This window comes from Orbicella franksi, chromosome 7 (genome assembly GCF_964199315.1).
Source record: "Orbicella franksi chromosome 7, jaOrbFran1.1, whole genome shotgun sequence".
NCBI classification, from domain to species: domain Eukaryota; kingdom Metazoa; phylum Cnidaria; class Anthozoa; order Scleractinia; family Merulinidae; genus Orbicella; species Orbicella franksi.
In genome coordinates this window covers 21,962,406-22,096,324 of record NC_138151.1, presented here as the reverse complement: position 1 = coordinate 22,096,324, position 133,919 = coordinate 21,962,406, and the positions used below count along the sequence as shown (strand labels likewise).

The 133,919-nt window shown below is 40.5% G+C and overlaps 9 protein-coding genes, 1 long non-coding RNA gene and 7 pseudogenes across 11 annotated transcripts; 9 read left to right on the top strand and 8 right to left on the bottom strand.

Moving 5' to 3' along the window:
• Positions 1-1,698: 1,698 nt before the first annotated feature.
• Positions 1,699-3,386, top strand: LOC145492417 (uncharacterized). Its single transcript, XM_081471865.1, has one exon. The coding sequence runs from the start codon at positions 2,470-2,472 to the stop codon at positions 3,361-3,363; it is 894 nt and encodes a 297-aa protein (XP_081327991.1). The 5' UTR covers positions 1,699-2,469; the 3' UTR covers positions 3,364-3,386.
• A 12,680-nt stretch (positions 3,387-16,066) lies between these two features.
• On the bottom strand, positions 16,067-17,195 carry LOC145493660 (uncharacterized; annotated as a pseudogene).
• Positions 17,196-31,109: 13,914 nt separating this feature from the next.
• Positions 31,110-38,790, top strand: LOC145493659 (uncharacterized; annotated as a pseudogene).
• A 5,166-nt stretch (positions 38,791-43,956) lies between these two features.
• On the bottom strand, positions 43,957-44,541 carry LOC145493658 (uncharacterized). The gene has a single exon (XM_081473135.1). It carries the CDS (start codon positions 44,539-44,541, stop codon positions 43,957-43,959), a length of 585 nt encoding a protein of 194 aa, XP_081329261.1.
• A 10,500-nt stretch (positions 44,542-55,041) lies between these two features.
• On the bottom strand, positions 55,042-57,665 carry LOC145493657 (uncharacterized). Its single transcript, XM_081473134.1, has 2 exons — positions 56,074-57,665; positions 55,042-55,231 (listed from the first exon to the last, which is right to left on the bottom strand). The coding sequence occupies exons 1-2, from the start codon at positions 57,663-57,665 to the stop codon at positions 55,042-55,044; spliced, it is 1,782 nt and encodes a 593-aa protein (XP_081329260.1).
• A 2,957-nt stretch (positions 57,666-60,622) lies between these two features.
• LOC145492489 (uncharacterized) lies at positions 60,623-63,297 on the bottom strand. The gene is made up of 2 exons (XM_081471945.1): positions 60,892-63,297; positions 60,623-60,792 (listed from the first exon to the last, which is right to left on the bottom strand). The coding sequence occupies exon 1, from the start codon at positions 61,874-61,876 to the stop codon at positions 61,361-61,363; it is 516 nt and encodes a 171-aa protein (XP_081328071.1). The 5' UTR covers positions 61,877-63,297; the 3' UTR covers positions 60,623-60,792; positions 60,892-61,360.
• A 7,600-nt stretch (positions 63,298-70,897) lies between these two features.
• On the top strand, positions 70,898-89,210 carry LOC145492397 (uncharacterized). The gene is made up of 4 exons (XM_081471842.1): positions 70,898-70,903; positions 71,188-71,286; positions 72,441-72,561; positions 88,421-89,210. Exons 2-4 carry the CDS (start codon positions 71,211-71,213, stop codon positions 89,205-89,207), a joined length of 984 nt encoding a protein of 327 aa, XP_081327968.1. The 5' UTR covers positions 70,898-70,903; positions 71,188-71,210; the 3' UTR covers positions 89,208-89,210.
• Positions 75,612-76,521, top strand: LOC145492411 (uncharacterized; annotated as a pseudogene).
• On the bottom strand, positions 80,447-81,252 carry LOC145492565 (uncharacterized). The gene is made up of 2 exons (XM_081472008.1): positions 81,061-81,252; positions 80,447-80,884 (listed from the first exon to the last, which is right to left on the bottom strand). Exons 1-2 carry the CDS (start codon positions 81,247-81,249, stop codon positions 80,552-80,554), a joined length of 522 nt encoding a protein of 173 aa, XP_081328134.1. The 5' UTR covers positions 81,250-81,252; the 3' UTR covers positions 80,447-80,551.
• Positions 81,500-86,559, top strand: LOC145492671 (uncharacterized). The gene is made up of 7 exons (XM_081472081.1): positions 81,500-82,783; positions 83,156-83,341; positions 83,488-83,646; positions 83,864-84,586; positions 84,909-84,991; positions 85,159-85,300; positions 85,607-86,559. Exons 1-7 carry the CDS (start codon positions 81,526-81,528, stop codon positions 86,557-86,559), a joined length of 3,504 nt encoding a protein of 1,167 aa, XP_081328207.1. The 5' UTR covers positions 81,500-81,525.
• A 1,459-nt stretch (positions 89,211-90,669) lies between the features above and the next one.
• LOC145493656 (uncharacterized) lies at positions 90,670-93,051 on the top strand. The gene is made up of 3 exons (XR_014050148.1): positions 90,670-90,682; positions 91,710-91,842; positions 92,620-93,051. It is a non-coding gene; the product is annotated as an uncharacterized LOC145493656 (long non-coding RNA).
• Positions 93,052-93,432: 381 nt separating this feature from the next.
• LOC145492514 (uncharacterized) lies at positions 93,433-97,090 on the top strand. The gene is made up of 2 exons (XM_081471981.1): positions 93,433-94,357; positions 94,983-97,090. The coding sequence occupies exons 1-2, from the start codon at positions 94,101-94,103 to the stop codon at positions 95,113-95,115; spliced, it is 390 nt and encodes a 129-aa protein (XP_081328107.1). The 5' UTR covers positions 93,433-94,100; the 3' UTR covers positions 95,116-97,090.
• A 2,011-nt stretch (positions 97,091-99,101) lies between these two features.
• Positions 99,102-108,698, top strand: LOC145492551 (uncharacterized; annotated as a pseudogene). The gene is made up of 3 exons (XR_014050019.1): positions 99,102-103,291; positions 103,488-103,570; positions 103,785-108,698. The product of XR_014050019.1 is annotated as an uncharacterized LOC145492551 (transcript).
• A 4,010-nt stretch (positions 108,699-112,708) lies between these two features.
• Positions 112,709-117,883, top strand: LOC145492557 (uncharacterized; annotated as a pseudogene).
• A 2,573-nt stretch (positions 117,884-120,456) lies between these two features.
• Positions 120,457-122,210, bottom strand: LOC145493655 (uncharacterized; annotated as a pseudogene).
• A 108-nt stretch (positions 122,211-122,318) lies between these two features.
• On the bottom strand, positions 122,319-124,888 carry LOC145492350 (uncharacterized; annotated as a pseudogene).
• A 277-nt stretch (positions 124,889-125,165) lies between these two features.
• On the bottom strand, positions 125,166-132,372 carry LOC145493654 (uncharacterized). The gene is made up of 3 exons (XM_081473132.1): positions 132,293-132,372; positions 127,460-131,211; positions 125,166-127,354 (listed from the first exon to the last, which is right to left on the bottom strand). The coding sequence occupies exons 1-3, from the start codon at positions 132,370-132,372 to the stop codon at positions 125,166-125,168; spliced, it is 6,021 nt and encodes a 2,006-aa protein (XP_081329258.1).
• Positions 132,373-133,919: the final 1,547 nt, after the last annotated feature.

Here is a 133,919-nt window from a genome sequence, read left to right as displayed (position 1 = left end):
TAGCCTCCTTCATTGATACTTCAGTTGTTTTACTGGCCTGTGATGGGTATCTATAAATGTATCTATCATTTTTGAATGGTTTTTGACTTTTATAAGGCTTATGTTAATGTTTACCTCTGAGGTTTCGCCCTCGAGGCCTGTTATCATTATATACCTTTGAGGTTTCGCCCTTAAGGTTGTTATCGTTATTTACCTTTGAGGTTTTCCCCTCAAGGTTTTATATTTGCCTTCGAGGTTTCGCCCTCAAGGTTGTTGTTGTTATTTACCTTCGAGGTTTTACCCTCAAGGTTTTTATTTACCTTTGAGGTTTTGCTCAAGGTTGTTATCATTATTTACCTTCGAGGTTTTGCCCTCAAGGTTTTTATTTACCTTTGAGGTTTTGCTCAAGGTTGTTATCATTATTTACCTTCGAGGTTTTGCCCTCAAGGTTGTTAGATCTTTGCCTTTGGGGTTTCGCCCTCAGGGTTGTTATAATTATTTACCTTCGAGGTTTCGCCCTCAAGGTTGTTTTATTTTTGCCTTTGAGGTTTCGCCCTGAAAATTATTTTTATTTTTGAGGCTTCGCCCTCTGTGTCTTTTGGGCATTTATAGGGCTTGCTGGTGCGTCGACTCTTTGTCTGACATGGCTTGTCCCTGCCCTTTACTTATTTACATTTTATTTATCCTTTAAGTTTCTAAGCTTAATTTTCTTGTTTAGAAGAGCTTCAGTTTCTGCCATTATGTGAGTTCTCTTTGCAGTTATGCCGCCTAAACGTTCAGTCAGGCTTTCAGCCTCTACTGCTAAACCGCCAGCTGCGAAGAAGCAGAAGAGTGGCAGACGAACATCTGTGAAGTCCTCAGGAACCAGGGCAGCCCATTCAGAACCAGAAGCTCCCGTGGTGTCTCTGGAGTCAACTTCCATACTTCCCCCTGAGTTGATTGACCAACTTGTCAATAGGGTGGCTGACGAAGTGTCGCGTTGGATGGATGCCAACAACAGTGTTGTGCCCCCTCCAGATGCCCTAGCTGAGGTTCCCTTCACAGACCCCTTAACTGGAGGCAGTTCCCTTGTCCAGGGCTCCATCACAGCTGTCCAGAAGAGCCTAACAGGTGAGACCATCAGACCTGACCAGTTGTTTGTATCATCCAGTCTACCACTTGATGCTCGTGTCTCCGATAAGATCAGGGCCAAGATATGGAATGAGGAATATATTGATTTTGGAACCGTTATTGCAAATCCTCAGTTAGAAAATAAATATAGTGTAACAGTAGATACATGTAATGCTGAGAAGGGTTCCATCCCCTCTCTCTGCCTGGAGCCAGTCTCCAAACCAAAGAAGATTACGACCATTGAAGCATGGAATAGCTGCTTTTTAATTTTTCTAGGGGTTTACACCTCTAAGTACCCAGCCGAGGCCCCTGCCTTGATGAAATATGGCGAGATCATCCAGGACTTGGCGGCCAGGGGTCACAATTGGAGTTATTATGACCAAAACTTTCGTTTTCTACGGCAACGACAGGCCTCTTCCTTTCCTTGGGGGGTTTTGCATGGGGAATTGTGGCTTCGTGCTCAATCTCTTATAACCAGGAGGCCACAACCTGAACATGCTGCTAAGCCCCGGGTGTGGGCAAATTTGCCTAGAGTTCCTCCCGGTTTTTGTTTTAAATATCACCGGGGCCTGGTTTGTCCAGGCTGTTCTTTTAAGCATTCCTGTTACAAGTGTTAGGGGACCATAGGGCAACTCAGTGTAATTTTCGTCCCCCAAGTAAGCCAGCCAATAATAACACCCAGTCTCCCAAGTCCAAATCTCCCAACGCCAGTAAAAGTTGATAGGTTGATTTCTCTGCTGTCGGGCTACAACCATTCCACTGCGGAATTTCTTTACTCTGGTTTCAGTTTCGGCTTTCCAATTCAATTTCAAGGCGAAAGAGTGTCTTCAACAGCCAAAAACCTTGTTTCTGCTTTTCTACACCCCACGGTTGTAGACGATAAAATTAAGAGCTTGATTCCCATAGGTTAGCCGGTCCTTTTCATTTTCCTCCACTTCAGCCATTCCGTATATCCCCATTGGGAGTTGTGCCTAAAAAGACCCCAGGTGAGTTTCGTTTGATACACCACCTGTCTTATCCAAAGGGCTCCTCAGTCAATGATGGTATTGACTCTGAGCATACCAGGGTTTGCTATGCTACTGTTGATGATGCAATTCAATTTATCAAAATGGCAGGTCCGGGATGCTTTTTGGCAAAAACTGACATTAAAAATGCCTTTAGGATTATACCAATTTGTCCAGATGATTACAATTTGCTTGGTATGCAGTGGAGGGGCTTGTATTATTACGACCGGTGCATGCCTATGGGATGTTCTAGTTCTTGTCTCACCTTTGAGACTTTCAGTTCTGCAGTGGAATGGATTGCAAGACAGAAATTGAACATTGATCACATTTTGCATCTTTTAGATGATTTTCTGATTGTAGCCTCGTCAGCTAAATTATGCCAAGACCAATTAAATCAGTTTTTGAGTCTCTGTTCTTACTTAGGCATTCCCATGGCACCCGAAAAACTTGTGGCCCTGCCACTACCTTGTTATTTGCAGGTATTGAATTGGATTCCATCTGTTCAGAGGCTCGCCTACCTCTTGACAAAATTCACAAAAGCACACTGTTGATTTCAGAATTTTTGAAGCGTAAAAAGGCATCTCTGAAGGAGGTCCAGTCATTGATTGGCCTATTAAATTTTGCCTGCTCGGTCATCAAGCCAGGTAGAGCCTTTTTAAGGAGATTGATTGACCTTACGGTAGGGGTCAAGTCGCCTCATCATCTTATTCGGCTTAATAAGGAGGTCAAAGAGGATCTAAAAGTTTGGCTCTCATTCCTGGCTGAATTCAATGGCCGGTCCTTTTTCATTGATGATGCCTGGCACAGTTCTTGCAAATTGAGCCTTTACACAGATGCCTCAGGTGCAATTGGTTTTGGTGCAGTTTTTGGTAGCAGATGGTGCTATGGGAGATGGCCACAAACTTGGGCTTATTGTAATATTGCTATCTTAGAGTTTTATCTGATCGTCTTAAGTTTGTACCTGTGGGGACATGAAATGAGTAATCAATGTGTCTTGTTCTTTACCGACAACAAGGCACTTGTTCATGTTATCAACAAGCAATCATGCAAAGACAAACCGTTGATGAGTTTTGTTAGGAAGCTGGTTTCTATTTGTTTACGACATAACATTGTCTTCAAGGCAAAACACATCCCCGGAATCTACAACAATTTAGCGGACTCTCTGTCTCGATTACAGGTACCGACTTTCAGACGTTTGGCTCCAGCTCATATGGATCAATGCCCCACAGAGATTCCCCAGTTTCTGCAGCCTCAGAACTGGCCACCATAGTCTCAACCCTTGTGAAATCAAGCCTTCAGCCATTGTCCCTTCCTACTTACAAAAGGGCTTGGAAGCTATATAATCAGTTTTTACTTTCAACTTTTCATGGGGTTCCTATGGGACTTCCTATTTCACCCCCTAATTTGGCACTGTTTATTGCTTATTTGTTTGATAATCATTATGCTCCATCAACAGTTAAAAGTTATGTTTCTGCATTGGGATATTCCCATAAGCTGTCTGGATTTCCAGACCCTTCTCAAGTATTTTTTATTATGCAAATGCTCAAGGGTTACAGTAAACTGGGCGCCCGTCTGGATAGCCGGCTTCCAATTACTCTTCCAATTTTGCACAAAATCATTGAAGCTGCTTCTAGATTTTCATGTTCCCGGTATCAAATTTGTCAATTTCAAGCCATGTGCTCGATTGCCTTCTATGCCTTTCTGAGAGTCGGTGAAATGACTTCCACTAAAAGGCATGGTCCTCAACCTTTACAAATCCATCAGGTAGTGAAGCTGGTGAATGACTCCAATGGCATAGTTTCATTAAAGCTTACATTTCATGATTTTAAACACAATTACAACCAACCCCCTTTTTCTATTGTTATCACTCGTACTCCTACTTTTTGCCCAGTCCAGTTGATGTTAGATTATTTAGCTCTGCGAGGTAATAAACCCGGCCCCCTTTTCATGACATCACTTGGTCATCCAGTTTCTTGTACCACCTTTACCGACCAACTGTCTTTAGCGCTTAAATTCTGTGGGCTCAACCTGGCACGTTATAAGGGCCACAGTTTTAGGATTGGGGCTGCTTCTTATGTTGCGGACCGGGGTTTATCTGATACCCAGATACGAGTTTTGGGCAGGTGGAAGTCCAATGCCTTTCATAAATATATTCGCATTCCTTTGGTATCAACCTAGTTCCTTTTGTTGTAAGACCTGCAGCTTACACTGTCTTTTTATTCAGGAAATATGACACTGATTAGTATGAGTACATGTAGCTGTTTCGGTCATTTATAATTATGGTTCTGTAATAATTTCCTGGATATACGGGACTGATTAGCAAGGGCAGCAGTTCCTGTATCTTATGTGGTTTAAAACCTATTCTCTAATGGTTTATATCCAATTGATTAGCAATGTTCTTTAATACTGCTTGTTCAGGATTTATGGCACTGATTAGCAAGGGCAGCAGTTCCTATATCTCCTGTTGTTTAAAACCTATTCTCTAATGGTTGCTATCAAATTGATAAGCAGTGTTCATTAATAATGCTTGTTAAGGATTTATGGGACTGATTAGCAAGGGCAGCAGTCTCCATATTTTCCTTCTTTTTGATTCAGTAGTTTTGACTAGTTTCATCGTTTAAAACCTGTTCTTTAAAGGTCATACTCCATTTCTTATTATGTTCTTGTCATAATGCTTGCTTGGGATTTATGGGACTGATTAGCAAGGGCAGCAGTATCCATATCTCCAGTAATTCAAGGACTATATTGGACTGATTAGCAAGGGCAGCAGTCTCAATATTTCCCTATATAGTGAATAAGTATATTTGACCAGTTGTGATGTTTTTATTTTTGCCACTTTTTGTGAGTGCTGTATTTCCTGGGGTGGGGCAGCATCATAATTTTCATTATAATGCTTTTGGCGTTTTGGTTGCCCTCACCTTTACTGGGCCAAAATATTTCTAACAGATTGTAAATTTTTGTATGAATTACAAATTGATTATTTTAATAAATCCGGCTTTGGGCTTTCCCTCAGCCATTTAACTCCAAACATTTGTGTGAGAGTTAAATTATCATTGGCCAGTAAACGAGCTCAGTTAATACGGCACTCAGTTGATATGTTAATACCAGAAGCCCAGAGGGGAAAACATAAATGTAGTAAACATCAAAGCTTAAAGCTTACATGACAAAACTAAAAGGTAGTATGGAAAGAATGAGATATAACGACACAACAAACATGTTTTGTATGTTTTTTTCTTTTAAGACGTGGAAACGAGGCGCTGCAGCAACGTAGCACATGAAATAAGCCTCTTAAAAGACTAATCAGGAAGAAAGGTGAAAAATCAGGGAGGAGGGAGAAACGGCCGAAAAAATTAGGGAGGAGGGAGAAAAATAGGGAAAAAAATAGGGAGGAAAGAAATTTAACTGCCCGTTCCTCTCCCCTCCTTTGGTATTATATGCTCTCGACGGCTGATTATATTCCCACAAAACCTGACAGAAACAATCACACAGTAAACCTGAAATAATCACCTTTCGCCTGCATCTGTTAGGTTACTTGACCTTAACTGAGTCTCCAGTGACCAAAGTATATATCTACCTCCCCCCTCCCTCCCTCTCTACCTACCTACTTACCTACTTACCTACCAACCAACCAACCAACCACAAACTAGGACACAGTAAATTATTTTAGAATGTTTTTTGGGTCTACAGATATCAAATCTTTGTAATCTATCATAAAACACAAGTTTTTAACAGAGGACTTCAAAAATTCAGTAGCGTTTTAAGGAGCACTGAGACGAAGACTTGATTAATGTCTGAACACAACTTTCATGAAAATTCTCACCAGACTTTATTAAATTTCACGCATAAATGGTCACGCAACAACTTTTCATCACGATAAACAGGCTGTAATTTCCCATGTGAACAACTGATAAAATTCATCCCACTAACCGAGCCAGCCCGGTCAACTGGGCTCATATGACGTGGGATTTTTCACATTTAATATACAAACGTAGAATACCTTGATGATCCAGAATGAAGTGTGTAGTGCTTTTGGCTCTTTTAGTTTGTACATTCCTGGTACACAACTGCGTCAGTATTGATGAATGGCAAGGGAGGAGAAATCCTTCGGCAATTGCGGATGACATTTATGAAGCCCTTATCAAAATTGTCATGGGAGAGCCTCAACCACTGGTAAAAGAACGAACAAAAGCCCAGAGAACTGCCAGTGTACGGTATTGGAGAGCTGATGGGAAAATAACGATAAAGGAAGGAAATGGAAAGATTCTTTATTTTCAAGGGCGTCGGATGCTAAGAACTTCAGAAATAAACAAACTTGTCGGGGACGAATTTGATCGGACAAAAGGATCAGGTGCAGCAAAGTTGGTGTGCTCATTGAGGGAAAATTATGTCGGGCTGAGTCGTGTAAGAGTACAAAACATACTGAATTCTGACAAAAACCACGTTCGCAGAAATGCGAAGTTTCTTAATAAAGCAACAAAAAAACCAATTCATGCCCGAGACGTTCAAGTAAGGTATCAAATAGATTTAATGGACATGGGGAAGATGGGAGTTGTGAAGATGAATGGTAAGTCTTATTGATATGTGCTGTCTGTGATTGATGTATTTAGCTGCTTTGTTTGGCTTCGTGCTCCCACTACAAAATGCAGCAAGGACATCTCATAGGAACTGCAGACTATTTATACGGAGCACGGCCCTCCGACTATAATTCAGAGTGACCAGGGTAGTGAAGTAGTTTGAAGTCTACTTTGCCAGGAAGTGCAAATCTTTCAAAACAAGCGTGGCAGATAACAAGTTAGTGGCTAATACTGGCAGAATTAATCCCACTGCAACTGACCGGAAGAGGCGCTGCAGACATGTCTCTCAACTCAGACAGGAGGCCCACAAGGCCACAAATCGTTGTGACAGACGAATGCAGAGAGCTAAATTACGATCAAATCCTCTTGCAAGGTATAGTGTTGGAGAGAAGGTTTTTGTGCGTCTGCCAGGAAAGGCGCAGAAGAGGCGTCATGTCATCGAGGCCCGACTAGAAAAGAGAAACGTTAAAACCCCGACATACAGAGTTGTGTACACTTCCCTGCTCATAGGGAAAAGTGAAAAGAAGTGGCTGTCCGTGGATGACATCACAAGTTTCACCCTCCGGGAGGAAAAATGTAAACAAAAGGCTGCTAAGTTATCCAAACGGAAAAAAACCATGCACCGCACAAAGCTTAATTTCATAATGAGTCATGAAGATTACACCAAGATAATAGAACATCAGGGTTTTCAAGTTATATATAATCCACCTGGAGATGGCAACTGCCAATTTGCTGCTCTAGCCCACCAGTTAAATCCACTAGGTATTTTCAGATCTCCCGAAACTATGCGTAAAGAAATAGTGGACTATTTGCAAAATAACCCAATTGATAACGATGGCTTCCCACTTTTACAACACTTAGTAGACTCTGAGTTTCCATCCTGGCAGGAATATCTTCAATATATGGCGAGAAAGAACACATTTGGCGATCAATTAACATTGTTTGCAGCAGCAAATCTATACAACATTGATCTCCAGATTGCATCTACACTTGGGGCTGGGGCACAACATGTATTCCATCCATCATCGAGCATCCCTCTTGCTACCGTTTATCTCAGCCATTTTGCCGAAAATCATGGGGAACGTTATGTGAGTCTGATACGAGAGTTCAATAGCGATACTAGTACCTCGGATGACCATACCGGCCCTTCTGATGTTGACGCTGGTGGCGTTAATGATGACATTGGTAATGTTAACAATGATGCAAGTGATGTTAACAATAATGCAGGTGACGGTAATAATGACGCAGGTGACGTTCACAGTGATGCAGGTGACTATCACAATGACGCAGGTGATGTTCATGATGACGCAGATGTCGTTGACGATGACGTAGGTGACGTTGACACAGTACTCAGCCCTTCTTAAACAACGATGTACTTAAATTGATAATCAAAATTACTTTATCAACCTTTCAATTTATGAGAAGTAGCTTAAAACGTGTCAACAGATTTTTCAAAGTGACCGTGGACAATGTTCCTTGCCCCAGGGTGTATATACCTGAGCTGCCAGAAGAACAAGTGGTTTTCAGCATCCGCAAAATCATCATGTTAAAAGGGAAATGCAGCAGCGCTGTTTCAGAACTTCGAGAGGCAATCAAGTCTCTTAGATGGCACCAAGCTTGGATAAAACTAATTCCGTTAGAGTATGGTTGGTTTACCATAGCTGGCATTTATTGCAAGAATAGGCTAGTATAGACTGGCCTTTAATTAATAAGCTCATATGTTTCTGTAGAAACATGTGTTTCTGGTTTTTGTTTACTGTAAAGGCATCAACAAATAACCTAAGAAGGACAAGACTTACTAGCAAAAGAACAGACTTAGTAGTCATATTGCAACTTGTGTTGTTTAAGTTGAATTTCAAGTTCAAATTATCACACTGGATCAATCGATTTTTTCACTTCCTCAGTTGAGGACATTGACCATTTGAATAGTGTTCATGTTATTGCGTTGACACTTTTTCTTTTATGAATCACTCAGATTGTACTGATGGTTTTTTTGTTGGCACTTAATGAAATTGAAGCGAATTAAAATTTAATTTGCATATACCTAATGACGCTATAAGTTGAGAGCAGCACCTAATTTGTACAAAAGCTGGATAGTTAATTAATAAGTGCATTTCAGGCGTTAGATGATGCGTAAAATAACAAAACTAGAGCAATTTTGACTGATGACGACGTCAACTTTGAATGGCAGGTGCCCTTCATGTTTGCACCTATGTCTGAACACTTATTACATTTGTGACCAAACCTTATTACACTTGTGACTTTATTACATTTGTGACCAAACCTTATTGTACTTGTGCCTTCTACAGCTTTTGCCTGCAGAGGATGGTAATATTCGAGCTGCTACTATCAAGGTCTCGAATGCAGATTGTAATCCTCAACTGTTAAAACGAAGTGCCAAACATTTGTTTCCACTTGAAGTCAACATCAACAATGACATTGACTGAACTGAAGTCAAATCGACAAGCGCTGCCCCCGCTTGCGATACACTGAACACTTCTGCGAACACCAGACCACACTGCACTGCTGTGATGATGGGCGAATTTATTCGAAGATTTCGTGCTTAAAAGAAATTTTGTATTCAAATTTTAGTAGCTTGTTTACTAATGTGACCCAAACCAGGGGACTGTGTTGTGAAACTTATTAGCCCACATGGGGTTTTTGTTTATGTTTTGTTTGCACAGAGTTCAAATGACATTTAGGACTGACAGTTGATCATGAGTATTTTTATATAATATCACATGTGCTTTTATAATTAAGTTAGTTGTGAATACGAGTCATCGAATAAACAAGTTTTAATAATCAAATGGACTGCGAGAATTCTTATTCGATAATCTTTTTGGAAATTTAACCTGTTGCTGGAATTCTGAACGTTATGTTTATTTCTAAAGCTTCATAATGTGCCGAGTGACCTGGTAAGAAACGCAGGAAAATGTGCCTTCGCCTCGCAGGACATTAAAAAGTGTGAGGTCATATGTGAATATGAAGAAGTGCTGACTTTGGAAGAAGTTAAGAGGCATGAGGAGATCTACCAAGAGGAAATGAAAGTTTGTGCCCTCATGGTTTTCGAGAGTGCAGGTCACCAGATTGCATGAGTGCTATTATAAGGGTGTACATAAGCGTGTTTTGAGATTTGTTTTATAATTTACTATGTATACTATACTGAAAATTCAGGGGCAAATTGGAAAATTAACGCAGTTTGGTTTAGAAATGAAGTGAAATGAAATTTGAACATATCAATTTATTCAGTGGCGACTCTGTGGGATAAACAAAGACGCTTTTTTTACAATCAAGATAATAAGATATATAGTACGTTAGATCTTAAATAGACCACTTTGAACAGAAAACTACAAGATTGGTGAAAGAGCTTACGACACAAAAAGAATTTCTAAGTCTACGTACAGCATTTACATGACACACTGTAAATGAGGACTCAAGATGCAAGCTAATAAGGAGTTATTTTTCCGTTTTTACTCACCGATCACGCTCTTATTTTCAAGTGTTCTTATTGTTGTCCAGCTGTACTCATTAGAAGCAGTTGTATGAGTAACACGTAAAAGAAGTACAGACATCTCACATTGTTCAATTTGTATTGTGGAGAACAATTAAACAGATTTTTGTAGCCCTTAACCGTGCGCGTAAAACAGTGCAAAGTCATCGTTTAAGGAAAGAAAACGTTGCATAAATCTTTTATGAAGCATTATAGTATTTAGTGCGATACCGTAAACTTCCGAAAGTAATGATCGACACTACTTTCGGAATTAGCAGTCTTTGGAGCTTGTTACTTTCGAGGGATCGTTACTTTCGGGGAGAAAAAATGTTATAAGAAGTTGGCAGGACTGAGATCTTTTTACGAAATAAAAGACGGAAATTCGTTAAAAAAGTACTCAAAATATGAGACAATTCTTCGTTCTAGCTTAAATCCATGTTGCTGCCACATGGCTGGGTTCTTCATGCGTAGACTGTTACAGTGATTCGTCAGGAAAGCTACTGTTTCTACTTCATCACGCACTGCTATGTCAGTTTGTAGTATCATATCTCAATGCGATGGTCGAATTTTCAATATAAAATTGAAGAAACTTTCCTTCTTATACGCTCCTGCTTAAAATGAAATTAATTTGAATCAAAGTTTGTGATAGTACGTTCCTGTTGCTTGATGAAATTCTACGGATTTTGTTTTAACATGATTTTTTTGATTTTGACCATAACCCTAAGTGGGTATAGGGCCAGTTGTTTTAACATGATGCAACATTAACTGATGAAGCACAAGTGACATTTTACAGCGCTTCCCAGCATAAGCGATATATTTCCTTGTTCTAGAGTGTCATAAAACAAGAGGCACTTGAAAACGCTGGCACTTGGTACGTTTAAGTCCTAATTTGCATCTTTGCTTGCCCTTCATGCTAAGTGTTCGTCAAAAGAGCTACAAGTCTTGTAAACATAAATTTATAAAGCGATACTACACTCTAAAAAGGGCTCACTGAATAAGATACATATCTGTTGGGAGGCTTGTTAGGTACGGATATATGTATGTACATGTGCGTCAGTGCTATGTTGTTGAAACCTGTATCAAACAATGAAATGTTTTCTGTTCCTCATTTTATAAAGAGTAGTGCGAAACACTGTGTAATGTTCTCTTTTTTGTATTTATATTTAGGATTGATCCATATAGAGGCAATGCAAGGGGGGAATTACCGTGGGGTGCAACATTGAATCACTTGAGAAAAAACACTAAGGTAAGGCCCTTCATCGCCAACAAAAACTCAAGAAATCCAAGGGTTTTTCTTGTCGCCCTCCACGACATCCCAGAAACAGTGGAGTTCCTGTGGGACTACAATGACAAAGAGTGGGCGTTGTATTCCAATAGCCAGACCCTTCCCGATGGCCAGTAACTTCAGTTCTAGTGGCACAAATACATGTATAAAAAAGTATTGTGTATTTATTCAAGTTTGTGGATAAAGTGAACATCCTCGGTAGAAAAAGTACAATAAAAGTTATTAACTTTCATCATCTGAAGAGTCTTCTTCACAAGCTAGTGAGGCATAAAAAGCTTGTGCACGTTCAGATAAATATTTTCGCACTAACCTTAAAGTCTTTTTTCACTTGATTATTGACAGGCCTCTGTTCATGTCTTGCAGGTACGAGTACCTTGGAATTCAATTTCGTCATTTGATTTTTTTTTGGAGAATGAAACCATTCTTGGCTTCTCTTTAGTGTCAATACTAAACCGTATAAGCACAGTCTCAGGATGGTGAACAAGTTCCAATTTCCCCTCAAAATCTGCGACTTCTCCATAACTAAAATTTAGCCAAGCTAACCTTCTAACTTCAAATTTCCCCTTATCTAGATCCTCACTCCTGGATATATACTACATCCTAAGCCAGGATTTATAGTCCTTGATCATGTTTAAAGTTACCCAGTGTACTTTGATATTTTTTAAAGGACTGTTCTTCAGCAAAGTTGCTCATTCTTGTGGTAACTCAACCCTCTCTACTGTGTCAAAAAACTTCTGAATACAGCCAAATCGCCTGTCGCATATCAAGTACGAATGTCTCTCTAAAAGAAACTTGAGATCTATTCTCAGAAACTGTCTCTTTTTCACCAGGTAATCGAGGTAAAAAAACAAGAAGCATTCTTTAAATTGGCCCGGAGAGTTATCACACCAGATTGTTAGCTGATAAAATCTGCCATATTTTGTTTCCATTTTTTTCAAGTAAAGTGTTCAACAAAGATATTTGTTGAGGTCAGACTATGCACCTTTACCCGAGAGAAAATTGATTTACCTAGGGAAAATTTACCTGAGGTTACCCGAGGTAAATTTATCTCGGGTTTCATTTTCCCCAGGTGAAAAGGTCACACTGAGGAAAATCACATCTGGGTATTTACTAGGGATTGACAAGATCAAATTTCATGTCGCATAAACAAATTTTTGGCACGCAAATCGAAAACAACATGTCAGATAATCACACAGATCAAAGAGAAATGGTTCTCCTCTTTTCATTACTTTCTTTACGGTGTTGCAACAAGCAAGGCGATCATGAGTGATTTTTCTTCAGCGACTGATTGCTTGATGGGCCCAAAGACAACAAGCTGCGTTACTCTGTGCATTTACTGCTTTTGCTTTGCAGGAATGTCAGCCTCGGTGTATCATGTGGGTTCTTCCAAAGCCTCAGTACTGGTTCGAAAACTTGCTCAATTCAAATGCTTTGAACATGTGGTGGAAAGAAAACTTTCCGGTTAAGGGAAAAATTCCATTTTATTTGCACAGCTGTTGCTCCTGTTATCCAGCGACAAGATACTATACTTCGAGCAGCCACATCGGTTGAAACTAGAATAGCGATAGGCTTATGGAGGTTAGCTACCAGGGACAGTTATCGTTCTTGTGGTCTTATGCTTGGAATTGCGAAGTCTACTGCTGTTGGAGTATGCAAGGACTTTATTCAAGCACTCTGCCAGCTTAAAGACCACTTTATTAAATTTCCAACCTGCCCTGCTCAAGTGAGGGAAAAAATACAAGGTTCTTAGAGAAAAGTCAACTTTTCGCAATGTTGTCGGCACGATCGATGGAACACACATACCAATAAGAGCTCCAAAAGAAAATCATGAAGATTACTTTAAATCATAAACACTATTACAGTTTCATTGTTCAGGGGATTGTTGATGCCTCTGGTGCCTATTTATCCATCTCGACAGGCTTTCCTGGTAGCATGCATGATATGCGTGTATTGCGACTAAGTAATTTTTGCTCATTAGCAGAAGAGAAGGGAATCTTAACCATGCCATGCATGGATATAAATGGAACACAGTGTCGGGGACTGGGGCACATATTACAAAATCGTGAAACTTGATCACTTTAATTAGAGGAGTTTGCACAACAATTTAGGTGTCAGTCCAGATCGATATAGCTTCGAGTTAAGACACTGTGAAACCTTTGCGAACTTGTGACCATTAGAGCTTTCAGAAAATCAACCTTGTGACTTGGCTTGGATACTACTCCAGCGGCTGGAGAATTCCAGCAAATGTGGCGACCATGACAGGAAGATTGAGTATAATTTACATCCTCAATTTGCCTTGTGCTTTTCGTTTGCGTCTAAACAAACACGAAGCCAACACCTGAACCTTGAAACATGGCAAACGCTGAATCTACACTTGAAATGAAATTAAAGCAACTCAAAAGGACCGAAGATAAAGCCAGCAATGTTCTTAAACTGAGGCGGGAAGCAATCTGCGATATCAAGACACCTGACAAACATAAAGTTATTACTAACAGAAGTGGATAATGCGCGAAGAGCGTTTGAAGCGGAGAAGATAACAGCAAAGGTTAGCATGAAGAAATCAGCGCGTGGAATGATGGAATTATGGTAAAAATAGAAGTAGCTGATGGTCATATTGAAAACCTCAAAGAATGGTTGGCGAGACGGAAAATGGAAGTAGAAAATCAAGAGCGAGAAGAGAAGATGCAGTTTGAAATAAAACTTCACGAGACAAAGCTTAAATTACAAGATCTTCAGCTCAAAATCGGAAACCTAAACCAGTCTGCAGAAACGCCGGTCAGCCAAGCAAAACTACCTAAGCTTGTAATAACCAAGTTAAACGGAACATATGCCGACTGGCCAAGATTCTGGGGTCAATATTCCGAATCCATCAACAAGTCAAATGTGCCGTCTGCGACTAAATTCACGTACCTGCATGAATTACTGGATGCCAGAGTAAGGAAGACAGTCAAAGCATTGCCACAAACAGCAGGTTACAACAGAGCCCTATCAACTCTTAAAGATCGATTTGGAAAGGAGAACGAAATTGTGAAGGCCTGCGTAAAGGAGATTCTTGACCTGCCTTACATGCCTACTGGAAACCCGAAGAGAATTCACAAATTCTACGAAAAGCTTTCCTACAGCATGCAATCCCTGGAAACACTCAAATCGCTTCATGAAGTAAATGGTATGGTTTCCTTGACGCTCAAGAAACTTCCAACAATCAGAGGAGACCTCGTACGAAACGATCCTAACTGTGAAAACTGGGATTTCGTCAAATTTACCGAAGCACTTCACCAATGGACGCACCAAAACCCGATGGTTTATTTCAAAACGGAAGATCCACTGCCACACAGGAATTTGAAACAAAACAGCATATTTCAAACTCAGCAGAAAAGGGTACGCAAGTGTGTTTACTGTCAAGCAGATAACCACAAATCATCAGAATGTGGCAAAATCACCTCACCAGCAGATTACAAAGAATTTCTGGCCACAAAGAAGCTTTGTTTTAATTGTACTGGCCCTCACAAATCATCGGAATGCAAAAGTACCACAACATGTCAAATCTGTGGTAAACGGCATCATACTTCAATCTGCCGTTTGTCAAAGGAAGTGAAAACTGAAGGAGTGGTGACAGCTCATCAACCTGAAAACAAAGAAGTTGTCTATCCTATTGTTCTCATAGAAATTGACGGGATAAAAACACATGCTTTACTTGACACCAGACTGAAAGCTCTTATGCCTCGACTAAACTTATCAATCTTCTCAACAAAAATACAGCCACTTCAAAGGAGTCAAGATTGAAGACAATGATACAAGACCTCAAATTCCCATTCACGTAGTGTTAGGCCCAAGTGAGTATGCCACAATCAAGACAAGTACCGTGCAAAGAGTGGGAAAACCTGGACAACCTGTTGCTGAGAAAACACTCCTCGGATGGACTTTAATGTCACCTGGAAGAGAAGATGTCAGTCCTATGCTTCTAACGCAATCAGCTTTAACAGATTATGAGCAACTCTGTGCCTTGGATGTGCTTGGCCTGGCCGACACTCATGAGAACGACCAACAAGCTGTCTACGAAGAGTTCAAAGAACAGCTGGAGAGAAACCCAGCCGGCTGGTACGAAACAAAGCTGCCATGGAAGGGAAACCACCTTACACTACCGACAAACGAAGCTGGAAGTAAGAGAAGGCTGGATCAACTAATCCGCAAACTGGAGCGAAACGGTCAATATGAAGAGTATGACAGCATAATCCAAAATCAACTACAAGAGGGAATTGTCGAACCAGCACCTGAGACTCCAACTGGAAAAGAGTTCTATATCCCGCAGAAAGGGGTAACTCGTAAATGAAGCAAAACCCAGCGACAAAAATACAGGGCTGCGTTTTTCTATTACATTGAAGACCACATGCAAAAATTCAAGCCCTTTTGCGAAAATTTTTTTTTCACCCAAATCGTCACTTAGCATGGTTTAGCACTCACCCCTTCAATTGTTTATTAAACTAACAACTTGCAGCTATAAGCTGAATTACTGGTGTTATATACTGCATGTTTAAAAAATTCAAACTATAAAAATTCCTAACTATACATAAAAAAATTATATGATAATAAAATACATCAAACTAGTATAAAATTCTATTTACAATTATTGTTTATTTGCATAGTGCATTATGAAAGTATTTCTAAACCTCTTTGTTTTTACATTCAGGATTAAGAAGATATGCTTAGTCCTGAAATTATATCTCTCACTGTCATTGTGTGCAGGCAGCAGGCCAGCTAGTTTGTGCTGGTCATTACTCTCTACAATTTGTTTAAACAGAATGCGACATAATTCCTCACGTCTATGAAAGAGTGTTTTTAAGCCCGCATCTTCCAGGGCCTTGCAATACAAAACCTCTAGGAATAGGATCCTTAAGACTCTTTTCTGAACCCTCTCTATTTGATAGGACCAATAGGCTGGCAAGCTAGAGTGGAAAGCCTGGCATGCATATTCTAGAACGGAACATATGCATGCACAATAAAATTGAATTAGAGACATGTGGTCTATGCCAGCGCGCTTGAGTTGTTTGAGCAAGTAAATTCATCGCGACGCTTTCGTAGTAATATTATCGACATGATCGTTCCTTTTAAGGTCATTCCTTACGGTGACGCCTAATATCTTAGCTGATTTCACAATTTCAAAAGCATTACCATTAGCCTCAAGAGAAACAGTGTCAAAGCTACTTTCCCTTCCAAAGTCTATTCTGAGTTCCTTGCACTTAAGTGAGTTCAGTTTGAATCTGTTGTCGTTAGACCATCGAAGGACATCATGTACTATCTTGGAGCATTGAAGCACCAAACTTGGGGACAGTTTCCGAGACTGTGGTGTCGTCTGCAAATTTCCACATGGAGGAGAGGGTGTTGCTTGTTGTGAGGTCGTTGATCATAACCAAAAAGAGCCATGGGCCAATCCGGGTTCCCTGTGGAATTCCAGCTGGGACTGGTTTGAAATCCGAGAAGCAATCAAAATTTAGCTTGACACGATATCTGTTTTGTAAAAAGTACGCCACCCAGTTGACAACGGTGGGTTTTACTCCTAGGCTATAGAGCTTGGCGATCAGTAAATTGTGGTCTACAAGATCAAAGGCTTTCTTGTAGTCCAGGAGTGCTGCTCTAACATGGGCGCCAGTCCTGTCTGTGGCTTTGAACCAGTGATGCAGCATGGAGATGAGTGCGAATGTCGTGCTTGAATCTGGAATAAAACCAAACTGGTTAGGGTCCATACACTCGAGCATCAAGGGTTTGAGTTCTCAGTCGATGACAACCACCTCCGCGACTTTGGACAATGTAGATGTTAAAGATATGGGTCTCAGGTGTTCTTCAATAGATGCACCCTTGGGGACAGGTGGAACATCCGCTAGCTTCCATATGCGTGAGACTTTAAATTCTTGGAATGATTGTTTTATCACCTCTTTTAAAGCTGGAGCTAGTATATCAGAAAACTCTTTCAGCACCCAGTTTGGCAGGTTGTCAGACCCCCCTGCTCTAGACGCACTAATATTGCTTAGGCGTGCTGCAACAGAGTCAACTGCCACTGAAATAAGCTTGTCATCTTCGCATAAAACCATGATGTCATTGGATAGCGGATTTTACTCTTGCATAACACTGACAAAAGCCTCGTTGATTTTATCAGCGAGGTCTCGGTCAGTGCAGTCTGTTTGGATTCTTAAAATGGACCTTATGTTTTTCTGCGCACTACCACTATTTCCACAGAGCTGTTTAACTTCATGCCACCAATCGCAAGGGCACGTGTCCTTTTAAGTCAGACACATTGTTGTCATAATAAATCGCCTGACACCTTTTCCTTTTAGGCTCTAATTTCACAACTGCTTAAGTTGTCTGTATAACTGGGATGATCAATCATGTCTTCAAATCTTTCTCTGCAGTTCAAATATATAACCTCTCATATATTCACTTGCAGTTATGAAGCAATGTCAAAATTTAAAATCAAAGGACAAGGCTATCGCTGTTGAAGGTGTCAAGGAGTTAGTTGGCAAACAATGAAGTGACACACAAAAGGATGACAGGATCTCAAAATGGAGGTGGTTACTCACATGACAAGGAGCACTTTGCAACACAAGATGCAATCAAGACAATTTCACACCATTGACAACATTTTCTGTTAACAGAGTAGCAGGAAAGAAGAATCCTAATCAGCAGACCAGACAACGCAAGAAGTCGCCTGATGTAGGAAAATCAATGGCATCATGCAAGAACACACTCAGTGATGCTCTGGCCAACACTAGAACTACACAACAATACTCAGCTGTTGCCACATTAGATTTGTGCTTGGCCCTAGGGAAAAGCAGACCTCTAAAGCACTATTTATGTCTGACAACATCTACACCCTTCCAGTTAGTCAAAATCAGCGGGAATGTTTTCAAATGTGCAAGCTGTGGAGGAGATTTGAAGGATGACCCTGATTAGTACACCTCCCCAGTAAAAATATTTTGTGATCACAGCATGATCACAAATCACGCCATGATCACTTACTGTGATCACAAAAGAGGAAGGTGTGATGAATGCGTGATTGAAGCAATCATGCCCGTGATCACTCCATTGATCATGATTTTTCCACAGTGAAAGCATGATCACATATCACGGTGTGATAGATGGGGCTTCTAATCAACCCAAGAGGGAGCAAAACGGAAAGCTGTGACAGCATTTTTCACTCAGGCATTATTGAAATTTGGTGAACAGAACTGTACCTAGTGAACGATATAGACAACAATCTTAAGACCAATTTACAGGTTCTGATTTACATGTATTGGTCTAAGTGGCTGAAAAATGGCTTACTTTGTTGCCAATTTACAAGTTACCATTTAAGTCGCCCAGTTTCATTTTGGTACGGTAAGGGGACAAAAAATTGGCCTGATTTTAAGAATCTGTAACATTCCCATAAAGGTAGTAAAAGAAAATAGCAAAGTTAACTTCCCTCTTTTACCTCATCCCCTCTTCCCTCTTTTAGCTCCTATTGAAAAACACACGTGCACACAGGGAAGTGAGAATTTCTCTCAAACCTCTTCAATCTCAACGGCTTCGTCTTCCTCCATGACCTTGTTATCTGCTACTATTAAGCCATATGGGTTGACTCTTCTTTCGCCTAGCTTTCTCTCCTCCAGAGAATTTGCTAATAGAGTGACAAACTCATACCATGCTCTGATGACCAAGAAGTGCATGAAATATTCAAGCTTTGGACACCATCAAACAATGATGCCTCATCCTAGTGTTTATCAAAACAAAAACAGACGTGCGCAAAGCATATTGGTCTGTCATGGATCTTTAACTGTCAGGGAAAGAATGTGATAAAAATATGTTCTGATTAGATGACATGCGAGGCAAAGGAAATTGCATCCATTATTTGTGCCTACTCAGTAGTTCTTCCATTCTAAGGATGCTATATCAAGGGGGCCTCACATTGCGCTAGAAAGAAAGGTTACAGAAGAAAACAGCACTACTCGTGTTCGGTGGAATGTTGTGAATCAATACGGCGAACTAGCCAGAGGCCTAGTTTAACGAAACAACCTCAAGCAAGGAACAAAAAAGGAATGTGGTGAATTCATTGACCACCTTAAGAAGTCACGCAAAAAGGTTGTCATCAGCAATAAATCAGAAGGGAGCCAAAAGAAACTTGAGAAACTTGCTGACTATGACTTTGAAGATCTTACGGAGAAGCCAACAACAAAAAAAACATGACCTGTGGTGCTGGCCGAAAGTTCATTCAAAAATGTTACTCCAGAAGATCTTCAAATGGTGAACTCAAATTCAGGGTCATTTGACCCTGAGGTTGACAAAAAAGTCGTTCTTGCCAAATGGAAACAGAAGGCACTTTCCTCAAGGGCGGTGAAGAAGAAGAAAACTGCCAACGGTTTTTCACGCCAAAACCGAGAGTCAGACAAACCACTCCAACAAATTATAATGTTAAGTACTGAAATTACGTTGTTTCCTAGAGGAATTTATGTTAAGTGTCAGGCGTTCGCGCGGCAAAGGACTGGTAGATGTTATATGACATAAGCAAAAAAACATGTGCTAGAGAATCGAGTGAGAAAAAGTTGTGAAGAGATAATCTTATGTTCAGTTGCCAAAGAATACACATGGAAAACCTAAAACTGTGTGGATATTCTATGTAACATTTCTGGGGGCCTGTCCGAGAGGATTTTTCAACGGAACTGTATTAGTCCTGCTGTTAAGGGACAAAATTGTTCGCTTTTTGATAAAAGCATCAAACTTGGCAGGGTTACTAACCTCTATAAGACAAATATTTCCTGATATGGAGCCATGCCAAATTTTCTTCCAGAACCATGGAATGTGCATGTCAAAAATATGGCATACAAGGCCCTTACATGGAAACAAGGCTGATGCAAAATACCAATTTTTTTGCCTTCTGGGACTACTATGCCTAGTGTCTTACTTTTTTAATGCAACAACAAATTAACCATTGCCTTGAGTCTTAAATTATGTCACGTGACCATTATGTTCAATTACCAGCAAAGCAATACGCACTGATGAAACCATTACCATTTTTAGAACTACCAAAGAAATCATTCAAAATCAGAATTAAAAACGGTTTGCAGGATCATTTCTAAATTAAAATGCCAGTAGCAGTAGTAAAAAAAACAACAACAAACAACCAACAATAAAACAAACAAACAAAAAAAATTAATTCACATACTTTTCCCACTTTTCTTTTTATTCTATTCACTTTTTTTATTCACTTTTTATTCACTTTTATTTTATTCACTATTTTTCTCTATTTATCATAGTAATAATAATAGTAATAAAAGTAATAATAATAATAAATCATTTGTAACTATTGATAGACTGGTCCTCCTAGACTAGCATAGCTATCCGCGGGCCAATCCAACTGTAAAATGTAGGTTTTATCAAGAAATAAAATGATGATGATGAATGATGATTTTTTTACATACCAATTTTATTATTTGCAATGTAGATTCTATTATCTAGACTAGGAAATTCAAACCTTGAATGTATGTTTTTGATGTGCCAAAAACGTAATATTAGAACTATGCATCAAATCGAGGCTGAGATACAGAGTCAATTTAAATAGGTTTGATTGACATGATTTTCTTGAGTTACTTGCTTACTGTGATTGAGACACCTTTTCTATTTCGCGTTTGAAACTTTCAAATATGCCGGAATAGATCAGGTATGTCACAACACTAGCTGAACTTTTTGGTCTGAAGGAAACGTTTTGAAAAAACAGCTTTCATTGGCCATAACATTCCTAAGCCTGCTTTTAAAAACGCTGGCTGAATAAAGGTTCTTTTAGTCGTAATTTCCACCACAACTGCACAAACCGGTACAGTCAAGATTAGCCTTCAAGCATATGTTAATTTTGTAAGAGAACAAGAGTTTCCAATCACTTTGCTGTACTATTTTTCAAAGGAAATGCAGAAAAAATGTAAATAGCATTAAAATGTAAAATACATCAATCATGTCAATTTAGACAATGCAGCCTATGAATTTGTTTAGGTTGCTTTTAAAGTATGTTGTAAACCTAAATGAGAAAACAAGGAAACTTGTAATACGACCTACTGGATGGTATATTTTATGTCTGTAAGAAATGTTATCTTTAATCTTTAATCTTTAATCATTATTTATATACGGTAAAAATTCATTAGGTACAATAAATTCCAATAACATGTCTAAGATCCTAGACCTAAAATTCTAATCCTAATATCATATTAACTTACAACAACATTCTACTTATAAACCTGATTCCATAATTACAGGGTAAACTGTTCCAAAGGCTTGCGCCGCTGTAACTAAAACTATTTTTCATGTAGTTAGTTCTCGGAAAGGGAACAACAAGTTTGTTATTCGAGTCCCTCAGAGCATAATTTGATTCATTTTGTGTTAAAAATTTAGAAGTGAGATATTCGGGAACCAGGCCGTTTAAAGACTTGAAAACCATTAGGGCTTTCGGAATTTGACATTGAAATTGCAAGTCTTTCCAGCTGAGTTTGTGAAACAAGGAATCGACATCAGTTTCAAAGCCCGATGAAGTTATTACTTGTGCAGCACGGTTTTGTAGTTTTTGTAGCCTGTTAGATAATGTTCGTTTTGCCACAATTACCCCAGACCAGGCTGCAGTAATCAAAGTAAGGTTGAGGTAGTGAGTTGCATATGCAGAGTATGGTAGATTGAGGCACAAATGACTTAGGGTGATTCCTTAGTATTGCATTGCGTATCCCTAAGTCATGAGCCCGTGTCCGTGCAAAACATAAGAGATTTCCCTCAAACTAAGCTCGATAGCGAAATAAATGCTCCTTTTCTCTTAAACGAGCACAGTGACCCCCAATTTTTTTTCGAATATTTGCTAAGAACAGTCTAATAAAGAACATATTTGAAGAAGAAAAAAAGTTTGATAGTAGAACATGACTTTCTTTTTGGAAAATAGTTCTGTACTGGGTGTATTCTGGCCAAGGCGAGGACTTCAAGCTAACCACGGAACCGTCCGAAAAAGTGCAATATTCCCACACCAGGCAACTAAAAACGGCTTAAATGAAGAACATATACAGGCAAAAACTAACGATAGATAAATCCGACGTTTCGGCGACATCTTGGCGCCATTGTCAAGGGAAACTAATTAAATATGCGATTTCAAGAGTAACTAAGAGTTCAGAGTTTCTAATTTGCATAAGTTAGACAAAGACTTTAGCGCGAACTGAGTCTGATTGTACATTTAAACACGGTCGTAATTGTTTGATGAGTAACATCAGACTCAGTTCGCGCTAAAGTCTTTGTCTAACTTATGCAAATTAGAAACTCTGAACTCTTAGTTACTCTTGAAATCGCACATTTAATTAGTTTCCCTTGACAATGGCGCCAAGATGTCGCCGAAACGTCGGATTTATCTATTGTTAGTTTTTGCCTGTATATGTTTATCTAAATCATTGTTGATTAAATGAAGAAATACTGCTTATGTGAATAAAAGAAAGCTTTACTTTCAACGTAAAATTTTGTGTCTTTTAAGCAACCAAGACTTAATTCTGGAATGATACCGGTTTCGTCCCATGGCGAGTTTGCCCCCACTGTAAAATCTCTATTTCGAGTTTGCCCCCAAATTTTGTGTTCGTGTTGATGTAGTTGTCATCGAGCTCGTTATTAAACGTTTTCGAAGAACCATTCTAGTCTATGTATGTTTGTCATCTCGCCACCAATGAACTCCTGGTCACCACCAAGCGAAGTTTCCTTGCCACCAGTAATCTAATAAGGCAGTGGATAAAGAACGAGGAATTATCTCTATATGCGACTCGATCTGGTTGGGGGTGAACTCGATCAAGTTGAGTCGATGTAGGGGCAAACTCGGTGGGGGCAAACTCCCCATGGGGTGAAACCGGCAGCTACCTAATTCAATTCTGTATGAAGGTGATTTGAATTTTTAACACGCAACCAGTAAAAACACCCCATTTTAAGAGCCTGCTGACACGTTGACAACCACGGTGACCCCATTTTTTAATTGCAGTTTTTTAATGTTCATATCATGAATGTTAATTATGCCAAGTTGCAAAAAATGTTTGATAGTAGAACAATTTTAAGGGAATTACCTTAACTCAATTTATGGCTCCAATTGCAGACGCGATCTTTTTACACAGTTGGTGTGGGAATGTCACGTTAGATTTTCATTGGCATTTACTCTAACTGATTTCGCAGGGGAAACTTGTTCAACCGGAACGTTATTAGAGGAGAGTTTGAGTGTATCAGATAGAGTACTAAATCTTTGCCTGGAGCCAATCAAGATAAATTCCGTTTTTGTAGCGTTCAAGGTAAGTCTGTTAGACACAAGCCATTTGCTTAGTTTTTCAAGGTCGTGAGATAGACTAGACTGAATCGGATGCAAATCAGAACCAGCATAAGTAATTTGGGTGTCATCAGCATACATTATAGGTGTGCTAAATGATAGACAGTTAGGCAAATCGTTAATATAAATAAGAAATAAAAGAGGACCAAGGATCGTTCCCTGTGGCACACCACATTTAAGAGTGGTGAAGTCAGAGAGACAGCCATTAACGGAGCACCATTGTGTGCGATTAGTCAAACCAATCAAGAGTTTTCCCTTGAATTCCGCACCGAAATTAGTTATATCCTGTTAAGCCAGACTTAAGCAAATCACCTCAATAGCCAACATAGATCCATCCTTTGTCTTGGCCTCGATTTGATGCAAAGCCCCAATATGACATTGTGCATGCCGAAACACAAGTTTCTAAGTTTGAATATCTTATTACTCTATATCGTAATGTTCAAAATAATTACTTCTTTTTATTTGCGAGCGAAAAAAAAAGAAAAAGAAGAGGAGAAAAAAATTATTAATCGTATTACTGCAATATTCGGTATTATTTTATTGTTTATTGAAAGTGATGGTCACGTGACTAATTAGGTGACAAATTTTTCGACTCCCAGATACTTTATAAGTTGCTGTTATATTAAAAAGCAAGAAATCTAGCAAAGTACTCCGGAGAAGGCTTAGAAATAAGCATTTTAACTCAGCCTCGTTCCCATGCAGGGGCCTAATATGTCATTTTTTGACATGCGCGTAGCGTGGTTCTGGGTGTAAATTTGGGATGGCTCCATATCAGAAAATGTTTACCTTACAGAGGTTAGTCATCCTGGGAAGTTTCATGCTTTTGTCACAAAATGAACAATTCTGGTTATTTTTGGCTCTTAACAGCAGGATTATATGGATTTGCCTGTATTGATGCTTGTTTGATCACTTCGTGCGAGGACTCTATGTGGACTGCCGCCATCACATGTTCAAGCACATGGTGAATTGTACTAGAAGATTTTTGGCGAGAAGAATGCGACGGATTGTGGTGTGAGAGGGCGTTTGTTACGGGCAGCTGGTGAAAAAGGTAGTAGAACGCAGTTGCGAGGCTGGTGAAAGGTAGGAACGCAGTTTTATTTGGTAGATTTTGTGGGTTTCTGATCGTGTTGTTTACAAGAGGGCTTAAGCTATGAACAAAATGGCGGAGGAAAAACTGATTCTTCTGGATCGTAAGAATTTGTTGCTGGACTTGAGTGCATTATGTGAATTTGCTCCTAATGCGAAAGTTGAAAAGTCGGCAATAGAGGGCAAGGGAAAATTGAGTGTTATTCGGGCCATCAGACACAAAATTGAGGATTCGTTTGAGAATTTAACTGGCGATGACCAAATGGAGTATGTTGATGAATTAATTGCTCACTTGGGCCCTCTGCCACTCGAGGGAATGGAACATGAGTATGGCCAGGAGGAATTAGAAACCAAAGGTGACCTAAAGCAGCTCCAAAATGAACTGGGTGACTTAGAATCCAAACGGAAGTAAGTTGAAGAGAAACTGGCCGAGATAAAGAAAGAGAAACCAACTGATCCAGTAAAGGGCGAGGGCACAATTAACTTTCCTGTGAAGGGGGTTGAGCAAAGCATATTCCGCTGGGATTTTAAAACCCTAAGAGTGGTGGGTGAACCTGGGCAGAAAGACAAGCTGGGTTATCAGGCGCTGATCTCCCAAATAGAAGCCAGGCTTGTGAAGGGATATTCAGATAAAGAAGTTGTTAGTGCTGTAGTCCGTGCAGTACAGCCAGGTTTACAACTGAGAAGTTATTTAGAGAACATGACTGAGCTCACCCTGCCAAGGCTGCGTAAAATTCTTCGCTCCATTTCCGCGAAAAGAATGCAACAGAACTTTACCAGCAAACATTGCCCAGCAACCCAATAAAGATCCTCAGTCATTTTTGATGAGAGCACTCACCATAAGGCAAAAAGTAGTTAGTGCCTCAAAACAATCTGGCAGTGGGATCAAATATGATGCCTCTTCAGTGCAGAGTCTGTTTCCTCATGCCTTGGGAACAGGTTTGGCTGATGAAACCATTCGTGCAAAAGTAAGACCGCTCACCCAAGACCCTCAAGTTGCAGATGAAGATCTCATAGAAGCCATGAGCCTAGCCATATCTGCAGAGACAGAAAGAAGTAATAAGTTTAGTCTTGCAAGCAAGGAAAAATCTGCTAAGGTGTACACAGTAGAGAGTTCAGCTTATACAAGTACAAAGAAAGAGCAGCCAAAGGAGCAGCAGAAGGATCAGCACATTCTAGCAATCCTGAAAGCTGTGCAAGCAGATCTGGCTTCAGTGCGGTTGAAAGTTGAGACACTCTGTGAAACAGCAATTAACCAGAAAGCAGACTCCATAAGGCCTGCTTGTCCTGGAAATGGAATGACAATGAGAACAAGGTCACCTGGTTGCCAAGAGTGTAGGAGAAGAGAGAAGGCGACTGCTACCCACATTGCTATCTCTGTGGTGGCCCAAACCACATTGCACGCTATTGTCAAACCAAGTATAGAAGTCATCCGGGAAAGGCACCCAGGCTACCCTCGCAGGACAGGGAGTAGCCTTGCCAGAGGGAGAGAAGTCCCACCAGTGTAGTGGTTGCCTGAAATTTGATTGCCATACACAGGTATTAGTGTTCAGCGTGCCAGTCTGTGCGGTACTGTTCTGTGGGTTGCCAGAAGGCTCATCGACCAAAACACATGGTGTTGTGCAAGGCAATCAAGGAACTCTCTGAGAGAGGAGCTCATAAAGGAAAGGGGTTAGGAGATACCCAAGATGAGAATGTGTATGCAAGCCATATCACCCCAAGGCAACAAGAGCATATAGCCAAGCTGGTGGGAAGGAAATGCTCAGTGCAGTGCTACCTAGATGACAAGCCTCTAGAAGTTTTATGGGACACCGGAGCCCGGGTCTCTACTGTGTGTGAAGGTTTTCTGAGGAGCCAGCTATCATCTGTCCAAATACAAGATGTTGAACAGTTACTTGGTTCCAATGGTTCTATTAGTTTGCAAGCAGCCAATGGAGCTGGTATCCCATATTGTGGGTGGGCAGAGATTGGTGTGAGGTTATCTAATGAGAATGAGGCAGAGATAAGAGTTCCATTCTTAGTAACGAAGGAGGACATTGAACAGCCCATCATTGGTTTTAATGTCATAGAGCTAATGGTCAAGAACACTGAAGGTGAGGTGCATAAGGACAAATTACTAGGAAGGATGATGAAAAGCTTCCACCAAAGTAGAGATAGTGACATACAAGCCTTGATAAGCATCATACATGCTACTAATTCTGATGAGCTTTGCCTGGTTAAGTCCACTAAGAAGGCACATATTGTCCCTGCTGGACAGACTGTTCGTTTACCTTGTGCCAACACTGGACGAATTCGCTGCAAGACACCAGAAATTTTTGAACCAGATGAGTTGGCTACCTGGCCTTCAGGATTAGAAGTACATGAATCCCTTACAACTGTGAAGGAAGGTGATGCTACCATATTATCCATCAACGTGACCAACAACACCAATCGCGACATCTCTCTACCTGGAAGAGTGGTCCTGTGACATCTTCAGTTAGTTCACTCGGCGACTCCTGTTGAAGTGAGATTCAAGGATCCAGAGACGCTGACTCCAGACAAGGAACTGTCCTGCAAAGAACATAAACTAACTGAGCAAATTGAGAGTAACTTGTCTTGGTTACCAGAAGTTGATGTGAGTGGACTGACAGCAGAACAAAAGGAGCAAGCAGAGCAGTTGTTGTTGGAGGAAGCAGATGCATTTGCGATGAGTGACGATGATGTTGGCTGCATCTCAGAGTTAGAAATGGATATTAAAATGACTAGTGACCAGGCAGTTCAGAAGAATTACCTTTCCATACCCCGTCTCCTTTATCCAGAAGTTAAAGGCTATATTGAGGACCTGCTTAACCGAGGTTTCATCAGGAAGTCTACATCTCCATTCTCAAGTAGTGTTGTCTGTGTCCATAAGAAAGATGGTGGAACAAGACTATGCATAGATTATCGAGAATTAAATAAGAAAACTGTGCCAGATTGTCACCCGATTCCTCGTATCCAGGAAGCTTTGGACAGTTTGGGGGGCAAGTTGTGGTTTAGAGTTCTGGACCAAGGCAAAGCCTACCACCAGGGGTTCATGGGAAAGTACAGTCAACCATTGACAGCCTTTGTTACACCATGGGGGGTATACAAATGGGTTCAGATACCCTTCGGACTGATGAATGCGCCAGCAAATTTTCAGAGATTTATGGAGAATTGCCTCGGGGAGCTCCGCGAGGATATGTGTATTCTTTACTTGGATGATGTAATAGTATTCTCAGTGACATTCTCTGAACACATTGAACACCTTTGTTAAGTTCTCCGTTGCTTGAAGAGTTATGGTGTAAAGTTAAAACCTAGAAAGTGTGCGCTCTTCAAACCAGTGTCTTTCCTTGGAAGAGTTATAACTCAGGATAGGTACCAAATAGATCCCAAAGCCACAAGTGCAGTGATTGCAATGAAGAACTTAAGACCATGAACAGTTGGAGAAGTGAGAAGACTCATGGGTCTACTTGGTGTGTACCGTCACCATATCAAAAACTTCTCACAAACAGCAAAACCCATTTATGATCTTGTCAAGTGGGGACTCAATTTGGTTGATGACAGGGAGCTCCATCAGATAGACATTCCTTCACAAGCAGGCTGCAATCAAGTAAAAGTGGTGGATATAGTGAGAGCACAGAAAGAAGACCCTCACATTGTGCACATCCTGAAAGTCATCAAAGCAAACCAGAAGCCGATAGTTGGGCAGAAACAAAAAGAACTGCCGTTGGTTTGTAAGCTCCTGAATGAGTGGCACAAACTTCATGTAGACAAGAAGAGTGATATCCTGTATCGTAATCAGAAGATAGTTCTCCCACAGAAACTGCGATGCACTGTATATCGTGAACTTCATGAAGAAATGGCTTATCTTGGTGTCGAGAGGGTGCTAGCATTGGCTTGTGAGAGATTTTATTGGCCTCACATGAGGAGGGATATAGACGACTTTATCCATCATACATGCCACTGTCTGAAACAGAGACGCCCAAATCTACCAACAAGAGAGCCATTACAGCCAATTGTCACAACAGGTCCTCTTCAAATGCTCTCCATTGACTTTGTACACCTAGAGCGGAGTTGAGGGGGCTTCGAGTACATTCTGGTTGTGGTAGATCACTTTACTAGGTATGCTCAAGCTTACCCAACGAAGAACAAAACCGCTGTTACTGCTACAGACAGGATCTTCAATGACTTTATCCTGCATTTTGGATTTCTGAAGAAGCTCCATCATGACATGGGAGGGGAGTTTGAAAATCGTTTGTTCAAGCGGTTAGAGGAACTTTCTGGAGTTATGCATTCTAGAACTACCCCGTATCACCCACAAGGAAACGATTCGATCGAACGGATGAACCACATGCTACTAAATATGCTGCGAACTCTACCTGAAACTTGCAAATCAAATTGGAAGGACCATGTGAACAAGCTCATTCATGCATATAATTGCACTGTTCATTAGTGAACAGGTTATTCTCCATTTTTCCTGTTGTTTGGTCAAAGCCCATGACTACCAATTGATGCAATCTTTGACCTCCAACCAGAAATGGGAGCCAGATCACATGCTGAGTATGTGACCAAATGGAAGACTGCCATGCAAGAAGTTTACTCACTCGCATCAAAATCTGCCACAAACAATGCCATTAGAGGAAAAAGGAATTATGACTAACAAGTGAGATCTTCAGCACTGCAAGTGGGAGATCGTGTCCTAGTCCGCAACCTCACCCCTCTCGGTGGACCTGGAAAGCTCAGTGCCTTCTGGGAAGATAAGATTCATGTGGCGATTGCAAGAAAGGGGGAGGGAAGCCCTGTGTATGACGTGAGACCAGAATCAGGCCAGGGACAGAGTCGTACGTTATATCAAAATCTGTTACTTCCTTGTGATCATCTTCCGTCTAAATAGTGGCAGGAGCTTCCTGCCAACACCAACACTTAATCATTGCGATGACAGTCAGCAGCTGATACAGGATGAGCATAGCTATGGAAGTGACAGCGATGATGACCTTCCCAACATTTCACACCATTACGTATCACTGGGACATGATGGCAATGATCAATCCCACATACAGGTACAGTCTGCAAGCAAAGAAGCAGCGGGAGCAGAACCAGACTCCCCAAATGTTAATTCTGGTGAGGTGTCAGGCCAAATGGAGGCAAGTGTTACCATCACTGACTCTCCTGATGAAGTACCAAGGACGGAAAACCCTCAAGCCATTTGTGGAGAAACAAGCATGGAAGAGGATGCTAGTAACCAAGGTCGCCCAGCAGACATGACAAGGACCCAAACGGCTAATGCATGACAGTCCAGGAAACCCAACTTATGTACGAGAGATTAATACAGGACCACCTACCGTATTAAACCAGGTTGGAATACCACCGCCAGTACCCTATATACCTGCGCCACCACTAAACCACTATGGTATGCTGCCACCACCAGTGACCGGTTTAACTCCATCTGCGGTACCCATGATGTTCTGGAGGGCAAATACGATGATGCCTTATGGGATGCCCTATCCAGCAGTGCCTCAGTTGCCACAATGGGAAGTGCCATATCAGCCATTCCAGTACAGATAGACAATAACCCGTGAACTACATTCTTGTTACTCAGAGAACTTACAAACGAAAATTTAGTTTTCTTTTGTGTATTTAAACATTTGTTTTATGAATGCTGAGAGAACTATCCAGAGATGGTCTTTGTGATACGGAATAATGAACATTCGTATGGACAGATGAATTGTGATAGTTAGTGGTCTGTAAGGAGCTGGGCCTGATCACCCCACTCTAGGATTTATGTGTTGAACAATCCTAATACACAAGCCACTGTTGTAGAAGAATATTTTGTATTGCATACTAAATGTCACGGATGACATTTCTTTTTCAAGTTAGGGGGAAGTGTTAAGTAGTGAAATTACATTGTTTCCTAGAGGAATTTATGTTAAGTGTCAGGTGTTCGCACAGCAAAGGACTGGACATCCTGGTAGATGTTATATGATGTAAGCAAAAAACCATGTGCTAGAGAATCGAGCGATAAAACGTTGTGAAGAGATAATCTTATGTTCAGTTGACAAAGAACCTGGAAAACCTGAAACCATGTGGATATTCTATGTAACAATAACGTCAAGTTCAGAGAAAACAAGAAAGCCTCAAGTGAAAAAAACAAGGAAGACAAAGAGAAAAGGAAAAGTAAAGCAGCACAAAAAAAGTGAGATCTGAAACTGCAGAGACCCAGTCCATTAGCATTGGTCAGACAATGTCCCTTGACATGAAATTGCTCCTTCATGGGAATGACATGAGCAGACCTGTGGAATTCAGCATTGCTGTTGAACCAGAAACTACGTTCAAGAGCTTGAAAAGCCTGATTGCACCACCAGACAATCAGTTCTTGGTTGTTAAAGGACAAGAGTGGAAAATGGATGAATATGGAAGAATATGTGACGACTGGTCAACCAATGAGCTAGTGGCCATATTTGAAAAGATAAACCCTAATCGAAGGCTAAGTAATTCAAACAATTACAGTTGCTGTTACATTGTATATTCTGCCATTGGTTGCTGTTAGATGCTGCCAATCCACTGTACAACCTACTTACCAAATACAGTTTACTTACTTACTTACTTAGTACTTACATTAGACGTTTGCTTCCTCATTTTATGCCTTTCTGTGATGCAAACATTTTCAGCACGAAAATAATAAGTGGATACCACCTGTGGATGCTAAACATGGCCGAGTGTAAGTGTTTCATGCCTAATAAAATGATGTGCATTCATTTCTAAATCAATTAAATATGTGGAGGGAAAAGGGATTTCAGTTGTGACGAATGATCTTTCATTCTACATGACACAGGAACTAATTAAACTGTTTTGACTCGATTTTTCAGTGTTCAGTAGATACAGTAGCCCTGTAAATGTTGCCCTAAATGAAGAAGAGTCTCCAGCTGTGGATGAAGATAATCTCAACAGCAACTATGTCCCAAGCAATCAGTCGGAGAAGGATAAAAAAGGTAACTTAAATTAATGTTTTTTCCACTAAGACTTTTGAACCGCTGTATAGTGCTCTTGCATGGCAAATTAACTACTTAACTTTGGTTAATGGTGTGCCAAACCTAACACTGCACAGGATTCAAAAAGTTGTTGATGCCCACCTTAAAGCCCAGTAATTCCATTGTTAAGTATTATTAACATTTGCATCAGAAACTTTCAACTGATGTCATGGCAACATGATTATCGTCAACTTTATATCCTTAACAGAAGATTCTGAGCTGCAAAAGTACTTTCTTAAGATAGCGGGACAAAACAAGACACACAGGATATTTACTGGGCCACATTCTGACATTGTGACATTTGTGTTGACAGATTACACCTTAGATACAAGACGTGACTTTAATATGGGGTGAAAAGATTGGAAGGAATTCAAAAGTTAGTCGAATCTACATTAAAATTTACTCTTGCCAGTAACAGGAACAAACTTCTCTAAAGAATTAAAATCATTGTTGCAGGGTTTTTAAATTCGAATATTACATGAGCAATACAACATTCCAGGAGGTTTTAGGTGACGGCTGAATGACGTCCAATTTGATATTTTTCATAACAACTAGATGCTCTAAGAGCGTTTACTCGGGCTTCGTACCCCCAGTATCAAATCATACTTTACGAAAATGTGAAAAAGTAAAGAATCAAGAAATTTTAGCACAAGAGTTCCGCTTAGATATTTACTATTCAAGTTGTTTCCTTGAGTATCCTCCTAATCTAAGAGCAAGTCGTGAGTTTAAAATATTTTGGTTCAAGAATGAAGCACAGCTGTCTACGCATTTATGAAGAACTTGTTTGCAAAGAATGTTCCTGGTCTTTTTACAACTTATGGCGATTACATTGTACATCCTAGCAGAAATTGTACAAAGTTCGTTTCCTGGTCATGGCGATCCAAGTAAATTGTGTAGCTGAACATCTTTGCTGTGTTGCGATCTTAAACCCTTTTAAAGAGTTGTATCTCCTTTCAACAGTGAATAAATAAACTCCTTTGCGAAAACAACAGCCCTATGACAAGGCGCAAATTGCATTGCACACAATTTGCATAAACTTTCAAGTTGTGTTTTTTTGTGGATAACTTTTGAGAATTTGTGACCTTTAACGCACTGTATGAAAACATTTTTAAGCTACACAATTTTATTGAATCAAGGCAGGAGAATTTTTAAAATGGAACTCATTTGTAAGGGAAGATGCAACATTCTGTTTTACCATTTATTTTAGTTTTATACTCGTCTAGCTTATGCCACGCAACATGATTTTCTTTAGCAGTCAGACACAGTTTTCTGAAAGAATTGGCAATTGCTAAGACTGCTAAAGATATTTGAACTACTAGTGAAATAAACTTGGCTAAACTATCGTCAATGCAGATTTACCTTAGGACTTGGCAAGAACATTAATGGTTCGTCGATAATCTCGCACAATTCCCTGCACAATTGAAGTTTTAATTTTCCCGCACAATTTGCTTTGAAAATCACATTATTTTTTTTCCTGCACCCTACTAGAAAGCCAACTAACTTGGAGGTGAGATATTAAATTCAAGTTACCAAAAGTCTTATCTTTACAAATTTGGAGATCGATGTGTTTTGCGTTGTGCAAGAAGCAAGTCGTATGTCTTTAATAAGCTACCAGTCCAAAAACGTTTTCGTGTCTAGCTCATTTTATTGTAATATGATTTGTTTTACTGCAATGTTCTAAATAATGACAGCAGTAGCCACATGCAGCCATTGACTGCCTATTTTTTTGTCAGTGTTTTCATAGTTTGAACTCATACTGCAATCAGTTCAGTCGTTATCTCACGAGAATGTTTCAAGGGAACTTTGCTTACCTGGCTGGCTTTCAAGCAGCATGATTAGAGGACCGACCATTCCCGAAAACGGTCGACATCTTCATATGCGAGATGTACACAGAAGGCGTGATTCTCACCAAAACTTTCTTCGCAAAACACCCCGTTCTGTCACAAAGAGCGAGCAATGTCGCGTTCTCGTCCCCAGTTTCTATGGTCTACGCATGGAACGCCTAGGACCATGACCCCCCTTTTGGCGACCAAAATGCTTGCATTTTATGACTCGCACTTTCTTACAGAAGCCCGAGTAACAACAAACAGTAGCTTTTGCAAAGGATTGGAATTAAGTACATATATATTCTTTCCCAAATTAATTTCCAAAATATTAAGTAAACTAATGGGCAGATAAAAAAATGTAAACGGTGGCTGTAAAATCTGTGATTTTTAAAATAACTTCAACAGATTGCAAAATAACACATGATGATGGAACTCTGCTTCACACTATAAAACAGATGCCTTGTTAAAAATCAAAATTTTGCTTGCTGTTGTCACAATTGACACAGTTAAACATCACCAATAGCACAATACAATGCTGAAACTTTTTCAGAAGTGATTACAACTGGTGTACTTTGACACATCTGGTTTGAGAGCTTTAATACTAATCAAATTTTAAGCTAACGATAAAATTTTGAAAACTGACTTGGTTCTATATCACGGTGGGCACCATTGATCTACTAACTTCTTTGTTTCTGTAATTTTCCAAATAACTTCTGTTAGTATTAACTTTGAGACTCCACAATCAGTGCTTTGTTGGATATTTAGGACTATGCTCCTGCTGTCTCTGATTACGCCTTGAGACATCCTTGCTTTCATCTGTCGAAGAGAGCACATGGAAAACAGTGCCTTTAACTTTGTTTCCGTAATTTTCCACATGACTTCTGTTCGTATTAGTTGAGACTGCACAGGTGTGTTTTGTTGGATATCATGGACTGATGCTCCTGTTATTCCCTGGGTAGCTTTCATGCTTGCTTTTCTAGCCTTTAATCAATCAAAATCTTCCATTCGCACATAATCACAATTCCTTGGGTCTCTGATCTTACCTCCGACTACAATTCCTTGCGCGTGTGTGCTTTATATGCACGCTATTACGGACAAAATCTAGATCCCGGTGAAAGCTAGAGGTTTGACTGGAAATGACTCCAGCTATTACAGACTCTCGCTGATACAGAATTACGGACACTTTCATGTGACAATTTTATTGTTTTGACTCTCCATAAAGCGCACACGACGTACTTCTCCTATAACATGATTATGTAAAATTACAGTCTGCTGTTCTCACTTTATCATTCGTTAAAATACACTTCAAAAGACTTCTGGAATGTTTATTTTCACATCAATTCGTTTTTTGTCTGCGCAATAGTCCTTGCTAATCACAGACATTGTCTATGTTATTTATTGCAAGTTAAGGATACTATTTATCTCACATCCTGCTGTTATGGACTCTCACTATTTAATTACGGACACTAAACGACATCCACGAGTGTGTCTGTTCAGTATTGACTGTATTTATAGCCTGGGTAGGTAGCATTTTTGTTGGAGTTTTGAGCGATGGACCTGTGAAAAATGAGCAGGTCTCATTTTTGCCACATCTATGTTCATCAAGCGTCGAAAAACCGCCAGCTACACTGATCTAGAAGCTATTAAAATATTATCAGTACAAGATGGCTGACATAAAGCTATCGCACAATCACAATTTAAAGTAAAGGTGCTGGGCTGATAAAGAAAAGTGAGCAAATCAAAACCGTTATTACACAGCTCATGTTAGACTTTCTCAGCAAAAAGAAATTGAATTATTGCAAATTAAAAGTACGTTTTCCATATTTTTAACGCTGTCACTTTGTGAACAATGAACTCAACGTATTAATGATAATCTCTGTTCGCTGTTTATTTATCTCTATTAGGAATTGGAAGGTATGAAAATAACCTGGAAAAAGATGGACAAAATCCTCCAGCAAGTGTCCGAGATGACAACTCAGCTTCATCAGCTCTCTGATGCTGTAAGAAAATTTGAGAAATGCAAAGCCTGTAAAAGGAAATACAACAGATCAGTAGATGATGGAGAAGTTCGTTTTGAGGACAAGCCATCAAGTCTTGAATTAACACCTCCTCTCTCAGTCTCGCCACCACCAAAAGGTCTGCCCTCAAACAGTCCACTTTCATGTTCAACACCTTTGCCACTGGAAAAGACCCCCACTAGAAAGCAGACTAATGACACCACAGTGTTAATTGGCTCATCAATGTGGGGAGTATATGCATGTGCCACAGCAGAAAGTTGAAAAGCTCTCAAAGAGCACACCCAAACTATTTGCCCTCAAACTGTTCGAACTTGTGTTCAGCAGGGAAGAGGTGAAGATGGGGAGTGTGGAAGGAAAAGCCAATAAAATGTGCAAGCTGGACCCAAACTGATTGGCAGCAGTGAAAGAACATACAGAGAGGATGTTCTCTGCAGACGATAATTCTGTCACAGGGGAACAAGTTTGAACCCACTGGACAGACATTTTTAAAACTTTGCAAGAAGTTGCATCTTGTCATGCTTATCATAATTTGACAATAAAAAAATGTGGGTCACCGAGCTTACTTTAGAGTTATAATCACTAAAACCTAAAATCAATGGTGTTCACAATTCATTCACAGAGTTGTTGTCACAAAGAAGGAACTGTTACGATTTTATTATCAAACTAGCTAGCAATTGCGTTTATTCCAGGGAATCAGACTCCATAGATCATACCTTTACTATGTGCCAGTTCAAAAAATCCTTTACTCAAGATGTATTACAATGGTTTAATGTAAATAATAAATCTAATTTCATTCTAAATGCTGAAGATGTTCTCTTTGGCCTTTTTTCTACATGAAACACACTAACAAAGAAATTGAATCATACTCTTCTCTTCTTGCGCTATCATATTTATAAATGTAAGCTCCAGAATAGCTCACCAAACCTACAGATCATTGATCTTATCAATAACATAAAATACAAGTATAAAATCGAAAAGATTGAATAATGTTTTACAATGCAAAGTTCCTCTTCTTCTCCTTATTTCTTTTTCTCTAGGTAGATTTTAAATAACAATAAGGGAAATACTGTAAATTAAAACACTTAGAATATATGTTTAGATTTGTCAAAAAATGTAAGTAATGTTAGTGTTATTGTTATGGGTTTGTAAAGTTTTTTGTGTGCAAAAGCAATAAAAATGTGAAAAAAATATTGGTGTTTTTGACCAGTTAAACTGCTGCCACGGCAACCTTTTATGCCATTAATATTACCACTATTGGTTCACCAATGGCTGGGCATTTACATGATACTAGTATTGTACATGTAGTATCACTTGACAAACAGAGGAAGCATCCATCTGTCAAAGTGTAGCTGTTGGAAAAGTGCTGGAAACTGTTGCCAGCCTCCTTTATTAAGAAGGGTCTGAAACAAGTCTAACAGAACATATAAACATTAAGGAATATATTGAAAATGAATATTCAATCAATTGAAAATGAATATTCAATATGCAATCCTAAAGTTGTCCTATACTAACTTTTATAGTCCATCAAATATTTTCGCTCGCACAACTGTTCTAAATGCAATGCTTAACTGAATATGCCCCAGATAACACTAGGGAACATCTGAGTGATATTTCTTAATTTCCAAAACTACGGGTGTCATTAAAATAGTTAAAGGATAATAAGCACAACAGCCTCCGTTTGGTGCAAAAATATGGTCCGATTTTTGTCCTTAGACATCTGTTCCTAAAAGTTCACAGTTTTACTCTAACCACGGTCTCGTGAAACTGTTCGCTTCTCAGATCAGACAGAGTCCAAGCATATCTTGGCTCCAAATGGAGGCTATTTTTTTAAATGTTTTAACACGAAGAGGGGGCTATAGCTTATTTATTCTTCTGTTGCATGCATGCTTGATGTACGACATGCGGTGACATTGCGATATGAACATGGACAGTAAGAATGCACAGAAACAATGAGTGCAGATGTCCTTTAGTGAAAACCCTGAAAATAGGGTGGACTCGAAGCTTCCGATAAGTTTTCTGGGGAGGTGAAACTGGGTATATCGAAAACCATTGATACCAATGTAAATTACATTGTGAGATACTTAGCCAATCATTATGAATACCCTCAGACATCCACTCAATTTCTAACAAGCCAACTTGTGTGTTATTCCTGAGTACATACCATTAACAAAATATATGTACATATAACATACACGACTTTTTGTCCGTGAATCTGCTTTCGTCTGTAACCTTCCTTATGTACATGGGAGGTACAATTGACAATTATTGCACTATTTAGATACTGACAGAACGCTCTCCGTTATTTTTCTTTAGTGCAGGGAAAGAGCATTTTCCCTACAGCACAAGTGGACGAGTTATCAAGCATCTCTCTATTCCCATATTGAAACCAGTAACAACAATGAAAGTGAAGTTAACGAAGTTGACAATGATGATGAATGGATGAGAAAACTTCCGAAACATCCCAAGGTGAAGACAACAGCTGTGGCAAAAGTGAGGATGTCAAGAATGATGAAGAATACCAAGAAAGCAAAGATGACAAAAACAATGGAGGACGAGAAAAAAGGGAATGCCCTGTTCCATCCTGTGACAGCAGGGTTGTTCATCTTTCTAGACACCTTAGAAATGTCCACAAATGGAGTAAAGTGCATGCAAGGATGGCAGTATCAAGATTGGGTTTGCGCAAGAAGTATCCGTTTTCGAATGAAGAAAAGGCTAAGGCTGGAAGTCGAAAAGTCAAAAAGGAAACCACCAAAAGAAGATGTCAAAGGAAACATTGCCACAAGAACAAAATTTGACCCCTCAAAGGCTGCATGACCACCACTAACAGACTTCCCCAACATCTTCAAAGATTTCATAAAATGCACCGCACTGATGCCAAGTATACAAAAGCTCTTTCAATGGCAAAGAAAATTTCATATGAGAAACGTCATGTATTCCTGAGAATGAAACAGGCAAGACAAAGAGATCAACAGTGGGATGGTGACGAGTCAGCTGTAATGTTGGTAGATGGTGAAACTGCAATAAGCGTAAAAAACTCTCTTGGCCTTTAATAAACAACTCCACAAAACAAAACGGCGTGGTACAAAGAGTGTGCATATGAGCGGCGTAGATGCAAATAGTGTGGATACAAACAGCGTGGATACAAACAGCGTGGGTTGAAACTAAAACAGTAAAAGAGCAAAAGTTACAAGTTGCGACTAAGCTAAATTCGAATAAAGAAATAACAAAACTGCAAAACGAGGACTGTGAATTACACTTACATTGTTTCGGCCAGAGAAAACTGTTTTGAAACGGACTGCGAATAACACGAAGAGACTAGCACGGAAACTAAATAGAACTGCGCTAAGCGCGGACCAAAAGGAACTGCCCCAAAACTGTACTGCAAAGTTATGATATGGAAAATACGCTAGGACATGCAGAAAATAAAACTATAGAAACTTAGAAAGGCGCTAATGAAGATGAAACAGCAAAGAAACGCTAACAAGGGCGTGAAAACTGACAGAAAGGAATAAACACCTAAATTGACGGAAAAAAAACTAAACAAAAGGACGAAAAGAAGTATAAACTATTTTGCGTACGCAAAGGAAAAACAAATTATGCAAGAACAAATAATAGAAAAAATGTTACACTTGGATCTTACAGATGGGAGTGATGGAGAGGTTGAGATTACAGAAGAGGAAAATTCAGTTGAGTCAGATAATCCCAATGTTCAGATGAATGAAGGAAGCTATGATTCCAGAAGCAAAGCTTTTGAGAATGCTGTAACATAAGGTGAAGACGCTTCTAAAACTCTATGTTCATTTCGCGACTGGCTTCTCTCTCCTAATGGGGGCAAAAAAGACGGAAAAACAGCAAAGCAGCACGTTTCCCAGGTAAACAAGGTTTTTTCAATAGTTGGTGAAGGAACACTTCTTTCCTTGCTAGAATACAGCAAGAAAATATGGATACCTTTCTTCAGCAATATGCAGCAAATACCACGCTGCCAAAATCAAATCTTACCTGATGAGCCTACAACATTATTGCTCTTTCTTGCTTGCAGATCAACCAAGTGGAGTCACATCTGACAAAGAGAACCGCCTCAGCCTGTGCAACAAGCTAAAAAAGATGGTCATCATCGTGCAAGCGATAAAATACCAGTTTTAGATGGAAAAAAAGGGAGGAAGACAGAAGTGCCCTCATAACTCCTGAGAAAATTCGTGAGTTTGAGAGAAGCCAGGCAGCAAGAGAAGCCATAGTTCGTCTGGGTAAACTATGTGGAGCCCACGCTATTCAGATAACCCAAGAGATGTACACCCTAGTACGGGATAATCTGATCATGCAGATAATGATAGACAATGCTGACCGGGCTGGTGTTTTAGCATGTATGACTGTGAAAGAGTTTAAGAGGGCCACAGTCAAAGGCAACTATCACATTGTGCGTGTCCTGCATCATAAGACCATGGACACCCATGGACCCGTGCAAATAGTGGTAACAAGTCATCTGTATAACTACATAACTGTTTTTATGTATGAAATGTGCTCCCAGCATCCAGACCTGAATTGTCTTGATAAACAGTGTTCCTGTCATCGTGTGGAAAGCACATGGAATCATCCCAGATGACAAAGGCTTTAGGATGTATCTTTAAGAAAGCAGGGGTGGACCATCCAGTGCATCACATACTTTATCGCAAAAGTGAAGTTTCACATTGTCACGAAAGACACAAAGAGATCAGCTGTAACCTAGCCAACCTCATGGCCCACCAGGAGGACACTGCACAGAAGTACTACCCAGTCCTTGAGAAGGGCAAAAGTGCAGTGAAAGCATCTCAAACTACATGGAACCATGAGAAACACTGATGAAAGAAGTGAAATCAATCAACAAGCACAAGAAGTCACTGAGGATGACAGAAATTCAAGAATGCCATAAAGCCAGAACGGGTGCCTTGGAAAGAAGATTCCATAAATGCTATCCAAACACTGTTTGCCAAAGAGATTACTGCACAAAACACCACGTTTACTTGCGTGAAGGAAAATATTAGGGGCTGTCCAATACTGTCTATGGAAGATCCAAAAAGAGTGTGGGGCAAGGTCCGGACAGAATGGGGATTCAAAGTGAAATTGGAAGGCTGCAGCCAAGAAACAGTAAATTTGCCAAAGGAACAGGAAATGATCGGCAACCCTGTTAGCAGAATGTTTCAAGCAAAGGAACTTGATCAACAAAGTAATCACTTATCAGATATCATGACTCCTACTGACACCAGGAAATCTCAAAGTTTGTTTACTGACTAGCAGGTTCAAACTCTGTTGCGTCTCTTTCAAAGCATGATTAAGGGCTCTCCCATTTCAAAGCCAAAAATAACTCCTACTTTGGAAGAAGACAGCATCAGAAGACCCCTGTTACAGAAATTCACCTTGACACATGTTCTGACACGCATGTCATGCATCTAGCATTACTAACACAGTTGAACATTGTATTTCATCGCAAGGTATTATGGTTTTGGATTTTTCCATGTGATTGTCGGGGTTTATAATTGTCGTGCTTGCCATTGAAAATGCTTTCTTGTTTCACCGCAAAATTTTACTGCAAATAAATTTGGTTACACTGCTGATGAAGGACCTACATCTCGTTTGTTGTGGGAAGCAAGCTAACGGATAAGGGTTCGAAGTTTCAGAACAGTGAAATGAGACTTCTTGCTGGCCGACAAAGGTGGTAATGTCAACTTCATGGATTTAGGACTCGAGCCACAAAAAGAAGACAAAATCCACAGTTCAGCTGACTTTCTGAAAGGGGCTTTTAATCTTCCATTCACTACTAGAGCAGATCTTGGAACCTCAAGAAAAAGTGCTGGGACATCTGAAATTGGCACACTTCCATTTGTAAACAAAGTGCTTCATGATGGCGACCAGCAAAAGGAGGATTCTGCGTGGCCGAAACCAGTTTCGAAACCCAGCGTGAAACTTATTGCAGACAGACTTCAGACAGATACTTTGAACACCAAAAGGTTATGGGAAGAAACTAGTGAAGCAATCTCTAAACTTCAGGGATCTCCAGACTCTCTTGAAGCTCTTTGCAAAGCAGCAGGAGATTTACGCTCAGCATTTAATGAATACAAGCTCATTTGGGTCTCTTTGATGGACTTCACGGTGAGTGCCAGCTTGCCCAAACAATGCCAGGAACAACAAACACTGAAAGAAATTATGAGAGCTCGGAAAGAAATCGTTCAAGAAGTGATAAGTGAAGGAATAGTTGTAAAAATGATCTTTTCCTAGAATTGGGGTCAGCTTGTTTTGGGTCATGTGCTTCAAGGAAGTCATTCTTATCCAGTGTGCTACGAGCTCATGCGAGAGGCGAGGTGGCCGCAGTATTGAAAAAAGCCAAAATGTAGAGGAAAATCAATTAGCTTCAATCCAAATCTGCTTCTACTATTAACGACTTAATGTCAACTGAAACAGCCAAAGAGGCAATAACAATCTTTAACAAGAGCAGCACTGGACACCTTGTTAGTTCGCGAGAATTTATCATTGTGCAAGATTTTCTCTTTGTTCGACTTGAACTAGAAAATGCGCAACGGCCAGGACCCGTGGAAACTGCCACAGTACCCAACTTTAGAGAGGTTGAACGAAGTGATGATGCCAGCTACACTATGTACTGTCTGAAACACAAGCGATCCATTGAAAGCCCAGCACGAGTTTGCATGGATGCAGAAACTTATGCCAATATTTGTACCTATGTTCAACACGTGCAAGGTGTGTGCACCGATGATAGTGAGGACGCCCTGTTTCTGACAGTGGAAGGGAAACCCTTTGATCAGAGCAACATTGGAAAGAGGGTAAGCGCCTTTTGGTTCAAAGTTAAGAAAATTAAATTATCGAGCACTGATGTCAGGATGATAGCCTCATCAGCAACTTATGATATGGACGTCGTCCAAAAGAGATCCATTCACAAACACATAAAGAGGAAACGGCAGATCACCATTACAATATAGGCCATATCACAAAGTAGTGTTCCCGAGGTCACCAACTACTGAAAAAGTCCCTTGGCTTGAATAAGTCAGTAGCTACAAAATCAAACACCAGGTTGACAAATTCAGCAAAGCTTGATGATGAGGACCATGAGGAAGAATCAGAGCCAATTATTCACAATGAAGGACTCTCCAGTAGTCAAGTAGAAGTCATCGAAATGCCGTTTTCCAGCCAAATAATTTCTCAGGCCCAAATCACATTTGACATTGTGAGAAACACCATTGCAGGTGATCCTAAGATGGTCAAGAAAGTCTATGACAAAGTGTGCTATCTGAGACGAAAAGAAAAGCAGATGGTATTACTGTGAAAGGAACACAAACCATTGTTGAGCAGAACAGAAGCATGGGTTAACAGCATAACTGAAGTGGAATCTGAGTCTGCTGTCACTAACCGCCAACCAAGAGCGAAATGGAATAAGCCAGATGAGAAGTACATTGAAATCTTCTTTGGAATATATTCTGTGCACCCACACAAAGAAGAACTGAAGTCATTATTCCACTCAAACAACGGCCTCAAGGAAATCCTTAACAGAAACGACGGTGACTTTAAGCACTGCTACAAGAAAGTGAAATACTTTCTCAAGAAAGGGGGGCCGACAAATAGAGACAAGGAAAGGACATTAAAAATTGGTAAAAAGGAATTAAATGGTTGTCACTGGCTAAAAATATGGTTATCGGACGTTTCGGCCACTACTGTTGCCTTCTTCAGCAAAAGATGGAAAATGCAAATGTTAAACAGCGTCCTGCTAGAATATGTAAAAGATGTGTGATAAAACTAAATGAGCAATAGTCTCTAGAGTATTCTTAATGAGTGTAAAAATTCTTAATGCCATTGTACACGTTCGGTAGCGCTATGTGTTCGTTTGTAGCGTTCCTGTCTCGCACGGAATGCCAAGCTTCAAGAATTAGTCTTTGTTTCCATACTGATGATCTGTCGACAATTTCAACGTTCTCCAAATCTATTTGGTGACCGTTGAGCATATGGTGTTTGGCCAATAAAGAGTTTTTGTCCAATGTTGCTATAGCCTTTGCGTGTTCTTTCATACGTGTTTTTAATGCGTGTGATGACTGACCAACATAAACACAGTCACAATCTTTACATTTGATCTTGTAAACAATGCCTCTGTAAGCCTCTTTCTCGATCTTGTCTTTAGGTTTTTTGAGTATGTTTGAGATGGTACGAATAGGTTTATGGGCGACCTTGATATTGAAACCTCAAAGAACGTTTGCGACTCTTTCGGAGAAACCTTTGGCGTAGGGGAGGATGACAAAACCACGATGGTCGGTATCATTCGTTTCTTGTTGCCTACTCCGTTGGCGGCCATTGTGAATGAAATTTGCAGGGTAGTTATTAGTGGCAAGGGCTTTTGTTACTCGTTTAGTTTCCCGTGAAACTTCCTCCTCCATGGAAGGAATGTTCCTTGCGCGATCCATGAGAGTGCGCACAACCAAGTGTTTATGCTGAGGATGGTGGTGTGATTTGAAATCAAGGTAACGGTCGGTGTTAGTAGCTTTCCTGTAAACAGACACAGCGATCAAGCCATCTTCTTGTCTGGTTGTCTTTGTGTCGAGAAAGGCAATGGAACCTTCTGATTCTATCTCGATTGTAAATTTGATGTGATGGTTGATGGAATTGAGATGTGAGTGGAATTCATCTACGTGCTCTCTTTTAACACATACGTGGCCGTCATCTACGTATCTAAACCACCATTTAGGAGGGTTAGGGGTCGATGAGAGAGCCTTTTCTTCGACATGTTCCATGACGAGATTAGCCAAGATGGCGCTGACTGGGGATCGCATCGGACAACTGAAAATTGGTTGGTAATGGTTGCCTTGGAATATGAAGAAATTGTTGTCGAGGACAAACTGTAGAAGTGTCATGATATTTTGGATAGACAGGTTGGTTCTTTCCGGTAGTGATTGGTCAAAGTACAGTCTCTCTTTAACCACTTCAATTGCTAGGTGGGTTGGAATGCAAGTAAACAGTGACACGACGTCAAAAGATACTAGAATCTCGTCGGGATCTACTGACAAGGTGCAGATCTTTTCGACGAAAGATGCACTGTTTTTGACTGTGTATTCATTATTCTGAAGTGGCGACAAGAATACTCTAGAGACTATTGCTCATTTAGTTTTATCACACATCTTTTACATATTCTAGCAAGATGCCGTTTAACATTTGCATTTTCCATCTTTTGCTGAAGAAGGCAACAGTAGTGGCCGAAACGTCCGATAACCATATTTTTAGCCAGTGACAACCATTTAATTCCTTTTTACCAATTTTTAACATGCCTGGCTACACACTGAACATTTTTAAGGAAAGGACATGTTTGCTTTCAAGTAGCCTCACACTCACACTCATTTAAGTGTATGGTCATTAAACTCAAATACCTACCCAAAACCAGGAAAGACTATGAAGTTTAATACAGTGTTGAGTTTTTTTGGTAAAGAGCACAATCATTAAAGTAAATAAAAATTATATTGTTTGGTTGTAAAACTAAAACACACATGTAAATTAGTGTTATGTGAGTAGAATTTCTGAAATGTCCTAAACAACTTTAGTATGACACTTGTTATTTGTTTGGGATAAAACACCAGCTGGGGTGCAAATCCCTGGGGCGTGCCTCACAAATACATCAAGTGTCTCAGTTACCTCTTTAAATTTCTTCAGGTATACTCACTACATTATGCCGATAATTTTATCCTCTTTCATTTCGTGTGACTTTATTGTAATGGCATGTTAAAATATGGGGATTCCAAATAAATATGTTATTGCTGTTGTTGGTTTTGCTGTTGCTGTTGCTGTTACTGTTGCACTGGGAATAGCATAATGTGTGCGATACGCAGTTTAGCATGTATTTGTATTCTGTGTGTTTGGAATCCGTACATGTGCAGGTAGTCATGTAGTCCCTTGGGTTTTCTGTGGTAGATGTATTTAAGCAAGTGTTTAGTATGGCTTCATTCTCTCTGTGTGTTACCAGCGCTGTTTCATTTTGTTTCTCTCTTCAAGTTCCTTTCTTTTTCTTTATTTCACTGTTGGATATTTGGTCATTTAATTCATAATTGTCACAAGAGCTCTGTTAACGACTCCTCGTCCAACCATCTGTTCAACCGGGTATGACTAGCCGAATCTGAATGGTCAGCTTTTGACTTTGATGTGGATGTTGTTGAAACCGGTGAGTACCCTTTGATTGATGATTATTTAGGAAGCAGGCTAGAGTTTGTTGAAGGCTCCTTCAGTGTAAAAGGTCGCCTGAAGCAATGTTTCAGTTATTGGGAATCCACCATCTGTGCCCCAACGTTTGTTTTAGGCCTGATTTCTGAAGGCTATAGATTACCATCTGTCAGATTTCTGGATAAGTGCCATTTAAGGAACAATCGCTCTGCAGTGTGTCATCCTCAGTTTGTTCGAGAAGCTATGTCTAAATTGTTATTAAACGATTGCACCCAAGAGCATAGTGATCCACTCTATTGCGTTAATCCTTTGTCTGGCACGGAGGGAAAGATGTTGAGGTTGGTTATCGATCTCAGGAACGTCAACCCTTGCCTTTCCAAGCATTCATTTAAGTATGAGGATCTGCATTCCCTTTCTAAAGTTTTTGAGCAGAACTTTTCGTTTTTGTATGTGGGATCTGGAGTCAGGGTACCATCATGTAGATATTTACAGTGGGCATCGGAAATTTTGGGGGTTTGCCTGGCCATTTTGTGGCAAGCTTCGCTTTTTCTCCTTCAAAGTCCTTCCTTTCGGCTTAAGTTCTGCCTGTTTCTGCTTTACAAAATTACTGTGTCCATTGGTGAAGCACCGGCGTTCCATGAGCCACTGTTGCTTTGTTTTCTTAGACGATGGAATCTCAGGGCACCCCAAGAGGGTTTCTGCGTCTGCTGCTAGTTTATTGCATCAGAAGGATTTGAAACTGAGCGGGTTAAAGCTGAACAGGGAGAAATCTACGTTAGAGCCAATGCAAGTCGGTAAATGCCTGGGTTTTGTAATTGACACTATTAAAATGCAGTTCCAAATCCCGCCTAAGAAACCTGCCAAGCTGAAGAGCAACCTCGATTCCATGATTTCTTCTGGGTGCGCTACTTTTAGGGAACTTCCTCGAGTGGCCAGCTTCATCAATTCACTGTGTTTGGCAGTTAGCCTTATTGCTAGGTTATTCACAAGGCAGATGCATGCAACTATTCAAGCCCGTTCATTCTGGGATTGTTCCTTTTCTCTTTCTTCACCCTTATCGGAAGAATTGCGTTTCTGGTCTACTAATATCGAGGCCTCTAACGGATATGGAATTCAGCCTAAGCTTACTCCAGATGCAGTAATTTTTTGCGATGCTAGCGATTACGCCTTTGGAGGATATCGGATCAAATTGAATGATCAGCCTGTCAGTGCTATGTTTAGCCGTTTTGAGTGTCAGCAGAGTTCTACTTTCAGAGAGCTTAAAGCCATTTTCTATATTATCAAGGCACATGTTGCATCTCTCAGGCAGTAGTATAGAGGGGATTAATCAAATACCGTTTCGCAGAGGGAGAAGTATTTCCCATTTTTGCAACCCCAAGCTTTAATTCTGAAGCTTGCAAGCTCGCTTCGGTTGAACCAGGGGGTTGCAAAACGGGAAATGCTGGGTCCCTCTGCGAAACAGTATTTGATTAATCCCCTCTCTACTACTTGGGAATTGTGAAATTGGGAGGGATTCCAATCAGAAACAAACAACCCCGCTGTTATACTGTTCGAACATAAGCGATGATTCGAGCAACAAACAAGTGTGCGTGGTTGATGCGTAGCTGGAAAGAAAGCTGCAGAAAGAGCTGTGTTGGCGCTTATTGCAGGCAGCACAAATATCAACTAAAGAAAGGAATGAAAATGCCAGCTCTGTGTAGAGGCTGCGGAGTCGGGTTTTGTGTGATTACCATCTATGCATTCCATGCGGCGGGAGAGTGCTAAAACAGCGGCTTATCTGCAAGCGCAAAAAAGGAAAGAAAACTTTTGAAATTGTTTTGCTTGAGCTGAGGTCAGCCCAATTAGAGAAACAAAATCTTCCATTATACAACAAGTCACTATGGCTTCTGTTGACCAAAGGTTTGAAGAAATTCTGAAAGAAGAGTTTGCAAAATTTGATCCAGCGACATTGCGGTATTTAGAGCAATTACTTGCAGAAAACGAGCCAGCCATTAGAAAGATTGTTCAGAACGTGCTGCATGAACCTATTTCCCAAGAAACGGAGAAGCGTTTGCAAAAACCATTACTTCCAAAACCTTTCCAACCAAGACCCCCTCCCCAGCAAAGAAAGGTAAGAAAAAATCAAGAGCTTCTGAGGGAGTACGACCTTTTTCCTGCACAGAACATCTGAACAGTGACAGACTACCAGAACGAGATTCTGGACCTGTTCGATGATGCAACGCATGAGGGGGAAGAGAGTAAAGGACGGCGTTACATTTGATGGCGCTTCATCAGAGGTCTGGAAAAAGACCAAACAACAAACTTTATGGAAAAAATTTGAGGAAATGTTGACACATCATTTTACCTGAGGCATGTTTTTTCGTATCAGTTGCGTAACATTGAACATGGAACGGTCATTCTGTACTACAAAAACCATGGCTTGCCTTGGATAAAGACTGGTAGAAGCAGAATGGTTGAGTGAAGAAGAGACGAAACGTCTGGACCATGACAAAATCGAAAGTCCACCAACAAAGTGGGAGTTTGTAAGCTTTTTTAATGTTGACCTGAAGGTTGTGATTGACCGCCAGCGATTGTTGAGTGCAGGCTCTTTGCTGGACTGGCTGTGCAACCTTGCCCATGGAGGGGCAATGGCGGCTTTGGATACATATAAAGACAACTCGTGTCGTTGGCATTGTATCGCTGTGTACCGAGGAGTGCGTGTCGATCGAAGCACAAAAGCAGCCTGCGGTCTAGCCAAGAGTTTCTTCAAACTCAAAACCATGCCAACCGACTGCCCAAAAACGTCTCTGGATGAATTAGAAAAGGTTGAAAGGCATCTGAATCAAGGTAAAGCTTTTTTGGACTGGCTCGGCATCCGGGTATATGAGCCTGAGAGGGGGGCGGGAGAAGTAGTATGGCACCTTAGATGAAACCCTGCAGCAAGTTTGAAGAACATTCTGACAATCGGGATCTACGAAGGGCACACGTTCGTCATCAAAGATATTGCCAGGTTAGCCAAAAATTATGCATGCACTCATTGCAGAGCGAGATTCACACAAGTTTGTCATCTCCAACGGCATTTCCAAACCTGCAGTGAAGGAAAAACGGTAATTGACTGCCCGGGCAAAAGGGTCAAAGCCCCGCAGACAGCTTTCGAGAAAGCTTTCTATCCAAAACCCAACACTTCCAAAGAATCGCTTCAGTGGCTTGATTGGGAAGCCAAGGGGCGGAAAATCCACATTCACAACGCAATGTGCGGGCATGATGGCGAGCATTGGGTTGAGCGTGCACCTGTCGACGGGTACAACCACGCAACAAAGACTGTATTTCAATACCACGGCTGCCACTGGCATGGGTGTCAAAAATGTTACCCACAAGTTCGCAACAAACAAATCCCCAACAACCAAACACGCGAAGATATGTACCAAGCCACAATGAAACGCACAAGATTCCTGCGGGAGGCTGGCTACCAAGTTATCGAGGCATGGGCGTGCAAAAGTTGGGAAAATCGACGCTGTTCCGCTGCGGGCTGAAACAAAAAGCTACCCGCACGCGATCTTGTACGATTTCGAGGCGTATGGCGATAATAATCATCGGAAGGAGCCGACGCCCATGCTCACGATAGAAAACATGCACGTGCCAATTTCAGTGAGCGTTGGCGACACCCTTGAAAGAGAGCCCACCCACATCTGTGAAGGAGACCCCACAGAGTTGGTCTGCAAGTTTATGGAAGAGCTGGAGAGAGGTGGAAAAAACATCCGGGCCAAGGTATGAGTGGAGTTTGTGCCAGAAGACGTGCACCTGCTTCGAAAAGCGCAGCGACAAAAATCGAGGAATGGTGCAACCAGGTTCCTGTCATCGGGTTCAACTCAGGCAGTTATGATCTGAATCTGATCAAAAACCACTTCGCTGGCTGCCTTGCTGAAACATCACCCAAAGTCAGAGTGGTAAAAAACGGGAACAAAACCATGTTCTTTCTCACCTGGGGATTCCATTTCCTCAATATCATCAACCACCTTGGGCCGGGGACGAGCTACGAGAAATGGGTGAAAGCCTACGAATGTAAGACAGTGAAATTGTGGTTTCCCTATGAATGGTTTGACACCCCTGAAAAGCTTGATTTCCCTGGGCTCCCAAAATACAAAGAGTGGTATTTGAGGCTAAAGGGCGGATACGTTCTCACGCAGGATGAATGGGAGGGGTGCCAGCGATTGTTCAAAGAAAAGGGCATGCGCACCTTCTCAGACTGGCTGCATTACTACAACTATCTCGATGTGGCTCCCGGCCTTGAGACTCTGGAAAAGATGAGAAACTTCTACACCGAGAAGGGAATCAACATTCTGAAAGACGCTGTCAGCATCCCAGGTGTCAGTTTACATTACTTGCTCCAGGGGGTGGTTGAGCGTGGCGCAGAGCTTTACAGCCCGGGTGAAGAAGCGTATGAGATGCTGAAAGAAGCTGTTGTCGGGGGCCCGAGCCTCGTTTTCACAAGGCACCACGAAGTTGATGTTACAGAGATAAGGTCTCATCAAATATCAGAACCGTGTCTTTGGAAAAATATCCTTGGTTATAACGCCAACGCCCAAGGCTGCTGCCTAACGGGTGCCCGGTCGCCTGAGGCGCCTAAGTTACGAGTGCGGGCGACTAAAGTTTTGTTCGAGGAGCCCGAGTGGGCACCTAAACATGAAGTTTTCATTCCCATGTAATCTGTCCGCTGACTTCAATCTTCTCGTGAAACCGGTCAAAGAATCATTCACACAATAAATTAAATGGAAAACAACAGCTAGTCTGGTCCTGTTTTGCTTTTATCGCGAGAAATCTGGTCAAAAACACGGCAACAAAGTCTCTCTCTGCTCACAAAACAGCCGAAAACAGCCATCTTTGAAAATCGCCCTATGATGCATTGCAAGCTCAGTATTGAATAAATGTACATCATGTACGCCAATGAATTGTGTCTCTGTTGATGCCTTGCTGATTCCGAGTTGCAAAATAACTACTTTGATAACAAATATTTTTTGAATTGGAGTGATGATCCTGCTGACATTATATTTACAGTTGAAAAAAGATAAGTGTCTAAATATTTGTCCGATACTTAAGAAAACTTCACTTAGATGTACTGAATGAATTTCTTTAGGTTCTGAAAGGATAATTCGAGTAACTAGCCAGCAAAAAGAACACATCATTGCAATTCTCTTTGCATACTAGGGTTCTATATTTTAAATTATCAAATGAATTGTCGCAACTCCACCCAATATACAAGAATTTATTTTCTCCAAAGAAGTGGCCAATATTGCTGTAATGCTGCCTCAAAGTCACCTTTAGTTTATACTAATGTCCCAAGCCCGGGGAAGGAATGCACATTTGAGTGAGGCCAAATTCAACCCCCCTCCAATGCCTCTTTCATTTTTATTTGTTTTCATTTGCAGCTTGCATTTCATGATTTGTACAACATATTTCGTCTTTTTAAAATAGAATTGCAAAACTCAAAAACAAAAGGAGCAATATAAATTTTTATAAAAAAAGCTGCAGCACTTGCATGGATACACCAATTATTGAGTTTGACCATAAATAGTGTTCTTTCTCAGCCATGACCTGATCACTTTGCTGAAAGCTTTATTTATAAAATTTGATTGATATTAGACCATATTAGTGTCTCATGAAAAATCTCTGCCCCAGGACCCCTCCCCAAAATATCCACAATTAACCCCCCATCTTCCTCAAACTCACCAATCCCCCCCCCGGATTGACCACGGAGAATTTTATCTGGGCTCCTAAAAAGGTGGCTTGGGCTCCCAACTTTTGGTGGAAGGAGCCCAAAGGGCTCCTTAAAAATTTTCTTAGGCAACAGCCTTGACGCCCTCTATCTTTCGACCATGCTCAGAGAAATGCCTTGCGGGAAGGAAAGGGTCGTGCACTACAGCGGCGCGTTCCAAGCGGAGGCGGCTCCTGTACTAACACGCAGGCTCAAAGAAGGAAATTGGTTCGGATTTGCCGAAGTCGACATCGAGATTCTGGAGAGCTTGCGGCCAAAGTTTGAGATGTGTCCTTTCTCTTACAACAAAAAGGTGCCTGTTGAGGCTGTGCTGAAACATATGGCTGATTACTTAACTTGAACCAGCAGAAAGCACGGAGACGGAAAAAAACTTGTGGGGGCGCTGTCTGCAGAACGGTTGTTGGTGTACGCCCCTCTGCTGCTGTGGTATGTGAACCATGGGGCAGTAGTCACAAAGATTTACAGAACAATCGACTACCAACCGGCCAAGATCTTTCCCTGGTTCATAGAGCAGGTGACGGGGGTGCGCCGGACAGGAGACGTTGATAAAAAAAGGGCGCTGCTTGTTGAAGTGTTCAAACTTCTGGGAAACAGCGGGTACGGGAAGCTTATCAAAGCTTTGGAGCGGCAAACAAACGTCCTTTACACCAAAGATGAGAAGGTAGTCGACAGAGCCTTACGAAGTGAGTATTACTTTGATCTTAACGAGATTGGGCAGGCGTATGAGTTGGAGAGCCGGAAGCCTTGGATCACAATCAGATGGCCGTTTGAAGTTTGAATCGCTGTTTATCAGCTGCCAAAGCTGCGGATGCGGGAGTTCTATTACGACTTTCTTGACAAATATTCGACAGAAGACATTTTGAGCTGATCCAGATGGACACAGACAGTAACTACATGGCTATCTCTGGTGAGTGTCTCGAGGACATTCTTCGGCCAGATCTGAAGCCAGAATTCGAGGCGCAAAAAAATCAGTGGCTCGCTTGGGAGAAGTGGAGCGGTTGGACCCCAGGTCTCTTCAAGCTCTAGTGCGAGGGCAGCCGGATGATTGCGCTCTGCTCGAAGTGTTATTTCGTTGACGAAGCACAGGGCGAGAAAAAGAAGTTTAGCACGAAGGGGATGTCAAAGCAGAACAAGATCACGTTGCAGCGTTTTAAGGCAGCGATGGAAGGCAGCAAAGATATGGCAACCAACAGAGGTTTCAGGATGCGGGACGGGCAGATGGTCACTTACGAGCAGCAGAAGCTGGGGCTGAGCGCTTATTACGACAAGCGGTGGGTGCTGCCCAATGGGATACACACCGAACCAATCGAATTTCACATTTAGTTCACATCAGCCGGAGGAAGAGTAGTGTTTGGAGGGGCAACCAGCAGCTCTTCACGCATGAAGCCGTGCTTGGAACCGTCGTGCAAATAGTAGAGAATCGGTTGATCCAGTTTCGTGAAAGATCTTTCAATACTGTAAACTTTCAAAGACCAGATTGGGTCTGTGGCTCTTTTTACACCGCCTTCAAGCTCTCCAGGCTGGTTGAGATGACAAACTTGGACTAGGGAGGGGAGTATTTTTTCGCTTTTTCCAACAGGCCTTGAATAAGATGTTGATGGCCTCGCATAAACAGCTTTTTCTTTGATGGCAACGGCGGGTTTCTTGCCGATAAGGCTTGTTACCTCGTTGTTCAAAGCCGAAACAACTTCTGGAAGTCTTTTCAACCAGGCAGTGGACCGCTGGCCCTCAGGGAGTCGCATTTCCATGGCGTACTGGTGCCCGAACAAGCCCTCAACCAGGGTGCGGTTGAGACGTTCAACAATGGCCTGGTCACGGTGAATGTCAATGCATCCGCGCCGGATGTATGTTTTGTGCTTTTCCATGTCTTTTGTGACAGCGCCCATGAATTCTTGCCTGGGGTCAACCTGCAGCATTTCAGGCCATTTAAGAGGCGTGCACTTATAAATCTTCTGAAAAGCCTGGGCGACCTCATCAGAATTTTTCGAAGTCAAGGGTTTGGCCTCTTTGTAGTGGCTGGCCACGTCGACAATGCTCAGCGCATATTTGAAAACAGGGTAGTTTGTCGTGCGGCAGAAAAAGCAGCTCCGCCTGGTGGACCAAGTTGGGTGTGGGAACGTCGAATTTCGGCCGAGGAATTTGCCTCGGCGCGGGGAGGAATATCTGCTACAGCGCTTGGCTGATCAGCCACTTTTTTGCGGTTTCTTCAGGTACCTTGGCGGCCTCGGCTAATTTTTTGATCGCGGCAATACCTTTCCAGTAGCCCCCTGGGCCGTAGTATATCTTTGCGAGTTTGGCGTCCATCGCTTTACTATAAGAAGGAGTAAAAAAGTTTAAAGGATCCGGAAGGCTGCATAGCCCAGAGTGAGCATCCCGGCACCCACGAACATGAGTTCATCATTTTTCTGCTGCTCGCTTGGCTGATAGAAATCCGAGAACTTGGGCTCTTTGGGGGTATCATTTGTTCGTCAGGATGCACCTGGTTGTAGAGTTTGAAGGCATAGTCGGTTTTGGTGAAGTTCTGCTTGGCCTCCGCCTTTATTTGCACGTTGGTCGCAATCCAGTCAAGATGGGTGCGGTCGCCGTTGGTACGCCTGGAGAGCTTTGTCATGGCGCTTTTTTTCTTCAAGGGCAGCTTTGTCACCCCCGCCAAGTGCCCTTGCCAGATAATTGCCACCTATAAAAGCCATGGCGTTCAACACAGCCCCGCCAACCATAATCGCGATGCTTGCCATGGTTATATATATATCGGAAACTTTTTCACATCATTGATTTGAAACTGTCTTCCGCGTGTATTAGCGATTTGGTCACAATCCAGTCGAGAAGGAGTTTGGGTTTGGTCTTGTATTTTTCTTTAGCGTTTAGATACGCCTTGACAGCTCGATCATAGCCCTTTTTAGAAGACTCCACATTTATATCCATGTTTGGCGTGGCCAAGTCTAAAACTTCTTTTTTTGCGGTTGAGAATTAAATCCTTGAAAACCTCAAGAAACTCCTTGACTGCTTCATCGTAGCTCTTTTCTTTTTCTCTCGTGGATCTCAAAACAGCCTCATAAAAATCCCCGATGTTTACAATACTTGACATGGTGCAATATAATAGATTTTTTTTTCTTCAAATCATTAATTTCAAATGCTGTCGGGGAGGATTTTTTGGTCCTCGAGGTACTTTTTGAGCGCAATGCTAGCTGCCACGACAGCAGTGAACTTCACATAATTCATCACACTCCTGCTGGGATCAGAAGTGAAATTCTCTTTTACAACCTTTTTCGCGGCCAAGCCAGTGAGACTAGCGGCGTCGATGATGGTCTTAACAAGCTTGTTGTCTGACATGATAGCGGTTGATATAAGGAAAATAACAAAAGTTTAAAAAAAATTAATCTGTCTTTTCTGTGGCTTCTTTTTCTTCTTCTTTTCTTCTTATTTCTTCCCCTATTTCTTCCTTTTCTTCAGCCATTTCACACAGTGTTACCTCGAGAAGATCGAAGACTGTATCAAAAATCTTCATGTTGATGTCGTACCAAAACATCCCTGAAACTGCAATAAGCGTAAAAAACTCTCTTGGCCTTTAATAAACAACTCCACAAATCAAAACGGCGTGGTACAAAGAGTGTGCATACGAGCAGCGTAGATGCAAATAGCGTGGATACAAACAGCGTGGGTTGAAACTAAAACAGTAAAAGAACAAAAGTTACAAGTTGCGACTAAGCTAAATTCGAATAAAGAAATAACAAAACTGCAAAACGAGGACTGTGAATTACACTTACATTGTTTCGGCCAGAGAAAACTGTTGTGAAACGGACTGCGAATAACGTGAAGAGACTAGCACGAAAACTAAACAGAACTGCGCTAAGCGCGGACCAAAATGAACTGCCCCAAAACTGTACTGCAAAGCTATGATATGGAAAATACGCTAGAACATGCGGAAAATAAAACTATAGAAACTTAGAAGGGCGCTAATGAAGATGAAACAGCAAAGAAACGCTAACAAGGGCGTGAAAACTGACAGAAAGGAATAAACACCTAAATTGACGCAAAAAAAAGACCAAACAAAAGGACGAAAAGAAGTATAAACTAATTTGCGTACGCAAAGGAAAAACAAATTATGCAAGAATGAATAATAGAAAAAATGTTACACTTGGATCTTACATACCGGCCCCATAAGTGAGGAGCACACGCGAGGCACTTAAATTAAACAATTAAAGATCTAAGTGTCTTTCTAAGAGTTCTCAATGTTCTCTTCTCCTGAATTTAGAAAATTGCACAGAAAATAACTCCAAAGGGAAAGTTCAAGCTTCTGTCAGCAAGCAAAGCTTGTCAATTGGCCTCTCCAAAACTGCTCCTTTTACTTTCACTCTGGTACGGCGCACCAAACCTTTCTTGTCGGCGAAGACTTCTACCACTCTACCAAGGGGCTATGAATTGCGAGGGGAATTTTCCGCGCTCCACTTCCGGGTCTCCGTCTTGAAGACATCCAAGCGATGAGGTGTTCCTAGGCCAATCTGCTTCTGACTTCCAGAGAAACTCCAGCCCCAGTAACCATCTTTGGCAGCTCAACAATGCATAGGCAGTCAACGCTCTTGAAGCGCAATCTCCAGGATTCGCTACACCTTCCACATAGCGCCACTGATCTGGATTTGAGCCCTCTCGTAGTACGGCAACCCGATTGGCAACAAACGTGTGGAAACGCGTACTTTTGTTCTTCACATACCGAAGCACTGACATGCTGTCTGACCAAAACACGGATTCGCAATTAGGAGGCATCTCCAGCTCTTCCTTGAGCATCTTGTCTTGTCGCACAGAAACGGTTGCAGCCGAGAGCTCTAAACGAGGAACAGAAACAGCTTTCAAAGGAGCAACGCGTGATTTTCCAAACAGGAAGGAACAATGAACTCGGTCCTCATGGCTGACCAGTCGAAGGTAAGACACTGAACCATAAGCAGCTTCTGAGGCATCAGAGAAGTGATGCAGCTGACTGGATTTAACGGGACCAAAATCCTCTGGCTTCAAACAGCGACTCACAGCAAACTCTGAGAGCTTTGGAACATCTGCTAGCCAATTTTCCCAACGTGCAGCGTACTCAGTCGGGATCTCGTCATCCCATCCTAGCTTAATGCCACAAAGATCTTGAAGGATTTCTTTTGCGGTCAGAACGAACGGTGCCAGGAATCCCAGCGGATCAAAAATAGCACTCACTAGAGACAAGATACCCCTATGCGTTGGTGGACGGGAGCTAATGTTGACTCTGAAGCGGAACGAGTCGGATTCTACACACCATTGAACTCCTAGGGCTTGCTGAACAGGCAACTCGTCCTTCCTTATGTCCATGTCCTTGATGTCCTTTGCGCGCTCCTTCTCAGGGATGGCTTGCAGAACATCACGGCTATTGCTGACCCATTTGGTTAGCTTGAAACCACCACGTGATAGTAAAGTGCATAAACTGCCAACATGCTCAACAGCTTTCTGCTCGCCAGGGAGGGACTTCAAACAATCATCAACATAAAAGTTTCTTTTAACTGTGTTGATGACGTCAGGAGGGAAGCTGTGACGATTATCTTCTGCTGTCTTGCGGAGTGCGAGATTTGCGCAAGCTGGTGATGAAATGGCTCCAAACAAGTGAACTACCATCTGATATTCTTGTAATTCGCACGCCATGTTGCCATCCTCCCACCAAAGAAAACGCAGAAAGGAACTGTCAGGATCGAGAACTCTCACTTGGTGGAACATGGACTCTATGTCCGCCATAACGGCCACTCTCTCTTCACGAAACCTCAACAGGACTCCTACAAGCAAACTGGTTAGGTCCGGGCCCTTGTACAGCATGTCATTGAGAGACTTTCCCATAAATTTGGCTGAACAGTCAAACACGACGCGGATCTTTCCTGGCTTGCGAGGGTGGTAAACACCATGGTGCGGTATGTACCAGGTGGTGCCCTTCGCAGGGCTCTTCTGATCAAGGGACACTTTGCGTGCATATCCTTTGGAGAGAATGTCTTCCATAAAGGCCTTATAATCTTGGTACAACTTCGGGTCTCATTCCAGCCTTTTCTTCAACCAAATGGTGCGCTGCCAGGCCTGAGCCTTGTTGCTGGGTACAGGCGTTTGGCGATCCTTAAACGGTAAAGAGATTTGATAGTGCCCATTTCTCAATTCCACCGTCTGTTCGGTGATTTGCATAAATCTACGTTCGTCTTGAGACATCTCTGTCTTGCTATCAACGGTGGGATCAGTAAAATCGCGATTGTAGAAGTCTTCTATCATCTGTTGGAGCCGGTGATTGACTTTAGCAACAAAAGTGGATGACCGTGAACTATGGTGACGACGGCGTAAGGGACCATTTACCGCCCAGCCAATTCGCGTTCTTGAAGCATAAGGACCACCGTCTTGACTGTGTTTGATATCAAGTGGATTGAGAGCCTTGGGAACGTCACTAGCAATCAAAAGGCCAACCTCAGCGTCGAGACGAGGTAGAAAAACTCCTTGCAAGTGGGGCCACTGATCAATGTCGTCCTGAGTTGGAATGTCACTGCTGGACACAGGAATCTCCGGCCTGGTGTAAAGGGTCGGGAGGCTAATCCACTCGTTCTCATCCAAATCGGATACAAGAAGGTCGCGAACCAGGAAGCTGTTGGTGATGCTATTTTCCTTCTCAAGAGTAGACAGGGATATCTTAACTTGCTGACCATTAATCCCGAGCTGCTTCATGAGCGATTCAGTACAGAAACTGGAGTTGCTACCGTTATCCAAGAAGGCGTAGGTGATGACGCTCTTATCCCTATCTTTCCCTCTCACTCTAACTGGTATTACGGCCATGCCTGTCCTACGACCCTCTCCCGAAGTCTCACTGTTAGCACTGGTGCCCGTTTTTACCATGTGACTACAAACGAGTGCTGATTACGTCCTCCGTACCCACTCCAACGTCGACAGCTGGTCTCTTACGAGAGCTTGTATGTAAAACAGTAGGATGCCATCCTTTACAGTTCGAAATCTTGCAATTTTTCTTCCCCGGGCAAAACTTTGCAACATGTTCGGTGGATAAACATCCAAAGCACAGCCTTTTGGACAATAGGAATTGAATTCTCTCTCGGTAGGGTTTGCACCGCAATGACTGACAATCCTCAAGGGCGTGGTTTCTGCTACAATAGAGACACCGATTTTTCCCTTGTGAGGGACCCTGATCGATTCCAGATAGCTGAACCTTGCGAGTCTGAGGTCCCTGCTCTCCATCGGCACGTTAACTTGGCTCCTTTACACCCTGCGGAACCATCTCACTGGTAGGACCTTCACTATCGCCTACATGTGCTAAGAGACTGAGGTTCTTGGGATTGGATGTCTTGCCACCAGAGCACCGCTGACCAGGTGCCGATCTTACGGTATCGGATATTTTGCCAAAAACTGGGTTGGTTAGTATTCTTGCTTTGTGATCAACAAAGGCAACGAAGTCATTGAACTGCACTGGCCTTAACTGTCTGTCCATGATGTCATCAGCTAGCGATGCAATCTTTCTCTCATGCTGTAAGGAATCTTGAGCACCAACTTTTGAATGTTTCCTGGCTGATCAAACTTAGAAACGTACTGGCTACCTGCCAATGCGTTCTTGCAACTTGCGAGAAAGACTGAAAAACGATTCAAAGCCACACCGTCTTCTGCCTTTATGCTCGGCCAGTCGAGGGCCTTCATCTCGTAAGCGAATGCTATGCGATAATCGTCACCATACTTCCTTCTCAAAAGCCTACGAGCCTCATCGTAACCTTCTTCCGCTGGTAAATGATGACAGGATCTCACAAGTTCCTTAACGTCCCCTGCGGTGAACTGCTCGAGGTAATAGAGTCTATCAGTACTGCTAAATGTTCTGGATTCAACCAAATTTTCAAAAGCGCGAACGAAGGTGCGGTATTCAATAGGGTTTCCGTCAAACACAGGAACACGGGGCTGCGGAAGTTTGTTCCTATTCTGATTATGCGCTAGCAATTCCATTATTCTATTCTGCTGAAACTGAAGAGCAGTCTGTTGCCGCTGCAAACCAATCGTTTCCTTTCTCAGATCCTCGCCAACTGTACACGCGTGATAATCAAACTGGCTGTAAGGAACAGAATCCATGGCCACGCCCTGGCCAGGGTGGTGCACCTCGCCTGGAAAGGACCCTTTCGCGCGGGGGCTGGTACGAGGGGGATCTTGATCCTGGAGCTCTGTCTCCAATTTTAAAGGCTTCACCTCCGGTATAGAAGGGGAGGTCATTGGTGTGTAGACCCTCTCCTTAGCTGTTGTCTTGACCATTTCGGCTTCGAGGTTGAGGCGTAATTCTTCCTGCTGCAAACTAAACTTTTTCTCTTCGAGTGTTTGGCGCTTTTCGAGCATAGAAATTTTGGCTTTTAACTCGGCAATTCTTGCGGCTTCTTTGGCTCTCGCGGCTGCAACTGATCAAGCACGGCCACCACGTGAACTTGCTCGACTTGAATGTTTTGAAACCTTGGAAGCACCTGAAGGAATTGGTGTGCCAGCACAACTAATTGAATCCTTGAGATTCACCGCCGAATCTACTTGAAGTGATTCAGCTAATAGCTTGTGTTCAATATTAATTATCCAGTCGACGATCTCCTGACGGAACACACGAACCTTTCTCTCTGTCTTCAAGATAGCGTTGACCCTCAATAATGGCGTTCTCATCCAGAATTTCTCCGACGTAGTCGCGATGGGCCTCTGAATCTTTCAAAAGCGTTGTCCAAGTAAGGAAGCTTCTCCTTAACCTCCTGAAGATTATGATCATCAGTAAGCAAGCCAGAAATTTCATTGGAAATGGCCGTTACGGTAGATAGATGACGAGACCTTGAATTTTTCTTTAAACGAAGTGTTTCCAGGTTAGACGCCTCAAAATCCAGCGAACGGTTTGGTTGTCGCACGCGTGTTCCAACTCCCGTGCGGTGGGATCTGTAAGCTGCCTGCGGCTAAAGCTCATGACGAAACGACATGTCACCAACAATTTTCAACGATGAAACTGCAATAAGCATAAAAAAACTCTCTTGGCCTTTAATAAACAACTCCACAAATCAAAACGGCGTGGTACAAAGAGTGTGCATACGAGTGGCGTAGATGCAAATAGCGTGGATACAAACAGCGTGGGTTGAAACTAAAACAGTAAAAGAACAAAAGTTACAAGTTGCGACTAAGCTAAATTCGAATAAAGAAATAACAAAACTGCAAAACGAGGACTGTGAATTACACTTACATTGTTTCGGCCAGAGAAAACTGTTGTGAAACGGACTGCGAATAACGTGAAGAGACTAGCACGAAAACTAAATAGAACTGCGCTAAGCGCGGACCAAAATGAACTGCCCCAAAACTGTACTGCAAAGCTACGATATGGAAAATATGCTAGAACATGCGGAAAATAAAACTATAGAAACTTAGAAGGGCGCTAATGAAGATGAAACAGCAAAGAAACGCTAATGAGGGCGCGAAAACTGACAGAAAGGAATAAACACCTAAATTGACGCAAAAAAAGACCAAACAAAAGGACGAAAAGAAGTATAAACTAATTTGCGTACGCAAAGGAAAAACAAATTATGCAAGAACGAATAATAGAAAAAATGTTACACTTGGATCTTACAATCCCAATACCAAAAATGGCGGCTGAAGAGATGATAATCTGCGGAACATCAACTTTAAGCATGTGTATATATCCAACTCGGAAAAGTTTAAATCATTTTTTTAAAATCTTTTGGCTGTGTCGCGCGAGCAGGTTCTGGCTCAACACGCGCGGTCTCAGGGGCGGGCTCGGTGGGCTCAGACATTTTTTTGCCGAATACGGCCTTAAGCTTTTCACATTTTAAATAAATCCCGACCAGTGAAACGACTATGCTGCCAACAGCAAGCCATTGGGTGGTGCTGAGGCTGCTATTTTTCTCTCTGCTGCACTTTGGGCTTTTGCCTTCTGTAGTCGGGGCTGGCTTGGGGGCTGCTGGGGTGGCTTTCGCCTTGTTGCTTGCCATATAAGCCTCAGCTGCTTTTTTCTGTTGCTCCCGGGCCAGCTGCGTTCTTTCAGCAACCATTTTTCCAGCAGCCACACGTTTGGGATTTTTTACACGCTGCGCTGACGTTGTTACAGTCGGAGTTGTCGCTTGCTGTCTGACATTGACGGCAGGTGCTGCCTGGGTCTCGCCCTGCGTATGCGCCGTGACGGCAGTTGCGCTCTCAGATTGTTCGGTAGACATGCTGTGCAAATACAATAATGCTTACAAATTCACTCAGGATTTTTCTGCAATCACTCAGCGGTTGTTGAGGATTGCTCTTCCGATTTTACTTCGGCCTTTCTCTCCAAATGTGGGTTAAAATCAACATGCTTTGTGGTGATCAGCGCCGCGTTGGCCACAGCAAGAAACCGGCCGCACTTCAAAGCAAGGTTGCCGGCCAGATTGGAGAGCTCTTTGTTTATAATGTAGTCGTTTCTGAGTTCTTTTTGGTAAGCGTTGATGTCTTTGATGTTGACGGTCATTCCGACCACTTTGGATACAAGAAAAATAAAGCTCTCGATCAAACTTTCTGTTGTCTTTGAGCCCACGTATGTCTCGTAGCGTTTGGTGTATTTCTCAACCTCTATGTCGCTCAGGCACTTCACCTGCTCAGGAAGTTTTTGGCGTGCCCTCCAGAAAGGTTGATGTTAAAGACAAGCACTAGCGAGCCCGGCACCAGAACCTTGTTCACGTTCAGCTTGGGCACTTAAACATACAGCGTATTGCCGGGTTTGGCTTCAGTGCGGGAAAAGGTGATTCGCTTGACCGTGCGCTCGGCCTGCATGGTGTGTAATTTCTTTTTTGTGTACGTTGGGCGAAGGTTCTCTGGCACTGACATTATATAATACACCGGCGATTATTTTCTAATTTAAAAAATACCATGATTGGAATATTGCTATGGCGGAAGGCGGGAGCGAATTTGGTTACAAAGACCCGGACCTTGAGAAGCAGCTTGACCATGACGATGACAAACAAGAGGTTAACAGAACCCAACGTTTTGAACCAGGTGAGGCATCCACTCCCTACCAACCTGGCACCCCCTACCACGGGGGTGAACAAACGGAAATGCATACTATACTGCATGAGCAGTCCAGCCTGCCTGACACTTCTTATGCCCAGACATCATTTTTTGGAGAAGATAAACCTTTGATTCAAAAAGATTCGGAACGGAAAAGTGTCATAGACCGGATAAAAAGAGTATTCACCAGATTTAAAGAAGATAGTTTTGCAATTATGAAAGGCACTAGAGGAAAAAACAAGGGTAAAATTGTTGCAATGGTAGGGATGGAGGTGAGTACAAGATTATGAAAGATGATGGGACAGACTTCATGAAAAGTTTTACAGACGCATTTAAAGACAAACTTGGGCCTAGAGCTGCAGATGTCATTGTAGAAGACTGGGATACTATCAGAGAACTGAAACAAAGGGAAAAAGAGGCAGAGATCCAACTACAACAGTCAGAAACACTTGCTTCGCAAAGAGAAGAAGAAAAGAAAGAAATAGAAGTTCTGAGAGGTAAAATCGAGAAAAATGATGTTCGTATTGATCAAATTCAGGATCAATATGGTTCTAATCTTGAAAGTCAAACAGAGCTGAGAAGACTGCAACAAATGAAAAAAAACTATGAAACCGATCTTGAAGAAAGGCAAAAAAAACTTGATTCGCTTACAAAAAAGTAAAACAAATAGATAAATTGAAAGCTAAGGTTGAAAGAATCAAGACCTTGTGCGCAAAAAAAGAAAGTGAAACAAACGCCATGGAAGAAAGGCTCAACCAAACAAAACCGTTGGACGACCTGAAAGAGCGGAAAAGCGAGCTGCAGTGCCAAAACATGGAAGACCAGTCAATAATGCAAGGTGAGAATGCCTTGCCCGACAACAAAGATGACGCTCAAGATAGAGTGGCAGAAAGAAACGAAGAAATCACGCGTTTGGAAACTCAGATTGCGGAAAGAAAAAGGCGGAGACCCCTCTTGGAAAGGGTCAAAGAGATCTTTAAAAAATATGGTTTGACTGTCACGGGTATTCTTCTCGCAGCGGGGGTCACAATAGGGGCTATCATCGGTTCAATCACAAACTCTTTGAAAGCCACCAGCAAAGCTTTGGGAAATGGCCTCAAAGATATCGGCGTGAAAGTTGGTTCTCTGCTGCCCGGGCTGATTGGATCGATTGTGAATTTTCTATTCAAAGCTGTGGGCCAAGCCATCGGGTTTCTGTCTGAGCACAGCTGGCTGCTTATTCTTGCTGCAGTGGCCTTTTTGTTCGAAAAATGTTTTAAGAAGGAGTGGTAGCTTACCCCCAAGCCATGAACAGCAAGCTGATAATCCTACTACACCGACAATTACCGCTGTTTTGTTTATTTCGTGTTGGGGTGTTTTATCTGGAGCCTTGGGCTCTATTTTTTGCGCCGTTGGTGGCATTTGTTGAGTTTCAGTCAAAGCTGATTTCCTTGATTCAGCTGTTGCGGCTTTGTGTATTGGGTTGGAAGGATGCCTGTTGGGAGGGTTGATTTTTGAAGGGCCGCCTGCCATGAGTTTTAGAGCAGCTTTTTTTGTCTCCGGGTTTACCTCGTTGTTAACCCCCAGTTTCATTCCGGAGACTGCCTGTTTCAGCTTGTTGTTGTCACCGATTGTGGTTTCGGTGTTGATTATCATTTGCGCGGGCATAAGCCAGGCCATGGGGGCTACAGCAAGATTGAGGCTGACCTTCGCTTGATCCACCACAAGCTGGTACCTTTGCACGCTCTTGGCCAGGTTGGGCTGTCTGATCACGTCTTCTACCAGAACAAGAAACTCTCTCTGGGCTTTTCTTGCTCGGCCACCTGAACTGAGAATGCTGCTGTGGACATTGACTTGCGTGCCTAGGGTACAGTAAATGAAAGCCTCGATTGACTGGTTGATTCTCGATAACCCCGCCTGTGTCAAACCAGATGCTTTGTTTGGTGTGAACCAGTCAGATTGGGTATCAGAAGCGGCCCCCGGCTTGATGTAATAAATCAAGTCCCCTTTTATCGCTCTCCCACCTTCGTCACTGAATTTGTTCCATCCCGGGTATTGATAGTCAGTTTTCGACGCACCGGACGCATAGACGTAAATGCTTTCCAGCCCGTGGTTTGGCCCATGCATGAAGCGGAAATCCCTCGAGGGGTCTATACCGAACTCGCTGCATAGCCTTTCGTACGAAGCAACATCATAATGATTATTGAATTGGTTGAAAGGCCGATCTCCAGGCAACGCACTCATGCTCTGAATTCCTCCTAGCTGGTACAAAATGCGCCTGACAGTGAAATACACGTGGAAGATATAGAAAGCTCTTATCTGCGGGGGCAGGTTTAGCCTGTTGTCAAAGATTTCCTGAGAAATTCCACAACCTTGTGTTGTGCAGAAAACTGCAAAGTTGAGCTGTTGCGGCCAAAATTTTATGTCAGGCCCTCCTAACCAGTGTTTTGATTCGGCTGCAGAAGTATGCCTGAGTTTGGTTTTTTGAAATATTTCTCGGAATTTTGTTGTGAAATATTGGTCAGGCGTGATGTAGATTTTGATTTCAGCGTTGAATATTTTCTTCAAGCTTGGCGCTTTTCCGCTGAAAGCTTCCGCAGGGATTGGCAAAGAAACTTTTGAACCAAGTGGCGACAATTGATAAGGAAAACCCCTGCTGTCCCCCAAACCAAGTGCTTGTTTCATTTCCGCACTCCAATATTTTCTGTCTGATCCGAAGACGCTTTGTAACGAGCCTTCACTTTCTTTGAAAAACACCTCTGCGGTTGCGTTGTTTTTCTCGCCGATGCTTTCTTGTGAAACGAACCGGCTTTTTTTCGCTTTTGGAAAGTGGTTTAAAAAATTTGTCCAAGCCTTTTGCTTTGCGGCATCCGCTTTTCTCACAAACTCAGGATCTTTCCACAAATTCGCCATCTTATTTGGACAAAATTTTGTTTGTTAAATATAAAATGGTTGTTCTCACTATTGTCACCCAAGAGAACGGAGGGACTATCTATTTTCAAAACCCGATACCAAAAGTAAATTTCGTGAAATGCATATCTTGTAGTTTATTCAACAGCTGGGACACTTTGAAAAAGGAAGGTTCAGCCACCTTGGGAGATAAAGACAAAGATAAAGCTTTGTCAATCAGTAAATTACTCCCAGGGCATTACAGTTTAGAAAGAATGGCAAAAGAAATGGAAGGTCTGTTCGGCAAATATAACTATAAGTTGGAAACAGCAATAAATCAACCTATTGGCCAACTTGTAATCAGAAATTTGGGGGGGAAACCAATTGAACTTGATTGTAAAAAGGCTTACATCTCCAACGACATATTTTATTCATTGTGATTTGCTCAACAAAGAACGGAATCTGTTCAATGGCAAAAAGTCAGATGTCTTAGCCATGTTTGATGTGAAAGGGAAGCTTTTGAAAATGTAAGCTACCATGGTTCTCCGCAACAGGTTTTACGTGACTGCTCTACGGACGAGTTTATAAATAGCATCACTATTAGCGTCAAAGATGAAAATGGCAAACTCTTTGATTGCAAAGGCTTCCCACTTCTTTTTGAATTAGAGTTAAATTAAATTTCTTTATATACAATGTCTTCAGTAAATCTGTTGTCTGCAAGTGTGCCGCCTGGCGAGCCTCTCTATCCAGTACTGGTGGCACCTTCTGAAAATTTCTGCTTGCAAAAGATCAACAAGATTTCCAACACTTTGGACCTTGAGGTTGGCCACTATCGCCTTGTTGCTAAAAGATACAAATGCGCGAGAAAGTTCGTTAATACGAGTGCCGCCGGTTCCAGTGTTCTCTCAGCAGCGTTTTCCAGCACTAGTTTTGGCTCCGCCCTGTCTGTGATTGGCCTGCCAGTAACAGTTCCTTTAAGCGGCGCTGGGGGGTGTTTTGCTCTTGTTTCTCCAGGGCTGATAATCGCCAGCAAAAAACTCGATTCGAAAATAAAAAAACATCAAGAGATTACCACGCTTGCTGTCGCCAAGCAGGATACAATCAACAGACTGCTCTCCAAAGCTTTGAACAACAGCGAAGTGTCTTCCCACGAGTTTGACACCATCCTTTCCGAGTTTCAGCATTATAACTTACTGAAGGAACAAGTCCGAGCAAAGATGCTTCACCAACCGTCAAAGAGAAAGCTTACTGATGTTGATGTCAAGAAACTGGAGAAAGACATCCACGGCAGACTTGAAGCTGAACTGATAAAAAAAATAACAGACCCCCTGCTTCGAACTGACTTTTAGAGACAGACGGTTTTATTTGCATATTATAGAAACATGCTCGTCTGTTTCCACTTGATTGTGTTTCTCGCCCAAGAATATTTCAAACTTGAGTTGCAAAAATATGCTCTCGATATTACGCACGAGGTCATTTCGGCTATGCTTGATGCCGATGAGGGTTTTTACTAGGAAAACCCCACCTTTTTTTCGCTAACGCTCCCTGCCAAAAAGGAACCACTCATGCCAATTGTAACCATCCCAAGAGCATACTTTTAAAAAATTCTTGTACTCAGGGCTGGCTTCTATGAGAGGTATTAACTCTATAGGGGGGCTTAGCGATGGTTTATGAAGAGTTCCCTCCCTTTCAAAACAGGGGAAACAACCCTGGATATAGCAGTCCATATAATCGAAGCATATTATCATTGGTACAATCTGCTGCCTGTATTGGCAGAAAGGCAGTTTTGAAATGTGCTCGTGGACCTTGTCCCAGCCCAAATCCCCTCGCTGGCAAAGCTTTATGGTGACATAATCTTTGTAAATTTTCTCGCGAAGCTCTGGAGGGAGGTTTTGAATGGCCTCGGAAAGTTCGCAGCTTTCTTTCCGGACATGCATCAACCACGCACACTTGGTTGTTGCTCGAATCACTGCTTATGTTGGAACGGTATAACACCGGGGTCGTTTGTTTCTAACTGGAATCCCGGTTTCACAATTCGTAAGTAGTATAGAGGGGATTAATCAAATACTGTTTCGCAGAGGGACCCAGCATTTCCCGTGTTGCAACCCCCTGGTTCAACCGAAGCGAGCTTGCGAGCTTCGGAATTAAAGCTGGGGGTTGCAAAAACGGGAAATACTTCTCCCTCTGCGAAACAGTATTTGATTAATCCCCTCTATACTATTACTCAGGCACAAGAAAGTTAAAGTTTTACTGATAACAAGAATGCCTCTAGGATTGTTTCAGTTGGCAGCCCAAAGCAGCATCTTCAGTGTTTAGCACTTGATATTTTTCAGCTGTGCCTAGTGAACGATATTCAGATTGATGCACAGTGGATTCTTCACAATGCTAATTACAACGCTCAGTTGAGGAGATTTAATTCAAGATTTCTGTTGCCAGGCTGTTGTGGAGTCAATGGTTTTTCTCAGGATTAGCATGGTGAAAACAATTGGCTCTGTCCACCAGAATCTATTATTGTGGATGTTATTAGACATGCACATGCATGCCGCACGATCGGTACACTAATCGTCCCTGAAAGGCCATCAGCTTTTTTCTGGCCATTGTTGAAGCCTTGCCCCTCCAGATTTGCTTCACTTGTTGTGGATATGGTGCACTTGCCCAGAAGATCTGACATGATTATCCCTGGTCCTGGCCAAAAGTATTTTTATCACGGCAAGCCCTCGGTTTTCTTTGGTTGCCCAAAATTCAGCATGCTGGCCTTACACATAGATTTTAGGTTATCGTTGCCGACCAGTCAGTTTTTGTTTGTCTGTTTGATTTTGAATTTACCTTTTCTAGGCTTTACAGTTTGCTTGTATTGTTGAGCATTTGCCTGCAGTTAATTGGTCAGGGTGTGTGTGGCATGTGTTTGCTACAGTTACTGGGCAGCATGGCTTGTGCGCATTGTTAGTCATGTGAGTTTTGAGTGTGGTAATAGTTGTATACCATGGGTTAGCACTTGATGTGTGATGCCAGTCTTACCAAAGCATCATGTTGCCTACCTTAGGCGGATACATTTGTGAGGGTGCATTGTTTCCCATCTGCTGTAGCAGTTTGTTGATAGCTGCTCCTGTCCAGGCTGTATTTACCTTTTTGTTTTTACGCTGTTTGCTCGCTAACCTTATTTTTGTTTCTTTAAGATATCTTGCAGGACAGGGGCTTCACGGCAAATCTGCAGGATGTCATTGAAGTTAATGGTTCCGCATCTGGTTGATATTTTGTTAGAGTCTAGCACAGCAAACACAGCCTACAAGTACAACAACGGGTGGCAAAGATGGAGGACCTGGGCACAGTCTAAGCTGGGTGTACCTGTTCTTCCGGCAGTTCCTTTACAAGTGGCTTTGTATCTAACCGAGCTCGTGGAACATGCAGTACATGAGGGCCATTCTGCCTCCGTGATAGAATCTGCCCTGGACAGTATCTGTGGGGTCACAGTCTAGCAGGGATGGAGTCATCTACCATGCATCCTTTGGTGAAGGGTGCTGTCGAAGGTGCTTGAAGGAAGTTAGTGACACCCATCCAGCCCAAGCAGCCTCTGATACATGACTCTATTGCTGATATTACCTTAAGCTTGAACTCTGCATGTGTTTCTTTAGCAGATATTGGCTTTTTGTTCAGTAGGATATCAGTGAAGTTTTGAGCATTAGAGTACAGGATGTTTCCATTCTTGAAGATTTCATGAAGGTCTACCTGGTGAAGCGTAAGAACGATCAGTACAAGGATGGGCACATTTCAGTAATAGCTAGGTCTTGGAAACCTACCTGTCCAGTGGGGATAACTGAGAGAATATTGTCTTTGCTGCCTGATTCCAGTAGTTCTAGCTATCCTATTGTTCGTAGGATTGTTAATTCTAGGCATTCTAAGGAGGGAAATATATGACTGGAAGAACATTTTTGATTGTTTTAGAAAATGCTTGTGCTCGATCACACACTAAATATTTAACTTTTGATGTACTTTCTGAGGTGATTACTGAGGAAACTTAAAAAACGACTAAAAACTAATCTTAAAAGTACATAATACTATTGTTCGATTATTAATCTATGCAAATGAAAAGAAAACCAATGATTACTATTGAAACAGTTAAATCCTACAGCATTTTACTCCATCTACAATTATGGCGCCATCAAAAGGGTAGGACATCAAACACCTAGCAGGACATCGACCACGTGGTTTGATATCAACCACATGTCAAGGTGGGAAATCAACCAACGGTGGGGCATCAACTATAAATGGGGCAGGAAATCAACCATGAGGCGGGAAATCAACCAAACAGTGGGAGAACAGCCAAAATTGTGGCAGCGTATCAACAAGCATACAGCTCTCTCTCTAAAGACTGAAAGTCAGGCAGTTTGGCCACTTTCATCTCTCTTGTCCATGACTACTTTAAATGTATAAATATTGAAAGTTCAGCTAAATGGAAATGAAAAGACTTGAATAACCTACAACATATTAACGTATCATCCCTTAAGCTTAAAAATTATTTTTTTATATATAATTTTTTTCTTCCCCTTAAGTTCCAAAAGTTCCCTATGCCGTGGAATTGTCAAAAAAACACCAAATCCCTTTTTGCGTGGTAAACGAGATATCCAGGTCTTTAAATATATTCTAGCCATTCTCTCCTTTTCCAAAATTTAATCTCTCCAGAAATGTTTTCAGTGAAAAATATCTGGTGAACATGTATACATCTTCATAGACTTGCGGAGTTTGCTTGAGATAAAAAATTATCAGAAGTTTCTTTTTGAGTGCTTTAGTATGTAGTTTTTGCAAAACGGAAGCTGATGACAACAGAAAGGTTGCAACTTGCAAAGCAGCACACCAGCTTTATGTTCAAAATGTAAGATTGTTACAACAAGGTGTAAACTATTTTAAGTCTTTTTACTACAGACCTTGATCGCTAGTTTGAATGACAAAAGAGCCCTAATCAGAGACCGGACAAAAACCTCAATGATCTGTGTTTATGAATGCTTTTCGAGAAAAACTGATTTTGCTCAGCCATTAATAGGAGCAATGTTATTTTCACATTAATTACCATGGATTTAATAGCATATTTAACACAGATTCGTCTCAAAACTTTTAAAGACACTTTTGCAATGCTCATAAAATTGATGTAAATCTAATTTTAACTATGACTTAATGACAATCAAAATTGAGATTTGTATCAGGAAAATTTGAAAAGCTAGTGATGGCCGTTGATAATGATGCTCAGAAAGCGAAAAGCTGGGACGGAATTTATCTGACATCATGAAATGTCACTTCGTGAAGTGTATTTGAAGCCGTTTTTCTCAAAGACATCAGGAAGATGAAAGGTGAGCCAACATGTGCCTTATTAGTCCATGTCTTTCACAACAAAAAGCTTTGAACTACAGAAATATAGGCATTACATGAGCATCATTTTGAATAACTGCTTTGAATATTTGATCGGATTTACGATGCTCCTTTCTAAAAAGCGTTAACTTGAAAACTTTAATGCACATGGTTGATGCAGCCATCGAGTCAGACACAAAAGTACATTTGTATTTATAGTGATCGTTTATTCAATCTGTAAAAGTTAACACACAGTCCTATGGTTTACATTTTATCGTGACTACAGCGCTTGCTTCTTCCATTTATTCCATGAGATCATGCTCCAATTCTGGCACTGATACCATGATCGATGGGAATTGCATGACAAGACGTGACATCACATCACGTAAGTTGTATTTAGGTGTAAATCAATGCCAGTATGACTGATCTTTTCAGGAAACATTTATTGTAAATATGCGAGTCATAATAAATTTGTTGTTGTTGTCGTTTTGTGCAACGTTTCTTTTGCAACATTAAAATCAATTTCAAATTTGACTACTTTAGAACTGTTTGAATATTTGTTGCTGTATACTCTCATTGACTTTTCTTATTCCTTAATGCATCTTTCGGCATTGCAATAATGGGTGATCATGATCTACTTGAACAAATTAAAACTGGAAAATCAAACCTGGCCAAAGCTATAATGTCAGGAGACAAAGATCTGATTGAAAAGGAGGGTTTTTTGTTACCAAATTATCTGATAAGGTTTCATCATTGGAACAATCTATAAGTAAAGAAATGTTGATAAAGTTTTATCAGGTGTTTATTTGTAGATGTGTCCAGCTGTATGCCTAGGCTACAGTTTCTTCTTTTTGGAAAAGTAATACTATGCTAGTCCAGTCACTGTACTCTCCCTTTTTTGAGTTCTTGATAGGGGTTGAAATCAAGCGTGAGAAGACAATGTGTCGGATAACTTGCATGCACACACTCAAAACAAACCAAATACTAATGACTGATAAATGTGCTTGCTAGTGTTAAATTTGCTTGCTTATTTTTGCCATCAAGCGTCTACAAGAGAACTAAATCTACGCGTCAAAACTGGTCATTTGAGAAAGGACTGCGACTCAACAGTGACAAGATGCAAATTAAGAGATTTCAGGATTAATTGCATGATTCAAAGTTATTGGTAATTGTTTAACGTTTCGCCTGCGCAAATGAGCACGTGCACCTACACAACATAAAAGATTTCTCTCAAGCCAAGCTCGACAGCAAAAAAACATGCTCATTTTTTCTTAAACAAGCACCGTAAGGTACCTTTTTTATTGCATTAAATTAGTCTATAATTTATTGCCTTTCCACTGAATGAATAAGAAAAAATTTTAACATCAGGTAAAAAAATTATTGCCAAAAACGTTTACTTACCCTTTCACTCGTAACCGAGCCTTGCTACCCCTAGAAGATGCACCTTCATTTAAGCTCAATCTTAGTCACACTGCCTCTCAATTCCCAGTGAACCATACTAAAAATGACACTTTCTCAATGATTTTTTTCACCTTCCAGTCTCCTTCCACATGCATTTGAAGGACTTCGTTGTTATACTCGCCCTAATCCTCGCTCGGAATTACAAGAGAATGCCTGGAATGCGCACATTATCAGCAGTCGCAACGCAACAAGGAGTAAGGTGACCCCCATCTTTTCTTTCATAATTTTAATAGGAACAGTATTCTCAATAACTGAGAAAAAAATAGGAGAAATCTATGGCAAATGAAATAAGTGGCAAATGAAATAAACTCTACAGAGGGAGACATAATGGGGTCAACAGCGCATGTCCAAATTATCTTTCCTTTAAAATATAAAAAAAAGCAGGGTATTTGAAGATATATTTCCTGGGAAGTAGATGAATAGAGTCAAAGAAAGTCAAACTCTGCGTGATATAACATGCTGCATTGAAAAATAATAGAGATTATTTGCAGCACGTGGAGATTACCAAAAGTCACCTAAACAACCGTATTTGTCAGCATTGTGGTGCGAAAAAAGCACAGTGACCCCCTCTTTTTATTACGTTTTTAATATATCCTTGTCCTGTAACAACAGCATACCAAGTTTCATCGCAAAGCTATGTGGGTTCTTTTACTGGGGAAATCACCTTAAGGTTTGCTTGTGTTCCTGCTTTAGTAAATGGCTGCTTAGTGTAATTGGTAATCTGCACGCGCACCTTTCCAAAAGTGCTGTTACACGTTTCTTTTTACTTTTTTTTTCTGCGGATCAGGAAAAAATGAGAAAGCAAGCACATGGAAGTTTTCCTGGGCTCTTCCTTCTCGACCAATAGTTGAACCCCTATATTAAGGGTATGAGGAAGTGAGCATGGATTAGACTATAATGTTTATGCGAGTGAATAATCCACTAGGAACGTAAACAATGCAAGTACAGGTTAGGTCTTTACTAAGACCCCAGACTGAAAGGAATCCGGCCATCGGGGCTCAAGACAAATAAGCATCAAGTTAAGGCATCAAGTGAGCCCAAAAGCGAACACAAGCGTAAGGTTCTGTAGGCAAGTTCAAGCAAAAGTACAAAGTTCACATGCCTTTCTTGTATGTGCATTGTTCAAACATGACCATACTAACATAGCTAGTTAAAATTGATGCACATGCCTGTAAATTTTTGTTTTGAACAATGCACATGCAAGACACCTTAAGTGCAAGGTCTGAGCCTTGAACGTTTTAGGCATCACTCTGACCACCATTAAAGCACTTTGAAAGTGCTATTTACTATTTATCAAACTCCAGCCGCGCATAACAAAATCTTTATAATTATTTCCTGGCCTTGATTTGTTGCTTACATTGTACTACACCTTCTGCTGATAAATGGGGAAATCCATAAGTTGGGCTTTCAAATCCAGAAACTTTCTCCATACCGTACAAGATCTTAGTATGCCCTGTATATCCTTGATTATGCTGCTCCAGACTGGTGTCCCTCTTAGTCAGACATTCTAATGCTTGAAAAAGTTCAGATTAGCCGCTGAGAAAATCACGCCTTAAACTTAGCTTTGCTTTATCTTCCTGAATAAATTTCATTGCTGATGTTGTTGTTGTTGTTGATGATGATAATGATAACAAAACCAAGCAAACATTTGCTCCATTGACTTTTTACACTCTAACTCAAACAAGTTCTACATCTTCTTTCTCACATTACAGCGGAGATGTGAACTAGATAAAATTAACACAGAATGCCTAGGTAATAGCATGTAATAAACGGGATGACATTGTCGTGAAAATGGAGTATGAAGATTACGAAATTCCATCTACTTCAGGAGACAGTAAAGACTCTTTTAGTGATGGTTGGGCAGATCATAGAAGTGAAGATAAAGAATATGACGAAGATGTAGATAACCGTGAATCTGTTAAGTTTATTAGCCAATGTAAGAAAAAAATGGTGAAGACATGTGCAAAAGCTTGACAGCAAAGAATGTTCAGAGGGAAAGGCCTGCAGGTGCCCACTGAAAAATTGTAAAGCAGAAGTCATAGGCATCCCTCAACACTTAAGAGAGGTTCATGACTGGAGCAAAGACATGGCAAGAAAGGTAACATCAAGGTATGGCGTGAGAAAAAGTTTTGAGCCGAAACCTAAGAAGTCGGATTCAAGTCATGGCAAAAAGAAATACACTGACTATCACCATCACTGAGCATGTCCAATTCAAGGTGCAAATCAGTGGTTAAGCGCTTATCAGGTCATATATGCCAAGTTCATGGGGACATCCCCATAGGGTCACCACTTTACAAAAAGATTCTGAAGGGAGCTTGTTCTGCTAAAACTGGAAACCGTCAGAACAAGTTAAATGTGAATAAAGAGGTGACGAATGACGCAGAACCTTCAGAACGACCCTCAGCTGATGAGGAGTATGCCATAACGGAAGCTGCAGAAGAAGCTTATTCTTCAAATGTAGAAGAAGAGATACGTGTGATGTCCTCCTTTTGCAGCTGGTTGCAGTCTGCATATGGTGGTAGAAAAGACAAGAAACTATCCAAGCAACATGGCTTGCAGTTGCTCCGTATTTTGAAGACAATTGACCCCTTACAGCAGTTTCAGTCATTGTTCAACAAGACCCTTCTTGGGTACACTTTTTTGAAGCAAGCAGAAAAGAAGTATACAGCTGATACTATGAGGGCATATCTTCTCAGTTTAAGGCATTTGTGTACTTACGTGATTGCAGAGAAACCTGCAAGTGTGGATGTTGATCCTGTACTTCTTTGCCAAATTCAAGAGAAAGCACGACTTTGGTCCATGTCATTTAGAAAGGATAGTAAACGGAGGCATCTAGAGAAGATGATGATCTTCAATCTAGTGACCCCTGAGCAAATCAACGAATATGAATGCAGTGAGGTAGCACGGAGTGCTATTGCATATCTAGAACACCTCAGTGAGACACATTCTTTACAAGTTAATCAGTCCGTGTACACGATTGTTAGAAATTTTATTCTCCTTGAAATCACCTTTGCAAATATGCACCGTTCGGTTGTTTCGGCAAATATGACGATGCAGGAATACGAGAAGGAAAGAAAGTAGAGGATAACATGGTCATAAGCATCAAGGAACATACTGGCAGATACTCACGGCCCGGCACGGGTAGTGTTATCATCCTCTGTGTTCTCATATTTAGGATTGTACATAAATGAACTGCAACGCCATGTTGTAGAGTCCTCCAATGAGGAGTATGCCAGTAACAAAGCCCATATGTTCTTGTCTTGGAATGGTGGCAAGTTAGAATCTGGCCAAGTCTTCACTGCTATCAATTCAGCATGGAGAAAAGGAGGAATGCAAGGGCATGTTACATCAACTTTGTTTTGCAAGTCTGCAGTCACCAATGTGCACACGAGCCATACAGAAATGAAATCAGATCTGGCCGACCTCATGGCGCATAAAGAGACCATCGCTCAGAGATTTTACTGCCTAAAAGAAAATGAAAAAGCGTGTCTCCAAGCCGCAAACTGCCTTTCTCATATTATGAAATCATCTGAACCAGACAAAGGTATAAAATGAAAAGAGCCAACTTCCAAGAGTTCTGATGACGTCATTTCAACAGCTGCTGACAGGGATGCAGCCGATGGAGTACTTAAGGAGCACTTGTTGTGGAATGAGGAAAACATTACCACCTTAAAGGATGTCTTTTCTAAAGAAATTGAAACAAAATCACCAACCATGGCAGTTGTCAAGGACAAGATTCAAGGCCATCCTACACTGTCATCTGGAACTGAGACAGGTGTATGATAAGGTTTGCAGTGACAACAAGACCAGCTACCAACATTCAGATATGGATGACCACCGACCCTCAGCTGAATTGCCTGAAGAAAGTGACACTTTAGCTGGCAAAATGTCCTGCTACTTTTCAAATGAAGAGAGCAGTGTATCGATGGTGCTTCCATCAAACTCAAGCTATTTGACTAGGAATATCTTTACTGATGATCACAGGAAATACCTTCTTAAAGTATGTGGCAGCATGGTGAAATCAGGCGTCATTTCACAAATTGTGGTCAAGGACTTGCTTAGCAAAGATGAGGAAGGCAAAGAGTTGTAACATGAGTTCACCATAAAGCAATTAATTAATCGTTTGAAATACGAAAAAAGGTTAAATTGTCAGAAATGAACCAATAGTGCAACTTGCCAAACAACGCACATTTGTATGTCTTTGCTTGATCTTAAATCAGATGATTATCACACGAAACCACTACTACCTGCAAGAGAACTCCTACATTGTTGTTATGTTTTCCATTTGTTTGGTTTCGTTTCAGGTGGGAAGATTATTTGCCACCACTCAGAAAGTATATAAATGCAAAATCACACCAACTAGAAATGACCACAGAGAAAAAAATTAAGTGGTCCACTCGACTTCGTGACCAAAAATAGTTTTCCTTCATTTTATGTCAGTGAAAAGGGTTTGGCACATATAAATAAAAAAGCAATTAATTATTTTCCAATTCCTTATTTTTGCTTTGCTACAAGCGAAAATTGAATTTTGGCTGAAGTGAGGTTGCCAACCGTGATCAGACAGGTGAAATTCACCAATTTTGTAAACCATGCTACGTCCCCTATAATGCAGCTCACGGAATTTCGTTTTCACACGAATTCTAAGGAACATTCATTAGTTTGACTAACAAAATATGGAAACTCTTTGGAAAATTCTAAACTTACTAGCGAGGCTGGAAGACACCCTACTCTGAGGCCTTTGATCACATACTAAAATTTAGCCAAATTTGAGAGAGAAAATCTCAAAAGTTGGGTCTAAATGAAGGCTAAAAAGCACATCTCAGTAAATTTCTTACCTTAATAAACCGTTCTATAAGTTCAAACCGGTGGGTATCTCCTTGCATCGCACGCGAGATCAGATTAAAATCTCCACAGTCAGTGTATTTACATAACTATCGCTCGTGACAAAACTCATTTGCATAACCCTTGTGCTCAGTGAAAATACTTCTTCCGCCTTTCAGGTTCGTTTGTTGACCTTCTGAGTAGTGGTAAATAGCTTCCTTTAATACTTGCATAAATTGTAGGTCCAGGTTTGAGGTAAAGATGTAGTTGAAGTAGATCAATTCTCAAGACTTGCAAGAATCCAAAAGTAAATAATAGCGGTTGCACAATTTGGCGGTTGCCGAATTCCCAATAAATCATGCTGCAGAAGTATCACTGGGAGAACTTGAAGAAAGTCAAAAGTTCCCATTTATTGTTGAGTGGCAAATGAGTCCCGTACTACTGGGAGCTGCAAAAAGGAAAATGTTTATAAGGTAAGCTTAATTTAGCTTAATTTCAAAAAATACCAAGCTCTGATCGGTTGATCACTGGGAATGCGAACGACACGCTCAAATGGAACTGTGTTTTCGGATAAATGGGCCTTACCTGACTTTCGTTTTCTACTCGATGTTTCAGTGCCATTCCGCTATCGTCCTTAAAGTTTGTGAGTAAACTAACTATGATCAATCCGCTCAACATTTGACTTTCTTGAATGTTGCTTTTGTGACAATGTCACACGCAAACACAGGGACCCCATGTTCGCAAATCGTGTTAGACTGTATCGGGTATTGTAAAACTCGATATCCTAAAAATGTTGCGAGTAAAATCTAAATTTTAAGTTCAAAATAAACAAGAACTTAGCTCAATCATTTTCTTTAGACGTCCATAATTTACGGCTCCAACTTGCAAATTGAGGGAAAATAGTTTATTTTCAGCAAGCTGCTCGATATTAGATGTCTTGTATTCTGCCATGCCCGTTTTTCCTGACAACTTAGATTAAGCGGGTATAGGTGAATGTTGTATTAAAGGGAAAGTATATGGGTTTGTAGGTTGTCACAAAGTTCCTTAAATTCATATTTTTCCCTTTCAAAAAAATAAAGAAAAATTAAAGAGAAGAGAAGACACCTGATTGTAGGTTAGAGTTGGAATGAGGGGGTTTTTCCCGGGGCTAAAATATCAGTCAGTTGATCTTGCCTCGTGCAGGTCACTTTTGCTTAAGGGAGGAGAAGGTTGGAGAGATGTTCGTGTGCCCAAAGCATCAAGGCCGCCTGGGAAAATACTGGTACTGCACTAAAAGTGTTTTTCAGCACCCTGAACCTTAGGGCAAACTTGAAGGAGTGAAAGGAGACCGTCTTTTCAATGTACGGCTTGCTAAAGATGTCTTTGATGTTTTTGGGATTAAAATTCCAATCAGATCACGTGAGGGACCGTTCATTTTTTAGGGGATAGGGGGGGTTGGTGGGATTTGGGGGGGCCACGCGAAAAAAATGGCTTCAAAGGGGGGCCACCCCAAAAAATATGAAGAAAAAGGGGGGGTCAAGCGAAAAAAAAGCGATGAAAAAGTGGTATGAAGTTTTCATAAATTGATGAGACATTCTCCTGCATTTTTCACGAAATATAAACATCTTTAATATTCTGAAACAGTTTCAAAGTAAGAAGAAAAATTCTTAGCAACGTTTATATCAATAAAACTAACTACAAATAACAGCGCTTCAACAGTAACAGGTTTTTGATTGGTGAAATGTTGTTCTAGCGACTATTAAACTGCTGAGATCGTTTTCTTACTTTTAGTTGCAAAACAAAACTACCACAAAAATTTCGTGCTATACGGCACTTTTTAATGCCTTAATATAGTTCTGAATAAAACTCTTAAAAACATTGCTTGTAGCACATTCAACACAGTGGAGAAATCAGTGGAGTACAGTTCACTGAAATAAGGTGTCTCCTTCCTCTTCCTCCTCGGCATTCTCTTCTTCCTCCTCGACATTCTCCTCTTCCTCTTCGTCGTTCACATCCTCCTCTTCATCATCATCTTCCTGTTCACTCGGATCATCCGTGCGATAATCTTCAGGATGCAGGATGCAGTACACCCTGTTCCTAACTTCTGGCTCAAGATTGGTGAGTATCCTGCTTCCTGCCGCATTGCTAAAATAGTTTGTTTGCAGTAGGTAAGCAATTAATTTTGCATCCCGTCTAAACAGCATTGTTGCCACAGCTTCAACGTTTATGCACGCTTCAGGGATTGTCATGGAAGGGGGATAAAGAAGACAATTTGGACGCTCTTTGTCAAGGGGATTTGCAACGCAGATGTGATAACGCGACGAATGTTGTTTTCTACCCGTTTGCGTTTTCTGTTCTTTGATTTCCGGCGGTTTTATTTTAATTTGCTTTTCCTTGATACATAGTTTCCTTGAAGGCCCTTGAAGGTACGTTCAAAGGTCTTCTTCTTTTCTTCGAGGGTTTCTATTTCCCGTGAAACCTTTAACTGCTTCGCCTCAACGCTAGCGATGTGCTTCACATTGAAATAGTGGTGGAATTTCTCGCCATGCTTCAGAGTAATGCCATTGGCCTGGAAGAGCGTGGAGTGATGATCTTTCAGATTTTTTAACAGACCATTCAGTTTCTCAAAGGCCTCTTTTTGTTTTGTTATAGCGTAGTTCAATTTTCGTCCATCACTAGGCTTTAACTGGTAGTCAGGTTTTAACAACTCTCCTGATCTCTCTGAGAAAGCGTCTATCCCTTGAAAAGCGGCCTCTTCTGACATCAAAAAATCGAATTGCCTTGATCGTTCAGCAGTAAATCGCTTTTTTAAGGATTCATCGCTTTCACCAGCCTTTCGCATCTTTGAGAGAGCTTCCTTCATGATGGACATGTAATACAGTGATCTTTTGCCTTTTGGATTTGCAATGAAACCGAGACTTGTTTTCTGAAGACTCTTTGGGATGGCTGTATCATCAGAGGATGAAGAGCTTATTACCTGCAAGAAAAATAGGCATTCAAATTATGATGCCATTTAAAATACGGTAACAGTTGTAATTAACGTTTATAGTGTCAAAAACTCATGAGACTCTCGTGGTGTGGTGTTTTAGGATTATACCATATTAAAAGACATTTAGTAGTAGGAAAATATATGAAAGCTTCTGATGAAATGCATGCGGCATGCACATCAGTGTAGAAATCACATAGCACGTGAATATATAAACAATAAGGTAACACGTAACTTACAGTACCGTCTTGTACAGCTTCAATGGTTGCTCGCTGTAGTAAGAATTGTTTCTTTATATGGCTTTGGAAAGTTCCTTTGGAATGCCATTTGCTTCAGCAAGGGTCACAGAATTCTAAAAAGAAAACAAAAACTTTTTAGACATCCGTTTTTGTGGTGAGCATTTTTATACTCGTAGTTTATAACACCCGTGATAAACAGGGTGCGACGAACACATCAAAGCAGACAAATGCTTTTGCAAGATATATATAAAAAGTCTTTGATGAACAAATGAATCATGAAAGTATTTTTTAGCTTCTCCGGCATTTCTCATTGCACACTTCTGCAAGACCTTGGATTCCGGGCCAACTAACGTAAACTGTCTGGCAGTGCCCCCAGGCGGTGAGGATGAGTACTTACTCATGTCACAGCTGTCACAGAGCAGAATGGAGATTGCGTTACTACAAGACTGGCATGTGCACGACTGGAGTGCTTGAACTTTATGCTCCTTCAATGCTCCCTGTGAATATTCAGAAGAAAACAACAAATTGGTGAAGTGACACGATACTGACTGGCGGAAAAATGTTCTAAGTGAAAGAAATGCCAGGCTAAAACGTATTCGGGAGACGGCTATCATTGATCAAACGTGTCTGCAACGTATAGGCTGTAAACCAACAACGACAAAAACAGAATTACCTTCGAGTGAAACACCCCATTGCAGGATTCACAATACTTCAGCTGGCACTCGCCGCAGTAAAAGGTGGACTGCTCCTTTTCACACTGATCACAGATTCTGTGAATCGAAAATTCCTTATTAGCTACGGATATTAAAGTACAAAACAATAGAATATCAAATTCAAACAAAATGAAATACCTCCAATCCATTCTCGTGATACTTTGATCTTTCAGTGTCCTGTCCGAGGCCGAGGTTACCTTTTTACCAAGTGAGTTCAGACTGCCACAAAAGTTCCGAAAAGGTCAAACCGGAAGTGCCATGGTATATTTCTATTTTTAAATATAAAAGAAACAAACAGATCTCTTTGTCTATTGTTCCATCTATTGTTCCTGTCCCCAAGGCTGCGTTCCCATTGTCCAGCAGAATAGGTGCAGGACATTTTGTGTCCCCATACATGAAGTACCTATCCCTGTTGGAAATCCAAAATGGTGGATAAACACGAGGGTTCCGATGATTTCCAAGTTGAAAAAGGGAGATCATGGACACACAGACGATCGGAGATTCGAAAGTGCAGTCAAATTAGAGAAAATGTAAGGATCTCTTTGCAACCACTCGATGTTTTCGAGGTCGCCAACCGCCTTGCTGGTATTGCAGGGGATAAAAAAAATTCGCTCGTTCGAAAGGATCGAAAAGTGGTCGGACTGATCCATGTGCTTGATGAGCTTACAGCAGTTGATGATTCAAGTTCCGGAAAATTTAAAGGAATCTTGCATTTTCAAGAAACATATGACCTGTTTTGCGGCGCATTTGAACCGGAATTGCCCGTTCCGGACCGAAGCAACTTCAGAGATGAACTACTCTCCGCAGAAATTGGACTACCTGTGACTTTATTTACATGGAATAATAGCAGCTACATTGTCCTTAACCCAGAAAGGTGGAACATTGTAACGTTGATAGATGTTTTTTGTGGGAAAAGTAATGACAGCAAATCAAGCAACAGGTTCGATTTGGACGCAGGATCGTTGCATGCCATCTTGGACTCGATGGAAACAGAGTATGATAAATCAGTTTTGCGCGCCATTTTTGCTGCTACTTCTTCACGCTCTGAGCTCTACGGTTTAGGCCTGAAACCCGATGCTGCTATTAAAAATTTGGAAAGAGTGCTTGCAGTATCAGAGGAGGTGGAAAATGCAGTAAGTGCTGGAAAAGATATGACCGTCTTGGCGTTGAAAGAGAGAATAACAAAGCGAGAGAATGAAATGGCAGAATTAAACTCTTCAATTGAGAAGTTACGTGACATTCGTGCTGACAGTAGGCACATTAAAACAATGGAAGAAAAGGTGACAGTATGCAGTGAAAACCTTAGAAGTCTACAAGACATCCTTGAATGCAAAGACAAGTATTCTGAACAAAAGTTCAATGCAGCTGCTCGAAGAAGGGCACAAAATCTAGTAAATGAAAACAGACTGAGAAACAGAAAAGCTGGTGCTGGGGTAAAGAGAAAGCTTGATGATATTGACGAGGAGCTAATAGCAAAAGCTATTGAACAGAAGACAACAGTGCATGGAAGAAGACATGACATGGTACTGTACTACCATAAGCGAGTGAAGAGAGACGACTTGCTAAACATTGCAAACTATAACCTTCTGGAGCGTGGAAAACACATGATCAAGTCTGCAACAACAGTGTACAACCGTGCAAAGCCAAAGAGGATGAGATCACTGCAAGCTAACAAGCACATAGGTAATTTGGTATTATTTTGTATTGTCTTCATCAACTACATAAAAATAACAAGTTAAAATGTCAAATAGCATAATAAATTACAGCATGCTGTGTGACAAAATTTATATTGACAAAATATTCAAATCCCATTTGCAGAATAAACCTTGTTGAATGATGGTTCTGAAGTACAGATCATTTTTTGTCTTCTTTTAGAGTTTTATACAGACATTTATTTCAAGGCCTGCTGTTTTCTATTTTGGTACATAGGTGATAATATAAATACACACATATATAAAGATAATAATTATGAACTTTACTTTTGAGTGGTGAAATATTGTCCTTATAAAGTGGAGGAAATTTAAGTATAACTTCAATCTTTACATGTACATGTAGGAAGGGGACTGTTTTGTTCCAAGAAGCCTCCAAAGACAGAGGAATCAGAGAACCTGTTGACCCACCATCAGCAGAAACTAGTAGATCTTGCAAAGCACCACCTCTTTGGAGACCCTGAAGAACACCACAAATATGCTGTCAATATTAGTGCCGATGACAAAGCTTACATCCGTCCAGAAACATCAGGTAATATTGTTTATGTTTTAGGTTCAATATTTCTTTGGCTGTCAGAGTCCCTGGAGCTTGCTAAATATGAAGATGAATTTGACCTGTTTTTAATTAGAACATTTTTGGTTTAATATATGCTCTATTTCCTTTTTCTCTATACTAAGTTGGGATGGATGGAACCAAGCACCAGTCCTTGTTTCAGCCTAAAGAAGAAAGTGGTTTGAGTACTAGAGCTCTTCCCAGCCATGACTTTTGTGATGCTCGTTTGTATGTGACACCCTCAGCATACCGGTTCATGTCCCATCAAGTGAAAGAAGTGGATGGTAAGTTGCATAATTACTTTAATATTTTATTACAAGGAACTTTAGGAGTGCTTCATACATGTAAATCAGCACTTTGTAGTGAATACAAGAGGCTGTAGCAAAAGAGTAATTTGAATTGTCTTTTTTAAGAACTTTTAGAGATCAAGTCAGCAAAGCATGAACACTGGAATTCTTTCTGGAATGCTTACATCTATGTTGTTTTTCTTACTCTATATAGGCAAGGAGAGAATGATTCTTAAAGATGACCATTCAGTGGCGACTGTCCACCCGAAACACTACGTTGGAAGTAGTGGGAGTGTCTGGGCCTCAGAAAAAGTGTTTTTGCATTGGAAACACCCACATTTGTATGAAATTGAGGGCTCACCATTTGATCCTTTACTGCGTAAATTCACAGCGATGGTGCGGGATCATCTGGTCTATTTCAGTGACAGCACTGAAAAAGGAGATGTGAGCTGTGTAACACAACACAACGATTGCCAGTTCCGTGCTTATGAACAATCGCGAGCAGAACATGCAGTATCAGGAATCGTTACAGCAACTGTAAACTGGAATCAGTTCAAAAGTAAATTAAATCCAGAGCAAATTGCCACTGGGAATGAAATTGCTGATTGTATTGATGCTTTAAAGTCAGAATTTGAAATACTTAAATCAAGTTTGTTGAGTTTGACAACTACCAAAGAAGCATTATGGCAGAAGTATAAACATGCCATTGAAAAGTGCAAGTGGTTAATCCATGAGATGAAAACAAGAGGATTGCCAGTTAGTGTCTGCCCATGTGTTTTGCTGCACACTGATAAAGGTCCTGGAGTGTCAGTCACTAACTATGAAGTAAAATTTAGAGATGCTGAAATAGCTAGACTTTATGATGTGGACTGGCAGATGAGAGTTCACTATGCTGTCAATGATCCCTGCCCAGCTGAGAGGACCAATGCTTGCATAGGTACATGCATTAAATGACCATTATTTATAGGTGTGAACAGAGTAGTAAATATATTTTTCTTTTTTCAAATTACAACTTAGTACAGTGTACAGTGTATGACTTAAAAATGTGCTGTGACTATTGCAGTGCCTTACACGACATTTACAACTATTGGTGGATACATTTATTTCCCTTCATAAAGAAAAATATGTCTCAATTTTATTGTTTCCATGTTATTGGTAGTTATATTGTCAACAGTAAGAATTGCTGTATAAATTGTACTCATCCATTTTATCATCACCCAACTTACTTTAATGTCTTTAAATTCTTTTAACATTGACAGGTGATGCTCTTGCAGATGGTGGGTCCCTTCCCTTTAAACATTTTGATCCATTTGAAGGAGTCAATCAGGATGATCTTGAAAAGGTACTTTTCAGTTGTGAATTCTTTAACTATAAATGAATATTGCTTCTTTGAGGCCACTGAAATATTGAAATTTTATAATATGAAAAAGTATGAGTTTTTAAATAGATTTTTAAATAAATTTTTAACTGATGGTACATGTACATGTAATTCTCTGTAAACACCTGTAGATTTCAACTGAAGAGTTACATAGCCGTGAGGAACAGGCTGTCGAACAGAATGTTTGGCACTGCTGTCAAGAAGTGTGTGATCGCATTGATGAAGCACCAGGGCCACATGGATACATGTCAGCCCATGTGACACCCAGACCAGGTAACCAAGCAAACAAAATGTGCATATTGAAAATTGAAATCATTTGGACATGCCACAGATGCTAAAGTTATTTGATTTTAATAATATGTTTTGTAATAATTAATTTGCAACATTTGAAACATTCAAAACTGTTTGTTTAATATGATGTGTGCTTATTAAATGTACTGCATGGTATTATAATGAAAACATTACCAGAATATCGATAGATGTGTAGATTGAATATACTTTAATAGTAAGTCTATGTTTAACTTTTAAACTGTATTAAATTTGCTATGGTAAAATGGCTCTGTTCTTTGATATCCATAGATTTCCAGTTCTTTCAAAACACATCTTACTTGGTACAGTACCACAATGCAGGAACGAGGAAAGACTGTGTTCCAGGCCATAGTTACTTCCACAAGATAGAGCGGTTCATGAGTGAACATTATGAAGAGGGTGAGAACTACAGGGAGTTTCTGAAGTTTTCATGTCAAGGAGAGGTAGGTCGAGTTTGTTCTGTTTGTTCTGAATGGGCTGGACCACCCATGGGAAGATGTCCTAAACCATATCCTGACCATTCTTGCCTTCCGGAGTACCACTACCTTCCTTACCAGCAGACTTCAAATGAAGGGTGTGAGGTAGATGATTGGCAACCAAGAGTGCAGTTAAAGAAACAGCATGCCAGTGGTACAGTGGTTTTAACTGACCCTGAGAACGTTGTTGCATTTGCAGATAAGTTCATTGTCAAGGTAAAGTTTGTTGTCGATCATCTTCACCATCTTGAAGTGATGGAGTTTAAAAGGAAGAAGAGAATGGAGGAAAAGGCAAGGGAAAGTAGAGAGATAAAAGAAAAGTCATATGAGGATTATCCTTGGGCTGATCTATGTGAGGATGCAGCCAAGCTGAGAAAGCTCCGTGTGCCGGAATTAGATAAATATCTAAAGCACCATGGACTGAAGCAGCATTTCAAGAGCAGCAAGGATGAAAAAGTGAAGGCCATTGTAAGACATTCATGTTTGCATCCGATGGGGAATCCTCTCAGAACTGGTCAAACTGGTGTGAGAGAACAAAATGACAACAGGGGTGATAGCAGTGAAGCAAGTGATCGTATGAATGAAGAGTACGAGAGTGATGACACTGACCCTGAGGAAGATGACTCCAATGATGTCATCCTGGCATTCATTGCTGCAGACGAGGAAGATGCAGACGAGCGGCCAGTTACAACATGCTCAGGACGAGCAATAACTAGAAAATCTGAAATTGACTCTTCATTCTTTTGAGAAATTTAGATGAGCAAAACAGCTTTCTTTGTAGATTTGTAAATATTCACTTGTCAAGTGAAATGTAACAGTTAATATGACATCAAGATACGTGTAGTGGCATTTGCATGTATTAATCTATAAAATACCAGATGTAACTTTTTTCGAGGTGGCCAGGTTGGGGGGGGTCATCCCCCAAAAAATTCCTTTTGAGAGGGGGTCATGCAAAAAAATTGGCAAGCTGGGGGGGTCATTCAATTTCCCACTGACACTCCCCCAAATCCCACCAGCCCCCCCTATCCCTTAAAAAATGAACGGTCCCTGAGTATCAGTTTAATTCTGGAAGAAGCTTTTGTTTATTATAAAACTAGCACAACCATAAGATTATTAGAGGGTATTCTATGCTGCCGCGAAAAAAAGAACAAAACAAAACAAAACAGAAAGAACACCTGATCGCAAGTTCAACTGTAATATTTCTTGGTCGCTTAAAAAGTCATCAAATGTAATCAAATTAAATCAAGCAGCCAAGGAATTTTACCTTGACCCACGACTGCAATTTCGCAAAACCAAAGCCCTGGTGTTAAGAAAGAAATAAAAAGAACAACTCTCAGAGCAACCACGAATAATGTATCTTTGAGATGCTCGCCTTAACAAGAGTACAGCTTTTTTATATTAAACAATGTGTTTCGTGACTAAACATTGGCATCATTCCGAAAGCGATGGCACGCGATCAGGCTGCCCGTGCAAAAATGTTCTTCGTGTGGAAAGGGTGGAGAAGGGTGAAGAGAAGGGGAAAATGGTATCCCTGGCAAAGACGATTTAAGGCAGGGTTAGGTTACGTTTGACGTTAGGAAAGCGCAATGAGAGAAAAGCTCTGTATCAGTTACTTTTTCCAGTCCCTCTCCTCTTGCGAGTTCATATACCATACTTTCTTGGTTAAACACCAAGTCCCAAATAAATGCTGGGTCTCCAAGGTGGAGTGGGCGCAAGTCCCTGTCAAAAACTAATAAATTCCAAGTTCAGGGTACATTTCTGGCCTGCGATAATATAAACTGGAGCAAATTGAAAAGTCAGAAATATATTAAGTTTATCTTGTACTTTGTTTATTCACATTTCCTAATGGTGTATGTACAGTAGAGAACAATCACTTTTCTACATGAATATTTAGCCATCTGTAACAGCTGTAGAAAGCTGCACAGTAGCAAATTGAACAGTGAATGGCTTTGGCTGAGGACACCGAGGAAAGTGGACGTGTGGAAGATGAATATCATGGTGTTGTAACAGAGTTGACAAGGTACTAAAAATGTTGCTAATGGTAAAATCTGACGAGAAACGATTGGGCCCCTTAGATTCCTTTTCGGAATGGAATGAGGAATGAGTCAAGCAATTTGCGGAATGAGTCAAGCTTTCCTTATTGGCAGTTAGCTGGTATAACTGGGGAACATGTTCACGGTATCGAGGAAAAGGTTGTTGTTATTCATCGTTGCAATAATAAAGTGTATTATCATTTGTCTCACGATGTTGTCACTTTAGATGTAGATCACGACGATTCGACTGCTTACTGCTAGTCTTCTTCAGGCTATAAGGTCGACTGATTGCACGGTATCATTTATATCACAAAGGTCGGCTGTGATTGGGGCATTTCGATCCTCCTATTGTCCCATACTTCCGGCGAGTAGCTGTTCCCTCAGTGGTCTGCTGTTGTACTGTTCTCCTGTTGTTGTGTTTTTTGATTGTGGGCATCCATGCTTCAGGAATTTCAATTCCACTATCCCTGTTGATGTTATTAGGGTGAAGTCTTATGTGAATAAGTGGAATTGAAATTCCTGAAGCATGGATGCCCACGATCAAAAAACACATTTTTTTTTTGCTGTTGTTACAGGAAAACCAAAGAAGAGACAAGCGCCGCGATTGAAAGTTGCTTTGCATCTCCAGAATTAGAAAGCCATAGTAAAGATCCTCTTTGGACTCCTGGACAATGGCGTGAAAGGGAATCTGGGAGCTCGTCAGATGATGATTCTTCAGCTGAGAAAGATCGCAACGCACTACAAGTCTACAATGAGGCGATATCGAGCATTGCATTGCTCACAGATACGACAGTGGAGCCACTTACTTTCAGGCTTGTGTCTGAGTGGGACTTGGCCATGGCAAATGAAAGAGCTTTATGTCTGGATCAAGTACACAAAGCATGTCGTGCCGTTTGTAGCGTTATCGCCCCAAGAGATAGTGAAAAGTTGCGGCAAGCATTTCAGCAGTCAGCGTCAGGAAACGTGTGCCCGGATGACTTACAGGCACTAATAGTCGTGTACAAGAATGCACCATCAAAAAATCTAAAAACCCAGATTCTTAGCCTTTATGCTTCTCGTTATTCAGTCAGATTCTTAAAGAAAATGCACGAACCTTCTGAAAAACTGAGCAACCGACAAATTAAGAAAGCAAGGGCGCATGCCAAGAATGTGGGAGTGGGGTTCAACGTTGAGAAACTACCGAGCCATAGAGTCCGAATAGACTTAGTGAAGCTTGATCACTTTCTATCTTTTGTAGACCAGCCATATTTCTACCAAGATGTTGCCTACGGAACGAGGACAATAAAACTTGACTGTGGAGAGTGGCTTGTTATGCCCAATGTCGTCAGAATTGTTGGAAGGTCAACAATGATTGAACAGTAATGCAAACATCCCCTGCGAAATAAATTCCCAGTAGTCTGGGAATTCCTAGGAATTCCAAGTTATTCCAAGACATGCAAATTATGCTTTATCCAAGACCTTGGAATTTCTGGGAATATTTGGGAATAGTGGAAGTATGACTGGGAATTATTGGGAATTCCTAGGAATTCCAAGTTATTCCAAGCCATACAAATTATGCTTAATCCAAGACCTTGGAATTTCTGGGAATATTTGGGAATAGTGAAAAGTATGACTGGGAATTATTGGGAATTCCTAGGAACTCCTATTATTTCCCAGACTGTTTTAAAAAATGTGTTTGGAATATCTAGGAATTTTTGGGAATAGCTAAAACACATGAAATATTGTTGGAAATTTCTATAAATTTCTCAAAATGTCAAAATTAAAGATGAACTCAGTGCATGAATCAGTTTCTGTGAATTAGTGAAAATCAACACGATCATTTCTCTGGAGTTCCATACCTTTTTATTGTTCTCAAGCTCCAAGATAATTATTTCAAACAAATGTACATTAATTCCAGTTTAAGTCTGACAACTCAACATAAAACTATAGCACTGATAACATTGCCTTTTAGATCCAACGTGATTTGTTAGTGTATAAGTGCCCGTATGGACCCTTAAATCAAACACCCAGAATTTAACTGATAGAAAAATGGATGCTCTTAGATTTGATAAATAGATTAAGCAAACAATTCTGTCAGCATAAATGAATATACATTATTTACAATTTCAATAAAACCAAAAGTATATATATGCATGTATATATTTAATATAATTGTAGATTCACACACATACCCATCACAGCCCACTGTTGAACAATTTTTGACTTGATCCTTTATGACTTAAGGAAAAAGAAGAAGACATCTCTCACAGATGTCATAAATGAAAAGCTCAGTTTCCACACACTTGCTGTACATTTGTAAAACTGTACTGTGACATTCTCTGGACAAATTACCAGTAGTTTCACTAAAACAAGGATATCTTTAGCAGCCTCTCATTGTCATACAATGTCTTGAAATTAAGGCCAGAATAGCCATACAGGCATATTCTTTGGCAGAAAAATTAATGTTTTTTCTTGGGAACCATTAGTTTCACTTTCATCAGGGGAGTCCAGTGAATGGCCATCAGTGTCAGAGTTCTCAATTTCTTCATAGGAGTCGCAACTGAAACTTCAACATCATTACCTGAATCACTGTCTGTGGACAAATCTGAGTTGTTGTGTATTACATCAATTGGTGTTTCTGTAGTCTTTTCAGGTATAGGCAACTTGGTTTCATCAAATGCTTCTGTGAAGCTTCAATTCTTGCATAAAGGTTCACTCCATAATCCATCAGTCATCCACAACATTTTTGCCAACAGCCATCTCACTCAGGTGAGCCGAAAACTCTGAGGTCTTCTGTTCATGTGCTGGAAATGATCTCCAAGAAAAAGGGATGCAAGAGAGGGAGATGACGTCAACTGGTCTGTGAAGACTGCTTTAAGCAATTTATGTGGTCGAATCTTGTAGATTTTGGTATGGGTATAGTGGGATCATCAATATGTTTCTTGCATTTCCTTGTCCTCGTGGCCACTTTAATTCATGACACAACAAAATCAAAAGAATCAAAAAGATTATGAGTCAGTGGGAAACAGATAAATAACTGACATAAATAAATGACAGTGCAAATAAAAAAACCTACATCTTGATGCATTGAAAAGACTATAGATCTCATATCATGTTAATCCTTATAAATAATTCAAAGGAAAAATGACAAGCATTGCAAATTTATACTTGCTGCATTGTGCTGACTGGGTTTTGAAACACGTGGGCTCTCAAAATAGATTTGGTGGACTAATACAACAAGCTTAAGCTTATTTCGCAGAATTTACCTCGGTTCCTCAGGTCGATCTGAAACCTTTTAGGTGAATTTCGGCCTTTAGGGTTTTTAAAGAGCACACAATGCATTGCTTAGTTTGATTTATTTACAATTATAGCTCATCACAACAGAAAATCCCTATAAAATTGGATTCCTTACCTTTGCAGTGAACTTGATTTAAGTGCCTCATGATCCTTTGTTATCTTGACAACCATCGAGAACAGATCAACCAGTTAAAGTACGTTCCATTTTCCTCCTTGATTTCTTCGTAAAAAGTTTGTGTAGTTATTTCCTTTTGAAGCAAGACCCATCTTTCAGAAGACCACCAAAACAGCGTGGAAAGGGAAACAGACTTGCAATCGAAAGCGATTGGTCCGGCAACCTCGTTGCCAGTCTCTCTCCTTCTTCTCTAGTTTCCATTCTCTCCTCAACTGATCAACTGAACCAATCACAGCACGCGAATTTTCATGTGACTATCCTGGTGACTGAACGTGACAAAGATCGTGTTATTCATTCTCTTTTGGCGCCCATCTTTGAATTCAGCGTTAACGGTTGATCGCTCGTGCGTTTTAGTAGATTTCACTTCCAAAATTATATCAAAATGGTTTTTGCGGCGGTCCTGTGATCGGAAGAAAACAGCGTGAGTGTCATTAACGAGAAACAAGTTATTCTTGGCGAAGATTTGGAGTTAAAAGAAAGTATTCCTGTGGATGTTTCAACGGGGAAAAATTCGAAGGGCAGATTAGCCGTATACAGAATTATTTGGTGAGTAATCGAATTCAAGTAACCTTATATTATACAACGTAAATTCTTGTATTTAGACAAAAGCTTTTGAATGAACTTTATCATCACGAATCATACACGAGTGGGTCACTCAGTCATGGCATGAAATGAATTCTGGCTAAAGCAGAGTTGAAACAATTTAGGTTACCCAGAGTGCGTGCCTGAACAATTTGATTTGCGAGGAACAAGTCGTTTCTCTCGCCTCACTTGTTCAAACGAAATAAATATAGCAGTTCTCTCTGATCCCAGTCATAGTTCTTGACAAAAACTCCAACGAGGCAGCCACAGTGTGCATGAGTTTGATGTCTCCTGTGTGTTTCAGCCTGACTGTATGGCAATCCGTGTTGATCTTCAATTTTTGTCCATCTGTATATTCTTTTGTGTTTACTCTATTATTTACAGTGTAAATGTTCCTTTAATGTTTTAAGTGTCTTTTTTAATATTTCTAATGTCTAAATTTGGCTAAAAACCGTGATATATATACAGTGTATCCTCCAATTCGAGAGTTGTTGATACACTTATAGAAGAAGGAAACCCTTGATTTAATCTACTGTAGGCACAAGATTTATGTAACATATTTATCAATAGTATACAAGCACCTTCACAATTATCAAGTCTTCTCTTTTAACATTTCAACCAGCTTACAGTCAGGTCTTAATTAGCTGCATGTATTAAACTGTGAGCACATAAATATTTGGATCTGTCTTACAGTACCTCATATATATCGCAATGTAATGTATTTTTTTAATTTTGTTTTAGGTGTCATACAACAAAGATGAACATGAAGAGGCTAGCTGTTGACACCCTAATTAGAGGGCAACAAAAGAAGCTGTGGAATCAACAGAAATAACTGAACAGCAGCTAAGTTTGCCCAAACTCAGCCTTTTTTTTATTTTAAGGATTGTTTCAGTTTTGTTCTTATCATTGATTCCTTACATTCATGAAAATCCAGATTTGTTCCACATAATAACAATAATTTAAGCTAAAATCTTGTGTATGGAAAATTGTTGGATTTGTAAACCAAAAAAGTAAGTAGATTATCTGAAAAAGTTCTCTTTTTATCAAACATGTAAAAGTTTGACCTTCATATCTGTTTTCAGTTTTACTTTTTACTCTTGATGTAATGAAAAAGAAACAGGATAATTATTCTTATGTTTAAATTCATGAAAGCCAATGTAATAAACCATTGATTTAAAACCTGTTTGAGGTGATATCAGTGACTTTATTTGCTATTTTAATGCTGGACATTAATCATCAAAATTTTGTCTGCCCTTCAAATGATACAAAATTCCCAGTTTTTCTCAGATTTTCCAAAAAAAATTCCAACCTATTCTCAAAAAATCCTACAAATTCCAAGTTATTCTCAGAAATTCCTAGGAATTTTTTAGAATTTTAAGGAATTTCCAAGGTGAGTATATTTCAGTTGGAATTCCTAGGAATTCCTAGGAATTCCAAGTCAGCTCCATGTAAACTTGGAATTCTTAGGAATTCCTAGGAATTTTTTCCTAGGAATTCTTAGGAAATTCCTAGGAATTCCTAGGAATTCTTAAAGTTATCTCACAAGGGATTGTAGCGAAGAGGGAGTTGACCCTCTTGGAAGGTCAACGTTGTACAGAATTTTGCCAGTCAGAAAAGCCTCCCAAAGAAAGCCCCTCCAGGGACTTGACAATATCGCTGCAGCTGGAGCTGAAGGATTTGACACAATGAACAAGATAGTGGATCAACTGAAAGACAGCGGTGCAAGTGTTAAGTGGTGTGAAGAAATTTGAGACAATCTCAAGGATGGAAAGCGCTACCTTAAGACAGAGTACAGAGTGCACTGTCAGGAAGATGGGAGCTCTTGTCCTGACCACTGCACATGTTTTGCTTTAAGTGATCCCCAGAACCCCGAGTTTCAAGGAACCTGTTTGCACGAGCATCACGTTCGCTGCGATGATTGCGAGACCTTGAAATCTACATTCAGGCTATCGCAGATGAAATTGAGTCACCTTCAGTTAGTCTGTACCGTGTGGATCAGAAAGAAGACCTCAGGCATGACCATAAGCAAGCCCAGGAGATGATATTTCAATGGAAGTCCCACATTATCAGAGCTGAGAACCAAGAGAGAGCTAAACAAAGTGTTCTAAACTCCCTCCAGTGTAATTCTGCTCTTGTTGTCATGGACTGGGCCATGAAGTTTTTACAACTCAAATATTGAGAGAAACAGTCTGAGTGGTTCGGGAAGAGGGGAATAAATTGGCATGTTTAGTTGTGTCATTACAAGGAATGCTACAGACAACGGCCTGGAAATTGCGACTTATGTTCATCTTTTTGACAGCTGTTCCCAAGACTGGTACACAGTGTGTGCAATACTGGAACACCTTAACATTATCAAAGGGAACAAGCCTCACGTAAACCAGATCTTCTTGCGATCGGACAGCGCAGGTTGTTACCATAACAACAATCTAATAGCAGCTGCCTTCGATGTCTGTGTTCGAGTTGGAATCAAAGTTATGAGGTAACAGGTAGCAGTAGCAGCAGCAGTAATAGCACTGAGTAGCAGTAGCAGTAACAGTAGTAGCAGTAGAAGTAATAGTAGTAATAGCAGTAGCAGTAAGAATGGCAGTAGCAGCAGCAGTAGCAGCAATATTAGTAGCAGAAGAGCAGTAGTAGTAGTAGCAGTAGAGCAGTAGCAGTTGTGGTAGCAGTAGAAGTAATAATAGTAGTAGCAGTAACACTAACAGTAGCAGCAGCAGTAGCAGTAGCTGTAGCAGTAGCAGTAGCTTAGCAGTTATTAGTGTAGGTAATTGTATGAATGCGAGTGCAATTAAGGATTTACACGACGAGTAATATTTGAAACTTCTCTCCAAATTGAAAGAATTTGAAAGAATTTTCAAATATCTCGAGCAGTGTAAATCCTTAATGGCTCATTTATTATATGACTGAGAAAATTACGAAGGTGTGCGCATTAATTACACGTACTGCAGTGCAAAGTAAAATTCATGATAAATTTGCTTAATTTGCATGTATGCATTGCAAAGTAAAATTCACGATAAATTTGGTTGCTCTCAACCAATCACTGTGAAATAAGTAGTTTTCTCACCATATAATAAATTTAGATATTCTTTTTTCATCTTGATCAGCTATGACTTCTCGGAAGCTCAATCTGGCAAGGATGTTTGCAATCGCATCATTAGTCCGATGAAAGGAGCAATGCGGAGATATTGCAATGAAGGACATGACATTATGACAGCCTCTGGCATGCACGAGGCGTAAAAGGAAAGGCAAGTGAAAGGAGCATTGGCCGCTGTTTGCGAGCTTGATCGTGGTGGCGAGGAAGTTAAAGTCAACCGTATCAGCAATTTTAGCGCTTTCCACAATTTTTGCTACGAAGAGGAAGGACTTCGTGTCCGAAAGGTATATAACATTGGTGCTGGTAGACTTATTCCATGGTCGGAGCTTACCATACAAAGGCAAGGGCCTCTGCAGTTGAAAGAAGTTGATACTATGGCTTTTTTGCTACGGCACCTAGGGCAATAAAGCCGTCTCGCGTCGATACTGATAGTTCCGATAACGACCTAGTATTCCAATGCCAAGAGCAAGGATGTAGCTTGGAATTCTCTTCTTTAGAGGAACTTCAAGACCATATTCATCTCAGCCCCCATAGCAAAGAAGCAGCATCAGAGAGCTTGTATGATGGAATTAGACGTGGCTGGGTATCAAAGTTCTCTTCACTAACTCTAGAATCAAGAGTAACGTCCACAGTAGAGGAAGTGACAAGTGAAGGCAGGGACAAATGTCATAATATGGGCTGGGCCCTTCAGAAACCAAGAGGGGCAGGAACGAGGTTTACGGAAAATGTAAAGGTCTATCTGACAATGAGATTTGACGATGGTGAGAAGACTGGTCGGAAGGCTGATCCAACCCAAGTAGCAGCTGACATGAGAACAGCCAGGGACATCGAAGGAACAAGAAAGTTTAACAGAAGCGAATGGTTGACAAAGACGCAAGTGCAAGGGTTTTTTTCAAGACTAGCTTCAATGAAACAAAGGAAAACGTCAGTTGACCAAGTGTAGGAAGATGAAGACGATGATAACAGTCTCATCGAAGACAAAATCGGTTACCTTGATGAGATGGCTAGACAGAATGCAGTGGAAGGTATTGTGAGCCAAGTGGGATTGATCCATCCTATCACTTACGATGGTCATGACAGCTGCGAGCATGCCAGGCACAACACGCTATCGAGATTCAATGTCACAATGCTAAAGGCTTTGTGCAACCATTTTGAAATTCCGTATCAAGCCAGAGAACGAAAGTCGTCTTTAATGGACAAGCTGAAGGACATGGTCAAAGAATGTTCCTGCCATAAATAGATTCAGTGGCTCATCACTTTGACAAGACACAGTTTAACTGACACCAAGCCCTTTCTTGTAAAAAACTGTACGGCCAGTGTTGTTGTGCTGCACTAAAGGTGGAAGGATTCAATTGCATCTTTCAGTTTCATTGCTGCTAGGGAAAACAGTCCTGTTTAGTGAATGTAAGTCTGTTTTAACACAACTTTCAATTCAGCTATGTTAATGCTTGTGAGGAGAAGAAATTGTAATACAAGGTATATGCAGAAGTGTTATCAAAAATGTATTTTTCTCTCGGCTATTATGGCACCGTGAGAATACGTCTCGGGTTTGCCTAGCTGTCTCAAATTCTCCAAACCCTCCTTGTGTTTAGATGAGGCTATGTAAGCATGGAAAAAGTGCTCTATTGCTTAAATATGTTTCGTGAGCCGGAGAAATCAAAGACAAACTAGTTTCATGGCCACTAGTTCTGGTTCGTCAGATAAAAGGAAAGGGTACTAATTCTATAAGCACAAAGTGAGAAATCATCCTCTCAGCATCTGCACGAGCTTTGACATGGACGTTTTTTTTGGAAGGTTTCTTGGCCGCCCTAACTTTTGATTTTCTTCATTTTGTTAAAATGGGTCGACCATTGTGTTTTTATGAAAAACGAACGGTTGATAATGGGAAAGAACAAACTGAACTTCAGGTCCAAATCCGCTTCCTCAACCTCATATCTTCTGTGAAAGTAGATAAAAATTGAAAAGGTGCAATAATTGTCGTCATTCGGTCGTACTGATAAGATTACACCAGTCCAAAAGATTAAACCAATGGGTAGCTTTTTCAATTTCAATATGCCAAATCTATTTATTGATCGGCCTGCGTGGGGCAGGGATCGTTTTTTCTCAATTTGCTCCCAGCCTCTGCTATTTGTCACTACTCAGAGGGTCAACAAACGAACCTGAACTTAAAATTTAGATTTTACTCGCAACATTGTTACGATCTCGAGTTTTATGATACCCGATACAGTCTAACACGATTTGCAAACATGGGGTCCCTGTGTTTGCATGTGACATTGTCACGAAAGGAATGTTCAAAAAAGTCAAACTTTGAGCAGATTGATCACAGTTTACTCACAAACTTTAAGGACGATTTCGGAATGACACTGAAACATCGAGTAGAAAACGAAAGTCACGTAAGGCCCATTCATCCGAAAACACAGTTCCATTTGAGCGTGCCGTTCGCATTCTCAGTGATCAACCGATGAGAGCTAGGTATTTTTTGAAATTAAGCTTAATTAAGCTTACCTTAAAAACATTTTCCTTTTTGCAGCTCCCAGTAGTACGGGACTCATTTGCCGCTCAATGGTAAACAGGCACTTTTGACTTTCTTCAAGTTTTCCCAGTGATACTTCTGCAGCGTGATTTATTGGGAATTCGGCAACCACCGAATTGTGCAACCACCATTATTTACTTTTGGATTCTCGCAAGTCTTGAGAATTGATCAACTTCAACTACATCTTTACCTCAAACCTGGACCTACAATGTATACAAGTATTAAAGGAAGCTATTTACCACTACCCAGAAGGTCAAGAAACGAACCTGAACGGCAGAAGAAGTATTTTCACTGAGCGCCAGGGTTATGCAAATACGTTTTGTCACGAGCGATAGTTATGTAAAAACACTGACTGTGGCAGATTTTAATCTGATCTCGCGTGCAATGCAAGGAGATATCCACCGGTTTGAACTTATAGAATGGTTTATTAAGGTGAGAAATTTACTGTGATGTGCTTTTTAGCCTTCATTTAGACCCAACTTTTGAGATTTTCTCTCTCAAATTTGGCTAAATTTTAGTATGTGATCAAAGGCCTCAGAGTAGGGTGTCTTCCAGCCTCGCTAGTAAGTTTAGAATTTTCCAAAGAGTTTCCATATTTTGTTAGTCAAACTAATGAATGTTCCTTAGAATTCGTGTGAAAACGAAATTCCGTGAGCTGCATTATAGGGGACGTAGCATGGTTTACAAAATTGGTGAATTTCACCTGTCTGATCACGGTTGGCAACCTCACTTCAGCCAAAATTCAATTTTCGCTTGTAGCAAAGCAAAAATAAGGAATTGGAAAATAATTAATTGCTTTTTTATTTATATGTGCCAAACCCTTTTCACTGACATAAAATGAAGGAAAACTATTTTTGGTCACGAAGTCGAGTGGACCACTTAATTTTTTTTCTCTGTGGTCATTTCTAGTTGGTGTGATTTTGCATTTATATACTTTCTGAGTGGTGGCAAATAATCTTCCCACCTGAAACGAAACCAAACAAATGGAAAACATAACAACAATGTAGGAGTTCTCTTGCAGGTAGTAGTGGTTTCGTGTGATAATCATCTGATTTAAGATCAAGCAAAGACATACAAATGTGCGTTGTTTGGCAAGTTGCACTATTGGTTCATTTCTGACAATTTAACCTTTTTTCGTATTTCAAACGATTAATTAATTGCTTTATGGTGAACTCATGTTACAACTCTTTGCCTTCCTCATCTTTGCTAAGCAAGTCCTTGACCACAATTTGTGAAATGACGCCTGATTTCACCATGCTGCCACATACTTTAAGAAGGTATTTCCTGTGATCATCAGTAAAGATATTCCTAGTCAAATAGCTTGAGTTTGATGGAAGCACCATCGATACACTGCTCTCTTCATTTGAAAAGTAGCAGGACATTTTGCCAGCTAAAGTGTCACTTTCTTCAGGCAAAGTTTCCATATTTCACCAGTCATAGTAATGAATGTCCCTTAGGGGACGTAGCATGCTTTACAAAATCGGTGAATTTTACCTTGCTATTCACAGTGGGCAACCTCAGTTCGGCCAAAATTCAATTTTGGCTCATAGCAAAGCAAAAATAAGGAATTGGAAGGTAATTAATTGTTTTTTTTTTTAAATATATGTACCAAACCCTTTTAACTGACATAAAATGAAGGAAAACTATCTTTGGTCCCGAAGTCGAGTGGACCGCTTTTAGCGGGACTGCGACTTAAAAAGGTTGATAGAACTTAAAAATAAATCAGAAGCAAAAAAGTGCACATCAAATTACTTTATACACTTCATTTTTACACAAGTACACAGGCGTACCTTCAAATCATTATTGTCATAATCAATTACAAAACGGATAGCACGGAATCTTGCTTACAGATCTAGAAATTTAATGTGGACCTTTCTCGCCAAAGTTTAAGCTCTTCAGCTTTCCTAGTCATTTGCTAGCTAAATTTTGTAACTTCGGGTTGCAAACATTAACCTAAGCATATGAAAAGCCGATATGCAGCAAAATGAATGATACTTCATTCACACAACATGTTGTCAGTGGAAGCCTTTCACAATGAAGCACTTGCACACCAACATTCAACAAATAACTTGAAAATCAAAGAGATTAAGACGATTTATTATGGCAAGGAGGTTACAAAAGGTCCCTACACGATGGTAAACACTTTTTTAAAAAAGCTTTCAGATTGATTTTTGTATGAAGTTGTAGCTATTACCTTATGTGGCTGCAGTTCAGCCAGATTGTGTATCAGCGGACATTCTTCAAGTGCCAGGTAACCGCTCACTAGTCGTGCTTTCCGCCATTTTGTGTTTTCACATCGTGTGGTGCTCAGATGTAAACAAAATTGTTTTCCATCGGATCGTATCCTGTGTTACCAAAGACCTAAACGGTGAGAAACAGTTTTTTGTACCTTTTGCGAACTGTTGTGAGTCTTGTGAGTTAGTATTTGTTTATTTCTTTTCATTTTTGTCATCCAGATTGTTATCTTGGGTAAATCGTGCATCTGTGTAATTCAGCGTTAAGGAAGCAAATTGTATGTCAAGCAGTACTCGCTACCTGTGAATAAACGTCGTTTTGGGTTTGAAACTCTTCTGGTAAAGTTACCTAGAAGCAGCCACACCTTATCATTTATATGTCACACGATTCTCTTAATTACCACAGTAATTTGAATTCAAGATATTGTGGCCCAGAAAATTTTGTGATGTACGTATATGACTTTTCATGTCCACGAAAAGACTCAGGATTTGGAAAAAGCCCGTTTTTTGTATCGTCAGTTTCAAAAAGTGACTGAGCCACTTTGAATCAACCAGCATCCACAATATTTTAAGGGAAGTTTTAGACGTCTTTTGTGAATCCGACAAAGAAAACAAGAAGTGAAGTGGCTGTTTTCTGACTTTTTGGTGAATGTTATAAGCTACCCATGTCTTAAAACCCGTAATATTACAAAAGGTCCCTATTTGCTAGAAGTTCCAACAAGTGATTTCGGGTCAATTTCTTCAGAGATTGGAAACAAAAGGGCAATCAATCTAGACATTACAGTAGAAATAAATGATAAAAATTTCAGGTCTTTCCTATAAAATGCAAGGGAACCAGCACTACAAAAAGGGTTTATATAATCTTGCCGCATATTGCGTTATCAGGGATAGGGATATATTGGCTATACAACTGAATGTGTGACCCATTGCATTGGTAAATGACCATGAAAGGTATACTGGGAAAAGCTTTACATGCAAGAACGTTGCTTGTATGCTTCCCTACATACCAGAAAGGTATCCAAAAGGAGTGTTGTTCATTAATAGTACAAGCATTTGTAGATTGATCATACATTTGTCAAACAACTACCCAAAGGCTTCAGAAGAAACTAAGGCTCAAATTTAATCATGAATATCCTCAAAAACAATGGGAATGGGATGGACGCAATTGATTCCAAAGGCAGCAATCAGAAGGTACTGAGATTAATAACGTAAAATAATAGGCACCACGCCTGTAAGTAAGGTGCAACTCAGGACCGCTCGTATAGTTCTCTTTTGAGTACATCTCATGAACATCTTAGGAAATTGTTTTTGTATGGTTGGCCTGACATTTTATCTCTGTTTTTATTTAAATTGTTCTTTTTTAACGGATTTTTCAGACTTTTTTTAATCTAGGTGTCTATGGAGGAATTCCCAGTAAGGGTTTGGTTAAGATGTAAAAGGGGGCAGCTGAATAAATGCTAATGCCCCCTTTTCCTCTTAGTATTACTCTCTGAGGGCTATACTAAGAAACCATCTCCTTTTCTATGAGTTTTAGTGTTATTTTTAGGTAACTTTATTTTATTAGTCTCGGTTACTTTGAATTTTTCGAGTTGCTCAAAAAGCGTGGTCGTTTAGCTCAAACGTACACTCGCACTTGTATACTACACTGCACTGCACTACGCTACACTATGCAATTTTAAAATTTAAATCACTTTTGGCAATTTTTTGACCGCTGCATTCTTAGGAAAATGAACAGAGACAGTATATTTGCTCCTTATGACTGAAGTCGCACATCTCATATATTCACTTTTACCGAGAGTGGCTCTGTAACGGCAGATGTATAAGTACAAGGTTGATCAAAACTCAAATTACTGTTGAACAGACTGCTCACTTCAGTTTACTGAGTGGAAAGAAGCTATCAAAGATAACTCCTAGGCCATTTCACAGGGAAATAGGACATCATTATTTATGGCCATGAACTGAACATTGTTACCTCACCCCTTTTTGAAAAGCACAGCAATGATTACACCTGAGACCCTCATACACAAAGTGCCCATGAGGCTTTGGTTGATGACCACGTGTATCAGGTGTATATGTCTTTGTTCGGCTCATCAAAAAGCTCGCCTTATTAATCACTCAGATATTTTGCCTGATAAATGAGGTAGGTTATTGTATTTCATGATGCAAAAAAATCTGAGAAATCAATAGTGAGAACAATATGAAACCTACTGCAAGCTTTAACCGGATCAAAAGTCAATCATGCTGCCAGCAGTCTTGGGCAGTGAAGAGGAATAATGGCATAATAAGTTAATAACATAATTTGTTGTTGTTGTAATAATGGAATAATGCCATTTTTGAATGGGATAGAGACCTCCTTCGGAAAAATAAATTGCGATCTTGGAATAATGACAGTTATACTCTTCAATCAGGAATAATGGAACGATAAATACCCGATTATCCCGATTAATGTTGACGAAGATTCAACACGATTTCATGAAAATGCACACAATCTTCCTGGCAAACAAAGAAAAAGCACATGGAGTTTTGCTCAGGAAATACATCCATAATTAACTTGTGATCTTATAAAAGTGCAAAGTGTTTAATAATAAAACAATAGAGAGAATATCACCTGATCCTACCTAGCTCAGCCTACAGCCTCGCTCTGGGAAACAGCCAAACCAAACAGTGTTTCTGTCAACCGAAGCCCATCTGCTTCTGGGGTTGTTGTCCCCAACACTTCAAGTTCATAGAAAGAGGACAAGGAAGCTCTTATCAAGGCAGTTTTCACGGATCAAATTGAGCATGAAGCAATTACCTTAGCAACAATGAAAGCAAAAATTTCCGACCATCCACAGCCAAGGGAAGAAGACCCAAAACAAGTCTTGGACAAAGTACATGCTCAATAGCGTTTCAGTAAGTCCTCCTCTCCAGAACCTCAATGCCTTCCATCTGAAATAGAAACACTGGAGCAACATGCTGAAAGGGCATTTCAAGCAGAGAGTGAGACCTCAAATGAAATTATACCTCCAACCAGTGTGTCACCTAGCGTGAGAAACGTCTTCACAGCAACCGAGCTTGACAGAATGCAAAAGCTATTTCGCAACATGATAGAGCAATATTACCCGATTTCAAAGCCACGAATTAAGATGACCCTGGAAAAGGAAGACTGGGGCATAAAAATGTTAAAGAAAGTTTCATTGGACACAATTGTCAACCGCTTAAAATTTGAAAGGCGTCAAAACAGAGCTTCTGAGATGAGCAAGCTGTAAGTTAAGTTTATAGGTGTTATTTCTCCCTCGTGTTAAGGGCCCATACTCCGATATCACGTTCCGCCATCTTGGATTGTGTGCTGCACCAAAACGAGGCTGGACGGGCATGTTATTCCCCACGTTTGCTTTGTCAATATGGAGGAAAGGCATGTTAGTGCCGCGTGGTCGAAATCTCTTAAAGGTATTCTGTTTTTTGACTCATCTTTCATTGAGAAATGCCTCGAGAAGGACGGAAAAGTCCCAAAGAAAGTAATTACTCACGGCTATAGTAATTTCTGCAAAGGTTACATCTTTGATGTCAAAGGTAAGTTTCAGTCCCGTTGAGTTGTTTTTGCTCTGGGAGAGAAATTGTACTCGAAAAGTGGTGCGATTCACGCAATTTATGCTTTTTGGGGCATGTTTTTTTCCTTCAATTCGTTTATGCCTATATTGGAAGATCGAAATCCCCTGTGATTCAAGCTATAGTGTTGTATACTTCCATATTCACATTTTACTTCCAGTAAAACCTCAAGACGCAGGAGTCCTCGTAAGAGCTAAAAGCTATAAATCCCAGTGAAAAAATGAAGAGCCATGGAGCGTACAGGTAATGATAGTACCTTATTGTTTCGTCTGAGCTCGAACCAATCCAACAAAAATGTGTTAAGTTTCCTTTTAGGTGTACATTTTTTAAAATTTGCTTTAGTTTATTGAACTGCTAAGCAATTAAACAAAACAATCAATGTGATTGAGTGAAAATATAAAAAAGCACACACGCATTGCAAATCAGAAAAAAAACACATTTTAATTTTTTTCTTTAGGTTGAAATATCAAAGGCTGCAGAAGTTAAAATAACCAGTACCTCATGCAGCTGTGAGGCAGGAGCAGGGCTCTGCAATCATGCAATAGGGCTGGTATACCTCCTTGAGCATTACAGAAAACTTGGTTTGAAAAGTGTTCCTCCTGCCATGTCCAAAACAAGTCTTCCACAGACATGGCATGTTCCACAGAGGTCAGCAGGAATCAATCCCCGCAATGTACAAGAGGTGCTAGTGCAGCAGGTAAAACCTCCAAGCAGTGATACTCCAGCAAAAAAGAAAGTGCACAGGATAGATGGGGTACAGTCCACTCTGTACAACCCCATTCCAGAACATTTTGGGGAGCCGAAAATTATTGATTCCTTGAAAGACATATTCAAAGAATATGAAGACATGCAAATAAATAGTATTATTCCCGAAACTAACAGATTAGACTTTGTGGATAGTAAACTGGGAAAAGTAGCTTTTGGCTCAGTTATCTCATACCAGCAGCACCAAAACACAACAAATGATTCCAAAATTCACATGAACATTGATGGACCAGAAAATCCACCAGCTTTTGATGTGCCATCACTTGGAAACTATTATTTATTTGTTCCCACCTTGGAAGAAAAAAACTTTATCGAAGGACTCAGTGTCTCACTAGCACAATCTTGCTTATATGAGGAAGAGACCAGAGAGCAGTCTGACACACAGAAGTGGCATGACTTAAGGGCACAGAGATTATCTTCCAGCAAATTTAAAGATGTGTGTAAACGAAGGGCTGACTTTGAATCACTGGCAGTCAGGCAACTGAAGAAGACCGTGCAAACTGCAGCAATGAAGCGTGGCATAAATACTGAAGAAGAGGCAGCTTCTGCTTCTGCTGACAGTGGAGATTGCAATGTTTTCCCTGCCAGGATTGTTATTAACCCATCTTGCCCACATTTGGCTGCCTCTCCAGATTGAAGAGTCTGTGATCCCTCTGAAAACAATCCCTGGGGGCTGCTGGAAATCAAGTGCCCTGTTAAGGAGTCAATCTCTGAGTTGCCATATCTAAAATGTGTAAATGGAGTTTATAAACTTAAAAAAACACATAGCTATTACTACCAGGTCATGGGACAGATGTTGTTGACTGGCTGTGAATGGGTAGATTTTTATGTCTATTGTAAATCTGACTTTCATTTAGAAAGGGTGAGAATTGATGAATTTTGTTCAGAGATGAAGATGAAATTAGATAAGTTTTACTTTGAATACCTCCTCCCTGAACTGTTAAAAAAAGCAGGGGCATAATCTGCATAATTTGTTGAAGAATATGTAGAACCTGCACCCCACATTTTTATCTTTGTAAAGGAAGAGGTGTAAAATTGTAACCACGAAATGTAAGCAACTTTCATCAATGAACTTTCAGCGCTTTATTTGGCACTTGTTTGTAAGTACCTTGTGAACTGCAACAACTTTCATATTACTGAACCAAGCTTTGCTGTGAAATGTGTAGTTCCTCAAAATGTCCATACCTCCCCCCATAGAAGATTGTAAATGCCTTGAGGCAAAGGGGAAGTAGAGGACATTGTTTGTGTTACCAGAAGGGGGAAGGTGAAAGAGGTCATAGAAAAATCTCATTTTTGAGGGAGGTATGGATATTTTGTAGATCTACATAATACTAACAGACAAGTTATAGGTTCAATATAGTGGACCTCTAAAGTTTGTAAGAAGACAGCAAATGGTCCAAATTTGGTTTACTGAACCAGCCAACGAAAGTGGCAAAACTTTGTCAAAAATTTGATATTCCTTGATTTGTCGAATTCCCCGTTCAACATGAATACGAAGGCGGGCAATCTGTTGTGTTTCTGTAACCTCTTTAGAGGTGAACTCCAAAGACCTTGTTCTAGACAGGAAAGGAGGGATTGTCAAAGTAGCTTTTTGGGGTTCCAATAAATCCTGAATCAGGAAACCCTTATCTGCCATTACCTTGTCTCCTTCTTCGAGTAGTGACAGAATTCCACTGCGTCTTGTAATTTCTTTGTCCGATATACTTCCCTGATATAGGGAACTTACAAATGTTACAAAACCATGAGGAGCAATACCAACTAGGCATTTTAAGGTGAGAGAATCTCATAGAATATCGATAACCATTTTCGAGTCAATGAAAACAAACAAACCAGTTCCACGTAAATGAACCACGTGCGTTTGACAGCTCTGGCCAGAAGCGCTTCAGTCGAGTAATCTAGGTTAGATAATTGACTGCATTTTATCTGGATATGTATTGACTAATTATTCCATGAATAGGAAGCAGGCTAACTAAGTCTTAAAGCTAGAAACTCTTAACATCGGCCACAAGAAGAACTTGTGCGTTTGACAACTTGCTGGCCATGGCTCGTTGCACTCACCTTAAAAAGCGGTCCCTCATCTCGCTTTATTGCAGCAATCCACTGAGATCTCTGTGTCTTGTTTCACAGAAAGTTGAAAAAAGACAAATTCTTTCCACTTTCGTTTCGTTTGTCGTTGGTACAGTAATTTACACAGCAATGATCGTTAGCCATATTTGCGTGGTATCTTACTCAAAACCCATGTCACGCAACGTTTCAAACGAAAGCATGCCCGTCCAGCCTCGTTTTGGTACAGCACGCAATCCAAGATGGCGGAACGTGATATCGGAGTATTGACTGATCTTTTCAAGCGGTTTGCTAGGGAAAATTCATTCTCATATTACCTTGCCATTTTTGGTCCTTTCAAAGTTACTTCATGTGTTTTAACTTTTTCATGATCAGTAACACCTGTAATGACGTCAGCAGGCTACACCCATGCTTATGTGACTCACCGTGAAATAATGTTAAGGCTCCATAAGATCAAACGAAGCATACAAAAGCCACACAGACATGGTGTTTCTTTTTTGTTGGGGCTTGCTTTTCTGTTTTTCTCTTATTTTGTTTTTGCTTGTACTTTTTTACTTTAAGTCTTGTGAAACACAAGGTAAAAACCTCTTAAATGTAACCAAATTTCCAGATTGTTGAATTGCTTAAATTTTCCTTGCTCAAGCTAACACAAGCGAAATTTCACCTCCTTAGCAACGCATAGGAGTGCGCGCATGAATCAGTTAATGGGCCCTTAAAATAACCACTGCTAACAAGGAAAGGCAAGTGGGTTCAACATTTTTAGTTAAGAATATACTTGTCCAGATTGTGCTAGTAAGTTGCAGCTAACTTGTTCCTGCCAAAAGGAAACTTATATAACATAATCGCAGTAAGTGAAAATACATTTCTGCCAAATCTGAAAAGTTGTTTTCAAAATTAACTTTTTCTATGCAGAGAAAGTGCCGTGTATTCGATTGTTTGTCATAAAGTTTTTCACAGGCCCAAAGGTTCCAAAAAGTTGCCAGGCATAATCTTAAATAGGCCCATTTAAGAAGGCGTTCAGGAGTTATTGCGGACTAAACCTCTCCCTGGCTGGCTGTACCTTGATTTGTTATAAAATTCTTGTATGGTAAGTTATTTGCAACAAGTGTATCTTGTTCATGTTTGGTCGAGTTAATAGACAGGTTAAGCATGATGTTTATGGCAAACGGCAAAAATGAAACTTTTGCCATCTGTCCTCAGCTGTCTGTACAGTAGAGTGAGAATATTTGTATTTGCAGTTAATAGAAGACATTTTTCCATTTTTTGTGTGATTTGTTTCGAATTAGAAGAAAAGAATAAAAAATCAGTGGTAATCTTTGCCATTTGCTGTCTGCCGTAACCGCCATGCTTAAACTCTCTAATGTTTGAGACACGTTCGGTTGACTTAATATTAAAGACAGAGGTAATAGAATGTTTTTTAATACCTTTTCAGCACAAAACTTTGGTAATTAAAACAGCCAGTGGACTTGAATGATTCTTAACATACACTGGTGGCGTGATATTTCCAAAATTGAGTCATCTTTACAAGCCAAAAATTCACATTTTTCTAGCCGAGGGTTTAAGGGAATACCTCAAAAGGAAATGTATGGGACTGCATGTACGTTACATTTATTGCTCCTCTTTTCATGTTGTCTTGCCAACAATTTGACTTCAGAAAGTGCAATCACATTTATTGGTAAAACGATTGTAGGCTTCAACTTTACTTGTATTCAGTGAGCTTGGATAGCCAATTCGCCCGACTTTTTTTTGTTTAAACAGAGTTCGAAATATGGCCAGCTAAACAAGCCTGAAAGTCTATCACAATTCCCATCTGCATCAACAAGCTATTTACTTTGTTTTGGTTGATTTCCTATGAAATAAAGGAATGTTAGTTCCAGTTAAGTTAACAAGAGTAACTAAATTGCACCTTGTTCTTTTGAAAACTTCTGAGCAGCACAGGGAATAATAAAATTAATTAAAATTTCCAGATGTGTGCTTCAGCTTCAATATGAACTACTTGGAAATTCTCGTTCATTATTAATCAAATAAAGAAATGAATAAAGTGAGATAAGTGTACTTAAGGTTATCACAGTTTATCATGTGGATAACCCGATTTCTAAAGTCTTATTTTCACTAGCAATGCAAGCAGAAGCACATGCACAAGTGCAAGCACAAGCGCAAACACAAGTGCATGCACAAGCAAAAGTGCAGACATAAGCGCAAGCACAAGTGCAGGCACAAGTGCAAGCACAAGCACAAAAACAAGCGGAAGCATAAGTGCAAACAAAAGCGCAAGCAAAAGTACATGCACAAGCACAAGGGGAGGCACAAGTGCATGAACAAGTGCAAGCATTAGTGCAAACACAAGCGCAAGCACAATAATTCTTCCTTTATAGTGAAAACGGCCTTAACGCAGGTAAAAGCACAAACGCAAGCCACAAGCACAAGGATCAAAATGTTTCCTTTTTCTTGTGCTTGTGCTTATGCTCATGCTGCAATAGGTGAAAATGAAATACCCTCAGGAATAACACAAGCGCAAAGATATCTACCACACCTGGTTATGCTTGGCCAATGAAAATACTGGATACAGATTACCTTGCGCCTAAACAGTTTGGAAGGTTTGGATGATTTTGCTTGTGCTTGTGTCACTAGTAAAACCAGGCTAAGAAACAGGAACAAAAGAATCAAAAATGCTCACAATTACAAAAGTGCCAGTTTGTTACAAAAGTGCCCTATATCATTACAAAAGTGCCCTATTGTTACAAAAGTGCCCTCTTCTTCTTCCTGAGCGACTCACCTCCTTCAATTCTGAAGATTCTAGTGAGCATATAAATAAAAAACTACAAATTAAAATAAGGCTAAAATGCTTTAATAAAAACTAAATAATAATAATAATAATAGCAATAATGATAATAATAATAATAATAATAATAATAAAGTCAAAGTCAACATCGTTTGGTTTGGCCTTGGTCAGGCGGCAGGCTTTTCTTAAAGGCCATCAAGTTTGGTGCATTTACTGTTTCATTGGCCAGGCTGTTCCACTCTCGTATCGTTCTCAGGAAAAACGAGTACATGTGGTAGTCCGTCTTTGAGCGGGGAATTTTGTACGCATCTGAATTTACGTGCCGTGATCTCCTTTGAAGTGGAGTCATGAACTCTTGTGCGTCCATGGCTATCAAGCCTTTATGAATTTTATACATCATGCAGAGTTTAAGTGTCTGTCTCCTAGTTTGGAGGGAAGTCCAGCCGAGCTCATATAGCATGTCCCCTACGCTGGATGTGTTGTTCTATCTGCCAAGAACAAATCTCGCTGCCTGACGCTGCACCATCTCGAGCTTATAGATGTTTCCCAGTGTGTAAGGATCCCAAACGGTGCAGGCATACTCGAGGGTAGGTCGGATCAATGTTTTATAGGCAGTGGACTTGAGTGCAGTAGAGTTAATCTTTAGATTCCTTTTCAGGAATCCAAGAGTTCTATTAGCTTTACTTGAGATGGTGTCGATGTGTTTGTTCCATCTCAGGTCTGATGCTATAGTAACTCCGAGGTATTTGGCTGAGTCAGCCGTTGCTAATGTCTTACCATGAAGAATATAGTCATTTTGTACCATAGCACGCTTGCGCCCTACTCTAAGTACTTCACACTTGTCTGGATGGAACTCCATTTTCCATAGGGTTTCCCATTCGGCTAATTTGTCTAGGTCTCTTTGGAGTACTTAGGTGTCACTGTCTGAGTGGATGGTCAGGTACACAATGGTGTCATCAGCAAATAGTCTAATGTTAGAGGCAAGGGATTCAGGTAGGTCATTTATATAAAAAAGGAATAAGCATGGACCCAAGACAGAACCTTGTGGTACAACAGAAAGTACTTAGGTGTTGTCTGAATATTCTCCTTCCAGGACAACTCTCTGTGTTCTGCCACTTAGGAAGGATTGGACCCATCTGTTTGTCCTACCACCAATTCCATAATACTTCAGCTTGGTAACAAGACGAGGATGGCTGACTTTGCCAAATGCCTTACTAAAGTCCATCACCAGAATATCCGTCTGGGATCCAGCATGCATAGTGTTAACTAGGCTTCTTGGCCCTATCCAGAATTACGAAAGTGTCCCAATGACATTACAAAAGTGCCCTGGGTTACAAAAGTTCCCTACCTTCATTACAAAAGTTCCCTTTTTTGGTCACAAAAGTGCCCGTTCCAATGGCTCTCTCTCTGTCTGGAGATTGAAAGTAGGGCACTTAAGCCAACGTATGCTCCTTTCGTTATAACATCTCTTAAAAGCCTTATTACAACAACTGCTAATACTTGTCCGATACCTAATGACCCATTCAACACCCACACAATGTATCAACTTTATTCCTATATTTTCATTTTTTTACAAAATTAAAACACTTTGCTATGTTACTAATGTGCCCTACACCTTAGATGGTACTTTTTTACAACTTTTTAAGTTCTTTCTGGTGTCGATCTAGTGGTATCCAATCCATTTCACTATTTCTGACCATTCACTTGTCATCCATGTTTTCCTCTCCCAAGATTTTCCTTAAGAAAAAAAATGCCATAGTAACGCGTACTTTTTCATCCACTTGCGAAGTTCCAAAAGTAACATGTAACAAAAAGCAGCTACTTTTGAGAAAAAGTTACTGTAACTCAAAAAGTTCTGAGACTTTTCAGTTGAAATTCCCCACAAGACAAACAGAAATTATATTCTTTCTGTATAAAAGAATTAATTCGAAGAAAAATAATTTAAGCATTTTTTTGGACTTATTAGAAATTGTGATCTGCAAATATGCCGTGTTGCACAAATGCCCTATTGTCATGTGTATTTTTCAAGTTAGTTTAAAACTACCTCTTCTTGTAATTCTTAAAGCTGTCTTTACAAAAAAGAATGCTCTGAAATGTTGCTTTTAATCCACGAAACTTATCAAATGAAACAGTTTTTTCTTGCAGATGAAATACTAGGTTCATTTCAGTAGAAAGAACATACACTTTAGTAATGGTCTGGAAAATTAAGTCATAACTCTGACAATCTGCAAACTCTTACAGCAAAACTTGGCACAACAACCTTAAACAGCAAGTTGTAAGTTGTACTGTTTGGTAGTCTCAAAATGTACAACTTTTTGGCGAGTTAATTTTATGGGTTTTTTGACAGCTGTCACTCAAACTGATAGCCATCGTTTAGACTTGCAGAACTGTGGTCTAAAAAACGTTAAGCTGGTTATGAGTCATCATTGGGACAAGCTGCATGTAATTTGCTGCAAAGGCAAAAGTGTCACATCATTTCAAAGCTAGCTAAGAAGCTTACTTGGCTACCATCTTTGATTTTTGTTTCAAGACATGTAATAATCCAGCCTTTATGGAATAAAATTTCAGCTAATGGAATTTCAGCATATTTCTTCCTAAAATGTGTATACAGTCAATCCTGTATGTCACTACCAACCCTGGAGTTCAAGAATTTTCCTTTTATTAATATTTGTTCAGTCAATACTTTGTGGGCGTGGTCAAAGAAATCCCATGCGAATTTATAAGAAAGGTGATTTGTTTTCGGTTAAATGGCTGAATACAAAGCTAACAAAGGTTTGAACTCAGTAACTAGACAGAAACGTTTTTCCTTGACATCGTATACTAAGTTGACATCTTAATGTAAGAATAAAGAAATATTTATTATAGATAGCGTACTATAATGATTTTTTTAAGCTCCTTCCTTCCAAACAAGCACCCCACAGCAACAGCAATATTCAAGATGTTTACGTAGAAAAGACTGATTACACAAAAAAATCAAATGAAGTTTGAACATAATTTTAAACAGAATAAGTATTAGAGCCCCTATCATTACAGCTGTGACATAAAAGTTTGTGTTGAATTAACTATGATCTGTGCAGTGTATTTCAAGTGCCTTTACAAGGACTTATGACGTGAGTAGCATGTGTTTACATACTCAGAAAATAAATCTTTGTTCTACCTCTAAAAAGGGTTTTGATTAGGCAAAAAATATAAGAGGTGACGTCGAATCTCCACATTACTCATCTGCAACCTTGTTTTAGAACAGCTTAAAATATTTTAGATTAACTTAATTTGAGCAAACCTGACTACCACATAAGCTCACTTGTAATTAAAGTTTGAAACACAATGATTGCAGTGATCGCATAAAAACCAGTTGAAACTGATGTTAGCAATAATGTAAACCACTGCGAGGGTCAACAGTTTCCTTGTCAGTGTTTTTTATAATTTTTTCACCGCATTAGATTGTACTTAAGGAAGACATCTTCAATGGACTGGACTGGACTCTAGTCACACTAGGATTGTGAAGTAATGGTTTTTGCATTGTTGTATTTTTCATATACTAAATAAATATACATATATACCTATATTCCCCCAAACAATTTACTTGCTACTATATTATGATAAGTAGAAGACTAGTCTGCCTTCCAAAAACTCATCAAGGAATTTTTCATCACTAGGTAAATAAAGAGTGTAAGAAAAAGTTATCAAACTTATGAAAAGCATCTAAATATGCCAACTGCTACAGTTTAGATTGACCATTTTTTTGTACCCTTTCTAGGGTTTATGAGCATTATGTCAGAGGAACAAGAGAGACTGCTTGCATGTATATGAGAAAATAAATGTGACCTTGCAAAAGCACTAGTTACTGGAAACAAAGAAAGAATTAAAAAGGTAAGAGCATTATACCTTAAAAGTTAGACAATGAGCTGCTGCTACTTTACTCTTTGAACTTCTTAACATTAGAACTGTACATCTGAGCGATTTCACAAAATCATGCCTGCCCAGTTTTCGCTGGATTCAGGCAAGCTAGCAACTTTATACCCAAGAGAGACTCTGTCAAGGCCAGGCTGAGCACACAGCCTGGGCACTGGCCTGTCTGCTGGTGGTTTGATGGGGGCTAGCTGTCAAAAGCAGGGGAAGGGAGGGTGTTTTGTACTGACTCCCCAGCTAGCTAGACTTTGAGTTTTCAGTTTTAAATAAGCTTGATCAGTTGACTGTGTTTCTGGGTATTTTACTGAGTTGTTGGATCCCAGGTGAGGGATCTGTATTGACCTGGCAGCCTGCTGGACTGGTGCATGCAACCTGAGGAATCACCTCAAGCAGTCGAGGCCGAACAAATAGTTTTACGAACCCTCAAATAACTGAACTTTTCCCCAAAAAATTTGCTGTGCACCAAAGAATTGGAAAAATGGAGAAATGAATGGACAAGGACTCTGGGCATTACAGAGTATGAGACTTAATATGAAGGAGACTATGACATTGAGCAGTTTTTACCCCATGGCAAAAGTCTAGATGATCAGGAGATGGTGGTCACTGGCTGGGAAAAGGAGAATACTTCTCGTGACTGCGATGGCAGTGAAAATGACAATTGTAATCAAGAAGTTGACAACAACAGTGGTATTAAAGAAAAGATGGAATGTAAGCAGGTATCCGACAAAAGCAGTGTATCTGAAGAAAAGGACGAGCCTTTTTAAGCATCTTCTAAATGCAGGAAAAAGTGTCTTTGTCCTTTAAAAGGATGCAGGCCTCAGGCAATTGCTCTTACTCACCATTTCAGAGACGTTCACAATTGGTCTCGAGATAAAGCTCAAAAAGCGTTATCCAAGTTTGGCACGCGGAAAGGTTTTTCCTCTAAGGTCATGGAAGGAGTAAAAGAAAACAAGTGGAAGGATTATCGTGACCACAAGTGCCCTGTTTCAGGTTGTCACGCAACTGCAAAGCAATTATCTCACCATTTACAACAAGTACACAAGGAAATATGGAAAGGGTTGTCGGAGTACAAAGCTCTGTTGAAGGAAGCTCGGTCCATAAAACCTTGGAGATCATCATCATGCAGCAACCATGGTGAAAATAGAAGCAAAGCCAGAATAAAAGTCAAAGAGAAGGGCAGAAAAGGTAACAATACACAAGGGTCAGGGAGTAGCAGTGATGCTGGTAGTTATGAAGACAAATCTGACAGTGAATGGGAAGTTGAAGCTAAAAGCACTTCCAGTGTTGAAAAAAGCCATGGCATTTTTGGAACGTTTGCAAACTGGCTGCAGACTGCCGATGGTGGAAGAAAACCAGAGAAAATGTCTAAGCAACATGCTTCACAGGTTAACAAGATGCTCACTGTTATTGACCTGACCAAAGATTTGGCATCACTATTTGACAGGAAACTCATTCGTGACACATTCTTAATAAATCATGCCAAAAATGCCTACAAACATGACACAATTAAATCATACCTGTTAAGTTTAAGATATTAGAAACCTTAAGCACCAGGATGGGAGCCACGCTGATGCCATGCCGGAAGTTTATTTTCTGTCCCAGTCATGCGCAGAACCGGAAAAGCTGATTGCAATCTGCCGTCATCCTGACACTGGTGGCGCCACATTCACTGTTTTAACATAGTGCGGACAACCTGATGGTTCATCACAAAGTTTTGAGTCCTTTTCTTTGAATTACCATATTTTTTCTTACGACACATAAAGGAGTACCTTTCTGGTGTTTACTGTTATAGTTTTTTGAGGAGAAATTCTACGATGAACATCCCTGAAGCGGAAACATGCACATGCGCTGGCACAAGCCGCCAGTCGGCAAATTCACAGAATAACACAAGCTCGAAAAAATCCATTCGGTAAGATCTATTGCATATATATCTTCTGTGCTCTAGTTATCACTGATCCAATTTAATATGGCCAGCGAAACTGGGGCAACTTACCTTTTACTCCAAGACAAAATAAGTGCACCTTATTGTTTACAGTTTAACGTCGTTTAAACTTTTTTAGCCACCAGAAATTGTTTCTAAAACTGAAACTAGAAAATTTCCACCAAAACTTCCACTCCTCTTTACCTCTCTTGATTGAAATGCTTTGAACGAGAAAGTTACGACAAGCAACTTGAAATGTCCATTTTATTGTGATAATTCAACAGCTCTGCAATGCACTAGACCAAAGAGCATGACAAATTGATGCACATGAGATTGTTGCTGTAGATCCATTTGAATTGCCGTCACTGTGTTGCTTAACATGCTCAGGCGAGTGAAACACGACGCCAGTCTCGCCCCAGCCTTTGTGCAGATGTGCCGTCGCCGTCTCCTGTCTTGGTGCTTAAGGTCTCTATTTCTGCAGCTTTGTCTTAACAGAAAGTCCTGATGCAGTGAATGTGACTGAGGCCAGTGCTCACTTAATTGACGAGAGAGAAGGCTCGCTTATGGTCATCACCTTACATGAAAGATAGTCAACGCAGGCATCTAGAGAAACAGGATGAAGGTCTTTCTAACCTGATAACACCCGAAATGATGGCTGAATATGAGCAGAGAGAATCAATTCAAAAGGCAGTCTCCCTTATACACTACTTTCATAATGGTGGACGTAGTGCAGAACCTGGGGATAATAGCATGAAAATGAGGTCACAAAGGCCTCAAAGCATCTTCTTTGTTTATTGCAGTATGGCATCCTCTTCCAGTGGTTTACACGGTAACTCTTCAAATGTGATGTTGCTCTTGAAAGATGACATTCCAGGTGCTTCTCTCCTTGGTCAAAAGCTTGAAGAGCTTAAAACCGCAGAACTTCGATTGTGGCTTAAGTGCCGTGGTGATTCGTGTAAATGTCTGAAAACAAAAGCAGAGCTTGTGAAATGAGTGCACGAGTACATCAAAACGGGTAAAGACAAAGATGTTGTTGACCCGGATCCGGATAGGGTTTACAGTTGCAGAAAAGAATGATCAAGTACCACTACCAATATTACGAGAAAGGATGGTGTTTCAGTGCAATTTCCCGTTGATGGTTGGAGTACTTCGCTGGAAAAGATGCCCATGTTTACAAGACTCGAAATGAACTTCCATATCGGAGAAACCTTAAACAAAAGTTGTTGTCTTACTATTTCCCACATTTTATCAAATTTGCATCTGCAAAAATGCATGATGGAAATTGTCAGATAGTCAGTACTGACAGTTGTATGGTGTTACAATATGTAACTACGAGTGCAAATTGATGTCAGATTCTCAGTGGATGCAATTTACAAACTCTCAATAAGCATCATGTCTTTGTTATTAATAGGAAATGTGTCATTCCAGAATACATTCTTGTATCTTGTATGAACTTCATACGGTAGAATCCTGATCTCTCAACACTAGAATCTTGATGATTGGAACTCGCAATAACTCAAGCCACAAGTTGTTAGCTTTCTTAGTCGAACACTTCATTTTCACCTTTGATTCTGCAGACCAATTTTCAATTCCCTCGGTGGTTCCAAAAATCAGGATTCCACTGTAATATATATTGCATTTTATAAATTTACTGCCAGGCGAAAGAGAGTATACAAAGTCAGTTGATGTATTGAAGTAGTGGTCTTTTACTCAACTTTCTTGCAAACAGTACACAGATCATCATGCAACAAGCATACGTTAACCTAGCAACAGTAGCAATAATGTAAATCAAATCAAAACCTTAACCTTTCATACACTGAACAGGGAGACTTCATACAGACTTCATTATTACTGTGAATTTTACGTTAACAAGTATAATAATAATAATAACATTTCTAAAGCACCCTTTCCCAAAGGTCCAAAGGCGCTATTTACAAGGTTAAAAATTCATATTACAAAAAGAAGTAAAAAGCTAGAAGTTAAAATAAATAACTACAATAAAATTTTCAATTTAAAAAGCACACTTAAAAAAAACTGTTTTCAGCTCTCTTTTAAATACGTCCAGCAATTCTGCATCCCTAACATGTTGTGGAAGACTGTTCCAAAGCAACAGCGCAGCAACAGAGAAAGCACAGCGGCCATAACTATTTAGTTTGAAACCAGGCACGGCAAGTAAATTTTTTTCTGCAGATCTTAGATAATGTCCTGCAATGTAGCTGTCAAGGAGATCCTATATATAAGCAGGAGCTAGGCCATGGAGAGTCTTGTAGGTAATGATGAGTATCTTAAATTCAATTCTGAGATCTATTGGGAGCCAGTGGAGACTCATAAGAACCAGTGTAATATGACAGAACTTGGGTGAAAGAGAAACAATTTGAGCAGCAGCGTTCTGCACACATTGGAGCTGTTTAGTCATATGTTTAGGTAAACCATATGGTAACGAATTACAGTAGTCAAGCTTTGATGTAATGAGAGCGTGAACAAGAAGCTGGGCTGCGTCGAAGGTAAGATATTTACAAATGACGCTGATATTATGGAGATGATAGAATGCCGATTTGCACATTACTGTCACCTGAGGAAACATACTCAAATACTCGTTGAAGATAACTCTCATCACAGACATCAAGATGTAACAAAGGAGGTCAAGCACGGTGTAAAAATGATATCAAAAGAAGCTCAGTTTTCTCTCTGTTTAATTTTAACTTATTAAGAAGCATCCAGATATCAATTTCTTGTACACGGGCTTCCAACTTACTTTTGCTCAATTCTATCTCATTAAGGGATGACGTCTCAAAAGTTATATATAGCTGCGTCTCATCAACATAAAAATGAAAACTTAGCCCGTCTTTATTGGCGATGTCACTCAGTGGAGAAGTGTAGAGGGAGTATAACAGCAGACCCAGGACAGATCCCTGGGGTACACCAAACTGCAGAACATGACGCTCAGACGTTGAACCATTGACATTCACAAATTGAGTGCGGTCACTCAAGTATGACTGAAACCATTCTAATGACGTACCACCAATTCCAAATCAAGAAGAAAGGCGCGAAAGTAAAATAGTGATCAACAGTATCAAATGCCGCCGAAAGATCAAGGAGTAGCAAAATCACTGATCTTTTGTGATCTAACGCCATAGCAATATAATAATAATAATAATAATAATAAACGAATCTTTAGACAGGATTAACCCATCGGTACTATAATGAACACAGATTAAGGCTGTCTCAGTACTATGTAGTTTTCTGTACGCTGACTGATAAATGACATTAAGATTATTGGCATCTAGATAAGCAATAAGCTGCTTGGCAACACATTTCCCGATAATTTTAGACAGAAAACCTAAGTTCGAAATTGGCCTAAAATTCTTGAATTCATCCGAGCTTAAAGCTTGCCTCTTGAGCAGTGGTTTGACGCTGGCCACTTCAAGATCAGTAGGAAGTCTACAGATTCTATTGAAAGGTTGACGATCTTGGTTATCACTGGTCGAACAGTGGTAAAGCAGTCCTTCATGATAGAACCAGGAATAGGGTCTAGATCACAAAACTTTAAATACGGAGATCCAACAATTGCCGTAAGTTCAGCCGATGAGACACTTGCAAAGGTAGTAAATTCACATTTAGCAGCAACGTCTCTGAACTCAAGAACATTGTCAGGTGTAGATTGATCAAGGTCTTCACGAATTCTTCTGATTTTATTGTCCAAGAACGCAATAAACTCCTGTGCTAATGATGCGGTACTCTCATGTTGTGGAAACCTGGTTTCTGGGTGCTGGTGAAGCAATTTTGAAAAAGTTGAAAACAATTTTCTCAAATCACATTGGTTTTCAGTGACCAATCTAGAGTAATAATTATATCTTGATGATGACAACATATCGTTTACAGCGTGACACTGTCACGATCAGAAGCTGACCAAGTCACATGCCATTGCCTTTCTAATCTCTCTCTGGGCACGATGGCATAAGTATTCGTGTACTCAAAATTATTGCACCAGTGTTTGCAAGTCCATTATGCAAATTGCTGAACCTTTCAATATCGACAAACAGTTTTCCAGACCGTTGGAAAGTAGCAAAAGTTACACCATTGCACAAGGGTGGCGCACGAAACGATATCAACAATTACCGCCCAATATCAGTTTTACCTGTCTTTTCGAAGATTATCGAAAAACACGTAGCCAGCTGTCTTCTTAAGTTTTTACATGACAACAACATGTTATATGAGTATCAATCAGCCTTCAGGTCAGGTCACTCTACAGAAACAGCTCTAATCAGACTTACAGATCACATCCTGAAAAACATGGACAATGACGAAGTGACCGGTCTGGTATTTATAGATTTTCGTAAAACTTTTGATGTTATAAATCACGAACTTCTTCTAAAAAAGCTGTCTATTTACGGTGCAAGCCCTCCGTCTGTTGCCTGGTTTCAATCGTACCTGTCTCAGAGAAAGCAATTTATTACATTAGGGAAAACCACATCTGAACAGCTGACTATCAGACAGGGCGTTCCCCAAGGATCAATATTGGGACCGGTGCTCTTCCTCCTGTTTGTCAATGACATGCCTCTAAACGTTCACAAGTCAACTATGGATATCTATGCAGACGATACCACCTTGTCTTTAAGCTCAGACTGGAAAGCTATTCCTGCACTAAACAAATCATTAACAAAGGACTTGACAGAAGTTGAGAAATGGGCTAGTGAAAACAAAATGTTTATAAATACCAAGAAAACCAAAGCGTTGTTGGCTACGGGAAAGCGTCTGCGCAGACGTATAACCCATGACGCAGGAAAATTTGAAGCTAGGATGCAAAATGCAGAAATTGAACAAGTTGGTAGCCATAAACTTCTTGGAGTGATAATCGACGAGAACCTAACTTACGAAGCACATGTTGACGAACTATGTAACAAACTTTCAAAACGAATTGGTCTTCTACGCCATATAAGCTGCTACTTGAAAAAGAATCAAAAATTGATCTACTATAACGTAGTAATCAAACCACTCTTCATGTATGCAAGCACAGTATGGATATCGTGTAACAAAGAGGCACTCGAGAGAGTTCTCCGTATGCAAAAACGGGCTGCGCGTATTATTCTTGCAGCACAACGTACTAGTCGAACTGTCACTTTATTTAATAAGCTAAACTGGATCCCCTTTTACAAAGAAGCTTATATAAATCGATGTGCACTGGCCTACAAAAGGATAAACAGAACTTTACCTGAATACATGAACACATCTTTAAGGAAAAACTCTGACGTCCATTCGAGAAGTACTAGAAATTGTAACTTAAATTTATTATGCCCCTCACAGAAACGCCTCTGAGGGAGGACGCACTTTCGCCGTCAGAACTATTAAAGATTGGAACAGTTTACCCCGGTCTTTAAAAACAGAGAAGTCCATTAAATCGTTTAAGGCTAAATTATGTAATACTATTCTTAACTCTCAGAAAACTAATGGAATTTTTTAACTCTTATTATTCATAGTATGTTTGAAATTTTAAGCCCAGTTTATTATTTGTAACCATTTTTAATAGTAACTTAATTAAGTATTTTATTGTAAATAATATCGTATTTTAGCATTTTATTGTAAATAATATATTTTTAGCATTCTAATTATTTTAAGCTGAGGGCCCCAAGTTTATCAGTAACTTAAGTTACTGTCACGGGTCACCCTCATTAAATAAAGTCTTTCACTTCACTTCACTTCACATCTCCTTCGCTTTCTTTTTTCCGTTTTGATTGCCTCCGTATGCCGAGGAGCAGCAGGGCAAATAGTGATAACACGCCTTTTGACCGGAGCATCTTTGTTCAGGGTAGAAACCAATGCAGAGTTGTAGAGAGCAACTAATTGATGAAGATCATCCGGTGCATGCAACAAAAGTGATGAATTGGCAAGTTCATCACAAAACATTCCAATGTCTATGGTCTTTAGCGTGCAAAATTTAATTTCTTTTCTTTCAAAGCTAGGTTTGGCTATCAATATATCACAATGCACGAAAAAGTGATCTGATAATGCAGGATCGCAAACTGAAATGCTAAGGGCTAGAGGCTCATCTCTCCTGATTAAAAGGTCTAAAGTGTGACCAGCACTGTGCATTGGCTTATCGACATGCTGCTTTAAATTTAGTGATCCAAGCAGGTTGCAAAAATCAGATGAGGCTTTGTCGCCAGCATCATCAATACGATAATTAAAATCACCAGCAACTAGAAGATGCGAAGAGTCTGTGATATATTGTTCCATTAGTCGGCCAAAATCATCAAGAAACATTGAACAATTGCAAGAAGGAGGGCGATAAATAACCAGGACACAAAATTCCCGAGAGGAAGCAGACGCAATCAGCAAGTCAATAAACTCAAAGGAAGTAAAATCATGAGTTCTTCCAGTTGATTCCTTCACATGAAGTCCATTCTTGATAAGAATACCCACACCACCACCATTACCAAGTTGTCTGGGCACATGGTTAAACGAATATCCATCAGGAGTTAAATCCCCGATTATTTGATCATCGCGATCAGGATGGAGCCAAGTTTCAGAGAGCAAAAATATCAATATCATTGCTAACGATGTAATCCTTTATCGGTAACCATTTGTTTCTCACAGATCGGGCATTGAAAAGAGCAAAGCTGACTGTACTAGGTTTTGAGTGAGAGATTGAGGGAGGCCGTGGAGAATCACAAAATGTAAGAGATGGGAGAATTTGCACCCTTGCATGTCGAAAGGTCGGCGTATAGCGAGGTCGGTTGAGAACTCGTATCGCTCTATTGTCCCAATGAAACTCTTTAGATCTTCCAGCTCGTTTTCCAAGATACCGCAGCAATGAGCTCATTTTCAAATTATTTACAATTCGTGGACATGGTTTCAATCTGGGAGATTCGAAACGAATAGACAATAACTCATCTCTGGAATAAACAAGGCGTAGTTGCGGATTTGCATAGCAGTTAAATCGCATCTGAAGGTGCAAAGACAAGGACAATGGCAAGGATTCGTGGCGACTGCTAAAATTTACCATGCGACTATCAACCAGACTTGAGAGGCTGGAGTTTAGAGCAATAGCAGGACCAGGGTTTTTCTTGACATCCATATCGACAGTGATGTTCTTCTTTCAGATTAAAAGGCAAAAGTGACCATGCTTACACCATACAGAAATCGGCCGGCGTGGTACCTTCTTTGTTGATGAGATTGCTTGTTGAACAATCTGAGCGAAAGAGTCAAAATGCCCCAAGCCAGGATCTTGTAGCTCTCTTGACACAAACTTTATGTTGCTAGAAAAGGGATTATTGTCCTTAAAATCAGAGATACCAGCAAAGAACAGCAGAAATACTAAATAAAACGGAACACAGTTTAACGTGGCCGCCATCATGGCACCTTATTTACTTATTTAGAATGGATAATCTACATCAACTGGAATGTCCATTAACAGTTTTTATTACAACACATATGAAACACATCAAATAAAATTTTGCATTTTTTCTTTCAGCAGTAACATTAATTTCCCTAATGAGAAATGCTCAATAATTTAGAAGAATACAATACTCAATATAAAGACTTTTTTATATCAGTGTCACCATCACACTGATATTATGTTGGGCTGAGCATTACACAAGAATGCACACACTGTCCACATTTGGTTGACAACACCAATTTTGTGAAGGGGTATTGGTCCCAGATATGAAAGTTTTTAGTCTTGTTAATTGCTCGTTCAATGTGAATCCTCTGACTTGCAATTTCCTGGGTCTTAACAACGTCGTCTGCTGGCATTTGATTTGACCCCCAAGAAAAGGTGGCAGGTTCAGGGAAACATCCAAAGGAAGCAAATCTGAAATGGTAAATCCTTTGTCTGCCATTACTGAATCCTTGTCTTGAAAGGGCAAATCCAATAGGCCACTTCTTCTGACAATTTCCCTGTCAGAGATACTTCTAGTATACAACTGGCTCACAAATGTAATAGCTCCTCCAGGAGAAATTCCCACCAAGCCCTTAAGTGTAGTGTGGTTCTTGTAATTACTGAATAGCTCTCCATTCAGTTGCAGGCTACTAGGCATTTGACATCTTACTTCTGTGCAGTCAATTATGACCCGTGTTAATCCATATTTTTTCTTGACTGTTTCAGGCGTTCTTCTGTCTATAACTTCCCTCGAAGGCCATATGTTGATGTGTCCAAACTTAAAATATATAAAATTAATCCATTTATAACTATCATGCTTACAGTTGGTGTTGACACATTAAACAGGTGAACCAAATGATCTTCGTGGAACCCTTGTCTCAATCTGCACATTACAATAGAAAATTCGTCCACTGGTCTCAAAGCCCTAGCTCTTCCTTTTTTCGTGAAAGACTCTTCTGACTAATCCTGGTCGTAATCGACAGAGACCTCAGCATTGACAGAGCGCCAGTAAACAATATTTTCTCCTCGCTCACTGGGATGAAGGTAATTATACATGGCCTCAAAAGCATCACAGCTATTAAATCCAGTGTAAAAAGGTGCTGTGTTATTCTTAGATTTTAAGTTTTCATGTGTAAATTGTTTTTCCATGAGGTTTGTTATTTGACGCTGAGCATTTTCTAATTGCAACTTCAAGCCAGAAATTTCCTGTTCCAAATCTGTAATTCTTTTGCTTTGGCCGGCGATGGCTTCTGCCAAGTTATGCTCACAAGATTCCATTTCGGACAACTCATTCAAGTTCATAGCCTCCATTTCAACATTGCTGCAAGTCGAAGCAATACTTACTTCCATTTGGTTTTCCATTTCAAACCTGGAGACACTCTCAGGAGAAGCATTCGATCTGCTTGAGCTACAAGCTGTGGAAGCTGATGCCACTGGTTCGCACGTGTACCTTTCTGTCGGTGGCTTTCTCTTGCAAAGCAAAGTGCAACTCCAAGAAAATATCTCGATGGTACAGTGCCAGATTTGAGACAAATTTTCCCGGTGAGAGTCTTCTTCAGATCTTCTTTTCTGAAATGTCTGGAACATACCCTTGTTGATTCGCTTATTTTAAAGTCTTTTCCTTCATCTCGCCTCATGGCTGATTTCTTTTTTAACATGTTTTCAGTAGGAAATTGAAAGTATGAAACTTTCGACCCATCTTCCTCCCAATAACCTTTCTTGGTGCATTCTGGAACGCAGCAATGTGTGGGCATCTCTAAAGTAATGTGTACTAAACGGTAATTGACCTTCATTGACGATATTGTCTTCGCACAAAAGCAACACTTGACCTAAAGCCCTCATACACGCTTCGTTTACGTTTTTGAGAGGCCTTTGTGGCCTCATTTACATGCAAAATCGTTTCCAGGTCCGCTCGCCGTCCGCCATTATGAAAGTCATGTATCAGTCAGCTTAGTGGGGCTCACTGCCTTCAAATCAACCAAGTAGAGTACACGCGAATCGCAAATGCCCATAGATCAGGTGTGCTACCAAACATGACTATGGGCGAGTTCAACAAAGCAAAGCAAAGGAAATTTCATCATTATTGTGAGGAAGCACAAGACTGCACACATACATGGCCCTGCTTGAGTGGTGCTGTCCCCTATGCTGTTTAATTACCTGAAAGTGTATGTTGCTGAAGTTAGAAGTGTAGTAAGTCAGACGAAAGATGATGATGATGCTCTGATATTGTCGTGGAGTGGGGCAAGGTTAGCATCTGGCCAGACATCAACCAAAATCAATTTTCCTGCTAAAAGGCACAGACCCTTACCAAGACAAAAGGTATTTCTAAACGTAATTTCTTCTGTTTTAACTGTTGCAAAAGCGTAAATACGTCTTTATTAGGTTATCCTTGTTTTCTGTTTTCTTAATGTTAGCGATGGACAGCCCTAGCCTTAGTCCAGAGAAGAAAAGGTAATAAATTCACTTAAATTCTGTTGCATATTTGGATAATTAATTAACGCAGGATATTAGATCTAAAGCAGTGACTATTGATGACTATTTGTCACTGTTCGCCCTTTTTCATGACTGTTCGCCACTATTTGAGACTATTCGCACTATTCAGGACTATTTGCTATTCACGGCTATTCATTATTCAGGTTTTCCAGACACACTTTTGTTGAATGAGTGATGTCCATGATTTCAACGCCCTAAAGATGTTTTGGAAGCGGACAACATTCCTTAAGGTATTTAAAGTAAATGAAAGTGGCAAAAGTTCAATTGAGGCCTTACACTACTGTTGCCGCTACTTCTTTAGTCCCCAATGAACTCGCATAACGACAACAAATTTGATTTTAACACTTTTTTAATAACCAAAGACACGTCCAAGTTTTACAAAATCAGTTCCACGTGAGTCCGTCCGGGTGGTTACAAAGTTTTGCAAGCTACTTCATGTCATTGACACGAAATGTCACGATCAAAATAAAACAAAAATAAAATACTGTTCTTCGGCGGTAACATCCTGCCCCCGTGTTCGCCCGATTTAGTTGGTCGAACACTCTTCAAGGACGGCAAGTTTTGTCACAGGGCGTCTCATTACTCCAAACTTCGTTTTCACGTCTGCTGATCTTACAATACTGTCAAGTCCAGGAAAGACTTTTACGATCCTGCCAAGGGGCCAGAAACCTCTTGAAACTGCCCGATCAACCACTAACACCAAATCTCTGACCTTGACATTTACAGTAGGTTGAGTCCATTTCGTTCGAGTAATCAAACCAGGTAGGTACTCTCTTAACCAACGACTCCAAATATGATTTGCCACCACTTGTGCTTGTCGCCAACGTTTGCGACTTGACAACTCCTTGTCGTCAATGATACCGGGCGGTAAGTTGAGAGATCCTCTTCCAATGAGGAAATGATTCGGTGTCAGAGCTTCAAGGTCATCCACATCCGAGCTGACTTCAGTAAGCGGACGACTGTTCAGAACCCATTCCACTTCAGCAAAGGCGGTAAGCAACACCTCATCAGTAAGAACGTGTTTCTGTAGAACAACATTAAGGGCTTTCTTGCATGATCGTACAAGGCGCTCCCATACACCTCCCATATGAGGTGCGGCAGGCGGGTTAAATACCCACTGAATTCCCTCTTGGCTCAACTCACTGCTGATCTTATGCTGATTCCAGCCATTGATGCATTCACGTAACTCACGGTCTGCTCCTACAAAGTTTGTTCCATTGTCGGAGTAAATCACAGTTGGTTTACCTCTTCGAGCCATAAACCGCCTAAGGCACATGATGAAGGAATCGGTTGACAAGTCAAATGCAACCTCCAAATGAACTGCTCTAGTCACCAAGCAAGTAAAGAGACAACCATATCTCTTCTCCTCTTTTCTAAGATGCTTCACTTTAAGAGGACCAAAGAAATCCACGCCAACTTTCGAGAATGGTGGTGCAACACTTAAGCGATCATATGGTAGACTTGCCATCAAGGGTGCTTCTGGTTTCGCTTTTCGCCTTCTGCAGTAAGAACACTGATGAAGGATCTTTCGCACTGTAGCACGACAGCGTAAGATCCAATACTGTTGTCTCAACTCATTTCGTACTTGGTCCACTCCTTCATGTTTCAATTTCTCGTGACAGTTCATGATGATGAGATGGGTCAACTCATGATCTGGTACTAGTACCACAGGGTGACGACTGTAAAATGGAATATCGGCTCTCTCAATTCGACCACCTGCACGAATGATTCCATGCCCATCAAGGAATGGTGAGAGAGATACCAATTTGCTCTTGCTTGAAACATGCTGTTTCGACTTGAGAACTGCAACTTCTTGAGGAAAGGATTCTGCTTGGGCAACGCAGATCCAAAACTTTCGAGCTTGCTCCATCTCTTCAACCAACAAAGAACCAATGTGACGTTCAGATTTGGGGTGCTTACAGTTATATATAAACCGTTTCAGGTAAGCAGTTACTCTGAGAAGCTTTGTTAGAGATGAGTATTTCGCTGGAGATAAGAAATCGTTCTTTAAACCTTTCACCACACCAGTCCAAGTAATGGCCATTTCTTGGGCTTGTGGGTCATCATCGGACGGCTTGGGAATTTCAAGCTTTGCATTTCCCTTTGGCCATCTCTCTTCAGGTAAGTGTAAGAAGGCAGGGCCATTTACCCAACGACTCCCAGAAGTAATAGAGCTCACTGGAAGTCCCCTGCTGCCATCATCTGCAGGATTTATCTGTCCAGGACAGTGGTTCCATTGGTTGGGTTCAGTGCTGTCCAGGATCTCTCCAATTCTATTAGCAATAAAGGCGGGGTGGCGCTTAGACACTCCACGAATCCACTGAAACACAGTCCTGCTGTCTGTCCAATAATAGGTGGAATCAATGATGTAATCATGTTCCTTAATCACTACAGCAGCCAATCTTGCACCCAAAACAGCAGCCTGCAGTTCAAGCCTTGGGATGCTCAAGGGTTTCTTCGGGGCTACCCGAGTCTTCACTGTAACAAATGCACATCGCACTGCTCCACTGACATAGCAGAATCTGAAATAAGCCACTGCGCAAAATGCTTGTTCACTGGCATCTCCAAAGACGTGAAGGTCAATAACAGACGGGTTGTCTGGTATGTGACGATAGAAACGGGGAATGTGAAACTGTGCAATTCCATCCAGCTCTTCCTGCCATTTGGACCACTCCTTTAGAAACTCTGGTGGCAGTGCATCATCCCATCCAATACCTAACTACCACACATGCTGGAGGAAGATTTTTGCTCTGACCAGAAATGGGGCTAGAAATCCAATCGGATCAAAGAGGGATGCTATCAAGCTCAGAATCTTCTGACGCGTGTCCGCAATGTCTCTCTTCACCACTTTATAGACAAAACAATCTGAGCTGGTATCCCAAACGACACCAAGAGCACGTTCAATAGGCATTACGATGCTTTCCTCCACAACCTTGATAGAGGGCGCTCTTTCCGATTCTGGTATTCGCTCGATCACTTCTGTCTCATTAGAGATCCACTTGGTCAAGTGAAAAGCTGCTTTGTTTAGCATTTCAACAAGTTCTTGTTGCAGTTCCAGAGCTTGATCACTTGATTTAACAGACTTGAAAAAGTCATCCATGTAAAAGTTTCGCTTTACGGCAAAGGCAGCATTCGGAAACTGCTTCTCATTATCTTCTGCACTTCTCAACAGAGCATAGTTAGCACAGGTTGGCGCACATTTGGCTCCAAATATGTGATGCACATACTGGTAGACTTTTGTCAATGATTCAGGAGATTGACGCCACAGAAATCGAAGGGAAGCTTGATCTTCTTCTGGGACAGCAACTTGGTTAAACATCGCTTCAATGTCTCCTGAAAGCGCAACCTTTTCTTCTCGAAACCTCATGAAAATTCCAACAAGGTTGTTCAGCAAATCTGGGCCACTAAGAAGTTGGCTGTTTAATGATGAGCCTTGAAACTTTGCAGTGGCATCACATACTCGACGAACCTTCTCAGGTTTCTTGGGGTTCAGAACAGGGTGGTGAGGAAGGTACCATTTGCGCATGGCTGGTGCAGTTGCTTCCTCCTTAGTAAGCTTTTTGATGTATCCCTTTTCCATATCCATGTCAATAGTTTTCCTGTATCTTTCTGCCAACTCGGGATTACGATTAAGCTTCTTCTCCAGAAAATTCAGACGTTGAGCAGCTGCAGCAAAATTGTCAGGAAGTTTGACTTTGTCATCACGCCAAATCAAAGGAACCTCATAACGACCATCCACCTTACGTGTACTTTCATTCAAGAATTTCATGACTCTTTCATCTTCAACTGAGCGCTGGATATCATTGTCATAACGACAACCAAAGTTCTCTGTTCGCCACCAAGTTTTTACGGTGTCATTGAGTTCCTCATCCGGAGTCGCCACATGAACTTTACAAACAGATTCACATTCTTGAATATGGCCAGGTAAGCGACCAGTAACAGTCCATCCGATCCTAGTGCGAACACCAACAGGGGAACCCTTTGGACCATGTCGAGTTTCCAGGGGAACAATAAGTTCCGGGACATCACTACCAAGGAGCAAAGTGACTTGAGTCCCAGCGACTTCAGTCAGCTCCAAGTCTGATAGGTGTGGCCACCTTTCTTGTAGCTCATCAAGTTTCACTTTCTTCTCTGGCACATTCAGGTGATCAACTACAAGAACTCCATTCACATCAAATTGGGTACCAAAGTCATTCAATCGGCTGACTTGTACATTAACACGCTTTGTCATAAGCTCAGATGTTTTCTGAATTCCATTTAAGACTACACTTTCCAAAGGACCATCCAAACCAAGTCTTCCAGCAACATCTACTAACAGCAAGCTGCAAGTGCTTCCTGTGTCCAGCATAGCATATGTGTTGAAATATCCCTTTGGACCATAGAGGGTTACTGGTACTACTTGTAACAGAACAGAGGTGTGACTGCTTCTGTGAGATGTGTTAGAATGTTCAGTAGACGAACCAACTTCGGCTTGTGCTACTGGGTTAATAGCAGACACTGCATCACTGCTTTCCACCGAAACATTTCTCAAGTTGTGCAACAGAGCATTGTGTGATCGCGTACACCCATTTACACCACACTGTTTTTGATTTGAACAATTGCTAAGCCAATGTCGAGGACTGAGGCAACAAAAGCACAACTTATGTTTCTGTACTTCATTTAGGCGTTCTTCCACACTTAGAGCCTTAAACTTGGGACAAGAAGATAACTTGTGTTCCTGCCCATCACCCATAATGCAAGAGGACTTTGTTGGCCTGGGGCGAGGTGAAATGTTACTTGAGAAAGTGTTCTGTTTTTCAGTCATTCCATTTGATCCACCAGACCGAGGTTTCTTATGAGGTTGGAATGGAAACTTACTTGACATTTTTGGGTAACAACAATCATCATAAATATCTGCCTGACCTTTTAACCACACACTGAAGTCATCAAGACTAGGTCGTTCCAGTTTGGTAGCTTTGGTGTTGTCCTTCCATTTGATTTTGAGCTCCTGGGACAGTTTGTCAACGGCAAGGGAAACATTAGCTTCTGCTTTCAGATCACTTTCATATCCAAACTTCTTAAATGTCCACACAGTAGTTGACACAACATCTGACAGATTTCTCACTTCTTGAGGTTTGTCATTTTGTAATCGAGCTGTTTTTTTCAGTTTGTCAAGTGTGACTTTCACAACAAGGGAAGGTTTCCCAAATCTGGATTCCAGTTCTTTCAGTGCTTCATAGTAGGAATCTCCACTGTATCCATATCCTTCAATTGCAGACTTAGCTTTACCAATAACAGAGTTCTGAAGATGTTGCATTTTGCCATTAAGGGACAGATTAGCATCATGAACAATTGATTGAAACATTGAGGACCAATCAGACCAGTGTAAAGGGTCACCATCAAACTTACTTAGGCGTAACTTTGGAAGAGAGTCACGAGTAGAATGACCACAAATGGTTGTTTTTCGGTTGTCCGTACTAGTTAAAGCTGGATGCTGTACTCCACTTTGTAAATCTCCAATCCACGAGTGATACAAAGGCAATGTTTCATTAGGTTTTTTCGTGCCCTGAGGTGCAATAAATGAAACAGCTGACTTTGGCTGTTGTAACAAAGGTGAAGGTGTAACAACTTTTGTAGGGTTGTCAGGTGGCAATGCGGTTCCATGATTTGCTCCACTTCCTTGCAACAAACCAGGGAGTAGTGGAGGAATTATTGTTAACGGTTCATCAAGATTAGATGATGGAACAAATTTCAATGAATCATCCTCAAAATCAAGCAATCGATTAGACAAAGCTTCCGGATCATTAACTTCATTTTGTACCTTTTGTAACACTGCTGCTTCTGCTGTGAGGCATGCAGCCTCGTCCTTGGCTTCCTGAGTCTTTCTTCTTTCTTCAGCCATGAATTTTAGCCTTTGAGCTTCATCTTGGACAAGTTCAAGTTTCCTTTCAACCTCCAGTTGTTTTTCGAACTCCTCTCTTCTTCGCTGTTCCTCCAAGGCAAGTTGTTTTGCTTTAATTTCTGCTGAAGTAATTTTGGCGCGAATTTCGGCCGCTTGGGAGACATTTCTTGTCGAAGAAGTTTTCCATGATTTCACCGAGCTTAATCCGCTAGAACTTTCCTCTGCCCGCTCGTCAAGACGTGCGTTGGCCTGAAGTTTAGCGTCTTCGACTCTATCGGGTTGTTCTTCATACCAATCTATTGCGGCTTCGTGCTCGTTCTCTGGGATCACTGAGACGAGTTCATCATTGAGGCCTTTCGCTTCGTTAAGATATTCCTGCAAGTTGTTGACATATCCACGTATAATCGCTTTTCGACCATACTGTTCGATGGTGGACTCTAATTTCTTCAACATGTTCGTGATCCTTCTTTTGATGGCTGCCCGTTTGTTTTTTAAAGTAACAATGTTAGTACTCACAGTACGAGCTGAATCCAAATGGCCAAGATGGCGACCGCCATCAGTCGCTTCGGTCGATTCCATACCAAATTCCAAAATCTTCGCCACACCAAATTCCAAATTCTTCGATTCGCTCGTTCTACTCCGGCTCGAAGGACCAGAAAATGTTGCCGCTACTTCTTTAGTCCCCAATGAACTCGCATAACGACAACAAATTTGATTTTAACACTTTTTTAATAACCAGACACGTCCAAGTTTTACAAAATCAGTTCCACGTGAGTCCGTCCGGGTGGTTACAAAGTTTTGCAAGCTACTTCATGTCATTGACACGAAACGTCACGATCAAAATAAAACAAAAATAAAATACTGTTCTTCGGCGGTAACAACTACTGTAAAATGATATTAAAATTGTTTAATCTCATTTTACAGTAGTGTAAGGCCTCAATTGAACTTTTGCCACTTTCATTGAAAATGCTACTGAAGGTCAACATCCAACAATTATATTTAATAGTACGGTAATTTTACAGCTAGCAAGAAATTAGAAGCGACCTTCGTGACCTTCGCCATGTGCTTATGAAAATCCTGAGATATACTAGATTATTCTCCTGTAAATATTTGCCGAGATATTAATGATTATAACCCACCCATTAATTTTCGCGCATTTTATTGGTTACTTTACGTCATGTGGTGAAAACTCACAGGACAGTTAACATGCAATAACCCCCGCCTGCATCGATATTTGTCCTTAGATTGTTTTCGTCAAAGAGAAACATTGTCATCACAAGAGTTTCAACTTTTCTCTTCTATTTTACATGGAAGAAAATCAAACTCATTTTGTTGAGTCCAGCAATAGTGACATTAAAAAGCTGGTCACAAATGCTGTTCCAGAAAGTACAAAAAAGTCAACAAAATATCCTGTCAAGGTCTTTGAAGGTGATCTTTTTGGCTAATTTAAATGTAAGCGCCGATCAAGATGGCAGCCATTTGTGTCCGTATTTATCGTCTCATTTTGTTGTTGAACTTGCTTTATATCCTACAATTTTATACGGTATGGCAACCTGAAGGCCTCTGCTATCCGATTATGACTAAGTTTAACGCAAAGGCATCTTTTATCAAAAACAACCACGAACTAAAGTTTCCGAGGCGGCCAATTTCGATCTGGTACAAGCATGGTCCGACCTGTTTGGTTTTACCAACAGATTTAACTGTCCACATGGATGTTGAGCTTAATCCTGGTCCCTTACAGAAGAAACCAACTTATTTGTTGACCTGTCTACCTATGATTTTTGTGATATCTGGCATGGTCTCGCATACAAGTGATAAACTGTTGTCCACGAATTATGCTGACACCCGCCATGTTGGATTTTGTTACTACTCGGATGTCTACCATCAACTTTCGCCTTGTTCATTGCCCTTATCATCGACCTACAGGAGGTGCTGCGCTGGCCGTCGAGTTAAAGAAAGGAGAGCTAGAAACATTCACAGAATTGAATCCCTGGTTTCTTGTCCACGCATTAGCCGAGGAAGCAATAATTTGCATAAAGGATCTATTTCAAATAACCTCTGCGTCGTTACACCTGTGAATATAAACAATCACTTATATTCTAACGTTACTTCGACTAACTCCTCTCTTCATACAAATTTGTTCGTCAATCCACGTTCAACTTTCCTAAACTTTGCGGTCTTCAATTCTAGATCCGCTAGAAACAAGATCGAGAGCATTATTGACTACGTCGTAGAAAATGACATTGGCCTTTGCACCATTACCGAGACCTGGTTAAATGACGCTGATTCCGTCAGCATTGCTCTGTTATCTGTGGCTGGTTATTTCTTCAAGAATTTTTCTCGACAATCGCAAAACCGTGGTGGTGGAACTGGGATTCTGTTCCGAGACTCTGTCAACGTTGCATTAGTCGATGGGAAGGAAAACAAGTCTTTTGAATATTCTGAGTGGATTGTTAAAGTGCATAATCACTCAATGAGACATATAATAGTGTACCGACCTCCATATTCTTCGTTACATCCGGTTTCTGTCTCTGTTTTCTTTGATGAATTCTCTCAGTTTTTAGAGAATGTTGTTATGTGCCCCGAGGTTCTTGTTATCTCTGGAGACTTCAACCTTCATTTAGATGACCTCCGTGACAATGATACCAAGAAATTTATGGATTTACTGGAAACGTTCAGTCTTTCGCAACACGTATCCGGCCCAACCCATCTATCGGGTCATACCTTGGATCTAATTATTACTCGTTTGTCGGATGATGTTGTTCTTGCTTCTCCTAAAGCCACTTTTCCCATCTCTGATCATTTTATTATTCAGTGCCCTATTGGTTTCCCGCGACCAGCTTTATCTTGCAAAGAACTGACTTTTCGTAAACTCAAAAATATTGATATTGCTGAATTCTCAGCTGATATTGCCTCTTCTATGCTTTGTGCAAGCGTACACTGGGACAACATTGATGCCCTCTCCGACTGCTTTAACACGCATGCCCCGCTTAAGACAAGGATTATAAAAAATCGTCCAAAGATCCCGTGGTTTAATGATGACATTAAACAACTCAAGCGTAAACGTCGTCGCCTTGAAAACAAAGCCTTGAAAACTGACCTCCCTGGAGACTGGAATAATTACCATAGAGTTCGTAATCAGTACTCTGTATCTCTTAAATCTGCACGTGTGAATTATTACTCAAACCTAATTGATCAGTGTGCGGGTGACTCTCGCAAGCTATTTCGTGTGGTTAATTCTTTGTCCAGGGAGCCACTTGAGATGGCTCTTCCAGAGCACGATGATCCCACTAAGCTTGCAAATGAATTTGGCACCTTTTTCCTCAAAAAAATTGAAACCATAAAGGAAAATCTTGACAAGTTTCAAGTTCAAGTGCCTCGACTTGTTCCTGTCACTCC

Bases quoted from the DNA above. Each gene is read 5' to 3' on its own strand.
- LOC145492417 (XM_081471865.1), top strand. From the start codon at position 2,470: ATGCCAAGACCAATTAAATCAGTTTTTGAGTCTCTGTTCTTACTTAGG.
- LOC145493658 (XM_081473135.1), bottom strand. From the start codon at position 44,541: ATGCGATCCCCAGTCAGCGCCATCTTGGCTAATCTCGTCATGGAACAT.
- LOC145493657 (XM_081473134.1), bottom strand. From the start codon at position 57,665: ATGGAAGACATTCTCTCCAAAGGATATGCACGCAAAGTGTCCCTTGAT. The intron at 55,232-56,073 runs GTAGAGTGGTAG...TGTTTATTAAAG, and splicing joins TCGCAATTCATAGCCCCTTG to GCCAAGAGAGTTTTTTACGC.
- LOC145492489 (XM_081471945.1), bottom strand. From the start codon at position 61,876: ATGTCTACCGAACAATCTGAGAGCGCAACTGCCGTCACGGCGCATACG.
- LOC145492397 (XM_081471842.1), top strand. From the start codon at position 71,211: ATGAGATCATGCTCCAATTCTGGCACTGATACCATGATCGATGGGAAT. The intron at 71,287-72,440 runs GTAAGTTGTATT...TTCACCTTCCAG, and splicing joins AAGACGTGACATCACATCAC to TCTCCTTCCACATGCATTTG. The intron at 72,562-88,420 runs GTGACCCCCATC...CTGTTGTTACAG, and splicing joins GCAACGCAACAAGGAGTAAG to GAAAACCAAAGAAGAGACAA.
- LOC145492565 (XM_081472008.1), bottom strand. From the start codon at position 81,249: ATGGATTGGAGGTATTTCATTTTGTTTGAATTTGATATTCTATTGTTT. The intron at 80,885-81,060 runs GTAATTCTGTTT...GAATATTCACAG, and splicing joins ATGGGGTGTTTCACTCGAAG to GGAGCATTGAAGGAGCATAA.
- LOC145492671 (XM_081472081.1), top strand. From the start codon at position 81,526: ATGGTGGATAAACACGAGGGTTCCGATGATTTCCAAGTTGAAAAAGGG. The intron at 82,784-83,155 runs GTAATTTGGTAT...ATGTACATGTAG, and splicing joins GCAAGCTAACAAGCACATAG to GAAGGGGACTGTTTTGTTCC. The intron at 85,301-85,606 runs GTAACCAAGCAA...TGATATCCATAG, and splicing joins CCATGTGACACCCAGACCAG to ATTTCCAGTTCTTTCAAAAC.
- LOC145492514 (XM_081471981.1), top strand. From the start codon at position 94,101: ATGTTTAGTTGTGTCATTACAAGGAATGCTACAGACAACGGCCTGGAA. The intron at 94,358-94,982 runs GTAACAGGTAGC...CATCTTGATCAG, and splicing joins GTTGGAATCAAAGTTATGAG to CTATGACTTCTCGGAAGCTC.
- LOC145493654 (XM_081473132.1), bottom strand. From the start codon at position 132,372: ATGGCGGGTGTCAGCATAATTCGTGGACAACAGTTTATCACTTGTATG. The intron at 131,212-132,292 runs GTAGACAGGTCA...TCGTTATGCGAG, and splicing joins AGATATCACAAAAATCATAG to TTCATTGGGGACTAAAGAAG. The intron at 127,355-127,459 runs GTCAGAAGATTC...TGTGGTAGTTAG, and splicing joins GAGAGACATTGCGGACACGC to GTATTGGATGGGATGATGCA.